General features: G+C 49.6%; 1 protein-coding gene across 4 annotated transcripts; it reads right to left on the reverse strand.

The window, feature by feature from the left end:
• Positions 1 to 28637: 28637 nt before the first annotated feature.
• SYT6 (synaptotagmin 6) lies at positions 28638 to 87921 on the reverse strand. Of its 4 annotated transcripts, none has more exons than XM_042953514.1 (7): positions 87759 to 87921; positions 76158 to 76506; positions 74067 to 74625; positions 41562 to 41682; positions 36765 to 36936; positions 35395 to 35545; positions 28638 to 29387 (listed from the first exon to the last, which is right to left on the reverse strand). In XM_042953514.1, exons 1-7 carry the CDS (start codon positions 87919 to 87921, stop codon positions 29316 to 29318), a joined length of 1587 nt encoding a protein of 528 aa, XP_042809448.1. In that variant the 3' UTR covers positions 28638 to 29315. The 4 variants fall into 4 exon arrangements, with proteins under 4 accessions (XP_042809448.1, XP_042809451.1, XP_042809450.1 ...); XM_042953516.1 differs by lacking the exon at positions 28638 to 29387 and adding an exon at positions 31038 to 31055 and having other exon boundaries at positions 35416 to 35545; XM_042953515.1 differs by lacking the exon at positions 28638 to 29387 and adding an exon at positions 31038 to 31055.
• Between the last annotated feature and the right edge of the window lie 55114 nt (positions 87922 to 143035).

Here is a 143035-nt window from a genome sequence, read left to right on the forward strand (position 1 = left end):
GTAATGGGGAAATATGGACGGTACCCGTCTAAGCACTGGTTTGGGAAATGAGCTCTTGACCAAGCAGGCATACTGCTAAGATCTTCTTGACAAGAGCTACTTCTGGAGCCTTGAGAGGTCCTCCAGCTACCTGGATGACAGATCTGTCCCAAGATGATGAGATCCTGTAGAACTGTTAGGGGATTCACCGCTCACCGAGGACTTTCTGACCACGTGGCCTCTCAAGGCGAGAGGATGCACTCAAGTCTCTGGCCTGACTGACAGTTACATTTTGCATGGTGAATAAATAAATGGGTTTCCTGCCCTGATGAGCCTGGGTAACACAAACTGCCCCTGGGAGATAGCCCCTATTTTGTTCTAAAAAAAAAAAAAATCAAATCACTGAACTAACAAGGTCGAGGACCAGACATGGAGAGTGGTGAACTGACCGAGACCAATGTCCTGCACGGGACCCGTCTGGGCAGTCAGGAATTCCTAGGGCTCACCCTCTCTGTCTCTGCCAGAATCTGACACCCCCTAAAAGACAAGGCAGAGACAAAGGCTTAACTGGGAGATTTTACCGGACAGACAGCCTCAGTGAGAGTCAGAGGGAGTGGAGCAGGGATGGAGAGAGCGAATTCAGAGCCGATTCGCACTGCCAGGCAGGCGGCCTCCTGGTGGCCTCACTGTGTGGGGCTGTCGGTAAAGCCGCTGACAGAGGGGTCACAGCTGTCTATCAGGAGGAGAGAAAGAGAAAGCACTTACCCATCAGCTTCCATCCTCTCTGGTCCGTCCCTCCACCAGCTGGCCAAGGTTAACCCCCCAGCACATACAGGTTCCCCGTCATGTGGGTAGGGAAGTGCCAGCTGGGAAGCCAGCAGTGCTGCGGTGACAGCTATCAGGTTGAGCCTGAAGACGGTCTTAGGCCACAGAGGACTGATGACCGCACGAGTGAGGGTAAGGCCAAGAGTTCCAGAGAGGTGTGCCTGCGGTACCCGCCTTCCTTGAGCTGCCACCACCAGTGGTGTGAGCTCAGGAGGGTCACTGGAGGCCTCAGGGCTTAGAGTCCTCATCCATGAAGGCAGGGGAGCAGGGGTGGGGTGGGGAGACGAGGCAGTAGACTCCATCATTAAAGCCCCTTGGACCCACGCTCCACAGAGAACAGAACTTCCAAACGAGACCTGAGGGAAAGGATGGGCCAGATAGCAGACTGGCAGGGAGGAGCAGGCCTCCTGGGGAAGGTGCATCCGGGGAGGGAAGGGCGGGGGCAGTTGAGACAGAAGAGGTGCAAAGGCTCCCAGGATGTGGGGACAAGGAAAATTCAGTTTGTGCACAACAGCAGGTGACTTGGGGACTGAGTGGGGATGGCGGCCTTTAAAGGTAGAGGGTTTGAAGACATGTGGTGTGATAGAGCGGGCGGGTGTCCGTGCCTTGATGCCAGCTCTGCTGTTGATGAGCTATGTGACCTTGGGCAAGTCAAATGCCAGGTCCCAGGTCTTTATCTCTAAAGTGAAGGAGGTATCTTAGGGCTCTCAGGATCCTTTGCTCACAGCAGGATGTGTCAGAGCTGAGGGGCCTCACTAGCTTTGCAGCTGACCCAGTTCTGGGGGGTGGGGCGGTCCTTTAAAAAAATTTTGTTTTAATTTATTTTAGAGGGAGAGAGTGTGCAAGTGGGGGAGAGGAGCAGAGGGAGAGAGGTAGAGAGAGAGAGAGAGAGATGTAGAGAGAGAATCCCAGGCAGGCTCCACGCTCAGTACGGAGCCTGACGTGGGGCTCGATCCCACTACCCTGGGATCATGACCTGAGCTGAAATCAAGAGCCAGACAGTCAACCGACTGAGCCACCCAGACACCACTGGGGGTGGCCTTTTTACCCCACAAGGACAAGGAGTGGTCATCTTACTGATGTGGCAGGCAGATATTCAGGTGTGGGGCCCCTGATGAAACAGCAGGGTTTCTACAAAGAGCAGGGACCCCTGAGGGGAAGCTGGACTAAGTAACAGCTGGTACTGGGGACGTGAGGCTGGGGCTATTTGGGCCCAGAGAGCTGGCTGGGCTCATCCTCTGGAGGAAGACTTACTTTTGCAAGCAAGACAGGAGGTAGCCAGTCCTTCCAGTGGCTGCTGTAACTGACCACCCAAGGTTCAAGCTCTCCTTCCATGATGTAGAGGCACTTCTGGCATGCAGCTATCTAGCCAAACACCATAGTTCTAACCCACTTGTCTCTGGCTGGGCCCAGAGGACTAGCTGTGGCCAAAAGAACCTAAGGAGAAATGATGTGTCTCATTTCCCAGCTGAGGGGACTGATGATCACTGTGTCTCCTCCAATTTCCTTCCCTTCCGCAGCCTCTGAAGGTTGCGTGTTAAAAATGGCACCATTACAGTAGGGCCGGGGCCTGGATCCCTGAGGAACATTGTTTCCCCAGGAACATTGTCATTGGACTTGTCAGGAGCAAGAAATAAACTTGCATTGCGTTAGCGCAATCATATTTTGGGGTCATTGTCATGGCACTTAGTCTATCTGCTATAGCTATACTAGAAACTTCCAATAAGCCCCAAGGCAAAGCTCAGCTATTTGGTGACCCACCACTTGGGGAACCTAAGATTGAGCCTGCTCATCAGTCCTGGGTGATATTTATTTTATTTATTTATGGAGAGCGTACCACAGGGCAAACCCTTTGTCCCTTCTGGGGATGCAGTGTTAGGATGACAAAATCCACAGTCCTGTGAGGCTTACGTGCCGGTGGAGGGAGACAGATAACAGGCTGGGGTGGGAGGAGTCCATCCTCTTGGAATGACTTAGAGGATCAAAACATAACTGCCTTTGCCTTCCCCTGCCCATAAAGTAAACTCAGCGGTGGTGATTTTCCTACAATAGAAACGTGTGCAGATCTCACGATTATTCTGCCCACGCCTGGGTTATAGACAATTCTCCTGCCTCTTTAAGTTGTAAAACAGCCTCAGTTTAAGAACTGGAATTTCAGGTGCAAGATAAAAATGGAACGTTTCAATTTCACCCAACGGTTGAACTAAAACCTCTGAGTTTTTACCTGTTGATGGCTTCCTGACTGCAAGGAAAGGGGTGTGGCCAATTCCTGCTTTCTCCTCCTTCATCTTCTACACAGTCTCAACTTCTCATCCCTTCCTAGCTAGTGTTCTGCTCCTTTCAGGGCAGGGGTTGTGTGTGTGAGGGGCAGGGGTGTGTGTGGTAAGGGAATGGGGCAGTTCTTTCTAGACTGGGAGGTTTGTGTTCTTTGAGTCTGGCAGATGTTTAAAGCTTACTCTTTCTTTGGAGAGTCCAATCAATGCCATTCTTTTGGCCCAGGAAGATGCATCTTAACTGTGAGGGGTTATTTTCTACTCTTTCATAGCCTCTAGGAACCTGGTCTTCTTCCTCAGCTTCTTGTTGCTGGAATGGATCACTGAACCTTCTAGAAACCCCCACTGGGCAGAACCCAAGACAACCCTTCTCTGATTTTTCTCTTGTGGTTTACATGGGTCCCCAGGAAACACTAGAGCATCTCTCATGTGTTTCCAAAACCAGCAGGTTTTGGAAGTGCAGACTGAACCGAGAAGAACACCCTCTATCCTGTTTTCCCAGACTAAGCACTTTAGTTTTCTCAGGTGAGAGTCAGGCACGAGTCCAATATCTGACACCTCTCCTCCCCTCTTGCCAACCTGAGAGGGTGCATAGGAAGCTCTCTGAGTGGTCCTCTAAAACCTCTCTCTGGGCTTGGGGGTGGGGGGTGGCTCTCCCCATCTTCCCCCTTCCCAAGGGTGGGAGGAGTCCACTCTCTTAGTGACTCCTCAAAACTCCTCCAACAACTCCTTCCAAAGAAATCCTCTACAAATCCTTCCTTTTTCATTACCTTACCTCTTTTTTCATATACTTCATGTGGCCGAGGGAACCTACAATCATGGAAATGTTCTTGACCATTTCCTTTGTAGATTTTGTAGACGATTATCGAGCTTTGAAATTTCACATCTATCGTCTCTTGGTATTTCAGTAGAAACTTCTACTTTAAAGTTGTGTTAACAGGTAAACAAACAAATGAAAGAGAAGGAAATTGCAGATAGTAATCAGCTGCATGAAGAAATGAGGTCGGGTTGATGGGACAGAGAGGCCCAGGGAAAGAAGAGCTAATTTAGAATGTGTGATCTGAGAAGGCATCTAGCTCTGAGAAGGTGGCAGTTTGAGCTTCGGCCTGAAGGACACCAGTTTCGCCAAGATCTGGGTATGTGTGTGGTGGTGGTGGTGGTGGTGGGGGGGAAACAGCATGTCAGGTGGTGGGTACAGCAAGTGCAGAATCCCAGGTGGGAATGAGTTTGGTGTGTTCAAGGAAGGATCTGGGGCTGGACTGAATCAGCAAGTGACACAGAACATTGGAGAGGTGGGCAAGACCCAGATCCCACAGGGCCTTGGATGTGGTAAGGGTTTTGGGTTTTAGTCTAACTCTAGGGGAAGCTATTGGAGGTTTTTGAGCAGGGAATGACCCCCAGGGAATGACCTAATCTGATTTATATTTAAAGAGAGCAATCAAAGGCATTGGAAGAAAGGAGGAGAAACTATTATAGAATAAAAGAGCCTTAAAGGACATAATGAGGGGCGCCTGGATGGCTCAGTTGGTTAAGTGTCTGACTTCGGGCTCAGGTCACTATCTTATGGTTTATGGGTTCAAGCCCCATGTCAGCACCAAGCCCGCTTTGAATGCTCTGTCCTCCTCTGCCCCTCCCCCACTTGCTATCTCCCTCAAAAATAAACATCAAAAAAAAAAAAAAAAGGACCAAATGAAACACAATGTATAGACCTGAAACCCTGCCCCATAGGGTTAATGAGGTAAAACTCACCAGCAAGACCCCCCACCTGACGCCTCCTCCTTCTTCATAGAAATGTTAACCTTATCTGTTGGAGAAAAACAATAGAAAGAGCCTAGATTAGTTTGAGCTCAACCACATAAACCTGCACGATGGACCATGACTCTCGGAACAGTTACCTGTACCTCATTATAATGTCAAAATCTCTGCCCAAGGAGGAGCACAATTTCATTAACATAACATAGGTTGCATGCATAGGCGTGTTTTCTGTCTGCCTTGACTTGCGGTGAGAAAACTCCCCTTTCTGTTGGAATATCCATCCTAACCCTAAATAAAAGGAACCGGTTCACCTTTTCTCCCGAGAGTCACGCTTTGCATCTTTTTATTTGCTGCAAACAAAGTTTCCTTTGTGGGGATAAGCCCACCTGGTGTAGTCTCTGTCTGTAAGTCACAAAAGAGCAAACTCACATTAGTTGGGTTACAGACTGGGGCGCCTGGGTGGCTCAGTAGGTTAAAGCAACTGACTTCAGCTCAGGTCATGATCTCATGGTTCTTGAGTCTGAGCCCTACTTAGGGCTCTGAGCTGACAGTTCGGAGTCTGGAGCCTGCTTCGGATTCTGTGTCTCCCTCTGTCTCTGCCTGCTCTTGCTCTGTCTCTTTGTCTAAAAAACAAACATTAAAAAAAAAAAAAGTTGGGTTACAGACCTAGTTTGGATCCTTATCCAAACAAACTACTTGTGAAAAGAGATCTTTGAGACAACCTAGCAAATTTGAATACGTACAAATTGATATTATCAATTGATATTAGATAATTATTAGATAATTATTAGATAATTATTGTTAATTTTGTTAAGTGTGATAGTTGCATGACTCTTAGGTTAAAAGAAAGTCTGTATTAGTTGGAGATGTATAATGCACAGGGGTTTAAGGGTGAGATGCCATGATATCTAAGATTTGATTTGACGAATCCTACACGCACAGAAGTCACGGAGGCTTTATTATACGTTGCTCTCTACTTAGGTATGTTTTCAAAAGTGTATATTAAAAGTTGCAAAGAAAATAATTTGGCTGTGGTGTGGAGAATGGGTTGCAGAGGCAAGAGGGGAAGCAAAGAGACCAGTTAGGAAGCAGTAAATCCAAAGAGGGGAGAGTGGGGGTGGTGGATTAGAGCAGGGTGGGAGGGTGCGGGTGCAGGTGGAAATAAAGACCCAGAGATTTTAGAGACAGAGCCAACAGAACTTGCAGAGCAGGTGTGAGGAAAATGGGAATAGCGTGGGTAAGAATAATGAGAAAGTGACTTTGGGGACAATGAGGGTGCCCGTCTTTCCACACCACTGCTTGCATTCTCAAATTCATCCTCACGAGACTGGGAGTGGCGAAATGGGGAACTAAGTCTCTTCGGATTATTCCTGTCTCATGTCAAATTTATGTTCTTGGGTTTGGGGCTGGGCTGAGCCCAAGTTAGCAACGCAAGTGTGGGGAGCTAGCAAAGAGGCAGGCAGAACAGGAGGACTGGCTAATGCGTCTGGAATAGTTGGGAATTCTGTAATTCTATACGGTGGGCAACGGGAAGAAATCACTTCCCACTAGGAGTTGTAGTCCTAAACCGTCAGGTAAATCCCTTGGTTTACCCACCCCTGGAATGAATGTTTTTTTCCACACTAGGGCCATACTGCATTTCAGCAGTAGAGCCCAGAAACACAGATCTCAAATTGACTCTTGGTTGGATCAATTATGCAAACACCCGTTTAGCTCCTAGAACACTAGGGAGCTTTGACTCAGCCACAAGGGCTGGTCCCAGCAAATGAACTCCTGACTGCCTGCGATCTGCCTCAAGGCAAAGCTGTTTGTGGGTAGGCATTTGTTTCTGGTGTCCCTCTTTCCTTTTCCTTTCTCTACAACCAGTAAGACAAATGGAGATGTGCACCTGTCCCTATGGATCTATCAACGGCTTGGGTTTTCTGGATATGATCTTGTCTAATGGGGCCAGCCCTTTTTCACCTGTGTGTTTCCGCCTATGCATGAAGCAGTTTTTGTTGTTGTTGCTAAAGCAGTCTGATGTCCTGGCACTGAAATACACACGCACACACAAAGTGCAAGGTGCTCTCATTGATCGTTAAGAGCAGAGGCTCTGAATGGTGCTTGGAATAGAGTTGGGACAGTGTTGGGTGGGAAGGCCAGACCCCAAGGGCAGCAGCTGCTTGGCCTATTCTATCATCCTACTCGATCCTTGATGGCCTCCCTCCACTTGGCCGTCCTTGTCATGTTGATCTCTAGAAAATCAAGTCACCCTGTACCTAACTTGCCCTTGGCCAATAATTTTTAGCTGCTTATTGAGCTGCTGGTGGTGTGTCTAATCCTTGCTCAGCTTATCCATGTGTGCTACCATTAGAGGATGCCATAAATCATCACTTAAGGACCATAATATCCACTCTAATGGTTAGAACACAGAGTGGCCCTCTCCCTTGTGACCCAGTGGCAGCGGCAAGCTCCTAGAATAGATCCCCTATTGTTTTCTTAACAACGTCAGTCTTCAGAGTTAGAGTCTCACATCTCACTACTCATAGCGCATTTTTCTTTAGAACCTGCTCACTCCTGTGCTTTCTCTGCCACCAGAGACTAGCACCTGCTTTTCAGCTGTCACTTAAGGATACCCCATTAAGAAGCAGCCCTAGCAACCTGCCCTCAGACGAATCATTTAATGCGTCTGAATCATATTTCCTTCTCAGGTAACTAAGAGGAACATTCTTCCCTTCCTCCTTTCTCGGCATTGTGCTAGGGCCGGAGGAGGCGGGGATGGGCGGAGGTTGCTGGAATGACCCAATGAGACGTGACTTGCGAATATCCTTTACAAGATACAAGACCCTGCACCAAGCTAGCAATCGTAATAATGAAGAATTGTCGGCAGGAGTTGGGACGTATACATACAGCAACAGATAAGCGTGTCTTTTTTACTCAACAAACCTGTATCGAGAATGTGCCAAGCACTGTGCTGCATACACCTAAGAAAATAGGTGCTTACAATCCATAGTGATAAGATCTATGGTAATGCCGAGTCCCTGATGAGAGTGCACAGAAAATACATCTAACCTGGACTAAGAGAGTTCAGAGGAGACCCCCCCCCCCCCCCCCCCCGGAAAAGGTGTTGCACGTGTGCAAACCTGAGCCAAAAGAGAGACTGGAAAATCGTCTGGAAAATAGGTAGAATCTCAGTTATGGAGGGTTTGGGACATCGGGGCATAATTGAAAGGTCTTGCTAGAGGCATGATCAGCGTTGTCAGCAAACCATATGGGGAACATTTCAGAAGGAGGAAAGACTGCCTGAGGGAGATCAGTGAGAAGGCTACTGGGATAAGCTGGTTAAAAGATTTTAATAGCATGATCTAAGATAATGCCGGAGGGTTGAAGAGAAGTGGATGGGTTTCAGGGATATTCGGGAGGTAAAATCAATGGCGTTTGTTGTTGAATTTGATATGGGGATGGGAGTAGAAGGGATGGTGAAGGGTGACACCCCGATTTCTAGCTTGGATGGTGGTGCCATTCATTCAGATCAGGATTAAGGAAGAAGGATTGCCATATACAGTGATCATTTTGATGTGGGCAATGATCCGTTTTCAGGGCCTATGGATTCCATGTAGAGATATACACAGTATTTGGATATTCTGCCATTTGTTCCGTGATGCTCGCCTGCCCGTAACTCCAGGAAGGGACAGAATTACAGACCACATGGGTCTCACATGACTGCCAATGCTGACTAGACATGTAATACAGGTCAGACACAAAGGCAGTGAATACAAGGGCTGACCGGTAAGTTTTTGTGTGTGGTCTGACTCAAATGAGTGAGTTATGCCAATCAGATTTTGTCTCTGTTTGCCAATCAGATTTTGCCAATCAGCTTCAACCAAGCCACCGAGTCTTGCCAGTCATTAATGGACATTGGCGTTGGAAAGTTTTAGAGTCAGGGGTCGTGGTAGCAGCCACTGGGGCCACATGTCAGTTGTTGAGAGGGTAGTAAATATTTAAATGTTAAATAAGCTTGCATTTAACCTTTTTACTTTAGTTCTTTTAAGTGTGTAACCAGAGAAGTCACAATTAGAATAGAAATTGGTACCAGGAGTGGGGTTCAAACCGATAGAGCCTCAACACAGGAGACTAGCTATGGTATTATTGGGATGATATACGATAAAAAATTGTTTTCATTGTAGGATAGGAAATTTGCAGTCTGTGATTTTTGGTGGAAAAACAACTAATTAGGTCGGCATCTGCTATCCCTTGAGACTCAGGCCGTATGCATACCAAAGGTGAAGCTTTGGGAGGCTTGATGCCTGAATGTAAGGATAATGAAGCAGATTATTTATTGCTTACAACCTTAGATAATGGCCAGCAGCAAAGAGGCAGTTTCTGTCAAGAATGCCTGTCTGTGAGCAACTAAGAAAAACAGGGGGATTATGTAACTCTGGTGCAGAAAGCCCATTTTGCCTGTAGCTGGAGCTCTCTGATTGCTTACAGCCAAGTCCAGAAACCAAACCGTGGTCTTGCCAAACTGTGGTCTGGTCCTAATTTTCCGTCTCATTGAATTTCTAGTGCCAAAGTTAAAGCTCTGATTGACAAAGATGGATGTCCAGGCCATTGGAAAAGAATTCTTTGGGAGGAGGAGTTGCTGGGGAACATGACGCCCCTCAATGTCCCTCCCAGGCATTTCTCACTCCATCTTCCCCACAAAACAAGGAGAATCTTCCCACTGAGAGGCAAGTCTCACAGTGAGGGTGGGAGTACGGATAAGGAAGACAGAGGAGGAAAGACATTCCACTTGCAGTTACAGCCTTTCTGTGCCATGAGGCATCAGCTATTAAGAAAAGGACAGTCAGATGGAAGAAGCTAATCCTGGGCTCTAAACAGCAAGAGATTTGGGAGCCTGGTCCTCAGGATTCATTTGGGCTGTTTAGAATAGGCGGTCTTCTAAGGACATTGGCTTTACCGTGTCAGCCAGGGGTCCTCTGTTTCTACAGGATTTGACATACGCTTGGACCAGGAGCCACCGTGTGGTACTTGCCCCGGAGATCTCTTCTTGCCTCTATTTTTTTTCTTTCCTCTACTTTTCTGAGTGATTCTCCCCCACCTCCCCCCCCCCCCTGCAACACCCTGCGCTGTCATTCTGTTTTTGTCCGTTGCAGGATATTGGGGGAATGGCAGAGGTTAAATTTACCATTTCATTCATAGATTATAAGAAAGTGAGGGGTCGTGTTTGGACAGGACCCCTCAGAACTGGAAGAGGAATGGACAGAACCTGAATATTGTGGATTCTGAGGCCAGCAAGCAACCTCTACAGCAGCCTCGGGACACTCACTGACTCTGAATGAGGAGCAGAATGTGACTTTCCATTCTGTCAGGGAGACGCATGATTTATAGTTGTAAATGACTGTAAAGTTGACTTATAGTTGTAGATGTGATCAAGTTAGATAAGAACATCCTTGAAAATATCTGAATAGGGGCACCTGGGTGGCTCAGTCGGTTAAGCGTCCGACTTCAGCTCAGGTCAAGATCTCGCGGTTTGTGAGTTCGAGCCCCGCGTCGGGCTCTGTGCTGACAGCTCGAGCCTGGAGCCTGTTTCAGATTCTGTGTCTCCCTCTCTCTCTGCCCCTCCTCACTCACGCTCTGTCTCTCTCTGTCTCTGAAAAATGAATAAACCTTAAAAAAAAAAAAAAAAGAAAATATCTGAATAGGGAGAAAGTTATGTGTGCCAGGCAGGGCAAGCAGAAGAATACAATTGACAGGCTTTTATTATTTGTCCTGTCCAGTGAGGCCACAAGGGACAGCTCTATATGCAACACGAGCCCCTCCCTCTCATAGAGCCAATAGTTGGCTCTCTATTGGATCTGCAATGGACACCTAACCCTGGGCAGCCATCCTCTGACTCGTTGTCTGGATCAAATGGACAGACTCATCCAAGAAGACTTTTTCTCCCAACACTTGAACCAGGAGACATGGCATCTATTGCCACTTGCAGTGGGCTCTGGGCTTGGGCCTTAAACCCTTGGAGGCTGATAAGTAGGCAGAGGTAGGTGGTGGGGGGCAAGAGAACAGAGCAGACCCTAAAGCCAGGGAGACAGAGTTGCTGCTTCCATTCTTAATGGGTTGGCCCAGATCTCAAGTGTAGATCCTCTCAGATCTGACAAGGTTTTACTTTCTGTCCTTGAAGTTCATTGGATTTCTGTCTTCTTACAACGAGTCTCAAACTGTAGTGGAAAGCTAGAGTTCAGGAGAGAGATCTGGATAGGAATATGGTTTCCAGACCCATCTACATTTCCATGGAATGAAGACTTTGGGAGTGGATGAAGTCGCCCCAGGGAATGTATAGAGGGAAGCAGAAAATGTTGCCATTCTGTTCGTTGTAAATACATTTCATGCTTGAAAAGACACTAAATGCGTGTATGTATTATTTTACTTACCCTTCTAAACAACTCTGTGAGGTAGCTGGTATTACTATCCTAATTTTACAAATAAGGGCAGGTGATAAAAAGGATGAAGTCCTGTTGCTCAGGTCACACAGCCTTAGCAACAGCAGCGATGGGTCCTGTCTTCTGGCTGGTCCATTCTCTCCTTGGGTGGGCAACACATGGTAACTCGAGGAACCGGCATTGCCAGATATTTGCAGAGAAGTTGGTGAGAGAATAAATGAAATGAGGGACATTTATGCCCAGAGCCCCCTTGTTTCCCTTTGTGGGGTTCTTCCTCCCTGGCCCCAGTGACCAGCCTACTGCTCTATAGCACCTCTTCGGGAGACCACTGATGCCCCCTCATCGGAGCAGGGAGGGGTCTGTGCTCCAGTTATCCCTCCCAAGGTCAATTCCCAGTCCCCCAGGGCCATATTTAATGCTCCCAAATTCTACTGGTTGGGGGTGGGTAGTGGGGGAGAGATTTGGTAAGTAGTATTTTGTGGAAAAAGGGTTACATGGTCAGATCGTTTGGGAAATCCCAAGTTAAATAAACACAAAAATTCCTTTATTCTTCTCAGAGCATTAAATGTATTAATGTGCATCTCCCCAAGGGGCATATCATTGGAAGAATTTCCCAAACTTACTTGACCACAGAATGACTTCCGAAAGTGGTGGTGTTCAAAGCCATCATGGGGAAGGGGAGAAGGACAATACGGAGGTAGGAGCCTGGAGGCCTACAAGAACATCTCATGCCTACCTTCAGGGTTAGCAATTACCTACTCCCTACATGCTGGGGCTGGCCTTGACTGGAAATCTCCACTGATGTGTGTGTGTGTGTGTGTGTGTGTGTGTGTGTGCATGTGCGTGTGTGTGCGTGTGTGTATGTGTGTGTTGAGCAAGTGTGTGTGTGTATCCATGCATCCATGCACATAGGCATAATTCCTGTCTCTCAGCTCAGAGGCAGGAACCAGACTGATTTTTAACACTTAGTTCTTAAGGTCTCTTATCCCCTAATATTTGTTCAGGTCTCTTTGAGGCCTCTTTGTTCAACAAGGCATACATAAGGCCTCTCTTGGGCTCTGTTTTGTTGGAATGTGGCGGGGCCAGGTGGGGGGCTTATTCTTCCAAGGCCAGAAAGGAGAACGGGCCAAGTGAGGAGGGCACTTGCCCTACTGCCAGCCCTGACCCCTTGGGGCCTCTCTCTTGGGACCGCCCTGCCTACTGAGGATGGGTTGGGAGAAGCCTTTGCAGAGGATTTCTCTCAAATTGACACTCTCTGTTTATTTTTGCACCCCTAATTACCCTTTCAACTTGCCATGGCTTATTTTTAGAGGTTTCCCATCCACCTCATTAACAGCTCGTAAGAGTTCCTGTCTCATATTTCTACCGTTTATACCCTTAATTAAACACAGCGGCCTTTGTTATCTCTGAGTAGTGGCCTTGTTAGAATTTAAATAGGATGCCTTGCATATCGGTTAACTGCTTTTTAAGCATTCCGGCCCTTTCCTCCAACCCTTTTGTGTGCCACTGGGATATCTAGAGCCCTGTCTCCCGGGGGCTCTCTCTGTTCCCTTTGGTTATTCTTTTCCTAATCAAGGGCTGGTGTACAAGAAGCTTTGGGTTCTGGCTGCTCTGTTTTGTGGTTTGGCTTTGTTTTCTTTATTTTTTTTTGGTGGGGGCACCTTTGGCCTCCTTCCTCTCCCCCTCCTGGAGTTACAAGGGAAGAGGTTGGTTGGGACTTTTTCAAGCTTTGCCATCCCATGTGTGAACAGAACAGCGATAGTTAATTAAATGCACACCAGGACTCAGATCCCTGACCTTAACACCTGCTGATCCTCCCACCTCATCAGGAAAGCGCTGCCTAATTACCTTTTCCTGCTGGCCCAGTTTATTTTCAAACCTTCTTAGTGGGACTGGCCAAAATATTGAAGGCATCCATCATCAGAGGCACCCGATCCCAGGTACCGCCTCGCAGAGAGAGGGAGGCCGGCACGGCACAGCGACAGCTCTCTGGGGACACAGTGGCATGGGCCCAGGTTGTTGGGATAGGAAGGAAGATGTTTCCCCAGCAGTGTCTGGGGGACCTTGGAGGAACCTACGCTTTAGGTAAGGAAGTGCAGTGGTCTGGCCCTCATGGCCGGCCCTCATGGCCTGGGCTCAGTCTGCCTGTGGAGCTCACGGCCTCTCTGGCAAGAGATAAAAATGTTGTTGCACTGATGGCTCAGGGACAACCCGTGGGAAGCAGGTGGAGGGGGTGCCTGAGCCCTGCGGAGTTAGGACAGAGCAGTTAGGGTCGGAGTCACCTAGGCTGGAATCTCAGCTCTCCTCCTTGGCTTTGGGCGATCGACTTGACTTCTCTTGCTTGTTTCCTTATGTGTATTATGAAACAGTACTCATGCTACCTACCTCATAGGACTGATGTCAGAACCAGTCCGGTCGTGCATGAAAAGAACCTAGCATGGAGACTGACACATCACAGTCACTTAACGGATGACAGCTGCTATGATGAATGTTGGTGTTATTGGAAAATAATGGTCACTGCAGTCCTAAGTGGCCACTCTAGACCATAGGTGCAGTGTAAGGACTTCAAGAACCTTCCAAATATGCATTCTCTTTAGCCCATTTCTCCCGGAAACAACCCTGGGTTCTGTGGATGGTGTAGGATGATTCTGGGACATTGTGATGATGTTGATTTTAGCCTGTAGGAGAGAGAGTTCATCTACTCATTCATTCATATTCCCAATGTATCCAAAAATCATTTATCAAGCACCTACTAAGTGCCCGACACTGTGCAAAGTACAGTAGGGGCATCAGCTCTCAAGTGGCCTCTGCCCTTTTGGGGAAGACCCTCCTTATAATGGACATCAGAGTGAAATGTCTTCTAAAAGAAGAAATGAACACTGTACTTACAGGACAGAGAAGAAGGAGCTGACCTGGGACAGGCCGAACTCAGGGAAGATGGGGGAAGGACATTTGAGCAGGAACGTGAAAGACAAGAAAGTTTTCCAGGGGCAAAGGAGGGGTAGAAGAATACTCCAGAGCAAGGGAACAGCGTGAGCACAGGTGTCTGGAAATGCTGCCTGTGTGAAGAGAGAAGGTGAATGGGTAGGGTCAGGTGGCACTGAACCAGAATGCCATAGAAAGGAATCTGAAGGAATGGGGCCAAAGAGAAGGGACAGTGGACAAAGGCTCCAGAGAGCTGGCTAACTAGGACTGTGTGAACATAGACTGGGTCCCCACCTTTCATGACCAGGGGACCCCTCCTGTTAATTTACCCCCATAGATCTCGTTGGATTTCAGCCGTGTGACAAATCATATTTATTAATATCCGTGAGGCTGTATTGAGGTAAATGTACAGTTTCTAGTAGTTCTTTTAAATTTTTAAAAATATTTATTTGAGGGGCGCCTGGGTACCTCAGTCGGTTAAGCGGCCGACTTCAGCTCAGGTCATGATCTCACAATCTGTGAGTTCGAGCCCCGCGTTGGGCTCTGTGCTGACAGCTCAGAGCGTGGAGGCTGTTTCAGATTCTGTGTCTCCCTCTCTCTGACCCTCCCCCGTTCATGCTCTGTCTTTCTCTGTCTCAAAAATAAATAAACGTTAAAAAAATTTTTTTAAAATATTTATTTGAGAGAGAAAAGGAGTATGTGAGTAGTGAGGGAGTAGAGAGGGAGAGAGAGAATCCCAAGCAGTCTCTGTGCTGTCAGTGCAGAGCTGGATGCAGGGCTCGATCTCACAAACAAGGAGATCATGACCGGAGCCGACATCATGAGTCGGACGCTTAACCAACTGAGCCATCCAGGCGCCCTAGTAGTTCTTTTAAGTTCTTTTATCCAGGATCCCTGGATAATCTGTAAATGTCACTTTGGGAACCCAGGTGGGTAGAGAAGTCAAGGAGCAGAGCTATACAGCCTCCTTAGTAAATGCCTGCAGTCATCCGGGGCCAGAGGTGAAGGGGCAGAGGTGTGGTTGCTGAAAGTCAGGACGGGTATGAGACCGACTGGGCGGGATGGACAGGAATTAGTGAGTGACTGGGGCTGAGGAGAGGGAGGAATAGAAAACGATTCGGAGGCCCTGGGCCTGGTGGTAAGAATATGAGCGGTGCCATCACCAAGAGAGGGGGCCCAGGAGGGCTGGCAGCCAGAGGGAGGACAGTTGAGAGTAGGCCGTGCTGAGTTTGAGGTCCCCAAAGTCACCCACCTGGAGTTCTCCCACAGGAACTTGGGAGCTTGCGAGGCATCTCAAGACATTTTCTCATGGCAGGAAAACAGACTCAGCTGACCTCCCGTCCTCAGACCCAATGCATAGGTGGAATCCCATGCATAGGTGGGACTAGCACCCCTCTCACCCTCTGCTCCAGTCAGTCCCTGATTGCAGAGACTTCCCTAAAATTCTCTAGGATCTGTCCATTGGAAAAGACTGGGTTAGGGAGAGGGGTGGGGGTGGGGGCTCTGGAAGAGGTGCCAGGCCGGGGCAGCACTCCCACTCCGCCACTGCCTCCTGTCCCTGCCTGTGCCCAGTCTGCAGTCAGCTAGTTTAGAACAGATGCTCACAGTCATGATCAACCTGTTTGCCTCGGCTTTTCCTCCGTGGTGACGCAGAACAAGGGTGCAGGGAGGGAAGCAGATGGCTTGCCCTGCTGCAGTAGGGACTGAATTGCAGTGTCATGGGTGGGGGGGGGGGTGACTGTTAGGGCACCGGGCAGAGCTCCCACCTTGGGTGCCTTTGCCGCTAACACCCCCTCCTGTTCAGACTGACGGCGTGTGGTCCATAGGGCTGCCGGACAGATATCCAGGGTGGGAATACACCCACGCCGAGACTGCCCAGGAACACAGCCCTCGGTGACTACCCACCGTGTGGAATTCAGAATATGGTCACCCTGTGAGCCGGGTCTGGATCAAGGTCTTCATGATTAGGAACGACTGTCCCACTCCAGGTAGGGCCAAATCTCAAATCCTGGGACCAACTGTTCCTCAGAGCCTGGGTCTGGAATTTACTGGCATCGGAATCATCCGCCAGCTTGTTGATGCACCCATGCCTAGGCTCTACCCTTGGTGCAGTACACCAGGATCTCTGTGGTCTGCAATTGACATTTGGAGCAATGGCTCCAGGCGGTTCAAGTACGCAGTAAGGTTTGAGAGCCGCTGCTGGAAACCATTGCCATTAGCGTTATGCTTGGGCTTCTAGAGATTATTTTCTCAACCACACACTTGCCGTTCTGAATCTGGATACCTGACTGTGGTCTTGGCTCACGTGTCCCCTCCCTGGTGGCAGGTGCTTCCTCTCTGACAGGCCCACTGCAATGGGGCATCTGAATGTGTAGGGTGGTGGGAGGGAGCCAAACAAGGAAAGCCCTTCGATCCTCGCTACGGGTGGAGGACAAGAGCACGTGTGGGGACAAGGCAGGGCATACTGGGGTACATAGTATGGGCCAGCAGCTGCTTCAGGACTGTGGTGGGGGTCTCCCCTGCCCCAGGCTGGGGAGGCTTTTCCAGGAGGTGGCCTCAAAGAGTGAATGTTTATGTTTATATTTCCCAGGGGAGAGGAGGGCATCCTGATGAAAGAATCTACATAAGTAAAGCCTGAGGAGAGGCGGGGTTGCCTTTGGAAATGGCAGTGGGGACCCATGAGGCATCCTGAACGCCAGATTAATCCATTACCAGTTTCATGTAAAGCAAAGTCCTTGATAATATTTAACATTTTATGCAAGCAGTAATCATTCCTTCCCCCCCCAATGGGCAAAAGGGGAGTCAGTAACAGTTTCTGAGTAATGGTGGAATGTATTCTAAAGGTGTGACGATAATGAAATTACCAGGGAGGTGAAGACTGGCGTTTTAGGGGCTGAGAAGTAGTTGTCTAGGGGCCAAACCTGATCAGTATGCCTGGTGGGTTTTGTTGTTTTTTTTTTAATTTCAATTTGAATGTCTTTAGATACAGCTTGCCCCCTCTGGTGCCCACAACCTGCCACTCTACCTTTGATTTACAGCCTTACACATTTCTGCCACCTGCTTAGCCCCTGACGTCTTCGTGTTTCCAATCGCAAGATGGGCACAGAGGCGGGAGAGAAGTGGGAATCCCAAGCAGTGGAGACTATGGCAGTAATCTACGAGGGAAGCGATGGTCTAGAGTGGGGTCAGTGAGACAACACAGAGAAAGAAAGAAATGTGGCATTGCGGCGCACGCAGGGAGAGAAGGGAGTCCGGGATTAAACACGTGGGGGAAGGCTACTGAAGTCCAAAGACAGAAAGAGAGCCAGCTGGGCTGCAGCAGGACGTCCAAGAGCCTTGTGTATGGCAGGTGGCAGTTTGGTGCTCTGGAAAGTAATGGCAGCTGGGGACGGATAGGCAGCAGCTGGAAGTCGTATGGGGCTGGGGGTGGATGAAATTGTGTAGACAGCTGGGGGGAGGCCAAGGACTGGGCCTGGGGGCCTTTCCTCTCTATGGGTATATGCCTAAGAGTTGGGGTGGTTGCAAAACTGGCTCCGTGACAGATGCCGGAGTCAGGAGAGAACCTCCAGGAGGGAGGGCGAGCACACAGGAGACGCTCTGCGAGATGGACTGTGAACACCTGCTTGCTGTACTGAGCTGTGGCTTTGTGTACTGGTGGGAGGGCCAGGGGGGACGGTGTCCCTGTGGTTTGGCTCTGCTCTAAGCGAGAGCACCCTCAGGTGGTGGGGCTCCCGTGTTTGACTTCGCCCCGGGGGCTGCACCGACCTCCTGCGCAACCTGGCTTTGAACCGGACCGTGGAAGGGTGGCTCTCCTCTGACACGTCCCTGTGCGTTCTCCGTGCAACTGGGGTTGGCCAAAGCTGAGCTGTCGCCGTTCTGGGCTGGCTCACCCTGTCCTGCTCCCAGGCAGCTTAGAACGCCGTGGCCCTCCTCTGCTCCTCAAGCTCTGCGAGGTAAGCGGGGCTTGCAGGAACTTTCAAGTCTGCCTCGGTCACTCAGACTTCCACCGGCTGGTTTTCCATGCGGGTTTTAACCACTCCGTCTCCTTGCACCTCGGTGCCCATAAGGTTGTGGACACCGGCTGCTGAGCTGTGGATGATGGTGGGAAAACTCACTTTGGGGGTTAGAGATGGAGTCTGGGATGAAAACTACTCCGTGCTGCTTGGCTTTACATTCTTCCCCAAAGCACAAATCCAGCTGGTTTGTTCCCCGGGTTTGTCTCTGAGCAGTAGATCTGGTATTTATAGAGGACCGAACCGAGGGCCAATCAGCTCAGAATGGAAATTCCTGAGCCTGGAGTTCTCTGGAGGAACTGGCTCTTGGCTTTCCCTCTCCCTGGAGTTCAGCTAAGGTTTTCTCTTGCAAACTTGTAAGCTCTGAGGAGTTTGAAGACACCTAAATGGAGGATCTCCATGAAAACACGGATTGTCCTTCTCTTGGCATGGACACCTGGTGTGCTTTTCATAGTCAGTGGCAAGAACGTGGGCAAAAGGCAAGGAGAAAGGAACCCGGGGCTGGGGGCCAAGGGGCAGCTGCAGCGGCCGGCTCTCTGAGGGTGACGGGCATTGTCTCCCGTTCCTTCAGCCTCTGGGACCTCCCGCTTCTGAAATTATGTGCCTGTGCTAACCCACCGGGCAGCAACCAGAATTGGTTGTTTGCACAGACCTTCCAGCTGCAAGGAAAAGGGATCGTGAGTTCTCTGACATTTCAAAAGAGAGCTGGAATGAGTGAGATATCAACGGACACATTCGTTAAATGTCACCACTTTTGTTTCTCCTCAACGCTCAGTGCTTACGTTGTTCTAAATTAATTACCCAGCCACTTGATTTATTCTGTACATCCCCCTCCCCGCTCCCTCCCACCCTCTCCAGGCTTGGGAGCGGCAGGCAATGCAGTGTCACTCCCTTTGTTCTCAAGTTACTCAGCTGTGAAAGGTGAGCAGGCCTTCAAGGAGGGGGGACGGGGTCCGGGCGACACTGGCGGCTGCGGTTTGCTCCCGGGCTGCAGACCGGAAGCTGAGCCTGACCACCGCAATCGATGCAACTCCACCTCTGGCTTATGGATGGGGGAAAGAGGCTCAGAGAGGTTGAAAGACCTGCCCGGGTTAGACCGGGCTGAACCCAGATCTTCTGGCCCTGGAGTTTACCAAATGTGATGGTGGTGAAGAGATGACTCCGTCCTCACGTGGCGCATCTGGTAGGAGGCAGCACAGCATGTCGGGTAGCCACTGGGATGGAAGAGAACGGAGAAGACAGTTCTACCCTTAGTTTCCTGGCCAGGGAGAGAGCAAGCCGGAAGCATCAGGGAAGCCACGGGTTCAAGACCAGGAGGCACAGGAATAGCCTCTCTGCGTAAGAGGTCAGGCATGTTTGGACCATCTGGAAGAGAGAGTTGGCAGTCATTTAAGGAAGACAGTTGGGAAGCTCTCTGGTTCTTTGATTTCACAATCCATTTTAACTGTGCAGTGTCATTGTCAGTAATGTCTCCAGGGAGATGAAGGACTGTGGTCCCAAGGGGCAGGAGGCCTTCCCACCGTGATTAGCAAATCCTCTGTCATCTCAGAGACTCGCGTTTCCAAACACACTGAGAATTTCTAGCCATGGGTTTCCATTCCTCATTGTCACAGCCCGAAGGGTCCCCACACACCTGGCTCAGACACAGACCGCAAGGTAAAGCGACAGAGGAAAGAAGAAATGCTACATGTCTCAGGATGCCTGAGGCACCTGCCCACATCGGTGCTCTGCGTCTCTCGGGATAGTCCTTGATGTGTCACCAAACTCCCCCAGTCTGTGCAGGAAAGAGAGTCCCCTCGGGTAAAGGAGTCACACATCTCCCCAGTCTGCCCCCCCCCCCCCCCCCCCCGGTGCTAATTTACTGCCAGTGAGCTGTCCTCAGCTGGGGCCTCTGCAGGAGGCTCACCCCTCTGGTACTGAACGGGAAAAGACGTAAGAAGGGAAGAGAGCTGAGCTAGCCCGGATGCGTTCCTGTTTGTAGAGTTCCTCTGAACCCTCTGAGTTCTTCTATCTGTTCTCTCCCGTGGCAGCTCACCGTCGATTTCCCTTTTCATCAAGTCTGATGGCACAGGCTTTGTTTGGAGCTGCGTATCATTGAGCGATGAGCCCTTTTGCCGTTTCTGAGCTTCCCAGTGGAGCTGCTAAGTTACAGCAAGCTTTCACTCTTCCTGGCATTGTCCGACACAGGACACGTTTATGAGGTGACTGACTGGGGTTGGGTGTGATGAGCGGACTCCACAATTCTTTAGCTATTCCCGGAGGAGGAACTAATGTGAGGGATCAATGCATGTGCACGAGTGCTGGTTCACAAAGAGGCCACTGAAGGGCTCTCTCCAGGAAGGAATGAAGTTGAGGTCTCAGAGGTTACACTGAGGATTGCATCATGAAGGGCATATGAATAGACAGATGGGTTAGGCAAATCTTCTCCAGGCTTACCACATTTAAGAGTAATTTTCTATTTATGTGTGTGTCTCCCCTGAATTGTGAGCCCCTTGAAGAGCTGTGTTTTATTAGAGGGCAGTTCAGCATCATGCTTAAGCATGTGAACCATGGGGTTTAGTTATCTGGGTTCGGTTGTATGACCTTGGCCAAGTTTCTTGACCTCATAGGGTTAAAGAGAAAATTAAATGAGACAATGGATGGAAGGTGCTTAGGACAGTGCCCGGCATATGAGAAGTGCTTAGTGTTTGTTAGTTGTTATTACTAATGTGTGTGCCCTCAGCCCTAGCATGTTATCTGATGTATACTAGGTGCTCAACATGTTAATTGAGTGAATACCTACGTGCATGCAGGAAAAGAGATTAACCTGCATTCATATGAGTGAGTGCAGCTGAATTTCTTGAGCGTTCTGGGGCTGAGTAGGGCAAGAGAGAGAAGTCGGGCTGTGGGGTTGAGTTTGGTTAGCAGGTTGGGAGTTGGTCCAAGACATCTGCAGTTGTGGGAGATGAATTCCACAGGAAATTGGCAAGAATTGGGTAAAAGGTCTGGTTAGCCAGTTAAGCCTCCATCACCATGCTTGGTCCTGCACCAAGTAACAAAACATTTGTTTATCAGCAAAACCCCGGAGGTAAGAATAGGTTTGTGGACAGAATGTCAGCAAATGGCACCTTACAGGTGATTCCTATAGGACACTTTACAGTGCCCTCAAAAGTTGGATCCCTGTGAATACTACCTAAAGGTATGTATTGAGTCAGTGAGAGCCCTATCAAAATTCCATTTTGGGGGGCATCTGGGTGGCTCAGTCAGTTAAGTGTCTGACTTTTGACTTGGACTCAGGTCATGATCTCTCGGCTCGTGGGTTCGAGCTCTGCACTGTCAGCATGGAGCCTGCTTGGGAGTCTCTTTCTCCCTCTCTCTCTATCCCTCCCCTGCTCATGCACTCTCTCTCTCACACACACACAAAACAAGCTTTTTTTTTAAATCCCATTTTTTTGTAGAAATAGATTCATGCTAAAATTCATATGGAATCTCAAGGGACCTTGAGTAGCCAAAACAATTTTGGAAAAGAACAAAGTTGGAAGATTCACACTTCCTACTTTAAGACTTCCCACAAAGCTCTAAGTAATCAAATTAATGTGGTATTAGCATAAAGGCACATATATAGACCAATGAAACAGAATAGAGAGTCCAGAAATAAACCCTCACATATATGGTCAAATGATTTTCAACAAGGGTGCCAAGGTCATTCAATGTCGAAAAGACAGTCTTTGCAACAAATGATGTGAAAAAACTGGATATCCATGTGCAAAAGAATGAAGTTGGACTCTAATCTTACAACCTCTACAAAAATTAACTCAAAATGGATTGAAGACCCAAGTATAAGAGCTAAACCCTACAAAACTCTTAGAAGAAAATATAGGGGGAAAGCATCATGGGATTGGATCTGGCAATGATTTCTTGGATATGACACCAAAAGTACAGGCAACAAAAGAAAAAAATAGACAAATTGGACAACTTCAAATTTTAAAACTTTTGTGCATCATAGGACATCATCAACAGCAACCCACAGAATGGGAGACAATACTGTATTGGTAAATCATAGATCTGACAAGAGATCAATACCTTGAATATAGAAGAATCCAAAGAACAACAACAAAACAAATTCAGAAATGCGCATTGAATCACTATATTGTGCGCCTGGAATGAATATAGCACTGTATGTTAATTATACTGGAATTAAAATTTAAAGCTTAATAAAATAAAATAAAAAAACAAGCAAAGGACTTGAATAGACATTGTGCAAAGAATATATACAAATGGCAAAAAAACACATGAAAAGATACTTAACATCGCTAATCATTATGAAAATACAAATCGGAATCACAATTAGATACAACTTCACACCCATTAGGATGCCTACCATCAAAAATACATAAAAAAAATATAACAAGTGTTGGTGAGAATGGAGAGAAATTGGAACGTTTGTGCACTGCCTATGGGAATGTAACATGGTGCAGCCACTATGAAAAAGGGTAAGGCAGTTCCCCAACATATTAAAAACAGAATTACTACATGGTCCAACAATTCCACTCCAGATATATACCCCAGAGAATTGGAAGCAGAGACAGGAAGAGATGTTTGTACACCCATGTTCACGGCAGCATTATTCACAAAAGCCAAAAGGTGGAAGCAACCCGAATGTTCACTGACAGATCAATGGAAAAACCAAATGGGGTATATCCATACAATAGAATATTATTCAGCTTTAAAAAGGAAGGAAACTCTTGACACATATTACAACATGGATGAACCTTGAGGATACTCTGCTAAGTGAAATAAGCCAGGCACCAAAGGACAAATATGACACGATTCCACTTATATGAGCTACCTAGAGTGGTGAAGTTCATGGAGACACGAAGTAGAATGGGCATGGCCAGGGGCTGGGGGAGGTTGGGATGGGGAGCTCTGTTTAATGGGCACAGAGCTTCAGCTTTGCAGGATGGACAAAGTTCTGTGGATGGCTGGTGGTGATGCTTGCACAACAGCATGAACATAATTAAAGCCGCTGAATCGTACGCTTAAAAAGGGCTAAAAAGGTAAACTGAAGGTAGATGTATTTTACCATGCACGCACACACACAAAAGGCAAGCACAGGCAAGGGGGAAAAAAGAGGCGGGTCCCTGCGAATGTGGGTGAAAATAGACTTGCGAATCAAGTTAGGTTCAAACGCTTTGGATTAACTTGTGAAGAATCGTTTTATGAGGCCTTGATTGATCTGTTTTTGTTCACCCGCAGCCTCATCGATCAGCTTTGCTTGGGCACACCTCCATTATTATTCACATCGCTTTCTTTTTCCTTGACCTCTAAATCTTGATGGTTCCCGAAGAAGCCCTCTCTGAGACTCTCCTTGTCTGCTTGTACCCACGTGGCCGTGTCAGCCTCCTGTCCACATCTCATTTGGGTGTGTAAGCTTTCTATAAATTAACATCTCACGCCCGACCTCTCTGCCAAGCCGCATCTCCAACTACTGCTGTCGGCTGCACATCCCTCCTGCATCTCAAATTCAGGTGGCCAAACCAGACTTATCGTTTTCCCTTGTTCTGCAGAGTTTCCGGTTTCTATGGAAGCCTCCATCATTTTTCTGGTGCCTCAAGTGTGAAAGCCTTCAACACTCTTGAATGCCCTTTTCGTCTCCCTGCCTTCCAGATCTGCTCAGCTGTCCGCCCTGCCATGCTGTCCATCCTGTTCCCCATGTCCCATACAGGTGCCCCCGTCTCCCTGTGTGTGGCCTTGGCTTAGCTTGGCCCTTCGCTCCCTCTTGGATGGATGGCTGCGACTGCCTGGAAGCCCCTTTGCCTCCAGGCTCTGCTTGTGGGCTTGCCACAGCCTTGCCGGTGGCGCTGCTGTGAACCAGCCAGAGGAAAGTTGGGGGAGGCCAGTCCCGTGCCCTGCACCAGGGCATCAGACATCTGGATGGGGCTCACTGCAAAGAGGGGTGGGACACGGGACAAATCCTGAAGTCCGGAGTGGCCTGTAGCTGCAAAACAGCCTGAGGTGATGAGGCTGGGTGAGGGGATGAGGTGTGGCAGCTAGACAGATTCTTGAAATCAGGCAAATCTTGCAGTTCTGGGTGATCAGCCTGTCTGAGAGCGGAGGCCAAGCCGGCAGTGGAGGAAGGAGGGCAGCGAGCCCACTTTGTGGAGGCAGCTGGCAGGAAGGAACGAGGCAGGGGCCAGGTCTAGAGCCTGGTGGTGCAGGGCTCAGAGTAGGGGAAGGGAAGGCTCCCTGGGCAGGCATCCAGCGTCTGGCTGGGGCTGACCAGCACCAGCAAGGTGGTGGCTGTGCTCAGGGGTTCCTTGTCTCCCCCAGATTCAGGGTGCTTGGTGGCCCTGGGGATTCCTCAGCTCCGGGCCTTCACCAGTATGGACCCCTCCACCTGGAATGTGCTCCCCCCTCACAACCTCCACATCCCCAAATCCTACCCATCCTTTAAAGCTCTAGATCAGATGCGCCTTCCTTCTCGAAGCCGTCATTCTGCCGAGCTATGATATTCTTCTGTGGCCACAGAAATCCACGCCTCTCGGGGCGCCTGGGTGGCTCAGTCAGTTAAGCGTCTGACTTCGGCTCGGGGCATGATCTCACAGTCCGTGGGTTCAAGCCCCGCATCGGGCTCTGTGCTGACAGCTCAGAGCCTGGAGCTGCCTCGGAGTCTGTGTCTCCCTCTCTCTCTGCCCCTCCCCTGCTGTCTCTCTCTGTCTCTCTCTCTGACTCAAAAGTGAATGGACATAAAAAACAAAAACAAAAACAAAACAGAGTCCACACCTCCTGTTCTGCACACACCTTGGACTATAGTTACTTACATTGCCAGTTTACTAGACTGGAGCTGTTTGTGGGCAAGATTCAAGTCTGAGGCTAGCACAGTTATGTGGCTCAATATAGTCCTTGATGTCATTTGACAACGAATAGACTATATCTTCTCTTTATGAGTTTCTCTGAATCAGATATTCAGTAGCGGTCACCCCCCACGGGTCTGCTAACCTCACTGTGGTCATCCTGAGTGCAAACCGATTATTTCCAGTTCTTCATCCCCTCGGCACTTGAACACCTACAATTTGGGTGGCCACATGAATAGTTCTGGGCAATGAACCGTGAAGGAAAGGGACATGTGTCACCTCTGGGCCAGAGTGTTGAGGCCAATAGGAGAGCCTTCAGAGAGCTCTTTTCCCTCAGGCAATGTTTGAGATGTTGGCTGCTCTGGTGTCCCAAGTTCCCCTGAATACCTCTGATGGGCAGAACATGCCCCCCAAACCCTTGCTGACCTGTGACGGGCATGGAACACGAATGAGAAGTAAGCCTTTGTTGTTTCCAGCCACTGAGGTCTGAAGGATGCTATGGCTGCATAACCCAGCCCAGCCAGCCAGACACATTCACCCCATCGCTTGATCTGCTCTAGATACGAGCCAAGCTACACATCACCGAACCCCGCGGCTGACAGGTGACCTGACGGGAGGCAGAAGCCAGGGGAGGCTGTGCGTTTAGGAAGCAGAGTGCTTCTCTCAGCAGTTCGGCTCCCTTGGTGGCATCTCACTGCGGAGCGCCAGTAATTCAGATGCGGGTGCGCAGGAAAGGGCAGTACCTTCCACTCTCCTCTCTGTGGGCTGCTTCCTAAATTAATTAAAAGCTGGGGGTGAGTGGAGAGGATATTCTATTAATTCAGAATGTTCTTTTTAAAATTTCCAGCCTGCAGTAGGATTTTTCTCCTCATTCAGCCAAGTGGTGTTTTGTGAGAGTTAGCAGGATTCCTCTCTGGGTGGGCAAAAGCATGGCACTTTCCAGGTTCGAGCGTGCAACCCGCTTCCCTGGGCATCTGGAGGGACCGTTCGCTTGTGGAGTTGAACAGCTCAGGAGACAGCACAGCCCCGTGCAGCAAATGCTCTGGGAGCCATCAGCCTGACAAAACGCAGGTGTATTCCAGGCTCTTGGGGTATGCAGGGATTCCTTGGGCGGAACAAAAACCAAACAAGCCCTACCGCTGTACCTCGGATGGAAGGGAAGTGGTTATCTCTGTGAAACAAAGCTTAAAGGTAAAAAAGCTCTGCAGTGTCCTGTGTGCATGCAGACGGCTAAACCTCAGGAACATACAATGACAAGAGAAATGGGGGAGAGACGGATATTTAATTGAATAAAAACTCCAGGCTGTGACAGGGGTGGGGAGACACGAAGCAGTAATGAACAACATAATTTTTTAAATGACGATGCAATTAGTTAACATCCTGAATATGTGAAGGAAGGGGGAGAGGCATCTTTTAGCCCAGGAACACTGCTAAACAAAGAAGGGAACTTTGCTTTAAAACAAAAACAAGGGGCGCCTGGGTGGCTCAGTCGGTTAAGCGTCCGACTTCGGCTCAGGTCACGATCTCGCGGTCCGTGAGTTCGAGCCCCGCGTCAGGCTCTGGGCTGACGGCTCAGAGCCTGGAGCCTGTTTCCGATTCTGTGTCTCCCTCTCTCACTGCCCCTCCCCCGTTCATGCTCTGTCTCTCTCTCTGTCTCAAAAATAAATAAACGTTAAAAAAAAAAAAATTTTTTTAAAAAAACAAAAACAAAAACAAAAACAAAACACTTCTATATGCAAAAGGCCCTGATTATCATGACTTGAGCAAAGCTCAAAATGCCAAGACAGGAAAGAGGTTTCTCCTGGCAGAGAAGCTAACAAATGAATCAACTTTGTATTTCATTTTGTTCTGAAACTTGTAATTCATTTTATTCTCATCCGCGAGGAAGAGGTATTGGGCTAGATAATGACATTGGCAGACATTCAGGTTCATTCATGCTGTGGGTTGAGGACTAATCTCCCCAGAAGACGCTTGGGGGGTGAGGCTCCTGCTGCTGAGAGCCTCCCTAGCCTGGGCTTCCCAGGCTGTAGAAACTTACCAAGGCTGCGATAGTGGAAGTGGCAACTGGGTCGGTGGTGGGGGGCAGACCACAATCTGCTCAGGAAACCATCTCCCAAAACCACGGGGAGGTTCACTTGTGTGGGTCAGCTGCTTGGACATAAAAGGAATGTCTGAGAGCAGTCAATATCCCACCCTTCACTCCGATCACACTTCCTCCTCTGAAAGGGTCCAGTGGTCATTCTCATGTGTCTAAGGGTTATGAAGGCAGCTGGACATGTGTTTTGAGCTCACTTCTGGAAGGATCCTCTCACACTAATTTCTGGGCTGTGACCCAGGAAACTCAGCTGTCTCCTTCCTAGTTGCAGGACCCACAGCATCTGCCCAGTGATTGAGATGGCCCTCTTGATGGAATCAGTCTAGAGTCAAGAGGCAGAAGAAAGTTCATGGCCTGTTGGAAGTCTTGTCATGACAAGAGGTTTTTTGTCCTTTTTTGTCATGACATGAGGTTTTTTCTCCCTCTGGAAAGAACATCCAGCCACAGTACTGCCCGACCAGGACGGCCTATCAATCACAAGACATTTGGGGAGAAATCTTATCTTTATACAATGACTCACATTAGCTCCTAGCCTAAGGCTCAGTACAGAGTAGAGTTTGGGTTTATCTGCCTTTACTTTTATGAGCTGAAAACTTCTCTGGCCACAATATCCTGGTCATCCTCATGTCTAGTCTGAACTCTGGGTAGAAGACACTGCCCAAAGTCATATCAGCAGAGAAACCTGAAAACTTGGCTTAAAGTGAGGGTTACTTTATTGAGTTTCTGCTCCTAAAGCACGTGACATATACAAAGAATAAGACACAAGGTGTGTGAGTAGCTTTTCCATTCTTGACCTTCCCATGGCAGAAGAAGGGGCTCTTCAGCAGACTTGCCTCTTGAAAGTCACACACACACGACTCTGGAAGTTGGCGTTGTGTATTCACAAGATACAGTGGCAACTCACCTCCAGGAATTTACCAGGGCTATACAGACTGAGATTAAGCAAACCAACTTGAGTTATAGGGGGTTGGTGGGAAGGCCACTAGTAACTCAACAAAAACGTACTATGACAATGCAGAACACTTGAAACATTTTTTTTTTCCTAAACTGAACTTGGCCTAAGGTAGAGGTCTAAAGGAGAAAAAAACCGAAACCTTCACTACCACTGAAACAAACACTGAAGTACTTAGTAATTTATAGAACTAAAGTTGAAGATGAACATTGTCCCAGAGTCAAGAGGGGGTGGAGGGCGCTGATATACTCTTAAGTTGACTTTGTTTCAATCAAGAAGATTCTCTTCAGAGAAAAATGGATTCCAGCTCTGACTTGGATTAAAACTCCCCATTTTCCAGAGAACATTTTATCCAGGTTCTTCTCTGCTCTACTGAGGCATTTGAAACAGTTGCTTGATACTTCATGGCATTTTAAAGCTATGCATAACACAGAAGTCATTCTGGAACCTGGGTGCCTTCTTTTCTTTACCATGAAGGTTATTTCTGAGAACAAAGATCTGTTTTCAAACAACTGTGGTCATTAACTGTGGTGTGCCAGAAAACATAGGGCATGTTTAGTGTCGGCAGAATCCTTCCTAAAGAAAGTGGCTAAGTTCCCATGAGGAATCAAGACATTCATTCAATGCATGAGGAAAGTCAACAAGGAAGTGGGGGAAGGAGCCCTCACAACCAGCGGAAGGTGCACAGACACCTCGGAGCCCCAGTGATTTCAGCGCAGGACCAGGAGTCTTCATCTCGGTCTGTGCCACATCAGCGAAGAGCTTCCAAGGGTCACAGCTCGCCGCGTAAAGGCTCGTGGCCCGATCTGCACCCTTCGGCGGGCCGCTGCAGAAGCAGCCATTCTTCCAGTCCGCTTCCTTCGTCTCCAGGGTTGTGGAGCTTGGTGGAGACACAAAACTTCAGGAACTCAAACCACCTCCCCCGAAAAGGCGACTATTTTACATTGTATTTTATATGAACCAACCTCTGGGCTCTCCACTCTTCTTTCTTTCCTACTATTTCCCCCTTCTTTTCTTGGCAGCAGATCCATAAAAAGTGAAAACCACAGAAAACATCACCTTGGGAGACAAAAACGACCAAGACAGGTCCGGCCGCTCGACAAATGTCTTGGCCTTGACCTACACAGGAGCGGTTAAGACTCGTGCTACCGCTGCCGCTGCTCCTGCATAACACTGTGTTTGGACAGTTGAACAAGTGCAAAAAAGAACGTCGCGGAGTCCCCTCGGTGTCGCCCGGCCGCGCAGCTCATGGTGTGGGAGGTGGTTTCGGGGACGGGCACGAGCTCTCACTGTCAAAGCTGGCAGCCCGGCCCTGCCACTGCGGAGAGGGGAGAAGGCTGGTTATTGATCGCCAGGGGGGTTTGCATTTCAACTTTCAAAACTTCTCTGGCCCATGCACTGAATTCACCTTTCCCGGCTTTTCATAAGCTTTCTGGAATTTTGCTGTCAGCCATGCAAAAACAGAAGGAAAAGAGCTGTAGGGCTTCTAGTTTGGAATACCTGATTTTTAGAAAAGACCTACTGCAGAGATAATTAAAGCTTTCTCCACTGTGCAGTGTGTGCGTGTGTGTGTGTGCGTGTGTGTTAATGAGGTGCTATGACTGGGCCATTTCTGAGTGCTTCAGCCATTTCTCACACTGAAAATCAGATTATGTTAGCAGCAAAAGAGGCAGTCTACAGAGTATGCCCTTATTGCCAAGAACCCACAATCATGAATTATTAGCAATTTGTCTGGGGGCTGTTAGCACAGCTACAAACCTGATATTGCTTTAGCTCTGTGCTCTCTTTCTTAGGCTTAATGCTTCCTATGGGCATTCGCACCCACCTTGTGAGGAGGTGGCAGTGTGAGGGGGGCAGCCAGTTCCCCTTTCCGGGGCATCCCCTTCCTTCTCCCATCTCACAGGTTGCCCCCTCTCAGCCCCACCCTGCCCCTGCTGTCAAAGTCGGTGATGTAATGAGGCGTAATGGAGTGAAGGAGAGGGCTGAGGATGAATGGACCCGTGCCTGAGCCATTCGACCCTTCCTTCAATTGAAAAGCCAGTCATGCTGGAGCAGTGCATTCTGGGCAAAGATCTGACCCCGGGCATATTGTTGACCTGTCTTGCGGCTGTGTAACTTCAAAGTGAGGCAGTGTCCACTGCTCATTCCATCTTTCTTGTGAGCTGGGAAGACCCAGCCCTCTCCCAGGTGCCCTTGGGACAGTGCTCCAGAGAGTCAGGGAGGGAGGGGGTCGAGATGGCCCTTCGGCACTGAAGTACAGCCCTTCCACTTGCCCCGAACTTTGGGGGTCTCCACCGTGGAATGATGGGCTGAGTAGAAGCTATGCTGTGCATTTATGCATGAAGCGGGGGCGGGCTGGGGAAGGATGCAGTTCTCCCCACAGCGCAGCCATTTCTAGATAGAGCTGAGCCGCCTGAGGAGCAGACCATTTGCCAGCCAGCATTTCCTACTGGAAACCCACCGTGCTGAGGAGAGACCCAGACCAGTGGAGAACCTCCATGCTCCCAATTCTACAGAAAGCCCCTGCCACCTTCCCTGGACTTGGTCACTTAGTGCTCCCTGTGCTGGCTAACCAGCAGATCTTCACGACTAGCCAAACACCGGACAATCCGGTACTGATGACCACTGCCACGTGTCCTAGATCTGAGTGAGCTTAGCATGCCGGACCTGGAGGCGGGCCCAGGGGGTCATCCAGCCCGGAATCTCGTCCTTGCGGATAACAGAATCAAGACACAGAGAAGTCAAGACACAGCTAGTCAAGGGCAGAGCCAGGATGTGAAACCAGGTCTCCTCATTCCCAGCTCGGCGTTCTTTCTGCTCCGTTCCGCCACCGCCTCAGCATCTGGCCACGCCAGGGGAAGGAGATGCGACTTGTGAGAAGAAACCTAACCTCTTTGGGTCCACACCGGGTACTTACTCCTAACTCCAGGTGGTAGTCTCTCTGCTTGCAGCATCCACGTGAATGAAATCACAACCGAGGGTTTCCCTGGTGAAATATTTTAAATACATGAATGCCTGGTTGTTGAGCCCGCTGTGACCTCTGACTCAAGTGTTTCCTAACCAGAAGGTGACACGAGATGATTACTAATGCTTGCATTCGACACACCTTTACTTTAGGAATTGTACTCTTTTCTGCCAGGACCTTTGATGTCGGTGCAAGGTACATTGTAATTGCCGGCTTCTCCCCTGGGGAAGCACGCCACCTAAACAATCTGATTGGTAGGCCAGTTCAGAGGAGAAAAACGAAATGGCTACAAGGAGTACCTTTTTTTCTCTATGTAATACCCCAAAGAGAAGTCACACGGAGCGTAACTGTTAATCCGGGACAAATGAAGAAGGCACGCTCACTCCCCTGCCAGCCCCTGATTTTTTCTATGAAGATAAACAGAGGAGGGAGATGGGGTCCGTGGACAATGGGAAAGTGAATGGTTCTAGCAGGCTTATCATGGCGGCTCTGAAATAGCAAAGAACTGACCCTGGCACACAGGGCGGCTGTGTTCCAGTAAGCCCTCTTATTGTTCTGAAATGGGTCACGTTCCAGCAGATCTAAAAATCTCCGGAAGCTGATCTAAACTTGGTGCTCCATGATAAAAACACCTTGGAGAAGGCTGCTGGTCAACCCGGGCTCTGTGTGTGGTGAAATCAATGATACGCAGCACCGGGCAGGAGTGCTCAGAGAGAAGAGGGCCACAGCCCCCGCCAGAGAAGGATGCTCGCTGTGGCTTAATCAATTTCTACTCAGGAAAACATCCCAGCAGGGAAAAATACCTTTTCAGTTAGTTTGTTCCCCTCAACCTTATTTTAAAACCCCAAACAAGCGAGCAAGTATGGTGCCCTCTTATTCTCATTAATAAATAAGGAACGATCACAGCGCTTGAAACTCTTCTAAGAAAGGTACAATATAAATAGCGCTTTACAGAGACGATGCCATTTATCTGCCCTGGAGCTGGAGAATAAGATTTCTTTATGTACTATACAAATGGGAGAAACAGGTTCCAGGGGCAAGGTTCTTGCTCAGTGTCTAGCACAGAACCGAGGAGGCGAGCTGGGAGCTCTAAGGATGACTGAGGGGGATAAACGTTCAAGTACGATGCATCACGTGAGCCCAAAGAGGGTTTACTTCATATCTACCCGGTAGGCTTTTAGATGCATTTTTGTTAAAGATTCTCAAACTGTGGGTGCTAAAAGTGTAGGTGAAATCCTAAGTTGCCAAGATCAATGTCATTTTCAGCTTCTTCATACAGAGAACTGATCAGCTGAGCGGAAAATGGTAGGATAATGAGTGGGGGAGGGGCAGTCTCGGGAGCTTGGTGTGTGAGGTCAAGAAAAAAGTAAGCCCAAAGGATAGGAATCAATGTATTCTCTTTTCGTTTCCCATATACTGTTACTTTCCTTCCCTTCACTGTCTCATCAAATATTCATTTTCAAGGTCTTGATTCCACTTTATCTTTCTTTCTTTTGTAGTCTGGACTAGTGAGTCAGGGTTTTCAAAGAAACGGGACTTGGAATCAATTATTTGGCTTAATTAGGTTGTATTCATCATGGAGTGATTCTGGAACCGAGTCCCGGCACCCCCATGCCACTCTGCACCCACCCCCAACTCCAGCCGCCTCTGGCCGGTTGCTTCCGGTTTGCGTGGACAGACCAGCCCAGTTATAATGCCGGTTATCTTTCTGAGGTGGTGCGACGTGAGGGCTCACTGGCTCCACTAGTCATCATTTAAGGGTCCGAGTTTCCAGAAGAGCAGAGATGACAGGAGCCTACCGCCTCATTTACCAACCAGGAAACGGGAAACCAGAAGAGGCAGTGAGTTGCCTGAAGCCCTGCAGCCTATCAGGGACCTCTCAGCTTACGTGTCCCTCCCCCTAATCCATCCTGAACACTTCAGTGTATTTATTCTACTCTTAACGTATCTCCAATGGATTTAAAAATGGGGGAGGGGGCAAGGCACCCTCCCTTGGTTGATTCAACCCTGCATTCAAGTGAGGTACCAGGTGTGGTCTCTGGGCACCTACTGTTCTGTCTAGGAGCTGCCTCCTGAGTAGGCAGAGGCTGGTCGTGGGTACCGCACCCACACCCTGCAGACAGAGCCTTCTGGATAAGAGGAGGCAGAAGATCTCCTGGGGGAAGGGAGCCGGGGAGGTGAGGGATGGGACTGGCCTCAGTCATTTAAGCTTCACAGAAGCTGTGGTAGAATCAAGGAAACCACAAGACAGAAACATGAGGCCTCAGATGACCAAGAACTTTGTGTCTATGACTTACTTCTCCACACTGGCCTTGAAGACATGCCTACCTGAGTAGGTAAATCAATTAGCTTGGCTCCTAGAACCTTCTATCCCCCACATGATTCCACATGTCCAAATACCCTCAGCTCCCAGTCTCTCTTAAGACACCTCACACTGCAGGGGCGCCTGGGTGGCTCAGTCGGTTAAGCATCCACTTTGGCTTAGGTCACGATCGCACGGTTTGTGAGTTCGAGCCCTGAGTCAGGCTCTGTGCTGTCAGCTTGGAGCCTGGAGCCTGCTTCGGATTCTGTGTCTCCCTCTCTCTCTGCCCTTCCCCCACTGCACTGTCTCTCTCTCTGTCTCTCAAAATAAATAAAACATTTAAAAAAATTAAAAAAAAAAAAAAGACACTTCACACTGCTCTGGGGTGGAAATAGGTGGAAACAGACCTGTCCACCCCAAAAAGAAAAGGGAGTTGGGAGGTCCTCTGGGTTTGGCTCCCACACCTTTCCTGTGTCACAGAGCCTAAAGAAAGGATTACAGCTGACCCTTGAACAACATCAGGATTAGGGGCACTGACCCTCCACACAGTCAAGAATCTGAGTATCGCTTTTTCCTCCCCCAAATCTTAACTACTCACGTTCTGTTGACTGGAAGCCTTACCGATAACATAAACAGTCAATTAACACATATTTTGTATGTTATAGGAATTCTATACTGTATTCTTACAATAAAGTAAGCTAGAGAGAAAAATGTTATTAGGAAAGTCATCTGGGTGGAGCTCCGGGGTGGCTCAGTCGGTTGAGCATCCGACTTCGGCTCAGGTCATGATCCCGAAGTTCATGAGTTCGAGCCCCACGTCGGGCTCTGTGCTGACAGCTCAGAGCCTGGAGCCTGCTTCCGATTCTGTGTCTCCCTCTCTCTCGGCCCCTCCCCTGCTTGCTGTCTCTCCATCTCTCTTGAAGATAAATAAATGTTAAAAAAAATTTTTTTTTTAAATAAAGTCATCAGGGAGAGAAAATGCATTTACAGTACTGTACTGTATTTGTATATATAAAAAAAAGTCCACACCTAAGTGGACCCACACAGTTCAAACCGTGTTGTTCAAAGGTCAACTGTACTGTTTTTAAGGTGACTGCTTTTCAGCTGAGGGGCCACATGGTGTAAGGGTTAAAGCTTTATTTTTTTCATTAGATTTTCCAACTTTATGCTCTAGACTTTCTAGGCTTGAAGGCTAGGATGAACAAGCGATCACCTGCTGTTTAGGATACAGAATGGGTATGAGATACTCAAAATAAGGTTTAAAGCTCACCTGGTGACCCCCACATCTCAACCCATTTGAGAAAAAGCAGGCCTGGGAGCCACCAGGGTGATACATAGCAGGATCTTACATTGGCAGAGTTTGGCGGAGGGGAAGCCAACTGTCAATGTCACTGGAAGGGACATTTTCTTTGCAGTTGAGAGAAATGATTGGCTCCAGATTATTATATAGCAAGGCCAAAGGGGCCAAGATTGGAGCCCAGGGCTCAGGACTCCTGGGCTGTGCTCCATCCATCATATCTCTGTTAGCATGCGGTCACACAGTGTGCCGCCTTGAAGCCACACTCCATCCAACAGCGGGAGAACCAGCATTCGTGGTGGCAGGATCTGATCTCTGGCCATCTGCATCCAGGCAATGAAGACTGCCTTGGGACCACCTGGCTAGAGCCTCAGGGAACCTAGTGCTTCCATGGCCACGTTCTGATCTCAGCCTCTTGGGGCTTTCTCCCAAAGGACTGACTCGGCCCCGGGGGCTTCGTGAAAGCATTCTGGGCCTGGCACAGTGGAGCTGCTGGGAAGGCTTCCTCCAAGTTCTAATTTTCCGTTTAGAACTCAGTGTCGCTTTCAATATGCTCGACATCAGAGGCTTTTTGTCAGGCTGCTTCCCACTGTCCTCCTCCATTTCCTTCCTGCCTGTTCCACACTGGGTGAGAAGCACGTAGCCCCCGCACACCCCGGGAAGGACCCACGAAGGCGAGGTCGTACAGCCGCCGACTGCCATTCTCCAGCCCACGCTGCCATGCGGCAAACTTGCCAAGGGCCAAGCGCGACCTCACCCACCTCTTTGAAGGATTTCTTTACCTCCACCAAGGAGTGCCAGTGTGCAATGGGCTTCCGTGGGTACGCCAGCATCTCGTTCCAGTGGTCCCTGCCCAGGCCTTCGGCATTGATCCCCACACGACACACTCCTATGATCTCATTGTGGCCCACTCTGAGGGAGAAAGAAAGGGCCTGGCGCTGGTGACCAGACACGCTGTCAGAAAGGGGGGTCCTGGGGGCTGGGATTCTGCCCAGAGATCTAACTCAGAATGCTGAGCTCTGAAAACAGATGCTTGGCAGGGCCTCGGGGTGCCGGCGGCAGTGAAACTTTGCCCACCCTCCTTGGGTGGACACTGACACAGAGAGATGAGAAAAAGGTGACAAACTGCTTTGGAATCACAGGAAATGGTGGGCAGATGGCCGGACTTTAGGGAATGGGAGAGTTTAAGTCTTGTCCCTTATTGGACTCTGCTAGGACATCACAGCCTTGCTTGAGATCTCAGCATTTGGAAATAAATCACCCCGCTCTGAGTACTCTTTCTCCATACCCCCAAAGGCTAGAATGTGATTGATTCACTCAGCAAGAACATTAATCACCACTCAACTATGTTCAGCGAGCACCTACTATGCCTGAGAACTTGTGCTAAAAATCCTGGATGAAGGGTTTACTGCATGTTTTTTTTTTTTTCTTCCTTCAGCTGGAGTGACACCTGGAGAGAAGGTGTCACGGTGGCTGGGGTGGTTGGAAAATATTTTTGAGCCGGCCCTGATGGAAGAGAGGATTTGGATAAGTGGAAGAGAAGAAATATATCCAAGAAAGGGGAAATTAAGTTGGATAAATATGTTGGGTCCAGATTCTGGAAGGCCTTGAGAAGCTAGGGGAAGAGCCTATATAACAGGAGCCATTGGTGGTTCTTGAGAAGGGTAGGTGCCAAAGAAAGTAGTCTTTTAGGAAGGCGTGCTTCCAGTGTGTTGGCAGGATTGAGCCAGGGCGTGATGGAGGCAGGGGGCAGCTGGGACGCTGCACAGCCATCCCTGAGTGGGAGTGGTAGCAGCACCAGAAATGGAGAGGAGGGAGGCATTTTAGAGGACAGATGACAGGACTTGGTGGCAGGGGGAGCAACAGGAGTAGTCAGGGGCAAATTCAGGGAAACTAACGGGTAGATTGGCCCTTGATGGAAATGGGCCCTGCTGGGAAGCAAAACTTGAGCTTCTGCTCAGGGGAATCCACACTCTTCCTCAAACTTCTGCACCCTTCTTGGGTGGAGCCATATTTGAGGCCAATGGGATCCCGAGCCCTGAACCACAGGGTCCAAGGTCAGGACACCCTGTGCTGCATTGGTGTGGGCGTGAGGGGCAGGGAATCGTGGCCCTCTGGGACCAGCACCTACCGATCGTAATCCATAACCGAGATGAGCAGGTTGACTTGATCCATGTTCTCTGGGGGGATGTCAAAGATGATGGCTTCATTGTAGACAGGGTTGAGAGTGTTCTTCTTTATGGTCGTTTTCTTCTTCTTCAGTCTCCTCCCATCACAAAGCAGGGACACTTTGACATATGGATCTGTGCCAGTGGAGGGGTGATGGGAAGGGAAAGGGGCATGTTAGGGAGCATGTTAACCAGATGTCCTCGAACATCATTTGCAGCAGAGAGACGGAAGCCACAGACCTACTGTTGCTCATCAGATGGTATCAGTGGGTTGTTAAGATAATTAAACCACCTTGTATTTATGTAGCACACCTGTCTCTGAGGACACTTCGTGCTTAATAAACACAGAGTCTTTAGCGACCTCAGGATTATTGGGAGAGTGCCTAATGGACTTTCACTAATGGTGAAGCTGGCCTCAAATCAGACAGGACACCTGCCCATGGGTATGCAGATCACGGCCCTAAATCTCAGCTCCGTGATGGCCGGCTTGCTCCAAAGGGTGGTGAAGCTGAACGAGGCACTCGGTTCCTTTCCCCGACTTGGAGTCCTTTTCTCTGGGGGTTTGTCAGCATTATTAGCCAAAGGATAAGGGAGTAAAAATAGATGTCGATGACACCCAAGGAGTAGCAGCGTGTCAGAGTAAATGAACAGCGACAATCACAACGCTGGTCCTGTCCTCCCCACCTGACAACAGGATTATGGGTCTCATTGTCCCAACAAGCTCATTTCCAGCTGGCATCAAGAAAGGCCCTGCTGTCTGCTTCCCCGGAAGCCCTTTCCTGCCCACTTTTGGGCAGAGGAGGAGGATGGGGCTGTGGCGGGGGCCGTGAGTAAGGCGGCTTCCTGAGATTCAGGGCAACCAGTTGACATTTCATTTCTCAGGGGGATCTTGGATTCTCTCCATCCCCAGAGGAGATGTCTTTTTACTGAACCTCCATGTGTCTCCCATCCCTGTCTCTTCTTTTGTTTTCTGAATAGGTATTTTGTGGTCATCCTTCTACCCTGAAATTTTCAACTCATCCAAGTGAAGCGACACCTATTGTATCTCATAGCACAGGTGTCTTAGACACCATCATAATTGTTATTTATGCCGCACAGCTCAAGAAATGGGAGGGCAACTCACAGGTAATAACAGCTTTTGAGACGCTGATGTGCCGAGACACCTTCTTGCCCAGAAGCCAGGGTTCATGTGAATCTGTCAGCAGCTGTGGGCCAACCAGCCACTGCCTGGCGCCTTGATGCACAGGCATGCAGTTCTATCTCATGGGCACCTGAGCACCCACCAGGCCCTCCCGCTCCCCGGGCATCGCTCAGGGGGCAGCTGGGGCACCTCACCATGCAGAAGCTTGAGAGAGCCGACTAACCAATGTGACAGCGGCAGCTATGCCTTAACCTTGGGGGCACTTAGGTTTATGGGGGCTCTGGGGGGACCATGATTAAACAGTAGGTGTTTAATCAACCCGCCGTCTCCAGTGACCCATTTGGAAGGGCCCTCTCTTGGGGATGTTTTCAGTAAAAAGGAAGGCAGAGTTCCTAGAACCTCTGTGAGACAGCTTTCTGGTTTCTATAGGCTCTGTTGTCTAGGGATGTGCCCAGGACAGTGTTCAGGTCCAGGCAGTCAGGTAGGAAAGCTTGCCCCAAGACCTGTTGTTAACGTGGCAACTTCTAGACTCCATAAGGTATATGCTGCCCTGGAAAGTGTCTTCAGGCTTGAGGCTGTTCAAGTGCTGGCTTGTTGCCCGCCACGCCCATTTCCATGTACCTCCTAGACAACAGATTCCCATGTCACCAGGCTTGGAAAAATATGGCAGAGCCACCTGTCCCAATGGCCACTAGGCAAATGCTTATTACCGACTGGGAGATTCTCAGCTTCTTTCCCCAACTCTGTTTACCCCTCTGAGGTATGTCCATTTACAAATTTCAGTGGGTGTATTTCCCTTGAAGAAATCATCAATCTTATGACCGTCCAAGAGGCTAAGCAGAGAGATGACTGTTCCTTTGGATTCTCTGGGGCAAAAATTTGTGGCTTCTAGTGGAGTGCTGGCTGCACAAGACCTTGGAAGTTGTTTCCTCTCTAGCAGCCTCTGATGTTCTGTGCAGCTGAGGGAGAGAGCACGAAGGCTGGCAGTGTATTTCAGCCTCATTGTCGTGAGGGCCATCATAGTCCAGCATTTACCAGACACTGTGCTGAGATTTATGTACATCATGTGTTTTAAACTTCTCCCCACCCCCATAAAATATTTATCATCTTCACCCCCTTTTATAGGTAGGGGAATTAAGGCGAGAGAGATTAAGGAACTTGCCTCAGGTTTGAACCTAGGTCTGTCTGTCTGCAAAGTTTACATTTTAAACCACTAGACTCCAATCAGTACAGACCGGATGTGGTGGAGATGGGTGGGTTTTGTGGCATCCGGACCCTTATTATTATTGTGTTATTTTCATTGTCATCATTGCAGTGTATGGGCTTAGAGAATTGGTTCATGACTGGTTAAATCAAGGAGAATAGGAAGACCCATGGGTTCAGGGGTCGATGGCATAGAAATCAAGAACAGGCAATAAGCTCTATTCGCCCCCTGGTTTAGTCCAGTATCAAAGCAGTCTGAGCTGACGGCAACCTCAAACTCATCCTCAAAAACAGGAGATCTAGTCTGAGAGGCCCCTGCCACGTATGCCCCCACGGTATCACCCGCTGACAAGGCTCCTCATGCTACATATTCATTCAGTCACTCATTCAAAACATATTTATGCAATGCCTATTGTGTTGCCATGCACCGTTCCAGACATTGGCTTACATCTGTGAACCAAATAGACAGAAATCTCTGACAAAAGGAGGACCCCTGAATGTTCCGCGTCAAGTTGAGATTTAATGCCAGATTCTGAACCCAGGTGGAAAAGAGGGTCAGTTGCGAGAGGGGGATTAGGATTTGGTGTGAGAAAAAAATCTCTCCCCCACAACCTTCTGATGTGGAACGGCCGTTATGATTACCTCAGTGGCTTCAGCATAAGCTCTCTCTCTAGCACATCAATTTAATTACACCAGAGAAGATAGTGTGGGGACTTAGGCAGCAAAATCCTATTTCCCTCAGCAGGCTGGAGAGTCCTCGGTGAATTCCTGTCCCTGGCACGCACTTATTTTGATATTAAAATGAAATCTACATCGGCTGTATTTTTGGAGGAAGCTGGCTTGCTGGGACCTAAGAGCTTTTCACATGTCGGGAGAGGCTCTTTAAGCTTCTCACCACAACTCCCCCCCACCGCCCCCCGCCCTGCAAAGTGCAGTGGTAGCTTCAGTGGAAGGAGAGGCATTAGGGTGGGTGCCATCTTGGGGAGCTTTTGGTCTGGAAGACATGAGTGCCGCCCAGAGACAGTGGAGGCTGGGAGCAGAGGCTCCGAAGGATTCAGAGCGGCAAGAAGTACACATTACTTCAGTGTTTTCCAACCGTCTTTCCTCAAAGCCTCATTTTTTGGGGTCTAATACCTCATCTTCTTCCACCTACACCAGGTTGCACCTGGGCACAGATGTTCGCAGCTGGACTGTCCCCTCTTTATGGCCCCTGTGACAATACTAAGTTTTTCCAGGAAACAAATAATTAATGGATAAAAGCAAAAATCTCCCGTATACTCCCAACCCAGGTTCAGAGGCACCTCTGGAGTGGTTTTCCACTGGAAACCAGATTCATCACAAGCGCCTCTTGGGTGATGGGTCTTGGAAAACAAGCCTTTTCCTCCATTTGTAACTCTGAGCGCAGCTCAGACTGTTCTGTAAGTCTGCTCTTTGGGACACTTCACCCCATTTCGCTTCTCGGGCTAATTTGAGCAGATGGGGGAAGGAGGCTCCTGGGACCCACGCTACTCCTCTGCTTTATCAAAACTCAAATACCTTCTCTGGCAACAACGTTGTCATGGGAAAGGACCTGTCTCTATAGCTGCCCCAAGCAAGCATTTCCTCGGTTTCTGGAAGAGGACTCATGCTTCCTGCGCTTCTTAGCAGCTCTCCTGGCACTGAGGCTGGGGCCAGGAGCCCTGCAGGAAAAACTCAAATACAAATGCACTTTGCTTTTCAGTGGCCTCGCTCCTTTGACTAGGTCTTCGGGGCCGCCACAGGGCTGTGCGGACCTCCAAACATTTACACACTCAAACTTGACATAACCCTTCAAAGTCCTGGGGCCTCCTATAACTAGAAAAATTTTCCTTATTTATTTTTTTTCTCCTACTGTGTTTATTCCTTATTCTCCGCCTCCTCTGAGGAAAAGAGCGATGGGAGTAGCTAATATCTACTGAGTGCTTATTGCGTGTCTGGCACAACTGTAAGGACTTAACATGAATCAACACGTTTATCCTGAAAGCAAACTGTGTAAGTTCTTTTTTCAGATTAGAAAATCAAAGCATTACACAGCAAAGGAGTGGCAGAACTGGAATTCAAGTCCAGAGTTGGGGCTTCTCTTCTAAGAACACTGACGGTTCTGGGCACCCGCATGGCTCAGTAGGTTGAGCGTCTGACTTTAGCTCAGGTCACGATCTCAGGGTTCATGTCGGGCTCTGTGCTGACAGCTCAGAGCCTGGAGCCTGCTTCGGATTCTGTGTCTCCCTCTCTGTCTGCCCCTTCCCACTCGTGCTCTCTGTCTCTGTCTCTCTCTCAAAAAGAAACATTTAAGAAAAAGAACACTGATAGTTCTCCCTTCTCTCTAAACACCTTTCCAAGTCCTAATGTCTGGGTGGCTGGAAGGCCACATGGCAGACGACTTGGGTAGGAGAGGTACCTGAATAGCCTGTAATGTCCATCGCCTTGAGGTTCCGACATTTGATCACCGTGAGGGTGAGCCTGCCTGCAGTGGGCAGGTAGCACAGCGAGAACATGATCTCTCCCAGGTCCACGCTTTCCTGCAAAGAAGCAGACGAGAGGGCAGATGAGGGGTGCACAGGCCCCTGGGGAAGTTGCTGCAGGCCACTCTGGGGCCCAGGAGAATGTTCTTCGAGGCAGACTGCCATGTCTGTCGGACCCAAGGGTCTGGCCTCCATGCTGGGAGTAGCTGGGACTAAACGATCACGATATCGCCTCTTCAGTAGAATTTGCCACCTTCATTGTCCCTTCTGAATTCTGCTCGGATTCTGGAAGGACCTCAGGGTCCTGCTTTGTCCTGACTGGCCCTGCATGTGCCCCTCAGCTGCAGCCTCGGGACTAGCAGCCCCTCTGTGGCCCGGCCCTGTTCCCTTCCAGCTCGCCCTTCTGAGTCACTGGTCCCCTTGACTCCACACCCCAGCCCCTTGCCTGGCTCGTGGTCGTGACCGTGTCCTGCACAAGACCCACCTCGGCCATCCGGTGCTCTCTCCCAGCATGTCTGCTTCCAGCCCTCAGCTGAGCTGTTCCTCACCAGTCCCTCCGCTTCCTCGCCTCTCTGGAGACCCACTCAGCTCTCTCGCCTCCAGGCCTCAGTGTGGAAACACAAGGGATCGCGACCTCACTCTGGCCATTCTGGCCTTCTGGGAATTCTGGAATTCGAGCCCAGAGCTGGCCATGCTGCAGACCGAGGGGTGTACACTCCCCGTCCCAGGTTTGTGCCAGGTCTTGGATCCACCTTGTCCTTTTTCCTTAAATGTGGTCATCCTTCAAAAACGACCCCAGCAGAGTACACGCTCTCCTGTCTCTCCTATGGGTCCTAATCCTAGGAAGTTTCTGAGCAACAGGGAAGAGGAAAACTTCAAACAGGGTAAAGACGTTTGCCTGTCAGTTACACAGTTCTTTTCTGGACTGCTTCCTCTTCTTGCCCCCCACTTGATGAAGGAGAATGCTGTTGCTCTGAAACCTGCCCTGAGGCCTGGGGGCTGGCCTGGTGCCCCCCCCCCCCCGCCCCAGGTGGAGGAGGAAGGCAGGGTTTGGGGGGTGGCTCTGATCTCAGATGGGGCCATCCACTCCTTCAGTCATTCGTTCAGTCAACAAATGTTCGCTGAGCACCTGCTGTGTGCGGGGTGTTGTTCTGGGAAAGAACAAAATGCACAAAAACCCCTGCCCTCACGGAGCTTACATTTTTACTTGGGTAAAGGACAAGAAACAAAGGTAAATAAGTCAGTAAAAAGTACCAAGGAGAAGGGCGCCCGGGTGGCTCAGGGGGTTGAGCATCCAACTCTTGATTTCGGCTCAGGTCATGATCTCACAGTTCGTGGGTGTGAGCCCTTTGTCCAGCTCTGCGCTGACAGCTTGGGATTCTCTGTCTCCCACTCTCTCCGCTCCCCCTGCCCTCCCCCCCGCCCCCCAGTCATGCATGTGTTCTCTCTCTTAAAATAAATAAATAAAAACTTAAAAAAAAAAGTATCAAGGAGGAAAAAGTAAGGCAGGTAAAGGAGATAGCTAATGTTCATGGGGGAAGCCATAGCTCTTGACGTTTTAGACAGGCTGGCCAGGGAGGGCCTCCTTGAGGAGGGCACTTGTGAGAAGGAGAGCAGTCAAGGATGACAGCAAGGCTTTTGTCCCTTCTGACAAAGAACTCCCCTTGACTGTGCACTCCTAGAGACACCTGATACCTGGGCCCAACTGGAGAATAATGTAAGACACTCCCAACCCCTTCCCGAGCTTGTGGGCCCCATGCCCTCCTCTAGATGGAACCTTGCCCTAGCCCAAGATTTGTCTTGGTAATTTTACTCGCCCCACAATTAAATCCCAGAGTAGCAGAAGGAGGGGGTCTGGCTGGGGCAGAGCTGGACACCCTGGAGAGGCGGGACCCCCTCCAGCACACAGAACCCTGTGGCACCAAGGACCCAGCAACCCCAGACTAACACCCACCAGCTCCTGTTTGCAGGAACTGTGCAAGGCAGGGAGTGCTGTCACCATCCCCTCCACTTCGCAGACAGAGAGCTCAGGGTTCAAACTCCCATCTCAGAGCTCTGCCCAGGCTTACACAGCTGGTGGGAGACACAGCGGGACTCCTGACTCTTAGGAGAGTGCTCCTTACACTCGCTCCATCCTGGAGCACCTTCCAGCTCACTGAGGAAGCACCTCAGGGTGACCCTGGCTCCTCTAGACCTTACACCACAGCTTCCTGCAGCTGTCCATTTGTTTGTCAGTTCACGTTGACCAAGAACCTGCCGGAGGCACTGTGCTTTGTGGAGAGTAGAAAGTCCCCCCCCTCAACATGCACACGGTCTAGTAGGGTGTCACCAGTTAAAATAAGGTGCCAGGATCCCCACCTCCCTCAGGGGCGTCTCTTGTCTCCCTAGCCCTCTAGTCCAGGGAGGGAGGGAGACACAGGAAACGGCCCTGCGACATGGTGTTGAGGGAGCGTGATGGTCCCCTCCTGCAGCAGGTCCCCAGTGCACCTGGCTGAAAATCCTATCTCTGACCAAGGCGCTGAGGTACGAGGGGGCCCCCAGTTCTCTTCATGTCCCATATAACCCTCCTCAGTTCATTCTTGCCCAAAGCTAGAGAAGCCTTTCCGACTCAGCAACAGCAATGAGAACTAACATTCCTGCGTGGCTACCATGCGCCAAGTCCTTCAAAGCCAAATGATCTCAGGAAGCCTTGCCACAGCCCTACGAGGTGCGTGCTCTTATTATCCCCACTGCAAACAGGAGAAAAGGACTGTTTGGTGAAGTTAAGTAGCTTGCCCGAGGTCACATGCCTAGTGAGTGCTCTGGTGCCAGATTTACACAGATGTGCTGCTGCTCAAACACCCCCAGTGGCTCCCCTTGTTCCATTTCTGGAATCAAAGCCCATCTTCTTAGCTTGCATTAAGGACCCTCAACAACGGGGTCTTGTCTTACTTCCTCACCTGATTATTTCTCCCTATTCTTCTAGGCCACTCCCCCTGCTCTACAAGACTGGTGGGCCTCTTCTTGTCTCTGTGTGGACAAACCTATGCATCTTGCAGGGGTCCTCGTCCAAGGTCCAGCCCACAGAGAGCATCTCTCCCCTCTGCCCCCCCAACACACCCCTGCAGCACCTTCTGCCCCTGAGCCCCTCAGACGCATTACCAAGTCCCCCTCTGCTGCCACCGTGCCCTCCCACTAGCATCTAGTGACTGGAGGCCCTTTGGGGCCAGGCTTTGCTTTACACCTACTCGAGCTTCAGAGGTGGCCAAGCATGAGAGGAGCTGCATGAATGCATGTAGAAACAGATGGTTGTATCTCAGCCAGGAGAGCCCCAGACGGAGTGGTCCTCAGTGCCAATGTTACAATAAAGACAGGGCCTGAGAAAGAATCCTGTGGCCCCTCTGAAGGGAGCGGCTCCCCTACGATGTAAAGTGGCACTTTCGAGGGCTGTGTTGTTTGGGAGAGTCCAAGTGGATTTGTTTATGGCCTGGGGTGTGGGGCATCTCTCATGGTAAATGGAATCACTTGGGGCTCTATGCACTGGTCCCAAGGATGGCTCCTTCCTGGGGATCACCAACCTAGCAGGGTGCCCCTCTTCGGCAGGGGTGCCCTTTCTTGACAGGACTGTGGCAGCTGGGGAGCATGCGGGGGGCTGAGTCTGCGGCATGCTGTGGGGGCCCCTAACCCCAACCCTGGTCCCTGCTCCCAACTGTGAACTTCCTTCTCCATCACTGGTAAAGGGAACGGGCTAAGATTCCCGCCCCCCCCCCCCCCCCCCCCCCCCCCCGCCCATGACTTGCAGGAAGAGAGAAAAGAGGAGCCAAGAAGCTAGTTCCAGGACCTTCTGCTGTGGGTGACTGAGCTTCATTGGGCCTGACCGCACATTGGCTGCTCTTGGCTCAACGGATCAAGGGAGATACTGTTCCCCTGCACACACACACACACACACACACACACACACACACACTGCAGAGGACTGGCTTATCTGAGATATGAAAATAAATAGGTTACTTTTGAGTAAATAGAGGGATGGGGGCCAAGCAAACAGAGTCAGCACTTCCTGGCAGCCACCTCCCTCTCTGGAAAGCTGGGGCCCCAGCTTGGACCCTCGGGCCACCTTGCCAGATCCTGGCTCTGCCCCACCCCCTTTCTCTGGAGGCTTCAGCCCCATATCCTATGCTCCCCGCCAGCCTTTTATCCTCATTAGTGATGCTTGAGACTTTGGCTTTAATAAAACCAGGGTGACCAGGGGCTGTGGAACAGCTCACACTTTATTGTTTTCATCTTCACTTGCTGTCAGGGGAGGCTGCCTTAGGGCCCCTGATTGGTAATGCGCTCCCCAGTGATGGAGAGGTCACTGCTGTCCAGAAATTGGCAGAGACCGACTTGGCTCTCTCGACTACTAACCTATGGGCCGATAGGGCAGATCCGGACCCAGTAGCAGCTGGCTTTAAGTCCTGGCTGGTGTTTGGAGGGAGCAGACCTGCTGTCAGCATAGGGAGAGCCAGGGTGTGGGCTCCTGGAGAAGTCTGTCCTTAGGTGCAAACTGTCTGGGCAGTAAGATTCTCAAAGTCCCGTCCACTGCACACCATTGCTCTTGTCTGCAACAGCTCACTGAAGATTCCCTTCCCTTTGATGCACTCACATAGCCCCAGGCATAGAAGAGAATTCCTATCTGTGGGCTGCCCTGGGGAAAAGCACAAGTCAGGAGACTCCGGCTTTAATTCTTCAGCCACTAACAAGCCACAAGAGCTTGGGCACGTCATTTCACATCTCTAGGCTTCAATCTGTAAGATGAGATGATTGTTCTAAATGTTCTAGCCTTCAGATCTGTCCCTGCCAGCCAGAAAAGACCAAGGATTCACACTGAAAGACCTAACATCAGTATCGCCAGTTGGGAGGGTCCAAAGGTGCCTGACTGTGTCCACTGCCAGCCTCAAGGAATCCAGCAACTTCGTTTTGAGATCCAAATGCTCTCATTCCTTCAGTCCCTGCTGCCCCCATGTGTTTTTGTTCTTCTCCAGGGCTACCCTCCTTCTCTTCCTCCCAAAGAGGCAATGAGTGGTGTCAATGCCTCCACGTCTGTCTTGGGAATCCAGGCTGGGCAGAGTAAGAACCATGCTCCCCCATCTCTTAGAGAACACTTCTAGTCTCTTAATCATTAAGTGCCTTGTCTGAATCTCTCATCATCAGCAGAGAAGCATCCGCTACCCTTTCAGGAAAGCCACAGGAGACCTAAAAGGATCTCTGAAGCATGGGGCAGGAAGTGCTGTTAAGCTACCCTTGGGCAGGGGGGCCTGGAAGAGAGACAGGGTGGAAGCCAATCTGGCTCTGATGGGTAGAGAATAACATCTAGTGAGCAATCCCTCCTCGAAGGTCTGAGGCTTGGAATTGGTGGGGGAATCAGGGACGGAGGAGGGGGAGAGCTGAGTCAGGTGTGGAGGCGGGCAGTTGGGGCTGGGCCATCTCCTCTGGGATCTGCCCCCAAAGTACCACAGACCTCCTCTTCCATAGCCCATGTCACCGCCATAACTTTCCTGTTGCTTGTGGGGATTATGTGACGAATCCTGTGTTCTCTTTAGATTGTGGGCTCTTTGGAGGCAGAAATGGTCTAGTCTTCCTCATCATCATACCTGCCATGTCTTACCCAGTGCCTGATACACAGTATGTGCTCAATAAATACTGGCTGATGAGCACAAGGTTGAGAATATGGATTTGGAGTCAGGCAGCTCTGGGTCCAAACTCTGGCTCTGATGTTTATGAGCAATGCAGTTTATTTAAGTCTTTCATTAAATTGAAAGTCTTTCAAAGTCTCAATTTCCTGATCTGTACAATGGGGCTAAATAACACTACCTTCCTCTTAGGGTTGTTGTTAAGATTAAATGAACTAATTTGTGTAAAGTGCTTAGCATCGTGCCTGGCACAGAGTAGGCTCTCAGAAAATATTAGCTGCTATTATAATTATTACTTCTATAATTACAAATATGATAAAGACCTCACAGTCTTGCGGTAGGGACAGGGGAGAGAAATGTTGCTTTGATCAGTGTTTTAAGAGAGGTGTGGGCAAGATGTGGGGGAGCGGAGGAAGGAATAATAAACTGCCCAGGGTTATAGGTAGGCTTCCCAGAGGGGGTGATATTCCACAGGGTCTGGCAAGTGAGCAAAAGGAGTTTGCTGCAGAGAAAAACAAGCGAGGACATTCCAGGCAGAGGGAGGCGGTGCGAGAGTGTCTGTGTGTTAGAGGGTGAGACGCAGGGTGGGGGTTGGAATAGCCCAGGGCAGGCTGGGAACAGGGCAGGGCCCTGCCCATCCGCCTCACGGCCCCCACTTAGGAGTCCGCCCTGGCTCCTGCCCCACTTAGTCTGCAGTGTCACCTTCCATCCAGACACCCACACCGGAGACCAATTTCATGGGTGTCATTCGTTGGTTACCCACCTACTAAACATTCACGGATACGCGATATGAACATACAGGGTCCCAGCCCTCCAGGAGTCTGTATTCTAGGAGAGGGAGACACAAAGAAACTAAGCAAGAGAGGCTCCGAGGGCGGTGAATGAAACTGTGACATGATGGGGGCTGGGGGGGCACTTTAGACAGAGTGGCTGGAAAGGCCATCAGACCTGAAAGAGGGAGGGGGTGGCCAGCCACGAGGAAGAAGAGGAGACAGCAAGGCATGCCGTGGGTCTGGACACACTGGTTCGGGGCAGCTGAGCTGGAGAGCAGGGGGACCAGGACAGGGCAGGGGAAGAGTTGGGGGGGAGCCAAGGGAGGCAGGGAGAGATCTCAGAGGCCTTGAAAGATGTTTGCATTTTATTCCCTGAGAAAAGCAGAGACCTCAGGAGGCTTTGGAGAAAGGAGCGCAGGGGAAGAGAGCAAGCCAGAGAGCAAGCTTCCACGCCCTCCTGCAGGATCCGTATCCAGTTGTACACGCTGTTCTGCCTTCCAAGTGTCCCCAGACTCTGGGGCCTCTCTGCACAACCTTCGCTCTGACCCACGCCACCTCTTGCCTGGACCTCCAAGCTTTCTGACCCCCACCTCTGCTTGCCTATCCTCTGATAGCCTCCTTGCTGTAAATGGGGGGCCATTCGCCTGCTCTGAATCCTCCAATGGCTCCCCATTTCAATCCATTCTGGAACTGGAAAACCTCTTCTTTATCCAGAAGCACAAATATATACAACAGATAAACAGTGGCTTGGAGCCTGGGCACACAGGGCTCCTACCTTCGACCCCTCAGCCTACCTCCTTGAGCTTCTGGGAATCAGCCTGAAAATCTCACAGAATCGAGTAGCATTCAAGTTTCTTCATGATTTGGCCCTTGCCTTTTTTTTTGTGCCAGCCATTCTGGTTCAGGTGCCGTAATATGGGCCATTCTGTCCCAAGCGCTTAAACATATTAAGCCATATAATCCTCATGTAAGCCTACAAGATAGGCACCATTATTGTCCCCATTATCTACACAGGGAGACTGAAGCACAGAAAGGCTATGCAACTGGCCCAAGGACACACAGCCAGTAAATGGCAGACTGAGGTCTGAACCCAGGCAGCCGGGCTCTAGAGTCTACAGTTTTAGCCACCCCACCATCCTGCCTCCCCATGACTCCCTACTGCCCCAAACCCTCCAGATGCTTTTGCACCTCCATGCTTTGGCCGGGTTCTTTCCACTGCCTGAAACAATCTGTCCCTACCTCTGATGGTCCTGGATGACACTTGTCTTTCCTGGCCAGCTGTTCTGTTCCCTCCTCTTGCATTGCTTCCCCCTCACTCCCCTGGTCTGGCTTGGGGGTCCCCATCGCCCCTGGGTCTAAAGGCCTGGGATCAAGTGTTACAAATGCCTTGAAGCAGAGGCAAGGCGTTTCTGAGACATAGTCAGCAGGTTCTAGTGACCGGCTGCAGGGGAGGAGAGCGGAGACTGACACCGTGCAGCCCAGCACCCCAGGGCTGACTCCACTCTCTGCTGGAAGCCAAGGGGGTGGGGCGCTTCTTTCTGGTGCTGCCAGGATTCCCGCTGTGAGCGCTGGGCCTGGCCCTCCTCAGGCCTGGGCTCCAGGGCTTTGGGGAGAATGCTGGGGGTGGCCAAGGTGGAAGGGCAGATGTGAGGGCTGGGATGCACCAGCTCCCTGTGGGGCAGGGTCCATTTGTTCTGGGTTCCATCCCTGCCTTCTTTTTCTCTCAAGTGCTTTCTGCTCCAAGGCCTTTGCAGCGATATGAATAAATGATCTGGCAGGATAGAGGTGCCTTAAATGAACTCCACAGACTCCAGCTACAGCCTGTGGCATAGACCCTGAGAGCCAGGGATGGCCCCCGGGAGGAGGGAGACTCTCCAGCTTGCGTGGGGCACGTGGGAGGAAGTAGGTGAGATCCGTGGGCTGGGCTGGGTCTTTGGGACCTTCGAGAGATTAAAGTACATCAGCAGGAGGCAAATGTTACTGTATCTGCGTATCTTCAGGGAAACAGATGGTTTTATTTAGCAAACTTTTTCTCAGCCTCTCCTTCGTGAACCTGCCCTTGAAAAGAGGTTTAGTGTTTCACATGCACCATTACTTTTGGGCAAATATCCGTGAGTCAGAATCACACTGGGAGGTACAGATCTCTTCCTAATGACTTTTTAAAAGGTGGGCGGAGAGGGAGAGGGGCTGCGAGGGGGCGGAAGGAGCTTGAGGAGAGCAGAATTTGGGGAAGTTCTAGAAGAGAGGGAGGCAATGCCTGGTCAAGCTGTAAAGTCTGCTCCATGGGTGCTTGTCTATGGGAGGCCAGGGCCCCCGCTCTGGTCCTTCCACTGGCACTTCATTAATGAGACGAGGAATAAATGGCACATTAATGAAGTTAACGATGAGAATCTGTCTTCATTTCTTGCCTCCAGTTGTCCTGCTGTGTGGCTGTCAAACAGCTGTCAGTTTCCCCCGGGAAGGGTGGGCATCTCAGCAGTGAGTGATCTGATCTCTGCCCCGGGCAGGGCAGTGGCAACAGGGGCTCTCAGCAGGAAGGGAGATGCCCTGGTCCCAGGGGGTTAGTCTCCTGGAGCAGCTGAGGGGCATGTCTGTAAATAGGTCCTCCGGGGGATGCCAAACCGGCAGGGCTTTGGTCGCAGCCAAGGTCACATACTTGAAGAGCCAGTGACAGGGGCTTTATCTTCATTGACCGGAGGGTTGAGGGCTTCACCCACCTCCTGCTCCAACACGCAGGAATCTGTTGGTCTTACCAGGGTGTGGCTGTTCTGTTTGCAGCCTTCCCTGCGGTTGGCCATCCCGCTCTGGACCACCCACTTCCTTCCATTCTCCCACTCCTCTGGCTTCTCCCTCCCAATAGCAGCAGGATCCTCCCATCCCTGCCTCTAAACAGTGCACTTCTAAACACACACACTCTCTCTCTCTGATCAACCATAATGTTAATGCCCATTTCTATTCTCAGGACTCCCAAATGTATGGCCCCTCATGGACCTCTCTTCTAGACTCCAGACTCATACATCCCACCTGACATCTCCATGTGGATGTCTCACAGAAATCTAAAATCTCTCAGATGCTCAAAGGTGGACTTTGATCTGCCATTTACATCCTCTTCTGTTTCTGCCTAACTTGGCAAATGGCGCCTCCATCCACCCAGCTGCTCAAACCAGAAACGAGGCAATATTGTTGATGCTTGCCTTCCTCTCTCCTGTACAAGTAGCTCACCACCGAGCCCTGCCAATGCCACCTCCAAATTCAGTCTCAAGCCTGCCCCTTCTCTCCGTCTCCAAGGGCAAAACCAGCTCTCATCTGCCTAATCACAGTGACCTCCTAACAGACCTCTCTGCTTCCCTGTGTTCACCTGCCCCACTTTCCACATGGCGGCGAGTGCTCTTTCAAAATTATAAGGTGAAGCACGTCACTCCTTTGTTTAAAACCCTTCAATGGCTCCCCCTTGCACTAGGAAAAAAAATCCAGAACACTTGCCAAGACCCATAGGGCCCTACCTGATTAGAGTTCAAGCCTTCCTCCTCACCCTCCCAGAAGAGCTGAAATATTCCAGGGTCTCCCTGCTCCCAGGACTGTGTATTCTGCTCTCTCCATTTGACCATTCTTTCCCTCAATTCTTCACATGGCATCCCTCAGGCCTCTTCCTCCAAAGCCACACCGGCTCTGGACTGTGTGTTCCCGAAGGACAGGGAGGGGATCTGTTTTACCAAGAGTGGGACCGGAGTGAGGCAAACCAGGTGCCCAGGGTAGAAAAGTGAAGAAGGTTCATGCATGCCTCCAAGAATGCGGGCCTCCTTAAATTTTGCCCTCTAGGTACCTCATTTCCCATACCCTAGTCTTGGCTCTATATTTTACTCACTGCTATATTCCCAGGACTGAGCACAGCGCCTGGTATGTAACACACACTCACCAAATATTTGTTGAATGAATGAACAACCTAGCTGTGTGGGATGCACCTGGTTAGGAAGGTGGTGAAAAGGGCTGGTGTGAGGAGTGGACCCTTTGTTAACTTCAGCCTCTGGTCTGTCCAGGAGTATCCCTGTAGGTGACGAGATGGCTCCAGGGTTGAGCCTCAGCGTGTGGTCTGAGGAACCACGGGAATTTCCTGTATTGGACCTCCCTTGGGGGAAGTGGAGGCTTGATTCTTGAGCTGTGCCCAAGACCTACTGAGAGAACCTCCGAAGTTGGGGCATGGATGTGTGAGTGGCCGAGAAGCTTCCCAGGTGATTATTACGTATCCTCAGTTTGCAACATAAGGCAATTGAGGGGATTCTGAAGCTGCCCTGGATCAAATCCTAGTAGAATCACGGTGGCGTGGAATATAGCCAGCGTCATTCAATATCAATGCCGCCAAACTAAAGTTAGGATGACGAAAGGGCTCTCTTTTGTTGGGTGCAAACAAGGGTTCTGATGGAGCAAAGCCATGCCAGATCCTCCTGGGGTGGCGTGCTCGCTCTCCCTCTTTACCTTTTCTTGACGCACCATAGGTACACTGGATAGCTAAATTTTAACAAGAAGATGCTTCCCCCCAAACTTAGAGAGTTTAGGAAACCTGGGTAGGGTTTTAAAAATGTCTGACACTATTCTGTAAATACTCCAATTGTAGTAGTTTTCCAAGTGTGTTTTCCTGGCCAACAGCATCAACACCATTAGGAACTTGCCAGAGATGGAAAATTATCGGGCCCCACCCTCACCAGGGTGAGAACCATTGCCTTTTCCATTTACAAGAACCAGTTGAGAATGCACACTCTGGCCAGGATTTTGAAGTTGCTTCGACTTCCTTTAACCTACTTATTTTGGTGATCAAAACCAAAGTCAAGAGAGAAGGAGACTAACAGATATGGAGCCCCTGGATACTTAACATACATCTACTTCATCTCATTCATACCACATTCCTCGGAGAAGCCCATAATCATTGCCATCTTGAGGTTCAGAGAGGTTAAGTAACTTGCCTAAGCTCTCGGAGTGATTGACCAAGTCTGGATTTTAGACTTCTGTCTGTCGACTCTAACGACCTTGCTCTTCTCCACCATGTCACTGAGCCTCCTCTGGAACTGTGCGTGCACCACTAACTCCCTTCCACCCTACCTTCTGCCCCGGGCTGTTAAGGACCAGGTGGGCTAAGGACCTATCTGGGCCTTGAACGTGAAATTTCCAGTTGTTCTGGTACCTCCCTCTGCTGCTTCCTCTAGAAAGGAGACAAGTGGGTGGTGTCAGCCAACATTACAGATTGTGAGGGGCTCCATCTCATGAGCACTTAAACCAGCCAGTGCTGCCCCCCTGCCCTCAGCCTGCCATTCCTCACAAAATGTACCTGTACGTCAACGTCTCATGAGGTACTCAGTTGCCCCTGCGGACACTGTCTCGTGTCCGGGAGAAGGTTAGGAGAGGAGGGAGCTGGGCCAGTGTAGGCAGAACCCCTGGGCCGGAAGTTCTGGTCTCCATGCAAGGACCCTACACTCTCTCTGCACAGATTTTCCCACCTGAGCTTCTCCAGGGTGCAGACACCAAGACTGGTGGAAGGGGTGGGGGTGGGGGGAAACCTTTATATGAAGAAGTTTGTCTCCTGCAGAATGGGAGGTATTTTCTTCACTTTCATTTTCTTGCTTCCTTAGGTTTTGGGGCAGGGGTTGGGGGTGGTTTGCAGTCCCTGTGGGCTTCTTGGGAGAGTTGCAGGTGTCCTATGTGGGGATTCATCCCCTTGATGAGGAATCTTTGCAGATGTAAGGAAGACAACCCCAATCACATGTCTCTAGGCAGCAAGAGAAACCACAAGTGATTGGTCAACTCATCCAGTCCTAGCTTCTAAACAGGACTACACTAAACTGAACAATGGAGCCCTCTTTTGAAAATATCACTCATACTTTTCCCAGTGGTCCACCATCCTGGAACTCAGGAAATTCTCCTGATGTCCAATCCATGTATGCCCTTCCTTCCCAGTTCCCACCTACTATTTCACCATGATGCAGCCATTACACCTTCAAAGTCTGGAAGATTATCTCAATTTTCACTGAATTCTCTTCTCCAAAGCCAAGAAATTCAGTTTCCTCGGTCTTCTAAAGCTTCCAGGCATTTTAATGCTCCTCATGGAGACCCACAATAATCAACAAAGAACTCTCAACTGGGGGTCTGGTGGGAAGCTGGGGTCTTGGCTCTTCATCCAACGAGAGGGGAGGGAATCACTAGTCTGTTTCAAGAGAATTCGTATAAACAGCCCTGGTGGGGGTGGGGGAGTGGGGGAATACATGGGGTTTGGGGCAGAACCTTGGGTTCAAGTCCCGCTCTTCTGTTTTCCAGCTGCATGACTGTGAAAGTCATTGAACTTCTCTGACCTTGTCTGACCGTGAGCATCAGCCATCCTCAGGGTGAGTTCCTACAGGGCAGCTGCTCTGAGTCCCTGAGTTGGAGGCGTATGAGGAGACCACACAGTAGAGTAGAAACACCACGACGCACATGAGGTAAGCATGCAGTCTGTAAACCTCACTTCCCAGCCCTGCAGCCTCTGGGCAGGCTGACCAAAACCCACCTGGTGGCCGGAAGGGCCAGGTGTGCCCCCTGAATGTCTGGGTCAGCAAGAGGAGAAAGAGGGCCGCCACGTCCCAGGGTGGAGGGCGACAACGAGGGCTTCTTTTAGCCTGGCTTTTAGAGACCAGCTCCTGGCTCCAGGGCCCACAGAAAGCTGTGCTGGTTTGTAGGTGGCCTTTATCCTGTATCCCAGCCTGGGCTTCCCCACCCATAAGCACCTTCAACAAGCAGGGTTGGGGAAGACATCTCGTAGGTCTTCTCAGGCTGCAGGTTCCAGCTTGGGTATCCCCAGCACTAGGATGAACTTAGAGCCAGGAAGCTTGGGTTCAAATCCCAACCCTGATGCTAACCAGCAGAATGATCGAGGGTGAGTCACTGTGGCTCCCTGAGCTTCGGTTTCCTCAGCTGTAAAATGAAAGCATTGTACCGGGTGACTTTGCCTTCTCATCATAAAACAGGATTAACTGTGCGGCTGAATGCCTGTGTGCACTTTACCCGCTGCAGGCCGACTCTTCAAGCATTTCCGCACACTTTCAAACCCCTTTCTGCTTTGTCCTGCCGTGGAGCTGTCTCTGGCAGCTGACTGGGGTTGGCTTCTGACATCTTCAAGCTGCATTCTGACAATGCATCACTGGAAGGAGAATCAGTTAGCAGGGAGGAGGCCGAGGGACCAGGGAGCACGTCTCTGAGGCCCCTAAAGATGCCCATGGAGCTCTGCGCCGGTGGTTGTTCTGAACCAGGCCCCAGGCCTCTCTTCCCCTTCTGCTCACCCAGGAGTACAATGATGAAACACCAAATTAGCTCCATTATTGTAACTCCACAAATTATAGGCCGCTTGTTCCACCAGAGCCAGCTAATGTCTCCCACCCATGAGCAGGTGACACTAATGGGTGTTTCCTCCCTTTTAGGCACCAAGTGCGGAGTGGGAAAAAACAGGATGAGGCTTGGGCTGGGAGGCAACTTGGAGAGTGGGGATCCGGGGAGCCCAGGCTCCCACCTGCTCGTGTAACAGAGCCACGGCTAGTGGGGGCCTCGGCTCCACTGCAGAAGGAATCCAGGAGCCAATGCTTCCTTCTTACCCTTCCTCCCTACCCGACTCCCATCTGCCTTTCCTCTTACACCACACAGAGCATCTCCTGTCCTGTCGGCGGAAGCCACTCTTCCTCAAGGGGAGAGGCCCCAAACGAGAGTGGAAACAGTATGTTCCCAGGCAGATCCAGGCCCCTGACCTCCAGGCCAGGCAACGGGAACTGACAGAACCCATGTTCACTGACGTCCACATGGCCCCTGGCTCTGCAGAGCGCCCAGCCACTCCCCTAGCCCCGTGCCTTCTTCAAGACTAGGGTGGGAGCTGGGTCTCTTTAAAGGATTCCTGACCAAGCACCTTCTGCAGTGAGTAGTTTCAGAGTAAAGCCCTCTCTGTGGTAATCAGTGTAAGAGTTCGGGAGGCCTTAGATATTACAAAGATCTCTTCTCATTTTACAGATCAGGGAAACAAGGCTTTGAAAGGCTGTGTGGCCCAGGTGACACTAGAGGGAGTTCCCCAATTCCTAGACCGCTTTGGAACCCCTTTCTCTCACTTTCCAATTTCACCCCACGTGTATAAATTGAGTACCTACTAGATGCCGATTAAGGGCTAAGGATTACGAGCTACAAGGGACATACAAACAAACGAGACGAATGGGTGGCAGGAAGAAAGTCAAAATCCCCAGATGCCAGGGACTGCCTACCTCTACCGCAGTTAAGGATGATTACAAGGAAAAACAGTCAACCCACTACCCATAGCCAGCATTCACTGAGAGCTTGCCATGCGCTGGGCACTGGCTAAGCCCTCTGTGTGTTTATGGAATAGGAATTATTCTTACCCACATTTTACAGGTGAGGAAGCAAGCACAGAGAGAGTCACAGAGATATAAACCAGAGATATCAACTAAAGAGCAGGGGCATGTGGCTTGAACCCACACACCCTCTTAATCACCAAGTCAAACCAGCTTGATTTTCCGAAAGGTCGCCATAGGGATCAAATTCGTCACACTCATTACCCAATGTTTGGGATTCCCCCAAATGCTTCTGGATTCCTGATTAAGTAGTGAGTGACAGAGCTTTATATATATTATCTCAGTTACTCTTTTCTTTTTTTTCTTAATGTGTATTTATTTTTGAGAGAGAGAGAGAGAGAGAGCGCAAGTAGGGGACAGGCAGAGAGAGAGGGAGACAGAGAATCCCAAGCAGACTCTGAGCTGTCAGTGCAGAGCCCTATGCAGGGCTCAAACCCATGAACCAAACCATGAGATCATGACCTGAACCAAAATCAAGAGTCGGATGCTCGACTGAGCCACCCAGGCGCCCCCAGTTAATCATTTTCATCAATCTTTTAAAGAGCATCTCATTTGTCAAAACAAATTTAGTCAAAACTAGGTCTTATGATTACCCCCACTTTGCAGATGAAGAAACTGAGGCCTACAGGGCTACAGTTTTGGAATTCGAAGGCCATGCTTTGAACAGCCCCCATGATGTTCATTATTCTTTCCTGTGCTAGGGCCAGGAATAGCTTTGCTTTCCCCCAAGCACCTGGTCTGTTTTCATGGACACAGAATTCTGGGACTATGTTTCCCTCTTTGCATTAGCTGCTAGAACACTCCAGGTCAAATGTGTGCCTACTCTGGACAGTGGACAGCAGGACCTGCTGTGCTGTGTAGCGGCTTCTCTGAACTTCATTTGACTGTCTTTCATGGATCCTTTTGCTATATTTTTTGATGTTTTAAACTTAGTTTTAATCACGGTACAGGTCTTACGAGCTAGCTAAATCCGTTTGGGAGCAACACAAAGTAACAGACAAAAATAAATGAAAGTTTCTGCTACTCGGGGTGCAAACTTCAGACAGTTCACTTTGTCTCTCTTAGCTTAATTTGCTTTATCTGCAGACTTAGGATAATGCCCCTACCAAGACTTGCTGAGGATTAAATGAGACAATGTGTGCAAAAAGCTCTTTAAATCCAGTAGTGCCATATAAAGGCAAACAAGACCTGTCAGTAACATTATTATTAATGACAAGACAGGCCCGTGCCCCGGGGCACCTGCACCATGTATGGTCTGGACCCAGGGACTGGTGAAGAGGGTCTAGCTGGATGACACCCAGTCCAACATGGTGGAAGACTCCCACAGCCATCCTGTGTTCTCAGAGCGGCCTGATGCTTCCTGGGTAGGGGAATGGACCTATACCAGACCTCACACCTGTCACATCTGGAGGCAGGCCTCAGTAGAAGCTGTCCCTGCTGCACTGCCCATGGAGGAGCTGCCTGGGGTCCCCCATGGGAAGGTCAGCAGTTCACTGTGAGGTTCTAAGTCTCCCCAGAACCCTCTAGGGATGTGTCAGCCTCGTGACCAGCAGCCCCTCCTCCTGCTCACACCTCAGGGTGCTCAGGGGTTTGCTAATAATAGATAAGGAGTGGCTGTGGTCTGTGGTGAGAAGGCAGCCCTGGGGCCCACCAGACCAGTGAGTCTGGCTTGACTACTCCACCTCTGAGCCTCGGACCTACACGTCTAACCATCCCCTTCCTCTTCTTCTCCACACACATCCTTCCCTTCCTTCCAGCATTGTTCCAGAATCACTTAACCCCAGAACTTGCAGGCCTCGTCTAGTCAATGCATCAGCACTGTCTGAGTCTCTGCCGCATCCATGTGATTTTTTCTCAGCAACAGGAGGACTTTGGAGATCATCAAAATAGTAACGGCGGTTATCTCAGGACAATGGGCTTATGGTGAATAGTATTTGTTTTGCGCGGCTTTCTGTATTTTCCAAAATATCTAAAACACAACTGTAATAATTTGCCTTGAGGCAAGGAAGGATGAAATATATTACAGCCATACGCCTTTTAAAGAAAAGGATCTGTTTTGGTTTTCTGTTCTAAAACCATGTGTGGGTGGCTCAGTCGGTTGAGCATCCGACTCTGGATTTTGGCTCAGGTCATGATCTCACAGCTCATGGGATCGAGCCCCATGTTGGGCTCTGCGCTGACAGCTCAGATCCTGCTTGGGATGCTCTGTCTTCCTGTCTCTCTGCCCCTCCCCTGCTCATGTTCTATCTCTCTCTCAAAATAAATAAACGTTGTTCTAGAAATTATAAAAAAAAAAGAGTTTAAAAATGTGATTCCAGAAATTTCCTCAGTTTGCCTCATCTAGAAAATAGAAATACTGATTTCTTACTGGGTCATGAACTTGGAATGCGGTCATAAACTTGGAAAGTACTTTATAATCATGTTAGGTATCATTGCTGTTGGCATCAGGAGCAATCACCTATGGCAAGAAGCTGTGAAGGTCCTTTCTCACTGATACTTAATACAGCCTCACCGCAACCTTGTGAAATACAGGTTGTTTTGCAATTTTACTAATGAGGAAACAGAGAGGGGACATGATCCATCTGAGGCCACACAGCAGAGGCAGGAGGATTCGAGCCTTGATCTCCCGACTCCAAGTCCTGCTTACCTGCAAGTCTTCGAGGGCTGACACCATATCTGCTAAATGCCTCGTGGGGCCTGCCCGACAGCCCCGAGCTGACTGTGTGGCCTTAAAAAACAGCTGTACCCCTTATCCTCAGCTTCCCCACGAGTGAAACCAAGAAATAATCTTTACCCTCCTTTCTCGACGTGTGTGAGACACAACCTGGAGCAGTTGTGGGCTTATTATAAGCACTCGTATGGGCATTGATTAGTAAGCTGCATAATCTTTAGGACCCAAGGTCTTCCCCAGAATATTCTTTTCCAAATGGAGTTTCTTAGGGCAACAGGAAGTGTCCTGTTCTGGGCAGCTGGAGCCCTCTGAGGAGGGGAAATGACAAAAAGCTAATCAAACAAGCTCGTGTCGGGGACCCACTGTGTGTGTGTGTGTGTGTGTGTGTGTGTGTGCAGGGCTGCCTGCTGTGGTGGGGCCCAGGGAGGCCCTTGCTGATACCAGCTGGCCACAATGGAGGCGGCAGGACACTGCTGAGAATCTCTTTCCCATCTCACGCAAGAAGAAACAACTGTTCTGCCAGAGTTTCTCTGGTAAACAGCGCCCAAATAGTGTTGGGTGATTACTTTTCCTTAGGGAACACTCACTCCCTAAAGAGAGCTGTGTGTCTGCCCAGACTTGGATAGGATTTACTAATATATATTTAAAAAAAAAAAAAGGTCCTGTCAGCAGGAATTGGAAATACAAAGGCACTCGCTGCCTGCCTTTTCCCCTGGCCTCTTTTTCTCCTCAGACCTACCAAAAAGGCCCAGAAGCAAGACGGAAGTTTAGTGCCTCTGTTTCTCCCCCTTAAGAGCCACCCTGGAGCCCTAACCCCTACCTTCAAACTGTTGGTCCAGGGTCTGCCCTCCCAGGACAACGTACCGAATCACACCCCCTTTCCCTGCTGCCCTCGAGGCTCTCAAAACTCAGCTGTTCTACGGCCTTCCTTCCTGCTCTTCCACTTTCTGCTAACTTGCAGCTAATCTGACGCATGATTAATCTGATGCATCTGATGATACATTTGAGGACGTGGTGGGGGGGCTCCTCTGAGTGTCACTTCAGCGGGGACCTTGGGGCAGGTGGTGACTCAGCCAGAGATGGTTTCTGCGATGCGGGGGGGAAGCGTTTTCCAGCAGGTGCCTCAAATCACAAAGCCAGCCTGTCCCCAGCTTCTCAAGAAGGGCAATGCTCATCATGTTTGCAAGATACACTACCAGAGCTGTTTTCTCTCTCTGGATGTTGGACTGTTCCTAGCACACGGTCCAATGTGTCACTACCAAGACGTGAGTCAGCCAAAGGCTCTTGGGAGGAATGGACTCACTCAGCCCCCTAGGGAAGGAGCCCCACGCAGTGCTCTTCTAGGGGGTGGGAGGAACAATCTCTCCCCATCCTGCCCCACAAAGACAGGACTCCCTTATTCAAAGAAAGGGGCTCTGGAGAGGACTTGCCAAGCGAGGAGGGAATGAAGCTCCCTTCGTTCCCTCTGAGTTCCCCCTTCTTCCGGGTTTTTTCTCTGGGTCTAGCTGCCCCCTCGAGTTCTGCCTGTGCACTCTCATTAAAGCTCAGTTGGTTGGGCGTCCGACTCTTGATTTTGGCTAAGGTCATGATCTCACAGTTCGTGAGTTCGAGCCCCACATTGGGCTCTGTGCTGATGATGCGGACCCTGCTTAGGATTCTCTCTCTCCTTTCTCTTGCTCTGCCCCTACCTTGCTTGCTCTCTCTCTCAAATAAATAAATAAACTTAATTAAAAATTTTAAAAATAAAGCTCTAATTCAAGTGCAGACCCAAATCTTGTCTACTCCTGGTTCCCACAGCATCCCTGAAATGGCCTATAGGAACTTCTCTAAATACTAAGAGTTAAATGGAAATAACCACAGACAATGCAAAAGGCTTGCAGGTAGAATGCTTTTGGAGTCTTTAATCGTTGGGCTCTAGCCCTGAAGGGCTGGGACAGCTTCGCAGGCCCATCCCTGGGGTTTCCCCTGGCAACTCTCTGCCCATTTCTGGGGAGTGGCATCCTTTCTTTTCTCCACACTCATCTATGGTCTCCTAACAGCCCGTATCCTTCCTGGCTGAGACCCCGTCCAAGCCATCTGCCAGTCTGGGGCCTCCCTTGGTGGGAAGAGCTCAACCCACTGGCAGAACTGGGAGGGCTGAGATGGAGCGTGTCTTCCCCTTTCCTATCTTGGTGGTCCCTCTGCCTAGCCCACTAAGGAGGGAATTCTTTCCGCATACACAGGGAGGGCCCCACATGCCATTTTATGGGCTCACAGAATGCCAGTGGCCACAGCAGTTGTTAGGTAACAAGAGAAAGCAAACGTTACTGAAAACCACAATTGCCTTCTCTGGAAGGTGGAGCCTGGGAAAGGCAATAAACCAGTCTCAGGCTTCCACTGCTCTTGGAGAAGATGGTCCATCATTACTCAACTGAATACTCTGACGGTTTTGAATGTTCGAAGATGGAGCTGGAATCCGGCCCAGGCATAGGAGCTGGAGAGAACTAATTGCCCAGGGCAATTTAAAGAGGGCCTTTGTTTATTTGTTTGTGCTTTGAGTCTTGGAAGCTGAGGAAGATGGAGGGGAGCCCAGAGAAGGACGGGAGCCGGCAGTCTATGGAGGCTTGGTGGGAGAGGCCCTCGGAGCGGGTGCTCACCAGCAGTCCACAGGGTTTTGCCGGGTTCTCCACTGGGTGGTGGGGGGAGAGATACAGTTCCCATGACAGCAAACCTCCAACCAAAGTGTGGCTACTCACTTTGTTTCGCCTGGGGTTGGGTGGACCGGGCTTATGTCCCATGACTGGGTCAGTGAAGGAAGAGCTACCAGAGGCAGAGAGGAGGACATTTCAGAAGAGGCAGGAAATTAGAGTGAAAGGGAGGACATCTGCTTCCCCATCCCCGAAGAGGCAGGACCTTGGGGACAGCCCTCCCTAGCCAGCTCCTGAGAGGCAGCAGAGGGGAGGACTGGGGCACATACAGTATGGCCAAGTCACCTGGGTTTGGCTCCTGGCTCTGTGTCTCCCTGGCTTTTTGCTCTTGAGCAGGTTGCCTGAGTTTCCCCTCCTGAAAACTGGGGACAACAGCAGTATCCACCCTGCAGGGGCGTGGTGAGGATGAAAGGTAAGCTTTGTCACCCGGAGCCTGGCACATAGGAGCCAGAGAAGCCCTAGCTGATGCCCGCTTACACCTGTAATCGGACTCCCCACAGACAGTAATCTGAGCCCTGTTCTTCTGTCCCTTCTCCTGGCGCCTCGACCCCACTGCACAGACTCAAACACATGTTTTCTGATCATAATATAAATTACCTCCCAGAGAAACCAGTGTCATAGTCAGGGATGCTGGTGCACTCCCTGAACGCCAGGCTGTGCCCGGGGTGCTCTCCCTGCTTTGAGTCCTTGTCTCTAGGCCAAGTGGACTGTGCCGGAAACTCTCAATCCCAAGTTTTGCTACAGCCCTAGAGAGACCCTCAAGGTCTCAGAGACTTTGTCCAGAGAGGAAGGCATTGAATATTCATGGAGAATGAGTAGGTGTCAACTCAGACATAAGAGGAAAATGTGCCTACAGGGAAAACCGATGAGGATGAATGGGGGCCAGATGGGCACGGGCTTTGCGGGGGAGGGAGGGTGAGGAATGCTGTCTGCTGGGAGGCCACATATTTCTACATAGTTGCTGATGCTAAAATACCCTAGAAACACGCTAGCAACTGGACAAGGTTGACCTAGACCCCCTACGGCTAGCCCTGCCTCCTTCCTCCTCCAAAGGATAAATATTTATGTGCAATGGGGAGGCTTTGAAGTCAGGCTTAGTTGACTCTGGGTCTCAGGCACTGTGATAAATGGCCTCTCTTTCCTCCTTGGTTTTTGTACTGACATTGCTTGTTGGTTTGCCCTATTTCTAGTCTCAGTGGAGACTAGAAGTCTCTTCCAAGCAAGAGGCTAACTGTGGGCAGTGAGAATGTGGTCTTTGCCATGTGCCCTTTGACACTTCGTGCCTTGGACTCCTGGTCATCTCTTGACCCTCTTCCTTGCAGGATTCAGAGACTCACAGGCATAGAATGAAGACAGCCAGTAGGCAATGACTTTGGAAGGGAAGGGGAGAGATGACGAGTGAGTAACAGAAACCAGGGCAAGAGAATTCCCCATAAAGGGCAGTAGCCAGAGCACAGGATGAGATCTTGGGTTTGGGGTCCAGATTTGCATGGACTCACCAAGCCACCCCAGACAAGCATGACCTCTCTGGTCATGACTTGATCATCTGGAGGAAGAGGACATGAGGCCAGATAGGTCATCTCTGAGGGCCTTTCCAACTCTGACCTTCCCCAAGTCCATGAGAACATGAAGTGCTAGCACTGTGGTCCACAGAAACCCCTCAGAGACTGCCCCAGTTCTCCCAAGGTGGTTGCTATTCTGCTCATGGTTACATCCAGTGACCCCAGTCTCTGCATTTATGCCGATCTAGAGGACCCAGTACAGTCCCTTCCTCCTGAACGAATTCTGGAGTCTGAATGTCCTTGACAGTGTCCAGAGGGAAGGTTTGGCTGTTGCTTCCCTTGTGACCAAATAATCTCTCTCCAGGAGAAAATGTCACTGTGGGTTATCAGGTGATAGGAGCGACAAGACCAGTGCATATGCTCTGTGCGGCAAGATGGGGGAAGCGCAGAAAGTGCTCCAGTGTTAGCGGAATAGATTTTGGTTGATGCATGAGCTCGCTGCCTAATGATTTCCCATTCATTCTCGTGTAAGGCAAAGATTAGATATTTATACTATTGAGATGCGCAGCATACTAATGAAGTGCACAAGGGGCTGTGGCAGGGCAGGGGTGAAGCCGCGAGCAGAGGAGGGAGGCAGAGCAAGGCTCCAGTCCAGTTGCCAGTGGGAGCTGGGCTCTGCAGGAAGTGGAGTGGGCAGTGGGGCTGTCTGGATGCTAGGAATTTATCAAGGGTGAGCTCCACCGTTCTGAGCCTCTGGCAGCCTCTTAAGGCCGTATCCTCTGAAGCCTCGGGGAAGGCTCTCTTACCAAGAGAGAACACCCAAGGCCAGTGAAGCGGTTATTGAGCAACTCTGCTTACAGCCAGGTCAGGGCCCTGTCTGGACCAATTAGCTTTGTTTCGCAGCACCACAGGGGAAACCTTCAACCCCATGTACCCGAGAACGTCTCCTGGTCCCAGCTGGCTCAAGTGAGGGGGTGTGGAAGGGGCAGTGCGCGCCCAGCACCTCTGCTGGAAGAACTCACAGACCTGGAGCACTGACGGGCATGCAGGGGCCCTGCTGCTGCTCTGGGAGTGTGTGCCGTCTCCCCAGCATGCTGCCTGTGCAATGGAGCTCGGACCCCACGCCCCACCTCTTCTCCTGGCTGGGCTCCTGATGGATTTTCAGCAGTCCTTGTCTAGGAAAGCCTCGGCCCTATTGGCCTCAGAAGTGTGGGGGTAAATGAACATTAGCAGTCCCAGGGAGCAGCATTCAAACAAGGGAGCCTTGCAGCCCCTCTCGACCTGGGTGACCTCTGACCCAGGCACAGGTCAGGCAGCCTGGAGGGCTCACTTGGGGCCCTGGCCGCTGAAAACAGCGAGCAGGGATGACGGGCTTCATACATTATTCAGAGCATCTCCGGCAGAACGGCTTGGGGAGCAGTCTTCGCGGTTTGGGCAGGCAGCCCAGGCCGAGGCTTGCTCCCTCATACTTCCCGTGCCTTCTCTGTGACCCCAAATTGCCCCATGGGCCTCTTTTCGGAAACTCTCCCTCTCTGCTTCTAGCCTGGCTTCGTCCTGCCTGCAAGAGTCCAGACACCTGGGAATTTAAGGCAGAATTCTAGGGATACTGAGCCTTTGTCGCAAACTCCTGATGGAGTGTTTTATTTTGGCCCGAGTTGCCCTGAATGGGCTGACGCCTCTCACCCCGCCCACCATCCCAGCCTGGCCTTCCCCAAGGCATGACCCATGCCTGGAGCCAGCCTGACGACACACTGCCAAACCTTCTTAGTCCTTTAAATCACATTGGGAGGGCCAGTCGCTCTGGAAAATTCCCCTAAAATGGTACATCCCATGTCCCAATCTTCCACACGTGACCTCTTCCCCAGGTGGGCCCTTGTCACGTGATGTTGGGAAAAACGGGCAGGCCTCAGCGTGTCTCTTACTGGGCCCACCTGATACCGTTGGTCTTTCCCTCTCATCCTGAAAACACTTTCTCTGTTTCCCAGGGTACCACTCTTCCCCGCTTTTCCTCCTACCTCACTGGCCCTTAGGGGTCCGTCATCTTTGCTGATTTTTCCTCCCAGTCCCCACAACGAGAGAGGACAGTCCCAAGGCTCAGTCTAAATGTGGGTCTCTAAACGTGGGATCGCAACTAGTCTCATGGCTTTTAATGCCATTTATATGCATTACATTTATTTTTTTTAATTAATTAATTAATTTTGAGAGAGAGAGACAGCAGGAGAGGGGTAGAGAGAGAGGGAGGGAAAGAATCTCAAGCAGGCTCTGTGCTGTCAGTGCAGAGCCTGACATGGGGCTTGATCCATGAACTGTGGGATCATGACCTGAGCCCGAAATTAAGAGTCCGAAACTCAACCGACTGAGCCACTCAGGTGCCCCTACATTTATTTCTTTAGCCAAGACCTCTCTCTGGACCCTAGGCTCTATACCCAAGTTCCTATCCAACAACTCCATTTGGATGTCCCAGAAGTATCTGGGACATATATCTGGGAATATAATGTGTGCAAATCTGAGCCTCTGATCTTCTCTCCAAATGGATCCTTCCTCCAGGATTCCCCAACTCTGTGAATGGTGAGTCCCTCCCGAGCTGCTCAAGCTGAAAACCTTGATTCTTCTCTTTCCCCATACCCCAAACCCTATGCCCAATCTGCCAGCAAATACTGCCTGCCAGTTCCGCTTTTACAATATATGCAGAGTCAAGCCAGGTCTTAGGTCTCCACCATTCTTGCGCAAGCCACCGCTGTCTCTTTTTTACGGCAATGGCCTCCCCACTGATTTCTCTGTCTTTGCCCTGGTTGTATAGTCTGAGCCTGACCTGCCAGCCACAGGGATAGTTAAAAATGTGTGACTGTGGAGCCCCATTAAGCTTTCCCACCCCTTTACTCCTCTCCTTTCATCTTTTGCTCCACGCCCTCCCCGCCCACTTCTGCTTCAGCCACACTGGCCCCCTGACTGCTCTATGACCAAGCCAGGCGCCCTCCCATCTCAGGTTCCTTGCATTTGCTTTGCTCTCTGCCTGGACCTCTCTTCTTCCAGATATCTGCATGGCTCTCTCCTGGTCATCGTTCGGATCTACTCAGAGGGCACCTCTCGGGGAGGTCTCTCCTGACCAGCCTGTCCCCCCCACTTCCCCCACCCACAATCCTTTCTTCAGACCACCCTCCCCACCATACTTCCCTGCTTTGCTTTCTCCACACTATCCTTCTGACGTACTGTTTGCCTCACCAACCCATTTGTGTCCCCCAACCCGAGTGTAATCACCTTGAGAGCAAGGACTTTGTTTAGCAGTGCAGCCCCAGGGCCCTGGACCACGCTCGGTGCCTCATGCACAGTGGGGACAGATCCCTGCCCGACTGTCCTTCCCCTTGCTTCCTCAGTCCTCTTCTCTCTTGGGTCTCCTCCTGATTCCTGCCCTTTGCTGGCCTCCTCCTCTGTGACTGTGGGTGTCCCCAAAGCTCAGCTTTTGCTCCCAACTTCTGCCGACTGTACCCTCATCCCAATCACCCGCCCTCCATAATCACTTCAAACTATTGTGTTCTTTTGATTACATCGACTTGCTCTGACACCTTCCATCACTCAGCAAGTGATAAGTTCCTTGAAAGCAAGGCCTCTATTTGCCCTTTCAGTTGTTCTTGGACCCACATAAGTTCTGTGAGGGATCCCTGAAGGTACCTAGAGCAGATGAAGATTCATCATGCTTCCCTCTTGTCCCGCCCACCTTCCAGCCGGGATGGCCCCGTGGGCCTGAGATCCAAGGTGCGAGCTGCATCGAACGGCTGGTCAATGAGCCTTGGGGAGGCTTCATCCCACAGTGATTTAATGAGTCACTGTGGATCAATTTCGCTGATTCTTTAGCTCTACTTGAAAAGGCCTTTTGTGGCTACCCTTGGATCTCATTTGACTTGAGTACTTGGGCGTGAGAAGGGGATACAACTGAACTCTTTTCTGGCGAGAGGCAACTGCATTCCAGGAGGCGAGCCTTCCTCAACATGCTGGGTTAGTGAGGACCTGCACGTCCCTTGGGATGGCAGAGCTGCCTCCCCCGTCAGACTATGAGGCTTTGAGGACAGGACTGGAGTTTAAGTCATCGAATTCCCAATGCTAAGCTGGTGCCTGGTACATAGTTAATTACACAAGTAGTCTGGCACGAAGGGAAAAAAAAAAAAAAAAACAAACAGCAATCTGATGTGAGAGAAGTTCTTTCTGGATCCTTCCCCCAATCTGGAGAAAATAAAGAAACACACTCCCCTACCTCTGTTACCCCCACTTTTTAGCACGCCCTACCCTCACTGCCATCAAGGCCTAGCCTAAAACTCTCCTTTTCTGACTCTGATTTCTCTTCTCCACTTCTCCGCAACATTTTTGCACAGGGCTTGTAGTAGAGCATAGTTTTATTGCAAGTGTCCTGAACTTGTCTGTCCCCAAGCATGTGCCGTGTGTGCAAGGGGGCTGAAGGGCCACTGGGTTTGCTCTAAGGTGCCCATTAGCCTGGGCACTCCGAGGCGAAGGGCTCTTTCTCTGCCACCCTTTCCACAGCCAGGTCAAGCTTCTACACCCAACAACTGCTCGGTGATGTAACTGACCACACACATTTGAAGCTCCATAAATGTTGGTTGAACAAAAGAGCCGTGAATGTCAGGCCACTTCCCACAGGAAGAATCCTGGGGAGATGGTAAAGGAGTCCCAGTGTCAGCACAAAAGCCGCCCCCTGGAATGAGAGGAAGGAGAGAACTTAACCAGGGCAAGGAGAAAACAAAGCTCTCTTCCAGATCCCTTGATGAGCTACACAATCTCAAGATCTGTCTTCTGCCCCAGGGAGCAATGTAATCCTGCTCCGCTCCAGCTGTGCAAGGAACACAGGCTTGGTTGAAGATCCCGATCTGAATCTTGGCTGGTTACCACCTTCTCTCCGGGTGATGCTGGTAAGTCACTTAACCTGATCCTTCATTTCTTTGTTTACAAAAAGGGGATAATAAGTCTTGTGGTGAGGATAAAATGTGATAAAGTTGTTTGTGCTCTAGGCCCCTGGTAGGAGCTCAAGTCAAGGGCCACCCCCCACCCCCCACCCCGGTAAACCGGGACGTGAAAGGAGGTGGATGAGGAGGGAGCTAAGTCCCCTCCACGGACTGTGCCTCGTGGGAAAAGGAGGAAGACAGCTTGTTGGTGGGGAGTGGGGCTTCCTTGTGGCAGGAGCCCCCTGGAGGAAAGACGTCTCCCAGGGGCTTGAAGAGAGGACTGACTCTTACTGACACTTCAGGGAGGAGAATTTGTCTGGAAATTCTGCCCAGTGGCCTGTTAACCTGAGCTTGAGGCCTCTCCTACGGGCACACTCCCAGGGACTGGGTAACTCTGCTCTGAAAGCAAGAGAGCCCCACACTTCTCAGTAAGACCAGCCAAGAATCTCAGAATCTCAGAAATTTGAAGCTGGTTTAACACTGAGTTAACTGCAGCTCAGAGGGGACAAGTCACTTTTCCAAGATCACACAGAACACATATGGCACGGCTAAGACAAGAAATAAGAATGAGAATAACCAACAATCTGTCAGAATAGGCGGTCTGGACCCAAGTAGGGGGTCAGGTTTGAGAGTGGTACAGTGACCCACAGGCTGAGCTAGAAGGGAAGTCACTGTGACAATGGGGCTTAGGGGCTCTGTGACAGTGTTGACCTAGGCATCTCAGGTATGTTTACTTTTTTTGAAATGTTAATTTATTTATTTTGAGAGAGAGAGAGAGAGCATGTACATGCACGCTCAAGTGGGGGAGGGGCAGAGAGAGAAGGGGAGAGAGAATCCCAAGCAGGCTCTGCGCTGTCAGCACAGAGCCCAACGCAGGGCTCAAACTCACCAAACGGTGAGATGGTGACCTGAGCTTAAATCAAGAAACTGACTGAGCCACCCAGGCGCCCCGACTTTTCTACATAAATATCGCTACAGGCGATCTACCTACCAGTATTATCCCGGTGTTGCTGATGTGGAAACCAAGGCACAATTTAGGTAAAGTCCCTGAGGTCTCAAAGCCAGAAAGAGCAGAAGCAAGAATACAACCCAGGTCTGTTTGGCACCAAAGCCCGAGCTCACTCTGTACAGCCCTGCTCATTCCCAGGCTGGAGACTGTTCTGCCACATATGGCCTCTCTTCCTCCCCGCAGACTCTGAGCCCAGGGTCCCTGAGAGCACACCATCACCCCAAACAACCGTCACCCATGCGCACACACACCCAGACCTGCTCTCTCCGGCCTGTCAGGGACCTGGTAAGGCAGGAAGATGGCTGAGTCCGTTAATGCCACCAAGCACAACACATATTTATGGCCCCAATTACAGGCTTCACCTTCCCCCGCCACCAAGGAGCAGAAATAGCGACAGAACAGTTGTGTGCAGTGGGGTCTGAGGCCTCTGTAGCAATAACTACAAGATTACAGGGATGTTAGCAAACCCGGGTGACGGCGGCTCTATTATAATGATAAATCTACAGCTTTATATAGAAATAATGAGACTGGGGTAGAAGGTGGGGGAGGGAAGGGCAGAGGGATTTCAGCCAATCAAAGTTCTAGGTGGAGGGAAACCGGCAAGCCGCTGGGAACGCCCAGGAGACCACCAGGGGCGCTTAGTCAAGCCAGGCAGGAGTGGGGGGCAGCAAGAGCGTGGGGGGGGGGGGGGGGGGGGAGAGACCCCTGCCTGGGGCTGGAGTGGATTTAATGAACTTCCACGATTTCCTTCCCCCTCTGAGCTCCTCGATTCAGTGGAACAGAAGAGGCCTCCAATGACTCTGGCACGTCCGGGTTGCTGGCTTCTCACTCTCCAGCCTGGCGAGGTGTGTGCAACCTCCATTGCTCCCAAGCTTCCCTCCAGAACAACGTGGGGGCGGTGAGGCAAATGTCCCTTGTGGCTTAAGATGTGCAATGAACATCTAGATTCCCCAGAAGTACACCTCCCTTTCACTAGCCTGGAAACTTCTTATTTCAGCGGTTGTGAGAAAACAGTAGGAATGTTCCAGGCTTTGCTACTTCACACCAACTTGGGCTGGAGCCAAAACGAGGGACACACCTGCCAGGGCTGAATGTGATACCCCAATGCAAGTGTTCTACCTGCCAGGGCTGAATGTGATACCCCAATGCAAGTGTAAGGACCAGCAAGGAGACAGCATTCACAGACTCACGCAACCTCAGAACAGTCTCCTAAACCCCGATTCTCACAGTGCCTGTCCTCCCTAACCCGCGGGTCACTGACCCCCCACTTCAGTCCAGACCCTCTGATCCAACAGGTTAATCAACTTGCCGCTCCAGACACAAACCGTCTCCCTGAACCATACCTCTGAAGGGCTGGACAGGCTGCCTCTGTCCCCACCAAGCCCGGCTCTAACCCAGTTTTCAAAATACTATTTGCCCTTCTCCAGGAAGCCTTCCCAGATTAACCATACCCGATTCCCATTGCTTCTTCAAGAATCCTTTCTTGGTGGGTGTACCAGTATATAGTTTTGATGGAATTAACTAAACCACTGGTCATTCAACAAGAAAGTGCTGATTCTCACGTTTGCAGAAAATGACACACTCAGCCCTGAGGAAAAATACAAGAGAAAGTCAAATGTGGGACAAAAGGTATTCCTGAGCCATGCGGAGGACTTTGCAAGACTGAATATGATTCGGGACATATCTAGAGGAGCAATTTTGGTAGGAGCGGAAGGACTCAGAGAACTTTGGAAGGGGGATTGGTCTGGGCCAGGCAGAGCAGTGGGGAAAGGCCTGCCTGACAGTGGGAACCTTGTGAGCAAATGCAGGACGCAGGAATGTTAGCACGCGCAGGGGAGCAGCCTGCAGGGCAGAGGTGCTGCCAGAGTTCTGAGCAGAGCAGGGCCTGAACGCCGCTCTAGGAATGGAATCCAGCACGCAGGGGACATGGGAGTCCCTGTGCTCATCTGTACCGCCCCCACCACGCTGGCTGCAGGATTTCACATGCACTCAGCACTCATTCACAGTGACTATGACTTGTGCCTCTCTGGCCCCCAAATAATTACAATTTCAGAGTCAGCTCCAAAAAACAGGTAAAAGCACCAACCTTCTTACTTCTTACTTCCCTTTCCTCACCCTCCAGGAGGATGAGCCTACTCTCGAACGCCGGCCCACGGGAGGGGCTGTGGATTGGAGGGCCCCAAGGGCCTCCTGTTGGCAGAACATCAGCTCAGACCGCAAGCAGGACAGGGTGTGTGAGTCCAGGCACCTTCAGAAACTCCCGCGCCCGGCCTCCCTGTGCTCCTGGTGATGATGCAAGCCCTTCTTCAATCAAACTAGACATACTTCCCCTCCCCATCTATCTTCATTCCTCCTTATCCGGGAAATATTCCTGGGCTGTCCCAACCCGCAGTTCCAACTTCACACAGAATACACTCTTCGTTACTTAGCGTTACTAACTGCTGCAGGGACGTCTCTTGTCTCCCTAATTCGATTGTACATTTCCGTGTGGGTCGAAGGGGCTGCCTTCGATCCCAGCCCCACTCACTCCCCAGTGCCTGGCACAGTGTTCTGCTTAGGAAGAGGACTGGACCAGTACTAACTGAGGATGATGACGATGGTGACTATCTACCCAACACCTTTTGGAGGATCTGCCATTTTCTTTCTTTCTTACTTTTTTAAAAAAATTTTTTCAACGTTTATTTATTTTTGAGAGACAGAGATAGAGCACGAGCAGGGGAGGGGCAGAGAGAGAGAAGGAGACACAGAATCTGAAGCAGGCTCCAGGCTCCGAGCTGTCAGCACACAGCCCAATGTGGGGCTCGAACTCACAAATGGTGAGATCATGACCTGAGCTGAAGTCGGATGCTTAACCGACTGAGCCACCCAGGCACCCAATGATCTGCCATTTTCTAAAGCTGGGCCGGGAGAGGAGGGGAGGGGATGAGGGCAAGGATAGCCAGAGAGTTCTAGTGTCTAGGAAGTTAGCTTCCCTATGAGGAGTGGGCTTAAGGCAACAACTGTCTATTCCAGGCCCAGGTCTTGCATCATACCTGGAGCTAAAGCCCAGGAGAGGGAGGGGAGGACCCTGGTAAGAGGCTGAGTCAGGCTCTTGCTTCCCCAGCCACTGGCCCTCACTCCTCCCTCTCTCGGAACCTCTGGGCCTCCACCTCAGCGTGGGAAGGACCACGCTGCTTTTCTCTACCTGTGCAGTCACCATAATGAAGCTGCTGCCTGATGAGACCACAAGGGAAGAGCTGCACCAGATGTAAACTTCATAGTGATTTATAGAGCAGAGCTCTTGGGCTCACCGGCGTGCAGCTGCTGTTCCAGCCCGCCCCGTCTGCCCGGCCCCGCTGCTGGTGCTGCTCTTGGGGATTTCATGAAAGCAAAGGTGGGGGATGCACTGGGGGGTCGGACTGATCTGGTCAGAGTCAGCACCAGCTGGGAGAACAGGGTGTCTCAGAGTCCTTCCCTAGGGCAGAAACGGAGCCCACCAAGCTTCGAACAAATCAACTTTCTTATACTTTTCCCATCAGAGCAGGGCAGATTTTCCTGGCCTCTCTCCTCATAAATTCAACACATAGAGATACTGAGAACTGGCTGTTCAAAGGGAGAGTCTGCAGACCGAGTAGGGTCATCCCTGCCCCAGAGAAACAGTGCAAGAAGTATCCTGGGAGACACTCAACCAGCTAGCACTCAAGACCCAGACGTAAGGCCATTGGTATCTGATGGGTACACTCAACCTGGCTCTTAGCTGCCTGGATGGGCTTAGAGAGAGGCACATCACCCACACTTGTGGGATCTACACTGGGTGGACCAAAGGGCTCTGGATATGCCCTCCTCATTCTCTGTGCCAAACTTGTCCTCCCTCTGAAAAGCCAGCTTGAGCCTCAGCTCCTTGGTTAACTGCAGTTGATTGTGAATAGCTCGGCACACCCGTCCTACGTGTGGACTTGGGTTCCCTTCCAGGCTGGCCTCCGCCATCGCTCACACTGGGCTGGGCAGGCAATGCCTGAGAACAGGGGCTGTGTGGCAGTCACTAGTGTTGGTCACTAAGTTCTCCTCCTGGGCACACAGTAGGACTTCTTTGCCCTGCCCTCCTGAGTTGCCGTGTGTCTTGCTTTGGCTAATGAAATGTGAGTAGAAGTCACATGGATCGCTTCGCCACGGAAGCTTTAAGAAATAGTGCGTGGTTCGCCACCTCCTTTGCTCTGATATGGTTCCTACGGGAGCACACCTCCAAACAGAGCCTCTGTCAGCCTGGACCCCTCAGTCACAAGGTAAAGCAGAAGCCCAGCCGAGCCGCAGAGCGTGTGTAACCTGACCCAGAGCTAAATCTCAGTTGCTTTAAGCTACCAAATCCTAGGATTATTTGTTGCTGCAACATAACGTCGTGCACCCTGATTAATATGCCCTGTTCCTGATTGCCTGTTCCAGGCTTCTCGTACACATGGATGCCCTTGGCAGATGCCGCTGTCTGATTCAGTCTAGAGACATGGCCCAGTCCTTACCCATGATCAGAGAGGTAGATAACCCTACGGGTGGTAGACCTAAGGCCTAGCAGGTAGAGGGAACCGCCCCAGAACGTGTAATCAGAAGCAATGGACAAAAATTGTCTTCCTTGCCAACCCACGTGGGAGCTCAGCTGCCCCCACCCCACCCTGGGACGGAGTGCAAGGACTTCCCCAGGGTGGGCTGAGCCACTGCTCAGTTTCCAGAGTCCCCGCTTCACATCCCGAAGGGCAAAGGCCCGCCTACCTCCAGGGGTGAGGGGGACGGGCACACACCCCACTCAACCCAGCACTAGGAATCCTCCAGAAGCCCAGGAGGCAAGGCTGTACTCACACTGGTGGCATACTGGATGTCCTTCCAGATGGAGGTTTCCCGGGACAGGTCGGAGGCCTCAAAGAGGTTGTCCAGGATGACCTCTCCGATCATATCATGGCGGGAGAAACGGTCGAAGTCGAAGACGCTGAGATGCAGCTTGCGGTCTGCCAGCTCCTCGTAGGGCACGGGGAAGTGGAAGTTCTCGTCGAAGGTGGGGTTCAGGGTCTTGCGGTGCACCCGCGTCTGCAGCTTGCGTTTGCGATCAGGCAGGAGGTAGATCTTGACGTAGGGGTCAGAGCTGCCGCAAAAGTCCTTGGCGGGGAGGTCGAAGGCCCTGAGGATGCGCACGATCAGGGTCTCGCTCTCGTAGTCATAGCGCAGGCTGAAGTTGAGTTTCCCGCAGCTCTTGGCAGCCTCGGACTTGGCATCGTCCCCGTCCACCGATTTCTGCTTGTAGAGTTCGGGCTTGATGCGGCCAATGCTGGTGGGCTGCTCCGCCGCGGGGGGCAGCTCGTTGCCGTAGTCCACGCTGGACACGTGCATCTGCCGTGGCAGGTGGCGCTTGAAGGACGTGTGCCTGGCGGAGGGGGCAGAGATGGCGTGGTCAGGGATCGGGGGCAGGGGGAAGGGCATGCAAGCCGACACCTCCCGCGGCCCTGGCTCATCCTACCCTTTGCAGGGGGCGGGGAGGGGCGGGCCTTTTCCTCCTGCTCGTGGACCCTTTCTCTCTCTGCACACACTTTGTGCCGGTGGCAGTGAGCGTCCCAAGTCTTAGCATGTGTGAGGTACTTGGAATGGGGCCTCCTCGTATATCGTAAGCTCGATACACGCTGCCTTTTGCTGTTATTTTCTTTTCTCTTTTTCCTGCTTGCTGTTTTCTACGTTTCTTTCCTAGCAGATGTGACCCTGGTTCCCCCCTGACACCACGAGATCCCTTAGGAGAAGGACCATCCTTGCTTGCCCTGGTCCTTCGTCATCATCGCCACCACTACCACTGCCACTGTAGTTAACATTTATTGGGCTTTGGAGCCGGACTGCACAGATTGGCTCTGTGAGTGTCTAGCCATGTGACCTTGGTCAGGTCGTTTAACTTCTCTTTGCCACAAAATGAGGATAATAAAAGTAGCAATTGCATAAGATTGCTGTGAGCACGAACTGGATTGATACATACAACAAGTACTTAGAACACAGCCAGGTGTAGAATAAGCCGTCTATCGTCAGCTCTCATGATCACACGGATTCTTTCATCGGCCCCGCACTGCAACCTTATGCGTCCTTAGCCCTACCGTATAGTCGGGAAAAGTGAGGCTTAAGAAAGGTGGGCAACCTGCCCAAGGTCAGATGATAAACTCTGAAAATGTGACCCCCAGCACTTTCATTCCTGGACTCCCATCTGAAGACCAGGTCTCCTTCCCTTCGGCTGGTCGCCTGGGAGCCTGGGGAGACACTGCAGGGACCCGGGAGCCCACCAGAGCCCTAGATAAGTACAATGCCTCATACTACATGCACCACTTCTTTTAAAACTGTTTCTGAATGTTGAAGAGGTGTTTGTCATTATGTGGTGGTGGTGGCTTTTTTTTTTTTTGTTATTGTTCCGTTTTATTCTGTTTTCAGTTAAAGAATGCCGCGTATACAGCTGCTGTCTTGCAGGGGAATCTGTCGAAGGTCACAGAGGAATCCTCATTCTCAAAGTGTTAGGAACCTCTTGTCTCCTCTCCCATGCGCCGCAGACTCTGTGAGGCTTTGCTGGCATATCCCTAGACACACCACGAACTTTTATGCCTCTGGGCCTTTGCATTTTCTCTTCCCTCTGCCCGGCAATCTCGCCTTCGCTCCCAACACCCAGCACCCCCCCACCCACTCACGTCCCAGTGCACACTGCAGAGCACAGCTCCCTGCTTCAAATGTTCCCATTGCCTGCAGCCTTTCCCAGTGCCCACCCCCTAGTCGGTTACCCATCACAGAGCACATCCTCTGCTATAGTGTCCAGTCCAACCATAGGTGTTCTCATTTCCGGTCTCTGCACCCCACAGGCTGGAATCACATCAATGTATTGGATAAGGGAATGTGGAGGCGTGGAGGTTAGGGAAGGGAGACGTCCGCCCTCACCTGGTAGACGATGCTGGCTCTGTGGTCTGTCGCTGCAGCCGCGTGTGACGCATGATGTGCTCCTTGACCGACATCTGCACCTCGGCCGGGATATCTGGGGACGTGTGGCTGATCTTCACGGCCGCCTCTAGGAAGCCCAGGCTGTTGGTGTCCTTCAGCTTGTCCGCCATGTTGCCTCCGGAGCTGGGGCTCTGGGGGGCCTCCGGGGGAGGGCTAGCAGAAGCGGGACTGGAGGCCTCCTTGTTCCTCCAGGGCATCCAGCACAGCTTCCAAAAGAGAAAGAGAAAAACTGCCACCAGGGCCACGCCACACACAATAACTACCACTGCGAGGAGGCTGACAGAGGTGCCTGGGCGCGGCATGAGCCAGGGCAGGGAGGGACAGAGACAGACAGAGGCGGCGGAGAAGCAGGAAGGGGCGGTTGGAGAAGGGGGCACACAGAAGGGACAAAGACGGAAGAAGAGAAAAGAATGGTCATGAGAAAGCTGCCAGCCGGGAGAGGCGGTTTTAGGGCTGACGCTCCACAGTCCACTTTGTGTAGTATCTGCAGCCTGGCGCCCACCTCGGTCTGACGCCCCCCAGCATTGCCCCCTCCCCCACCGCCAGCTTGGGGAGCACCTGCGCTGCCTCCCCTACTGCCTATTGGCATGTGCACGGGGAAGGGAAAGTAATTTAAATAGCAGCCTAAGCAAATGTGCAAATTCGTGAAGCGTTCACATTTGGATGCTGTTTGAATTTCTATTAGAGCTGTTACTATGGCCAGACTTATAGCGGAGTCGTTTTTGGTATACAGCTCTCTCCCTCAACAGGCTGTGCGGCCTTGGGGACCAGAGGCTCGGCCAACTCAATCTCTTCCCTTCCCCCACCCCCATCGAGCCCAGAGCAGGAGCTCAACAGTCGGGAGCTTGAAGCGAATCAGACGGAGCATAACCTCCTTGAGGCCGGGAGTGGGTCTCCTGTTCCTTCTGTACGCTCAACTGTGCACACAGTAGGCTCAATAAATACTTGGGTTAAGTTGGAATTTGACCCACACGGTGTATTTCAAAGCTACATACAAGTGATTCCTGTAACTGTCTTTTCCCATCCCGTAGCTATTTGAGAGCTCTGCTGTAAAACTGGTAATTTGTTTAAGGTGATTTATTTATTTTGAGAGAGAGAGAGAGAGAGCACGGCAAGCAAGAGAAGGGCAGAGAGAGAGAGAGAGAAGAAGAGAGAGAATCCCAAGCAGGGATTCAGCCTGATGCAGGGCTCGAACTCACGAACTGTGAGATCATGACCTGAGCCGAAATCAAGAGTCCGACACTCAACCGACGGAGCCACCCAGGAGCCCCTGTACAACTGGTAATTTTCAATGTCGTGGTTGGTTCTGAGGCAAGCGCTCACTGCGTCGGCCCCAGCCAACCCTGCCTCCAGAAGGATGCCCATCATCCCAGGAGAGCTGTGGGCCATGCCTCCCTCTGGAAGAAATGAAGAAGCAGATCTCTTACTCCTCCTTAAGGAATGACCCTTAGAGCCCAAGGTCTCTTCTCACTCTGACTAGAGAGCTCAGAAGGCTCTGAACCAGTGGCACACTTGGCAGGGTGTGCACAAAGGTCATTTGCGAACTTGTGAACAAGCCAGCCGAGGAGTCTTGCATGGCTTGCGTGGCAACTGAATAGTTGAGCAATTCCACCGCCATCATCATCACATCAAATTTCTGGAAACTCTGGGGGAGGCCAGCTGGCTTGGTCACTAGACCCGTGCTCCTGGCTGGTGGCAACAGGCATTGCCTTTGGAGGGGCATGGCCTTACCTGCACGGCCCCTGCAGGCTTGTGGGTTTGCAGGCTCTGGATTATCCTGGCCCAGTGGCCGAGCAATCTTAGAATCAAAGGTGAGAAATGACCCTAGAAATACTGGGGCCAGGCTGGGCTCTTGCAGACAAGAGCAGTGGTCCAGAGAAGGGACTTGCCTGGGTTCACAGTTCAGACACACAGCCTGGACCAGGGTGCAGATGCCCACCGCCCAGCCTGGGGCTCTTCACACTGTCCCAGGCTGTCTGTCCCTGATTAAACTGTAGGCCATTGTAACTCTGCGTTCTTATATTTGTCTGACTCGTGGCCTAGCACAGAAACGCACGCGAGAATGAATGAGTGAGTGCAAGAATGAATGCTGCATAAAAGGGCTATAATGATCTCTCAACCAGCATTTACTGAGCAACCTGCATGTGTCAGGTGCTAAGCTAAGCTTAGAGTACCGAGATGCCGAGTCCCTCCTGGGGTGGGGGTGGGGGGGGCATCCAGAGTACTCTCATGCACACAGGTACCAGGAAAAGCTGTTGCCCATCCAGAGGGACCTGGGAAGGAAGTGAGAACATCAGCTACCCTCTCTGGGGAGCCGGCACTGCCTCCTGACTCCCCAGATGCAGGGTACTGGCCTGAACCAACTACTACAGCCACCTACCCCAGGCCCCTGCACAGAGACATCGGGGCCTCTCCCTGGCCAAAGGAGCCGGGGTTAGTCCTCCACAGAGAGACTGCCAGGGATCCAGAAAGCTGATTCTAAGTTAGCTTCTAAAGTAAAGGTTTCTAGTGCGCGTGTGTGCGTGCGTCATGAGGGCACAAGAGAAAAAATACCAGATTGTTCTAATATTTATTTATTTATTATCTTAAAAACAATAAATCACAACTGTAATATACAGGTTGATAGTAATAGAAATGATAGCATTTTATTATTGGATTTAGTTTTGAACATTACTATGTCCAAGGTACAAAGTGCTTTTTTATGCATTTGCTCATTGAACAGTCTCCAGTGAAACAGATGTGATTATTACTTTCATTTTGCAGATGAAGAAAGTGAGGCACAGAGGATTAGACTGCCCAGGGTCACACAGCTAGGAAGCCGTAGAATGGAGCTACAGCCCAGATGTGTAGGCAACATGGGAACAAATATACATTGGAGGCATTAAATGAAATAATTTGTGCTGTTATGAGTTCATTACCTAAATGGTTTGGAGACTGTTTCTTTAGGCCTTTATGGCCCTGGGGTTCACCAGGAAAGCTACGGCAGATCCTACGGGTCCTTATTCTGAGTATCCAGCCATCTCTAGACCCCTTCACACCTGTTCTCGGTTACAGCTGTTCTGGAGGCATTCTCTACACTATGAGTCACCTTAAAACAAAAAAAGGTATTTCTAGGGCTTTGCTTCCCTTTGATCATACATCTTACTTGCTCTGGTAATAATTAGAATTTTAATGAGAAAGGGGGAGAAATGGGGGAATCCAGAGAGCATAGAGTGCATTTAAATGTTCAGCCTGACAAAAAACTGAATTCATAAATGAGAAGAGAGGTGGGGGAAGGGGGTGGGCCGAGGGAATCAGTTTTTCCTCCGTGTGGTTGCTATTTTGAATACTTGTGCACGTGACCCCCACTGTAGTTCCCTCGGAGCTGTGATTAAGGCAGGCAGAGGTATGGATTATTGGGAATCAGCACCCAGCACTCAATACAGGTTATGTAAGACCAAGAAGCCCTCCCTCTTCGTGGAGAAGCTCCTTCCAGGATGCCTCGCTGGCAGGACTGACTGCAGGAGAACCGGGTCCTGTTGCTGAGTGGATTCACCCTCACTGGCGATACGAGGTGGTTAGCAAGGCTGGTAAGAGCAGAATTATGCCAGGGCAGGGAGTGACTGAACAGGATTTAGCCCCTGTAAAATCACTATACGTGGCCTTGAGCTCAGCCAGCCGACATATCCTGGTTGAAGGTCCACTGGGGCTGGGAGGCATAGTCTCCTGTATGGTCTAAGGACTGTGCCAAGGCCCAGATCAGCTATGATGTGTGCCTTCCTACCCCAGGCCTGCTGGGGTCAGGCCACCAGGACCTGTTGCTCTGTAGCAAATCGCAGGTGCACAAGCAGCCTTCAAAGCCTTTTTCCTACTCATCTTGTTTGAACCTTGACACTGTGAGGCAGATAGAGTTTTGATGGCAACACAGCCGTCTTTTGAGTCCCGATCCGGTATTCTTCATATTTCATAGCACTATCAGGCACTAGCTTCACGACCAGAGAGAGGCAACCCTCCAGTAAGGGAGGAAGCCCTTACTATAGCACTGAAAATTAGAAAGTACTTCCTAAATCTTTGTATTCTTCCTCTCTCCCTCCTTCCTTCTTTATTTCGTCTTTAGCCTGGAGGGAAAGAATCACGGTCCTGGGGTCAGACTGGGCTCATTCAAAGTCCATCTCCACTGGCTTTAAACCAAGCCACTTAATCTCTCAATGAAGCCTCAATTTCCTCTTCTGTCATATGGGTATAATAATAGCATCTACCTCATAGGGTCATTGTGAAGTTTAAAAGAGATCAGGGGTGGGGCACCTGGGTGGCTTGGTCGGTTAAGCATCCGACTTGGCTCAGGTCATGATCTCACGGTCCGTGGGTTCGAGCCCCGAGTCTCAGGCTCTGTGCTGACAGCTCAGAGCCTGGAGCCTATTTCGGATTCTGTGTCTCCCTCTCTCTCTGCCCCTCCCCTGTTCATGCTCTGTCTCTCTGTCTCAAAAATAAATAAACGTTAAAAAAAATTAAAAAAAAAAAAAAAAGAGAGAGATCAGGGGTGCCTGGGTGGCTCAGTCAGTTAAGCATCCTAACTTCGGCTCAGGTCATGATCTCACGGTAAGTGGGTTCCAGCCCCTCGTCGGGCTCTGTACTGATAGCTCAGAGCCTGGAGCCTGGAGCCTGCTTCAGACTCTGTGTCTCCTGCTCTCTCTGCCCCTCCCCCACTCACACTCTGTCTCTCTCTCTAAAAATAAACATTAAAAAAAAAGAGAGAGAGATCAAAAGTGCCGAGGACAGTGCCTGGAAAGTAGTAAAAAATATAATAAATATTAGCTGTTCTATTAGAATCACCTAATTCTGCCAAGTCTAGCTTTGAATATACCCTAGTTTGGAAAAGTTTCGTTGGCAGAACTGCATGAGGCGTATTCTGCAAGAGATAGCTTTAACTTTATCCTTACAAACTAGGGACGATCTTACTAGCAGAAAGAATATACATATTTCATATATAACTAGATCTCAAGACATAACATGTACTATATTAAAGATCTCACATCTCCAAGTTTTTCTGTCAATACCCATTTGCTTGCTATGTGTCCAGTTTCGTTGTTACTGTCCACTGGTGGGAGATCCAAAGGAGTAAAAAGAAAATCATGGAAGAAAAATCAGCAATTGCAAGAACATGCCATGCTTCTGCAAAGTTTTCTTGGAAATTTGGAAAAGGAAGTCTGGTCCATTACTCAACATTAGGTGTGAAACATCTTTATTCAGGTGTCAGAAGAATCCAGTATTCCATGGGCACCTGGTTTGGGAAATCTGACTGGCCAATTACCCAGCAGCCTCTGGGAGAGCAAGGAGCCGTGGAACTAGGCTTTGGAAACACACCTGGACCTGGCGTGGCACAGGTGCGTGTGGCTTCTAACCGTGGCAGGGAAGCTGACTTCACTGAGGGCTCAGACACTGGGCAGATAGCTTAGGTGAGTGCCAGCACCAGAATATCCACAGAGAGCATTCATCCACATTTCTAACTGTGTGACCCTGAGCAAGTTACTTCACTTTCTCCAAACTTTGGTTTCCTCTTTTATTTGATGGGGATTCTAATTATTCCTACTTTATAGAGTCATTAGGAAGATGAAATAAACTAAGACTTTGAGCATAGTTCCTGGTATATGGTAAATGCTCCCCAAATGTCAAGTATTTTATTTCATGTTTTGCTTTTTGTTTTTCCATGCAGAATGAACCCAAAGCTGGGCCTGCGGAGACAGGGAAGGGGGACACCAGACCACAGGGCAAAGCATCTAAGACACCTCAGGCCCCTCTTCTCTCCAGAGAAGTTAAGATCTCCCTGAAGCCTATGAGGGCAGGAACTGCTTGTCACCTTAAGTGAGACTGTCCAGCAGGGGTAATGGCTCATGGCCTCCCTCTCTCCCTGGAAAATGCTGGGTTATTAATTAGCAACCCAGGGCTTGCTTATCTCTCCTCACTGACACTTCTTTCTCCAAAGACAGAGCCCTGGCGCCCCCTCCCCCTCTCTCCACCCATAGTGTTAAGATTCATCAGCAGTTCTTATAACTTGCTATTGTTCCCATTTTTCTAATGTGTTTCCATGTCAGGAAAACCCATTTTGTAACAGTAACAGGCAGTTTTGCTAACAGACTGTAATTGAAAAGATAAACTGGGGAGAGGAAGCGAAAAGAAAGGACACTTTTCTCTGCTTCCTCCAGAGCTGGAGAAAGCTGGCTTCCGAGCTTGGGGTTGCTGAAATCGTTTGGTGTAAGGGCTGGCCTGTGCAGAGCAGAGGCTGCCTGGGCTGAGGGGGTCTCATTTAGACACAGAAAGAGACATAGACAAATACAACCCAGAGATCAAACAGCAAGAAATGCAGAGACCCAAGAGACTGGAAAGAATAGTGTCACGTCTGGGAATGGAAAAGACTCTCGGCAGAACCATTAATATTAATTAATATTAGTAACCATTAATATTATTAATACATTAATATTAATAATTATTTGTTATTTATTTCTACATGGTTAGCACTGTGCCCCTTACATTCTCTCATTTAATCTTTACAGCCTCCCTAAGATATGAGCATGCACCTCACAAAGATAAAGTAACTCAGTTTAGAGGTATTAACTAAGTAACTTATTCAAGGATACATCACATTAAGCAGAAGAACTGGGATTTAAACCTGGGATTTTCTGATGCCAAAGTCCAAGCTTCTGAGCCAGGCCCCTGAAGGGATTGGGGGCTGAGTGGAAAGCTGGGCAGGGAAGCTGTGGGGGAGAGGGGACAGGCACTTCTTTGTTATAACCAGGAGAGTGTGGGAGGCATTCTCAACTATTTGGCCTGATCCTCTGTACCTGGGTAAAAACCCGGAGACGAGGATTATGAACAACCTCCTCACCCCCCATCTCTTCCTTCTTCCCTGGAAAGTATAGACACTACAGGTTACCCACCAGGCACCAGGCAAATAACCAGTGGCGCCTGGAAACACCTCATCCAGAGATGTAGCAAAGAAATACCTGACAGTGTGTGTGTGTGTGTGTGTGTGTGTGTGTGTTGCAGGAACAGGAGCTATTCTGTTCTAAGGCTTACAGACGTGGTCCATTAATAATAAACTCTTCCGTGGCTTGTAAATTTATTAGGAGAACCTGCTGTAATTAAAATTCAGGGTTAGGGGAGGGGGGGAGCAGAGAACCTGTGCTTCCATTCCTTCTTTCAGAGATCCAGGCTGAACTACCGATGGGGATAATTAGCAGAGTCCAAACAGAGAAGGAATTAACGCTCCTGAAAAAGCTGTGATGAGGAGAGACAATGCCGGGCTAATTATGGCCGCACAAGCTTTATGACTGGGCACCGGCTTCCACCATCATTAGGGGATTCAGAGATAAATCGGAGGCTAATGCGGAGTGCTATAGCTAACAGAGCGTTGGCATTAATTTAGCAATTATTAGTATTATTATTTTGGCAGATGGTAACTGTACCTTTTTGCTTGATTGGTCAGGGCTTGTGGCCCCTCTGAGATGTGTGGAGATCAAGGCTGGGGTGATTGGGGTGGGGACAGACAGAAAGCCAGAAAGAGTCTTTCCCTCTACCCACCCCCCCTCCTGTTTATACCTGCAAGTACTGAGAGGCGAGGTCTGCCTGGGTCCACATGGAGCAAGAAAAACAGATCAACAAAGAGAGAAGGGAAGGATGACACTGTCATATACCTAGAGCGTCCACAGCTGGAAGTCCTGTTCACCTCTGCTTTCAAAGCCCTCTCAGATTAAAGTTCCTAAGTGTGACTCAGTCCTTCAGGGCTCAGAGACCTCTTTTCCTAAGCAGGACCAGCAGGGGTGCTGGCTAGCTCGGGCAGAACTTTCTCGTACCCTGCTTTTTGCACACTCCAGACAGCCTTCCACAGACCCTAAAGAAACCTGGCTAGATACAGATGGCTCAGTCTTAGCCTTAATTTTTTGCAGCCACATTATACCCCCAACTCTGTGGACATGGAGGACAGAGAACATAGTCAGAGGTAGAAGAAAACTTCTAGAACTGTAAATCCAAGCACTCTGCAACTCCTAGATACTTTCCCCTGGTTCTAGAATCTTAAAGCTCAAGACACTCCATAAAATCAGAACATTATCTCAAGGATGTACATTCTAAAGGATTGTACATTGCACCTTTCCTCAAAAAAGGCGAAATCCTCAGAATTTCTTCCTTCCAGCAAGGAGTGAGGGAGTAACTGATTATTTAGTTATAGAAACAGGACTTTCCTGTTTTGATTAAGTGCTATGCATTTAACCTCCCATCACAAGCAGGAGAAATAATAGTATCTGTGCTGCAAAAGACCAACTTAAAATCCAGGTAGCTGAGTCACATAACATCTCCAGTCATTAGAGAAATGAACAAACATTACATACATCTCATGGCCACACATAACCTAGAGAATAACCATTCCTGGCTGCCAGCCTGGAAGGGGCAGGGCAGCTCAGGATCTCCCATCAGGCCCCTGAATTTTTTGGAATACCTCTGAACCTCTGCTTATTACCTCAAATCCAGAACTCTCCCTACCCACACCCAACACTCTGCAATTTGGCCTGTGGAGCAAACTCATTCATCTCCACAAGGCAAATGGCATGAAGAAGGTAGGGAACTGCCTGTCAGTGTCCACCTGAGGCAGGGGTGGGGGTGTGTATTAAGGAAGAAAGTAGACACTTTTCCTTTAGAATTTTTAAAGAAAAATGGAACTTGCTTTTATCTGGGACAGTTTGTGTAGAGGTATTTCCAAGTCATGAAAGCTAAGGAGATCTGATTGAGATTTCCTGTGCAACTCCTAGCACGGACCATATACAGAGAGGGTCCCAGGAAATGACAGCAGAGCCTGAATCTCAATTCTTGAATCTCGGGGTGTTACTAGAGATCCCGTGAGCTAGAGACTTTGAGTGGGAGGATGGCAGGGGAAAACGTACAGAGGTAAAGAGAACTAGGCGTGCTCTAGTCACTTGCATTTTTCACGAAAATACAAATGAAAAGATCCAGCATTTCTCTGACTGTAGAATCTGGACCCAGGCAGTGGCTTTGGGATGCAGGGACTAAGCTAGGAAGTAGGATACCTGGGGGCCTGGTCCTGAGCTGAACAGCATCTCCCCAGACCTTGTGCTCACTTAAACCCCAAGAACTCAAAGCCACTCTCAACCATTTTCTTTTGCTATGACCAAGGGTCTCCTTCTGCCTCATCCTTTCAGCCCCCTAACTTGGCCCCCCAGGGGCTTCCTGAGGCTTGTGACTCAGCAGCCAAAGTTAAAGTACCCCAGGGCTGACAAGTCAAGCTCGCTTTCTCAAGCAGCCTGCAGGGAAGGCACACTGATTCATCTGGGCCTGCTTGCTCACCTTCCTCAACCTTCTCTCACCCTCAGCCTGGCCACAGGTACCTGTCATTCCAGACTGTGGTGTTTCCCTCTGGAGTCAGAACACCAGAACACCTGCATCAGAATGTTTCACACACATACACCCTCCCCACAATGCACACTGCCCCCTGCCCTCTGTGGCATTTCTGCTCTGGACCGACAGGAGAGGGGGGCAGCCTCCACCCCAGGTGGAACTCCACAGGTGTGTTCTCACCTTGAATGATCCCCTTTAGAGTTTGAGGGGTCAGAACCAACATAGAGGGCCCCACTGGAAATGAATTATTGCAGGAAAGGAGGAAGGGACCTGGATAGGCAAGCAGGAAGAGACTCCTTAACTTGGGGAAAATTGTGTATCTGGGGGGTATGGGGAGTTGGGTGGTGTAGATGATGGCACCAGAGAACCAAAATCTAATACTTGCTGGGCCTAATCTATTCGGAGATTCTTAAAGAGGGAGAGTTACCTCTCCAACATCCATCCCTGTACCACCCTCTGAAAGTTCTTCTTTATGTCTAACCTCAGTCCCTTCTGCTGCAGTAATCAACCCATTGATCAAACACTGCCAAGGCCAGAGAGAGCGCTTGCGCGAGAGCAGCGCCCCCTACAACCCCCACAGGGCTGAGATGCGCCCAAGGCTGGGCACAACCCCCTCACACACACAATCCTCCCCTGGGCCACTACCCTCCATCTACTCCTTCTCTCCCTCAGCGGCCCTGTTGCTAACCTAGGACCTACCAAGAGCTCTGACCTTTAACCTCAACTGAAAACAGGGCCCTGAAAGCTGTAGCCTCGGGGAGCTTACCCCACCTGTACCTGCTCCAGGAACCGCCGTTCCAGTCCCCGGCTTCTGGTCCCTTGAGACGCGCCTGGAGACGAAATTCCCGCCTCCCGCGGCCCCTTCCTCCCTTTCCCGCGCTGTTGGTGCGGAACCGCAGGGGCGACCCTCGCTTACCCCTAGGCCCAGCGCCACCGGGGTCAGAGTCCGGGGGACAAGGAGGGGTGGTGTCTGCGGAGCCAAAGGAATCCCGGCGCCACGGTCCCTGCAGGATCTCCCCACCCCCACTCTGCATCCTCTCGAGGCTTCGCACTGCCCCACAGCCCCTCCCCTCCGGAGGGAGGACGACCGGGTGCTCCCTGCCGCCCAGGACCCTCCAGGCGTCGGCATCGGGACAAAGAAGCCCGGCTGCGGCGGGCGAGCGCGGCCGCACGGCGCTGGTGCGGCAAGTAAATACCCGGGCTGGCCGGCCGCCTATCCTCCCGCGGCTCCCGCCGCCAGGGCGCGACACGCCATTCCCGCTGTCGCGACTCCCGAGAGACCCCCGCAGCCGCGCGCGCCGGGCCCGGGCCCCGCGGGGCTCGAGCTCCCGACTCACCGGCTCCGGCGAGCTCGCCTCGGCTCGGGCTCCCGCCTGGGCTCGGCGGCCGCCGGGGGCTGCGTCCAGCGCAGGGTCCGCGCCGTTCGGGCAGGAGGCGCCCGTTTGGCAAAGTCGGCGGGAGGCACCGGCTCGGTCGCGCACCGGCCCCGAGTCCGAGTGAGTCAGAGAGAGACCGAGGGAGCGAGTTATAGGGGCGAGGGTGGGGGAGGATGCCGAGACACCCTCCCCCACCCCGCCCCCCGTCCCCCCCCCCCCCCCCCAGCGGAGACGCAGAAAGCCACTCGCAGCCGGAGAGACGTCCGGACACAAAGACCTCGTGCGGCTCGCAGACCTAAGTTTCTCCCTGAGACCAGGGGGCTCGGACGGGTTCCCCGAGAGAACAGACAAACGGACGCGCAGACCGGCAGACGGACCTTGGGACCCTGACAACCCAAGAGACGAGTTGCTACTTCCTGGTCTCCTACTCGCTCCACAGACCCCTTCCCTGGCAGATAGCCCGCAGGGTGAGCGGAGAGACACCAGGGAAACTGAGGCCCCCGAGGGGCACGGCACCCGAGGAGCGCGGCTTTGCGCTGGAGTCCTGTAGAGTCACACGGGAGGGAGCTCAGGGATCCTCTGCCTCCCGGGTCCCCTTCACGTCTCTCCGCTTGCCCTGTGGGCGGTGGAACGGGGCACAGGCTGAGGCTCATTCCGAATCCAGGATCCTGAGCTGGAGTTCTCTGTCTAGATTAAGGGGCTCCCAGTGCCGGGGCTCTGGGGACAGAGGATGGTCGGGGCGAGAACCCAGGAAGAGAGGGGGGCTCGGGGTTCCCGTTACCTGTGTCGGCCGCGCTCGGACTCCTCTCTGGGGGCTGTAGCTCGAAGCTCCGACAAGTCTCCACGTCCAGCCCGAGAGGGGGCGGCCGGGCCCGGCACAGAGAGGCCAGGACCGCGAGCGCCGCCTGGCACCGAGGCCCCCCGGTCCCCCACACCCCGCTCATGCCCGGGATACCCCGGCTCTCCAAGCAGCCGCCTGAACCCTTGCTGCTGCTGGACTGGGGCGGGGCAAGGCGGCCCCAAGAAGACCCTCCCCGCAGCGGCCCCCTGCGGCTCCGTTCAGCTTTTAATCATTTCCCCGCAGGGTCTCCGCCCCTCACGTGGTATCCCGCGGCAGCTGGCAAGTCTGGCGCCTCGCGGCCGCCCCCTCCACACCCGGGGACAGGTCTGAGTCCCCGCGGGTTCGAGGCAGGGGAGCCCGGTTGTCCAGCACGCTGGAGAGTGGAGCCTGGGATCTGACCCCACACTCACTGCCTGGTGTGACCTTGGGCCTCTCTGAGTCTCAATTTCCCACTCTGTAAAAGGGGTATAACGATAACGAGTGCAGCACAGGCTGCCTGGGAATATAAAGATAGGGTTTGCGAAAGATAGGGTTTGCCTGGGTAAATCGCCACATGCCACACAAGTGGCAACGAAATAGATAAACCCATTAACAGAAAGATGGGTGACCTGGCTGGGGGTGGGAGAACCTCGGTCAAGGTTCCTAACGGGAGAAGTTAGATTGGTCCCAGGTCCTCAGCTTTGGAGGCAGAAGACCCCAAGACTGCGGGGCTATTCGAACTGCAGAAAGACTTTCTGAGCCCCGCAATCCTGCGGTCCACGATACCCGCACGTTGCTATGGCAACGGGAGGCAGCGGCCGTCTCTCTCCATGGCAACGGGAGGGGAAAGTTTCTGGCAAATAGGAATGGGGGGCATTTCAAGAGAGCGCTCTGTTCCCGCCAGACCCACCTCCCCGCAGCTGTGGAACACCACCGGAGATAATGTATCTTACTATGAAGCATAACAAGGGCCAGAAAGACGGAAAACAAAACGGGAGGGTTGAGGCTAGACTTAAGGCAGACTTCCCTTCCAGGAACTATGGCGTGAGGTCCAGGAGCAGGTTGGCTGAGGGGTTCCGAGGCACCGCACTCAGCCGTGGAGATCTATGGGCCGCCACCGGGTGCGGCCCTGCGGGGGCCCTGTCACGCAAATCTTGCGTCCTTGGCGTGTCGGCGGATGGGCCCCTTCCTGTGTGCGGCTCACCCGAAGCTCCAGCTTCCCCGGAGCTGGGAAGGAAACTTTAGCTGGAACCTCCGGAAGCCGCGGGCCTGGTGTGTACCGGGTGGCGGACGGGGGAGGAGGGTCTTTCCTCCTAATTAGCACGCTAATTGGAAGTGGCTAGGGCGGTGACTCACGTTCCAGAGGGAGGAGATTCGGAGCCCCAGCTCCTGGCGGTCTCCACATGCGCCATCTGCGCCAGCCGTGCTAGCGGGCCCGTGGACTTGAGAGTCCCCGGCAGCTACAGAGCGCCAAGCAGAGGCCTGCGAGGACGTAGGCTGGACCAGGCGGTTTTTGCTTTGGAAAAGCGCTCCTTGGCTCTGTCCACGGTGCTGAAGACCCAGTTGCTGCAATCGTAGCGTGGGCACAGCGTTAAGGAGGTGGGGAGGGATGGACAATTGTGGCGGGTTCAGACCTTTCACCCTGATCTCAGGAGCCTACGATAGGAGAGGGCTAGAAACTCAGGCCAGGGGGACTGAGCAGGCTTGATCCCGGAGACACTATGCAATCCAGGCCGCCTTCCTGAAGGAGGTACTCGGTTGCTGTTCCAAGAACAGGTGAGGCTGTGGAGTCCCCATTTGCTTCCCAGTGGTTCTGGAACCCACCTGAGGAGCCCAGAAGCCCTGTCATCTTCCTCTCCACCTCCCAATGCAGAGCTTAGTTCCTGGGAGGCCCCTTGTTACATGATCACTAGCAGTTTCCGAGGCAGCAGTTTTGTGTTTGTGTAAAATACAAATGGAGAAGAACTGCTCTCTACCCATGTTTATGGCAACTCTGCCACTCCGCGGGCGATTTCTCCCTCCCCCTCCTGAGTTCTTGGGGAAATTCACAGAACAAAGCGCCTTGTTTTGCCTTTGCAGAGAATGAAAAAGCACAGGACCTTCCAAGGGCCCAGGCCTGTGATGCAGGGAAATCAATATTTTGCTTTACAACGAGTGGGGGAATTTACATCTAAACTGAAGGCAAAGGAGCCTGTTTGGAGCAGAGCAGGTGGCAGGAGCCGAGAATTAGCAGATAATTTCTCATTGTTCCCGGATTCAGCCTCCACACTAGGCAAATGGTTCTGTATCCTCTCTGGCACCCCAGCAGCAGCTCTGGACCTGGCATTTCTCAACAGAACAGGGAGGAGTTTCTGCTCTGACAGGGCTGGGGGAAGGGGCTGGGGCTCCCAGGTCAGTCAATAACTATTGAATTTGCGGTGCGTGAATCTGTGTGTACAAAAGAGACAGAAATGAGACAGACAGAGAGAAACAGAGACACAGAGAAAAGAGAAAGAGAGGCAGAGGTTGAGACATATAGAAACAAATATAGGAGATACAGGGAGAGATACAGAGAACAGAGAAAGAGGGATGGAGGGACAGATATGCTTATGAGGGCATACTCATTCAGAAAGAGAGATAAAAAAGAAACATAATTTTTTCTTATATTAAGAAAAACCCCTGCCTTAGTTGTCTTCTTCATGCTCTCTCTCTTTGCCCCTAACAAGTTAATGCTGATACCTGTGGTCACATAACCAGCCACAAACCAACCAACCAACCAAACAAACAAAAAACATGTAAAGATGGGAACTTTTCCTCTCTAAAACCTCTTTCCCTGACAAGCCCACTCCCACAGGCAAAGACCAAATTCAGACTCCCAGGGTGCCACTCAGACATAAAGAGAGAAGGAGGTAGAAAGAAGTAGAATTGTTGCCCCTCAATTCTGTCTTTCAGAGAAAGACCATCTGAGTTTCGATTTAGGGGTGGGTGGAGAGAAGGAGGGGCAGAGACGGCACGGCATAGTGGCAAACAAGGGCACTGGGTTGGGCACTGGGAGGCCGGTTCCAGAACTGGTGCACTAAACCAGCCACAGGGCAGTCACGTCCCTTCTCAGGGTGTCAGTTTCATTATTTGTCAGATGATGAAGCTAGATGAGGAGCTCTCAGAGGCTCCTTCCAGCAACAACATTCTAGGATTTCACATGAAGGGAAAGGAGGAGGCTGAATGGGGAAAGGAAAGAGGGGCAGAAGAGCAGTTTTTCTGGCTCTAAAGAAGACGGTGTCCAGACTCACTTTGGGCTTCCCCTCCCCCAGTGCTCTCATCTCATCTGCAACTGTGGCCGGAGCATTCTGAGTCTGCCGCACACACCTCCCCGACTGCTCAGAAGCAGGAAGGGGGACTGGAGAGGGATGGAAAGTGGAATGGGAGGAGGTTTGAGGCAGAAACTAGCAGCCTTCCACTCCTATGCCCTCCTCTCCTCAGAAATAGCCAAAGTGCACATGCCCTGCCCTCACCCCAAGTCTCTCAGGCAGTGGTGTGACTGCCTTTGGACAGGTCCCCACGCTGCTCTGAGCAGTAAAAGCCTGCTGAGTTGTGCTACAAATAAAATATATTAAAACAAAATAACAATTTCTAAAAAAAAAAGAAAAATTAAACCTCGGTAGGAAATTGCTAATGCCGTAGGCGAGAAGAATGGGCTCCTTTGACATGAGCCGATGTGTCACATTGTCTTTCCATCTCAATGCAATTTCTAAATAGGGAGCCCTTTCCCCATCCCCTCCTCCTCTCCAAGCCCCCAGCAGAGATGTGAAGGGAGCAGCCTGACGTTCATAGCCCATTGTCTGACGTCCAGGGAGAGACTGAGAGAGATAGATACAAATGTACTCACTGCTTTGTCAAGTGGATTGGAGCCAAGAGGGCTCTGACCCAGCCATGAGGGGCCCGTCTCCTCTCCCCACCTCCCCCATCTCCTGCCTAGCCAGGCATGTGGACACTCTGAGCAAGGGTTCTAAATTTACTCTAAGAAAACAGATTATCACTTGAACCTGTTCTACTGCTGGTGGAGAATTAAGTTGATGCCCTATATTGGGGACTGGGAACACTTTACACTACAATTTAAAACAAACAGTGCTATGGAATCCCTATGGGGTTTCTGTCAGGACAGCTTTATCAGTATTTCCAGCAGATGTCACCCCCTGCCCTCATCCTTCACACCAACATAGCCAATTCTAGCCGAAGCGGGGTGCCTTCTGCAAACCATGCCATTCCAAGCCATCAGAAGAATTTTCAGGAATTTCTGAAAAAGACGCAGAAGACATTGCAAAGCCCTGCACATGTGCCCAGGTATTTTTGAGAGTCCAGTCTTGCTTTTCTAAGAAAGGTCTGTGACAATTCAAACCTCCTGAGCCAAGCAGGGGTACATTTGCCTCTTTCTTATTCCTTCCCCATCTCAGAGGTCTCATCTCTGTTCCATGCTCTCTGTTCAAGCATAGTGTTCCTGATCAGACTTGGGAAGACTGGACAGGACTAGTTGCATCCAGCAGGCTGGGCCTGGGGGAAGCAGAGATAAGTTCAAGGTCAGAAGGCAACATTATCCCTTAAAGTTTTAGAGCTGTACCTAAGTAACCATGGTGTGCCTAAGGCTTTCCCTGTACTACTTGAGACATGAGAACAACTGGAAGAGAAGAGCCAGAAGGGAATCCAGGTGTGCTCCTCTTCAGACTGACCTTGTGTAGAAGAAAGAGCACAGGTTTTGGAGTCAGAGACCTGTGTTCAAATCCTGGCTCTATCACTGACCAAGTGTCACACCTTAGGTGCTGTACTGTAGCAATCCAAACCTCAACTTCCTCATCTGTAAAATGGGACATATAAGGCCTGCTTTATACTGCACAAGAGTTATATGAGTTAAGTTAAACACCTAATATACTGCAACTGATTCATGGCAGGTGTCAAAACAAATGACAGTTCTTGTCCTCTCTCTCTCTGTCTCTCAGGTCACAGAAGGACATCCATGAGGCACACTGTCCAGAGGTTAACCCATATTCTTCCCTTGAACAAGTCCCTGAACACTGCCAAAAAGGAATTGATTCATTTAGTCTTATAACAATCCCGAGAGGCAGAATGGGTGGATGCTCAAAGTCCATTTGGCATGTGGGGAAATTAAGTGACTGGTCCCTGGTCACACACGCAAGGAGGCAGCAGAGAGATAGAATCCAGGCCTCCTGATTCCTGGTTAGTACCACTGCTTTGTACTGAGGAGGGTGGGCATAATTTTTTCTTCTTCTACAAAAAAAAAAAAAAAAAAAAAAAAAAAAAAAAGGTTATAATACTTTTAAATTGACTTCATAATAAATAAAAAGTATTTGGAAATAAATTACAAAGCAGTGGAAAATTTACTCTTGTGTCTCTCGGCAAAGCTCTTGGCCCTCTGACCTGAGCCACCCCAGCTGCACGTGGGGCCCCATGGCTGCTCTGGAGGGCAGATCACATCACTGATAAAACACAGGGCTGGGGCCAGGCAGCTTCATGGCTTGGGACATGTTTGGCTGCTTCCCTCTTGACAGAGAGCTGCTCAGAAGGCAGCTCAGGGAGCCTCTGCTGTGTCTGGATTGTGTTCCATGGTCAGAGTCCAGCTTCCAGGAAACAGCCAAGCCAAGATTCTTGTAAGACCAGGACCCCAAAGACTAGAATTCTCCTCAAGGAGCCTGGAGAGGGTTTGCTGTCTCAGGGCTCTGGCTGCTGCACTAATGAAAAGAAACCAGATAAAATGCCCAAACGAATTAAAACAACAATTCCAATAGGGCACTGTCAGGACTAGGAAATCTTAATCCTTGATTTCGGTAGTAGGCAAGCAGGAAGAATCAACAGAACATATATTCGGGTCAGTGGCCTGCAGCCCTCAGTGGAATTGAGGGGCTGAAGCCTCTAGAGAGAATAAATTTGTTCCCCCAATTTTAGCCTCTGTCTGTCCTATACAACAAAAATCCTTTTCCATCCTGGCCACCAAGACATAATTATCTCCATCTCTGCTGTTTATGAGAGGTACAGTAAGTGGTTTGAATGAGTCAGCCTCCCAACCTTTATTAATACTCCCATACGTTTGTAAGACGTGTTATGCTTTACACAGCACTCTCATATTTGCTACCTCACTTCATACAATAACCCTGAGAACTGGATATTCTTCTTCTAACTTGGGTGGTGAGGCCTCAGAGAGGCTACAAATAACTCTTTTGGGGTTATAGCTAGCAAGCGGCAGAGCCAGAATTTGAGCCTGTCATTTTCACATCATTCATTCATGGAGCATTTACTGGTCCTGTGCAGACCCGGGTCCACACCAGGCACCTGAGACACAGCCCTGTGTGATTTCCCTCCCGCACTGGCCTTCAAGTCATGCACTGTGCAGAGCCCTCAATACGCAGGCCTGTCCTGGGGGAGTGCACATAATCGGCCGTGGAGAGAGGCCACGCGTGGAATTGGTCTCAAATGAGTTCTTTGACCTCTTTGCTGCAGTTGCCCACACCTCCATCGACTATGAAATTCTCTTCTGTGACATGAGTCTCCATGGATTTCCCTCCCTTCCTGATTCTTTCACTCTCTCCCCTGCCCCCTCCCCACCTTTCCATTTTCTCTCAAGTTCAGCTCTCGTCCCTTCTTTCTTCTGTCTCTTCATATACTCCCTGAGTGATCTTAGCCACTCCGAGGGCTTCAAACACTAAATAATGCCAATACTAAGAGTAGCACCGCTAAACATTTACTGAGCACACACTCTGTTCCAGGACCTCCCTGCTTGCTTCATAGGGACTATATCATTTACTTCTCGCAACGACTCTGATTACTATCTGCAGTCTACAGGTACCAAGTGACAGAGCTGAATGTGAACCCAGGCGGTCCAGAGCCCAGACCATCAGCACTCCAGATTCTGTCTCTCTGTGGTTCTACACATGCATTTCTAAATTCTCATTCAATCACCTTTACCCCAGACCTCCTAAATCCCCTGTGTCCAAGACAGAATTCATATTTTCCCTCACGAACCTGCTCTACCTCCTTAAAGGAAGACAAAACTAAACCAAACTAAACTAAAAAAATCTCAGATCCCTCCTTGACTCTTCCCTCTCCCTTATCCCCCTTATCAGTGTGGCACTGAATCCTCCTGTTTTTATCTCTAAAATGTTTGAACCCCTGACCTCCCCACCCCTGTCACTGCCCTAGTCAACCACTTGACATTCTTCTTCTGGATCATGATGGTTGCCTTACACGATAATATGATTATGTCATCCTCTCATTTAAAATCCTTCGTAGACTTCTGGGGCCTTCAGGGTGAGGTTGACTTTCTCGAGCATGGCATTCAAGGCCCTTCCAGACCTGGCCTCTGTCCACCTATCTGGCCTCCTCTTCCACACACTCCTGGTGTCCTCAGGCTGCCTGTGCTGTGCTCACAGAGTGATAACTCTCATCTCTTACCCTCACATCCCACCCAAACTTTCATGTTCCTGCAATTCCTCTTGTCCTCCACCCGTGCTCTCTCTAGATTCTGGAACTTTGTAATTGCTGTGCCCTGAACACCTTTCCTCTTTTCCTCACTCCACTGGTTCTTATAGGACACTATAAAGCCTAGAGGTTAAGAGTGTGGGCTTTGGAGTCAGGTTGTCTGGGTTCAAATCTGAGATCTGCCATGTAGTAGCTGAGTGATAGTGGACAAGTTACTAAACCTCTCTGTGCCTTAGTTTTCTTGTCCATAAATGAGATGATAATAGAAATACCACTCTCATCAGCTTCCTGAGAGGTTTAAATGAGTTGATTACACAAAGTACTCAGAAAACTCCTGCCCTAACCTTCAAGGCGGTCTTAGATGTCCCTCTTCTTATTAGCTCATTGCATGCAATGCTTACCTTTGTCATAGAGTTTTGCAACAGCACATTGTTGACTGTTACTAGACTGGGCTCTGTATTTAATTCATCTTTATGTCCTCAGTGCTTCATATCTAATGCACCTTCAGTGAGTGTCCACCGCTTTGAAGAGAGGTGAATGTGTGAACATAACATAGTACAAAGTATCGGAATCCGAACACTAGAGGAATCGGAGTTGAGTTAAATGGGTCAAGTCAGAGAAGGCTTCCTGGGGGAGTAGAGTTTTGAGATTTTAGGCAGGTGAGACTGGAAGGAATTGAAGAACACAGGAACAGCCCGTGATAAGACTTGGGGACAAAAAAAAATCTGCAGTTTTCAAAAAGGGGAGTGAGCAGATTTTCTTGGAGCACAGACGAGGGCCAGGGTGAGAGAGAGGAGCCTTGCCCTCAGGCATCCCCACATTCACCGCTTCAGTCTCAGCGGATTTCTATGGTGAGCTCAGTTGTTCAAGGCAGTTGGAAGGCAGGCAGAGGAAGATGCCGCCCCTGCCCTCCAAGAGATTCTGATGACACCAGCAGCAGCTGCGAGGGAACAGCTCCAGTGCCCCTGTGAACACACCAGAGTTTGGGCCATGAAAAGTTTCTTTATGAGAAGAAACTGCTCGTTTTTCTCAAGTGTTAAGTCATTGCTGTGGAGGAAGTGTGTGTGTCTGCTGGGGCAGCTGACTGTTTTCCAGGATAAATTTCTGATAATAACACGAAGTCATTACTGTGCAATTAGCACTGCTAATGGGGAATGCGGAGTTCCCTTCCCACTCTCTCCCTCCCTTCTTGCCTCTCTCTGCTCAGCCTCACCCTTGCACGCACATTCTTCTCTGACCTCTCCCTCCCAGCATCCCACTGGCTGTGGGAGAAGAGGGCCCAGGGTGGCTCTGTCAGAGACTGGGTTTTGACTCCCAGGCCTCCCAAACTATCAGGGTGCCTAGGGAGCTGGGGGAGGGGAAGAGAACAAAGGCACAAGGATGAAGGGGAGGGAGAGCTTGGCCTGGGAGAACATCAATAAGGGTAAAGAGGGAAGCACCCAGTAGCCCTTGGGGCAACTGGCCCTTTGGGATGTGCACACAGTGTGCACATGCACAAATTCAGGCAGTTAGAGATACATGCATAGACCACATCCAGACTCACACCCCCAGGGGGATTTTTTAGGCATACTCCTGGAAGCACTTGACAGATTCTCTGACACCCTCTCCCTCTGGGAGGCCACTGAGATTTTAGAAACTCACAGCAATCTCTGTCGGGTGGAGAGTGCAAGTCTTGAAACTACTGAAAAAATCATAGAGGGAACACCCAGAGTCCATTGAGGGGAGGCCAACCGCACCACCCAGGGAAAGAAGGTGGGCAGAACAGGGAAGAAGGAGGAAAACAGTGAAGCCTATGGCTTAAGGAAGAGGAGGGACAGGAGGTTGCTGGAGTGAAGGGGCCTGGATGCAGAGGAGACTTCCAGATAGAATGGACACGGGAGTGACAGCCAGGCCACAGCTCCACAGCTCTGGGGAAGCCCCAGAGAGAGCAAAGAGTTCCTCCAGCCCTAGCAGGAGGTGGATTGGATGGCCTGGTTCATCTCATAGCCAATTCTTTATGATTCTTGTGCATACAAATTGGGGGGGGGGAGCAGTTGTTTTTAACTTGACCAATTCCCCCTTGCCAGGGAGGGAAGGAATAACTATGAAATGTCTAAAGGCAAACGGAAGCGGACCACAGAGAGGGAGAGGGGCCTGTCCGCAAACTGGAATACCTAAAAACGGCCACGTGGTCAGAACATCTGTTTTTAAGGTCTCCCAGCACTGACATCTTCCCAGAGGGCTCGGTCACCTGGACCAGGGCCACAGGGCGACCCTCCAGGGAAAGCTCAGTGTCCCTTCTCTGATCATCCTGGCACTGACGCTGAGTGCCTCTAGAGGAGAAGTTCGGGACAGGTGGGGCCTGATTGGCCCCATGCCCCTGGGAATCCTCTCTCTTGAACCAAGGGCCTCATTTCTTGGTCTCAGTTTCACCCAAGAGCGGCTGCTGCCATCTCCATGGTCTACTTCCAGGGGAGTCGGCACACCCCTTAATGCTCCCACCCAAGCGAAGACAAAACCCCCTCTTCTTTGGTTCTCCTCAGTGTGCAATGGCAGACCAGCAGTTTTACAAAGAACCTCAGGCACTACCCAGGAAGAAATTACAGATCATATGAATAAGTTGGGGATAGTCGGATTCCCAAAGCACAGCCTCTGGTTGGAGAGTCACCAGGTGCCCAGGAAGGCTGAGCCAGAAGGGCAGGGCCGTCGCTGGGTTGCCAGAGGTCACCAGCTAAATAGCGGGGATGAGGAAGTCCGGGCATTCACCATAAGCTCTGCGGAGGCAGCCAAGTGGCCACCTGTGCAAAACCAGAGAGACCAAAGCCAGAGGCCATCGGGCCCAGAGGCCAGCGCTGAGGTCCCAGCTGCAGACCCAGAATTTCCGAGGCCAGCAGGGATGGCGTCAACACAAGGCAGGCCAGGCCCCAGGCAACCAAAATTTATACACGTCTCAAACTGGCCCTCAGGGTTGTTGGCTTGCTGTGCGGTTGAGTGGCTTGAGCGAGAGTAAAGAATTTAGGGTAGAGAGGAAAGCTTCCTTTCTTTTCTAGTTCTGCCAGTCTTCAGATGAGTAGTCGAGCCACACCAACCTCTGTGATAAAAGTGTGAAATAAGACCATAGTGAACTGTCGCCCAGGGAGTTGGATGACCCGCCGTTTCAGCCCAAGACAACGGACGGTGGGTGAGGCCCAGCAGAAGTGAAGGGTATGGGCCTTAGAGTTCTGTCAGAGATAGATATTCATCCTGGGAGGCTGATTAATTCAATATATATAACACCACCATCCCCTAGCTTCCTTTTTTTTCTTTTTTTTTAAATCTGTAAAAGGGGATAATTTGACCCACTGTTAGAGGTGTCAGGAGGTTTCAAAGTGGTAATACCTGAAAAAGACGTAGCACACAGTGACAAATAAATGGTGGCTGTATGATCATTATTTAGACATGGTAAGTGATTACTGAGTGGCCTCGAATACAAGGGGATGGCCTTGATAAAGACCCCTATTACAGGCCTCCAAGTGAACACCTTAACTACATAGGAGCACTCATGTCCCCACATCCAAAATTGTCCTCAGCTCCAGCAGGAGGGATCTGCCCCAGGTAAGATAGGCAGATGTCTTTGCTGGCCTGGAAAACTTCAGATGGCCCCTTTTCTGTCTGCGCCAAGGTGGGCACCTAGTGGAGGAGGGGGCCGCTGGTTAAATAGAGCCATTTACACATAAATTATGCATCAGTGACCTTTCCTAGCTTAATTAGTCCTACTGCTGGGTGGTCTGGCTCTGGCACTAGGCCCTGGGGGGCAAATTCTGCTCACAGTCAGCAAAGCCCAGGGCCTGGAGCTTCTGCTTTTATCCACCCGGGTTTGTGTGGCCATTTCCACAGCAGGAAAATTCTCTCAGTGTGATGAAGGTCATGCCCTAGACCAGGGGCTGGACCCCTTTGGGCTCTCTTAATCCCTTTGACCTTTGCAGAATCACCTTATCCTTCTTCTAAGCTTGATATCCTTGCCGTTTCATTTGAGGAGTTTCAAACCCAAGGATTATTAATAAAGCTGTCATACTAACAGATCTGTGGGGTCTTAAACGGGTAGCTAGAAAGAAATACATTCAGACAAAAAGTGCGCAGGACGTTCTATGAAGGGGTGACCCTCTGGAGCCTCCAAGGGATTCTGTTAGTTTGCAGCCTTGAGAGAGGAGAAGCAAGAGGTTGGCCCTTTTTTTTTAATAGAAAATTTCAAGCATGTACGAGAGTAGGGACAGTAAAATGAAATGCCACGTATCCATCACCTAGCTTCAAATATTATTAACATTCTCCCAACCTTGTTTCGTCTCTTCCTCTTCCTTTTACTTTCCTAAAGTGTTTTGAGGCAAATTCCATTTTACTTGTCAATTCTGCTGCATGCACCTCTGATAAAAACTTTAAATATGTTTATAAAGATTTATCACCCCAAGAAAACTCACAAAACAATAATCCCCTAGTCTTACCCAGTCTGTATTCAAATTACTCAGTTGTCTGAAAGGCATCTCTTTACATTTGGCTTGTCTTGGTTAGGATCCAGAGTGGTTTTGGTTTTTAATAGTAGCTTCTGGCTTTCTCCATTCAAAGTTGGTGACCCAATGGAACGACCTAGCAAGCAGCCAAACACGGGCAGTACTAGTGTAAGGTGGGGATGGGGACATGGAGAAAAACCTACTTTCCAAAGACAAAGCCTGAACCCCAGAAAATCGTTTTAAGCTTGGGCTTTTGGGGGAACGTGCCGTGGAGCCTTGAGAATAGAGGGAAGGCTTTGGCACAGTATTATATCGATCCCCCGGGATAGGCCTCCTGTAACCACTCCAAAACTGGGTTTGGGTCTTGGCCAGAGCCTTTGTGCTGCCCCCATCTCAGGAGTTAGGGCTGTCTCTTCCATTCATGGATTTAAGGAGACGTTATTGGGCATCTGCTCTGAGCTGATTGCTGACAGAACACGCAAGGAGCAGACACGGGCTGGATGCCACAAGACAACGTCCTAAGCCCCTTGTCAAGTGTGTGCAAATTGTTACAGAAGCCAGAGGAGCCACTGAGTTTTCTGGGAAGCAGGCAAGGCTTCCAGAAGAGGCCATATTTTCAACTGATTCTGGAGGTGTTGGGGCTTCTGAGGAGGCCAGTGCATCAAATCTCCAGATTTTAAGCCAGAAACAGACACAGAAATCAGAACCTGCTTTATTACAAGTAAAGCCAAATTGGGGTAAACAGCTTAGATCCAAGGCCCAAAGGGGCTTCCTGCTCCTCATTCTGAGTGATTTCAAATTGAATACAACAGGCGCGCCTGGGTGGCTCAGTCAGTTAAGTGTCTGACTTTGGCTCAGGTCATGATCTCTTGGGTTTGTGAGCTTGAGCCCCATGTCGGGCTCTGTGCCGGCAGCTCGGAGCCTGCTTCAGATTCTGTGTCTTGCTCTCTCTCTGCCCGTCCCCTGCTCATACTCTCTGTCTCTCTCTCTCTCTCTCAAAAATGAATAAACATCAAAAGAAATTTTTTTAAAATATACCAAATGCAATGAAGAAGCACAGAGGATGCAGACCACTGAATGCAACACTGAAAAAATAGACACCTTGTACAATGTTATCGTGAACAGGTCAGAGCTCCATTAGAGGGGACCCTGGACAGTGAGGTTGAGAAGGTTGCTTTAGACAGTGTGGGCCAGCAGAAGCTGTGGACAGGCTCAGGGTGCCTCACACAAGAGAAAGGAAGGCTTCCTGTTGGTCTGTGGCCTTCATGTCCTTGCTCAAGGTGTTACCCTGGCCTGGGAGCCCTGCCCAGATCCTTTCAACCCTACTGTATACCACACACACTCTTCTTCAACAATCTCTTCATTTGCTTCTGTTCTCCATGTCAATCTCTGCAGACGCGCCCACCCACACCACACGCAAAGAGCCCCCAGGATTCCACATAGGCCCTTTCACCTTACCCAAAGCCTGTTGCCAATGCTCATGTGGACTTCTGGATGGGGTCCCTGCCTAGGGTTTCCTTTGTATCCTTACTATGCTTAGCACAGATGCCTACTCTTGGTTTGGAAGGAGGCTGTTTCATTCATTCATTCATTCAACTAATGATCAAACCACCAACTAAGCCCAGGAGACACAATAGGGAGCAAAACCAACTCTCCACCTTATGAAGCTTATAACCCACAGGAGGAGATGGATTATGAGCAAATAAACAAGGCTATAATATCATGTCAGGTGGTAAGAAGTGCCAAGAAGGAAAATTAAGGGAGGGAGAGAAGACGGAGAATAATAGGTGATGCTTTTATTGGTGTAGGGCATTCGGAAAAACTTTCCTGAGGAGATGATATTTGACCAGAGTAAAGTGAGGCCGTAAGACATTTGAACACTCAGGGGAAGTAAACTCCAGACAGAGAGAAGAGCAAGTGCAAAGTCCATGAGGCGAGGATGTGCTTAAAATGCTCAAGGGAGCCTCAGGAAGGTCAATGTGGCTGGAAACAAGTGAAAGAAGGGAGGGGGATGGCAGGCAAAACCGGGGATGCTGTAGGCTGTACAATATGCAATATGGTAGGCACTAACCACATGTGGCAACTTGGATTCAAATGGAATAAAATTTAAAATTCAATCCCTCAGTTGCATTGGCTGCATGTCAAGGGCTCAATAGCCATGTGTGGCTTGTGGCTACCATATTGAATAATACACATGCAGGATATCTCCACTGTGGCAGAAAGCACTGTTGGGCAGAGGGGACGTGAAGCCTCTCATAGACACCCTTAAGGGCTTGGGATTTTACTCTAAGAGTGTTGAGAAGCCTTGGAATTTGGGGTCAAGTGTTCATGATTTGATTTATATTTTAATGGCTCATCCTGGCTATGTGGAGAATGCATTGGAAGGGCCAATGGTGGAAGTAGAGAGACCTGTTAGAAAAGTGCCATAATAATCCAATGGACCAGGATGGTATTGGTGGATGTGGTGACATTTAGTTGGATTTTGGACCTATTTTAAAGATAGAATCAAAAGAATTTGCTGATCAATTAGATGTAGGGTGTGTGAGAGAGAGGAGTCAAAGATGACTCTTAGGTGGTTGATCTGAGGAACTGGATAAATTGTGGTATCATTTATGGAGCTGGAGATTCCTGGGAAAGAGAGATTTAGGTGGGGGGGAGGGTGGTACAGAAATCGTGTAATCAGTTTGCACGTGCCCAGTGTGAGATGCCCACTAGACAGTCATGTGGAGATAAAAGGAAGCCGTTGAATATTCAAGTTTGGAGTACAGCAGAGATCTTAGGGCTGGAGATAAACATCTGAGAGATCAGCTCTAAAGCTGTGAGGCTGGATGAGGTCATCCAAGGAGAGAGTGCAGTAGAGAGAAGAGGTCCAAACACCGAGTGTGGTGACCTGCACCATTAAGATGCTGGGCAGGGGATCCCCACAAAGATAACTGGGAAGGAGGATCCAGTGAAGTGGGAGAACAAGAGAGGGTGGTACTCTGGAAGCCAAGTGGAAAAATTGTTTTAAGAAGGATCAGCTGTGCCAAATGCAGCTAAGAGATCTAATAAATGAGAACTGAGCCTGGGTCACTGGATTTGGCAACATGGAGGTCACTGGTGTTAGGGATGGAATGTTTGTGTCCCCCCCCAAAATTCATAGGTTGATATGCTAACCCCCATTTTGATGGTTGGGATTTTGAGAAGTGATTAGGTTAAGATGAGGTCATGGCAGTAAGGCCTCTATGATAAGATTAGTGCCCGTGTAAGAACAGCCAATGAGAGTACTCTGCCTGCCATGCGAGGACGCAGAGAGTGTCTGTCTACAAGCCAGGGCAATTGGCCAGCACCTTTGGACTTTGCAGTCTCTAGAACTATGAGAAATTAATGTCTGTAGTGTAAGCCACCCAGTGCATGACATTTTGTTATAGCAGCCTGAGCTAAGACATCTGGGAACCTTGACCATGGCTCTGTGGGAAGGCTGGGAGAAAAACATGATTGGAGAGCTTGCAAGAGAGAGCAGTAGGTGAGCATGTGGAGCTAACAAGTGTGGTGAAGTTTTCAAGGAGTTTTGCTAGAAAGGGGCACAGAGAAGTGAGGCAGTTGCTGGAGGAAGTTGTGGTCTCAAGGGATCCCTTTATTTTTAAGATGACAGATTTTACGGCAGTCTGTGCTGATGAGGGTGATCCAGGAGGGGAAAGTGAGGATGCAGGAGAAAAAGGTACAGTGTCCTTGAGGACGGAATGGGGAGGAGATCCAGTGCTAAGGTGGAAGGTTTGGCCTTCAACGGAGGCATGGACACATCCTTGTGTGGGTTTCATGTGCAGGCAGGCAGGCGGACATGCCAGTGGGAGTTTCTATTTTCTCAGTGAAAGGCACGTGAGGTTAGCAGCCAAGAGTGAGGGGGTCATGGGTATGGAGGGGTTTGAGGAGAGAGGAGAATGTACGAAATAATCCTCTTGGAGAGTAAGAGTGAATTAACTAGGGGAATGTGGAGCACTCGCTGCCCGCCAGCACCGAGGGCTCACTGGAGGTTTGTGGTCATGAATTTAAAATGAGACAAATCAATCTGGGTATGTATTTTTTCCAGCCATGATTGCAGGTGAGGAGCCGGCAAAGAGTTGGATCTAATCAGGATTGGAATTTTGCCAGGCAACTACCAAGAGTGAGACAGGGGCGAGATAGCTTATTATAATGAGGCAAAGCAGCAAGTCTGCAGGTGGATGTGGGAGTCTGAACTGGGTAAGGAGGGAGGCAGGCACAAGCCGGGGAAAGAGGGTGAGGGGTGAGTGGGTCAGTGGTTTAGAGGTCCTGATTCTGTACACAATGACATAGGTAAAGATGAACAGATGGGCATGGATGGCTAAGGAGGAGGCGGGTAAGCTTAGGGGCAATGAGCAAGTCAAGGAACTGAAACATCAGAGATGTTTTCTATGGCTGTGGAAGTCACCAAGAATTCTGACAGGTAGAAAGAGGAACAGTAAATCAGGTGACGAAGTAGCCTGTGAATGGAGAAGTCTTTAGGAGAACATCAGATAATTGCAAAAAAAGGGAGGAGGCTGGGTAGGTACAGTTTGACAGCCTATGCTTCAAAGCAGCCGAGAAACTCTATACGGAGGAAGGCGATTATGTCTCAGTTGAGGAAGACAGATAATATGCAAGCAAATAAGTAAGCATACGAGATCACGAGATGTGTCATGACAACAATGGAAAGGGTGACAGCATGGATAGTATCTGGCTGTGGGAGTGGGGGTGGGGCTGTTTTAGTTCCAGCGGTCCAAGCGAGCTGGCCACAGGATTGGACATCCCAGGCAGAGGGAGAGGAAGGCCAAAGACAAGTTCAAAAGCATGGTATGCTTAAAGCAAGATCAGTAAAGATCAGATTCCTCCAGACAGGGGATTGCGCGCTGAGTCTGAAAGAGGAACTTAGCTGAGCAAAGCCCTGAAGAAACAAGGATCTAAACAGGAATCGTTTGTCCACAATGCCCAAGGATGTATTAGAACGGAAAATAACATTCTAGATGAAACTCTGTGTGGCTCAGAAAAGTTACGGTATTCCCAATGCTGCTTTTTGTAAAGTTGCACGATTTTTTTTTTTTTTTTTTTTTGGCCCTTAACGAAATTCTTCTCCTTTTGTCTAAAATCGAAGAACATTTTTATTCTGTTTGCATTGTTGGCTGAACATTGCGTCGTTGGTTTTCTCTCTCACTTGTTCTCATTTTTTATTTTATTGTTATTCAGTGCAAAACAAAAAGCTGTGATCAGGAAAAGACAATAGAGGGATGGCTGGAAGAAGCTTGTCGAAATAACCTCTTGGTTAGTAGCTTCGCTTCTGCTCATCCCTAAGACTTTCATGTGCATAAAAAGGCCAGAAATTCATCACAAATGGCAGAAAATTGCATTCCATTAATTTCAGAGACTTTGGCTCCGACAGTTCAATCTTCAAGAGCGGTTGCTTCTAGGATGTTCAAGAAAACAGAGTACATCAGAAAAAAAGCGATTTTGCTTATCTGTTTCACATTTTAGAAGCATATATTTCAGTATATTATTCAGAGAGATTTTGCTCAGAATCTCACCCATTTATTTAGAATCAGCTTGCCTGCACACCCCTCTGACTTCAGCTTGAAGACGAAAAGCTTACACACCGTGGGTGAAGCTGGTGAAAGAGAGTCTCTTACAGGAACCAAATGAAGAAAAGTGAAATTTTGCCTTTCAAGATGAATGGACTTACTGGGAAGGAGACACTGAAAAGAGAAAAGTCAGAGCCTTAGGATATTGCTCCACTGTAGCCCCACTATTTTTTCATTCAGCCTTTGCTTGAATTTCTCTGGTGACGAGGAACTCCCTACCTTAGGAGAAAAGACCATTCCATTTCCAAGCAGTTTTAACTGGGAGAAAGATCTTCCTCCGTAAGAGCAGGAATGGCCTCCCGGTCACATTCACCTTGTTATCCCAGTTCTGGTCTCCAGAGTCTCTTGCACACCCCAATTCTCGTATCACGAGGCAACTTCCCTATCTCCTTGATTTCAACATCTCTGAGTGCTTCTCTTTGGGATTGCTGCTGTCCAAGGTCTCTTCCACTGCTCATTGCCTTCTAAAATCCAAAATGGCAAAACTCCAAGACTCAAATTCAGGCATGGATTTGCATGCACTAGGCAGGGCCTAGCAATGACTGTCTGCCTCTCCGTATCTCCAGCAGACGGCAGGGGCTATCCTGCAAAACCAGAACTCACTCCCATCCCTCCTCCTCCGCTAGGGCCAAGGCCAAACATTACACAAGCCTATGAATTTCTTCTGCTTTTTTGAGGCCATGAGTCATTTTGAAAAGCTGATAAAAAGCTGTGGTGGGCACTCTCTCCAGAAAAATGAACATGCACATAAAATATTGCCTTCAGTTTCATCAAACATACCCAACCCACACTGAATCCCGTGCTTGAACTGAACCCCCTACCACGGGGTGCATGGAGTAGACTCCAGGCTAAGAAGCCCTGCTGTAAACAAAACCTACATGGCGATAGGCCCTCCAAGGGATTTCAATAGCGTTTTCAGTTGAGGGCTTGAAATGAGTCATCCCATCTACACATTCTTTCAATCAAATATGCCAAGCACATGTTATGTGTCACACATCAGGGGGATGATACAGTCTCCATTCTCTCGGATCTCACAGTCCAGTGGGCAGAGAGCAACAATTACATGTACACAATTATTCTAGCGTGGTGATAGCATGCTAGACCATGGCATGCACAGAGGTGAGGCACCTAACCTGGCCTTCGAGTTTCTGGTAAGACTTCTCTGAAGAAACTGCAAAGCCCTTTGAAACTTTCATATTTAGAGGGGCGCCTGGGTGGCTCAGTCGGTTAATCGTCTGACTTCAGCTCAAGTCATGATCTCATGATTTGTGGGTTCGAGCCCTGCATGGGGCTCTGTGCTGACAGCCAGAGCCTGGAGCCTGCATCGGATTCCGTGTCTCGCTCTCTCTCTGCCCCTCCCCTGCTCACGCTCGGTCTCTCTCTCTCTCAAAAATAAATAAACATTTAAAAAAAACTTTCATGTTCAGCTAATTTATTAAAATCCCAGCTTTGATATGAATTCAATAGGCCAAACTAGCCACAGCTTCAGGACAGCACAACTTTCCAGAGCAGACTCCCTTGTTTATCTGCTCCCGGGGCTGCAGCCCCCCACCCCCAGCCTCACAGCAAATACTCCAAGAACGACTTCTTGCCTAGCATGCTGTCTCCTCCCTGGGGCACACGGTGGTGACTTCCCCCAGCTACTGCTCCTTCCAAACATCACCTGCTCCCAGGAAGGGAAACTTGGGACAGGACTCCAGTTGCTGATGAAGACAGGATGCAGGCTGGGAGCCCACTACAGATGAGTAATTACATCCTAGTTCAACATCATCTTTTGTTTCCCACTCATTTGCTCAGTATTGCATGTGAATGAAGTTTGCCTCATGCAAGACTCAGCTCTGACATATTCCTCCAGAGTTGCCCCAAAGTGTCTCTCCTCGGGGGCTTATTATACCACTGGGAGCTCTTTTTAAAAATCAGGACGTATATATAACCTTTGTAGGTGGAAAACATTCCTTATAACTCTGGATTCTCTTCAGGGCAGATGATCTGCCCTGGGTGTTGTTTGTTTGTTTGGTTTTTGGTTTTTGGTTTTTCTGAATGACCCTTGCTTCCAGATCTTCCTGGGCATGATCCTCCCCACTGACTAAATCCATTCTTCAAGGTGATAAAGTCCAAATTTGTTTTGTCTTCGCGCCCACTGCAGCCAGGAGGAGAGATCTCCTTAACTCTGTTCTTGGCACAAGGCTGAGAGGGAATCTTGTCACTTTCCAGAACAGAAGAGGGTTAGACAAGTTTTCAAGGTGATTTCTTCATGATTTGGCTTTATCATCTGTTCATAAACTGGACAACTCCTCCAAATATTAGACATCTTCATAGTCAAATGCCATGCAAAGCCCAGACAGGATTTTTCTGGGCTAAACAGGCTTATGTGGGCAGCTTCTTCTAACACAGGGCATCACGCGCTGTCTGTATTTGGCAATGATCATGACCCCAGATGAGCAGGAGACACACAACTTGTGAAGAAAAAATACTCAGGGCTGTCATTGGTCCTGTTTGCCAGGTGGCACTTCTGGGTCTCCTTGTATTTGGGCCCATATGGTTGGCTTAGGCCAATGAATTGTAAACAAACAGAAAAAACCCCATGTGCCACTTTCAGAGCAGAGCATTTAATTGCTGGTGTGAGCACCCCCAGGGCATTCAAGCTGGTGGAACCTCCATCAGCAAGGGTCCCTGGGTACCTGCAGTAAGCAGACCGCTCTCCCTAAGTGTGTGTGTGAATTATATACAAGTCCCACCATAATAACTAATACTCATGGTCCCAAGGGGGACATGTATCCATAATAAAAATGGAGGTAAAGCCACATTTCAAAAAGTGTTTCTGATCATTTCTCTTTTATTCCCCCCAGTGTCTTGTCAGGTCTGATTAGACCATCATTGTTTTTATTGCATAATCTGGCAGATGCAGAACTCGCATGAAGAGGAGAAATGTCAGTTCTGCCTTTTTTATTGCTTACTGAGGCTTATATTATTGGTGTTAACTTCAAACCACGGGAATCCTTTTAAACCACTCATCTATTTTATGAAGGCTATTTTAGTTAAAACGAGGTAACATAATCTCTGACTCAATAAAAACTAAAAATAATGGGTAAACAACAAAAGTGCATTGACAAGCGAGGGTACCACTCCCTTTGGGTGTGGGACCCCTACTTTTGCTTCTGGGTCTCTCTGGACTATACACGTTCAGAACCGTACATGTGGGCCAGGAGGAGTTCTGACATCAGTCCATGTAGTGAATATTGCTAAGTGTAATTTCTTATTTAAAAAAATTTTAAGTACAGATACTGCATTTTATCGATTTAAACACATGCATTTTGTCACATTGTAATATCTCTGGAGTTAGGATGCATCTTACAATTAATAGCATGTCATAGTTTAATTGGTAGCGTTTACAAGTTTTCCCTAACGCACATAAAATAACGATCAGTGGCATCATCAGTAGGTAAGGTGTGTGAATAGAAATTCTAGAATCATCTTCTCTCTACCAGTGGATTGCTTTGTGATCACTTTCAGACACCACTGCTCTAGAATCCGGCTACGCATATGCTTTTTGGACGAGCATTCCAGCCATCACCCAGGAATTTGTTAGAAAAGCAGACTTTTCTTTTCTGGCCTCACCTAGAACTCCTAAATCAGATCTGCATTTTAACAGGATCCTCAGGTGATCTGTGTGCATTTCAAGGTCTAAGAAGCCTTGCTCTAGAGGCACTGAAATTTGGGTCTTGTCCAGTGGGAATTTATATTGTGTTTGAAAGCAGCAGACATACTTCAAAGGTTAAGTGTCTTACCTATCTGTTCATGTCTACTCTTTTAGAGTCAACTCTGGGGCACCTCGTCAGTGGTATGCTGGTAAATGTTTAACAACAGATTCTCTGGGGAAGGGAAAAACATGGCTAATTGGTAGCATTCGTTGTTTTCCGTGATGTAAATATTCCTCCCATGGCTAATTTCAAGCCACTGATAGTTGTTTTGGGTGGTATTCCTGGCCATTTGACAATCAGCTCTCTAGAGCCAGTACAGATCTTTGCAGTGCTTTCCCCCAGAAAATCCTTCCAGACCATGTCTCCTCTCCCTTTTCCAAGCCTGGGTAAGAACCGCCCCACCTGTTCATTATCCCCTTCAAGGCAGAACGACATTGTACGACTTAATCTTATTCCGTGTCTGTTTGGTGGGCAGAATAATGGTCCCCTCAAAGATGTCCATGTTCTAATCCCAAGGATTCATAAATATGTTATGCTACTTTACTAATCAGCTGACCTTGAGCTGGGAAGATTATCCTGGATTATCTGGGTGAGCTGAATATAATCACAAGGGTCCTTACAAATCAAAGAGAGGGGCAGCAAGCCAGAGTGATGCAATGTGAGAAAGATCAGAGTCATGGAAGGGGCCACAAGCCATGAAATGTGGCAGCTTCTAGAAACTGGAAAAGGCAAGAAAAAAGGTTTTTACTTGAAGTCTCCAGAAAGGAACGCAGCCCCACCTATATCCTGATTTTCGTGAGACTGATATAGTGAGACTTATTTTGAATTTCTGACCTCCAGAACTGTGAGATACTCAATTTGGGTTGTTTTAGATACTTAAATTTATGTCAATTTGTTATGGCAGCCATAAAAAATTAATACAGTCTGCCTCTCTCTATAGATCAATTGTTCTCAACCTTGGCTATACACTGGATTCACTGAGACTATTTAAAAATTATAGATACTAGGGGCACCTGGGTGGCTCAGTCGGTTAAGCGTCTGACTTCGGCTCAGGTCATGATCTCACTGTTTGTGAGTTCGAGCTTCACGTCGGGCTCTGTGCTGACAGCTCAAAGCCTGGAACCTGCTTCAGATTCTGTGTCTCCCTCTCTCTCTCTCTCTCTGCCCCTCCCCTACTCATGCTCTGTCTCTATCTTTCTCTCTCAAAAATAAATACACATCAAAAATTTAAAAAACTATAGATGCTTGATCTCATCATGGCTCATGCATTAAGATTTTTAGAAGCGTCCAGAAGGCATGAAGGAGCACTGTGTTCCTGATTCCATCATCTGAGAACTTGTTAGAAATGCAAACCTTCAGGCCTTAGCTCAGATTTACCGAATCAGATCTATTTTAATAAGCTCCCTGAGTGCCCTGTGAGAATACTGCATTTGAGGGACACTACTCTAGCTCATGAACCCTTGGAGGACGGAAGCCGAGTCTCCTCGCCTGGCATCCCAACCATCCAGCACAGTGCCTCGCACAGAGCAGGGCTACCTAAATAGTAAGTGAATGAATAACTGAGTTCTGAACAAACAGAAAGCTTCAACGTTAGAGCAATAGAAAGATCTAAGATGATGACTTTTTTTTTTTTTTTTTCAGGAGATGACCTTTTTTTCTCTTAACTGAAGTCTCATGTGGAACTTGAGTATATAAAACAGACAAAGTGGCACCAATAGCTTTCCCTGGCTCAGCCTCTCCCCTGGCCTCTGGGGTCTCTCTCTCCAAGGGTAGCACCCTGGAGCTCAGAGAACACAGGAAACTTGCTAGAAGAGAGGATGGGGAGGGTGTAGGTAGGTGCTGGGTATGGAAGGCCCAGGGCAAGAGCAGGCAAGGAGGTGGTGTCACCCACAACAAGTGTCACTTCTCAGGGGCAGTTGTACATATAAAAGGCAGTGCAAGTTCATTGGAGTCTAAAGTGTTAAGCTTAATGGACAGACATGGAGTCCAAACATCCAGACAGGACACAGACCAGGCAAGAGGGAACAGGCAGGCATGTTTCCATTCATGCGCCAGACTATTCCAGATTCAAAGCCCAGGAAAAGAGTTTGATTGGCCTAACTTGGGGTCCATACCCTCCCTGGCTGGGGGAAGACAGATCACCTCCATTCACAATCCTGTCAAAATTTTACCCAGCAAGAAATAAAGAATTTCGCAAAGGAAATCCAAATGCTGATAGAAATGAGCGGTCAAAACCAGCATATGTCAATTATGGGCAGGTAGCACTATCTCCGTTTTCGGATAAGAAAGATTCAGGTTGGTTAGAAAACTTGCCCCTTGACTGCAGAGATAATAAGCGCCGGCCGTGGGGTTTGAACCCAGGGTGGTACCAGGCAGAAGCTGGTACTGTCTCTGTGGGACAGCATGTGGTCCAGTAAGAGTCTAGTGCCTGGGACTGAGGTGCGTGGGAAGGGTAAGACCAGCATCGGGGCCAAGGATGGGGGTGACTAAGGGGTCGCTTGGTCCTGTGCCAGGACATGGTCCTGGCTAAGCCTACATACATCAGGTGCCCGAGTGAGGGCAGCAGAGAGGAGCCAGACAAGGCAGCATAAGGTGGGCGGACAATCCTTAGCACCAGGTAACGCTGCTGATCCTAGGGGCTGCTGTCTTTGACCCTCATTTAAGTGCCTGTATTAGATTCCCAGGGCTCCCATAACAAAGTATCACAGACTGGGCCACTTGAAACCCAGAAATTTATTGTCTTACAGTTCTGGAGGCTGAAGTCCAAAATTAAGGTGTCTGTACAGTTGGTTCCTTCTATGGGCTGTGAGGAAAGGACCTGTCCCAGGGCTATCCTCTTGGCTTCCACACGGCCATCTTCTCCCTGAATCTCCACATTGTCTCCCCCTATCAGTGTTTCCATGTCCAAACTTCCCCTCTTTATAAGGACATTTTGGATTAGGGCTTACCTTAATCACTTCATTTTAACTTGGTTACCTCTACAAAGACCTTATTTTCAAATGAAGTCACATTCCAAGGTACTGGGAGGTAGGATCTCAACATAAGAATTGGTGGAAGGACGGGGGGACACAATTCAACTTATAACAGCTCCTTTCTTGGATCCAGGAGACAATTCCTGGTTGTTGGGTGCTCCACCTCGATTTGAGGTGGGACTCTACACAGGGCATGGTATCCTAGAAGGGTCTAGAACATCAACTATGCCCAGCAGTGAATTCTAGCCCCTCAGAACTCACAGGCTGGTGAGGGGCAAAGATCTATAAATGGACCATTCAACAAGGCATTTGCAGATGTGTAAATGCAGTTTAGCAAAGTGCTTAGTGATGTGGAGAACAAAGGCAAAAGAAATATAGAAAAAATTAAATTCCCTTTGCAGCCCATTGACAAGTACTTAAGACAGGCAGGGTGACCTTCCTCCAGGAACTCAACTGCCTTGATGTTAACACTTTGTTAGAGACAAAAGGCAACTTTAGCTTGACATTAGCCTGACCTCCAGGATCCCATAAGTCTTCTTTAATATATAAAAATCCCTTTGGAAACTTCCTTTATCACCCCCACCCCCCACCCCCACCCCCCAGGATATATGTTAGCAATCATCCTCCAAGCATATTATCCCCTGATATACATCTGAAGGGTCTCATGACTAAGGGTTTACTAGGCAGTAATAAATGACCTTATCCTAACAACAGCTAGCCCTTAAGGTCCTGGAAATCTTGCCCCCAAATTCCTTAGAGACTTTCACTATCCCTGACCCCCTCCCTACTTGAAAGTATATGTAATCAGTCACTCCTCACAATGCCAGGTCCTGTCCCCGTGTTTTAATAAAACCACCTTTTTTGCACTGAAGATGGCTCAAGAATTCTTTCTTGACCATTCACTCCTGGACCCCAACACCTTATATCAGTTAGGAGCCCAGAATCTGCAACCACACTGCATCTGAGTTCTGGCCTTGCCACTTACATGCTGTGTGACCTTGAGCAAGTTGCCCAGTCTCTCGATGCCTTTGTTTTCTCATCTATAATATAGGCACAATAACAGTAACTACCTTATTGGTTATTATGAGGATTCAATGAGTAGGTATTCCTAAAGTGCTAGCGAGCACTGCATAAGTGTTTGTTAAATAAAATTATCAAAAGTGATCCCAGAGTGCCAAGGACACACAGAGAGACACCCGCTCAGAAGCTGAAGGGACAGTCAGGAAGGTTTCCTAGAGTCTTGTGGTTGTAATTGAATGGAAGCTGCTGAGGAGGACAAAACGCCAGGGTTCTCCAGGGGCATACGTGGTATGTTGTTAGAGGGGGTGTGGGGATGATGGGGCAGGGGCTTTGATTCCTCTGGATCATGTCTTCTACTCTTCCTTCGGCCACGGAGAGAGGGCTAGCCTGGCTGAGCCACAGTCATCCCTGCAAGGGAAAATGTCACCAGAAAAGGGGAAGCCCAATCCGAGCCAGGTGTAAAGCCTTCTAAATGCCCCCAAGTAGGATGGACCTCTCTCCTGTGCACGCACAGGTCGGTTGCAAGGTTTTACTGTTTACCTATGGATAGCAAGGGCCTATCTGAGTTGCCTCTGCCTCTGAGCTTGTCTGCATCCAAGGGATTTTTAAGAACAAACAAGCTAAAACAGATTAGAAATCCACCCCTTCTTTAACCCTATCCCAACCTCACCTCCCACCACCAATCTTATCTTTAATCATCTCAGACTGTCTTCAGTCACGTGGTCCTTTCTGGGTAAAGTGCAGTTAAAAAAAATGATCCTGTCCCCAAGGCCCCCACCCCGAGGGTATGGATAATTAAAGGTAACCAGATTCCTACAAATTGTATCTTCAGCCACCTTTGATGTGAGCCTGGCCAGCACTAATGAGCGCCTTTGCCTTTGCCGGACTAGTGGGGAGAAGGTCTCCAGCAGGGGAGTCAGTCACCATCTGCAAAATAGGGGGAGAAGGGGCAAAGTCTCTTTCAAAGCCTTTCTCTGGGGTCTGCAACCAGAAACCGAAGCTGGCGCTCACCCAGGACCCGGTCACACCTGAATCCTGGGCACCTCAGTGGCTGTCATAGCCTCTGTTCACAAGCGTGCTCTGAGGGGTATCGATCTGGCATCGACATCTCTCATTATTTCCATTTTGAAGCTTGTTTAGAATTTGTTTGTGGTGCAGGAAGTGGGCCGACCAGACTCCTGGCCCCTACTGGGGCGACACCCTGAGGAGATGACACTCTGAGAAAGCTCTCCCGCCCTGGAGCTTGTCCTCCTGAGATGTTTCATGTACTCCAGGCCTTAATGAGGCTGGTGTGCAGTGAATAAGAAAATTAGTTCCTTGCCTGGTGTCATTATCGGTGAAAGGTTGCCTATTGATACATTGAAACTGCACCCAAGCAGCCCACTGAGTGCTCAGATCTGGAGGTAACCACAGTCTAGAGTAAGATCAAGGGGGTTGTGTGGGAATAAGACAGCCCGCTGGGATCCCCAACATGCTGCTTCTGTGTTCTGTCCTTCCCGTCCATCCTAGAAGGGGGCAGGCAGTGTATAAGAGCAGGGTGGAATTGGGTACAAAGAATCAAAAAAAAAAAAAAAAAAAATCCCCTGGGCTTAGCATTCCATCTCTCCTTTGCTGGAAGCTTCTCAAGAGCCAGGGGCGTGACTTTTATTTATTACAAAGCTAGCCCCCTGCTGGACGCCCAGCCCTGCGTCTGTCTGTTCTCTCTCAAGTGGATTCAGTGCTGGGGCAGAAGCTTCTGCAATGGAGGAGCGGGGAGAGAGGAAGGGGATCCCAGCTCTGGCCACAGTCCCCAAAGGCCAAAGAGGCAAGGGGAAGCAGTAAAGATAACAGTGACAGGGACTAACGCTGTCACTTCCATTTAGTGAGCCCTTTCTCAGGGGTAGGCACTGTGTTAAGCATCGCCCCCTCGGGAATGCAGTTCTCTTTCTTCTTCTTTTTTAATTTTTTTAATGTTTATTTTTGAGAGAGAGAGAAAGAGAGACAGAGCGTAAGTGGGAGAGGGGCAGAGAGAGGAGACACAGACTCCAAATCATGCTCCAGGCTCTGAGCTGTCAGCACAGAGCCCGGTGTGGGGCTCAAACCCATAGACCTGAGCCTGATCATGACCTGATCAGAAGTCGGACACTTAACTGACTGAGCCACTCAGGTGCCTCCGGGAATGCAGTTCTTTTGGAATCCCAACCCTGAGGGTCCTTTGTCCTGAGAGTGGGGAAGAGGAACAAGCCAGGGGCCACACCCAGGTGCCTGGCTGCAGGCTGGGGGGAGCTGTGGACCCCTGCACATTCATTTTGCTCCAACTCACAGACATTGGGATGTTTTCATTTAATCTTCACAACACCCCTCAGGGGTAAGAACTATTCCCAATTTACACATGAAGAAACTGAAACCCAGTGAAGTCAAGGGGGTTGATGAACAGCTAGTGAGCCGTGCAGCTTGGAATCAAACCTCATTCTGCCTGTCTTGTCTCCAAAGCTGTGTGCTCATCTCTCCCTCAGATATCCATTTAGGGGAGGCCAGAACACAGAGGTCTGGTTCCTGGGGTGCAGAAAAATGCAGACTCCAGGGCCTGCCTCTTCCCTGAGGGTTGGCTGCAGCTCAGTAACTTTCTCTGCTGGTCAAGGAAGCTAATCATTATGCAAGTACGTGAGAGCACTGCTATTGTATCCGTTCTATTCAAAGCTTCAAGTATTATTAGTAGCAAATTACTTGCAACACCCTTCACAACCGATTGTAACATATGCCTCAGTGGCTCTCAAAGGATGTGGCGTTTCAGAAGCAGATTCCTGGCCCCCTGCCCAAGGGTTCTGATCTCCTCATCTTCCCCGTCTGGGTGGCTCTCAGAAACCTGCCTTGTAGGCAGATTTCCCGGGTGAGTCTGAGGCCATTTTGTCCACAGGCCCCACTCTGAGGAACCCCGCCTAGGCTATGCGGGTCTTCTCTCTCAAGTGGTGGGCTCAGGAGGGAAGGGTACTAAGACCGGGTCCAGAGTCCTGGGTTCTAACCTCAGCCAGCTGCTCCCTAGCTGTGTGGCCTTAGGCTGGTGTTTCTAGCCTCAGTTTCCTCCCAGGGCACTGGACAAGATGATCACTGGGGCTCTCTCCAGCTTCAAGAGTGGGGGCTTCTGAGGTAGGCCCCGGCCCAGCCCCCCAAGAGTGGAGCTATGGCTTTCTTAAAGGAAGAGAAGGAAGAAGAGGCTGGAGAAGCAGATGAAGGGGAGGAGGGTCAGAGGGCAGATGTGGGCCTGCCATCCAGTGAGCAAGGCCCCGTGTATGAACAGGGCTGCACCAAACGTGTCAGAGCAGTGATTCACCAGAACTGGATTCCTGGAGGCTCAGTGCAGCCCAGCCCAAGGGAGATCTGACTCACGGGGGACAGCCCTTCTGCAGAGTTCAGGTAAGAGGATTCCAGACCACACAGGCCCTGGGAAGAGATTCTATGCAGGGGAAGCACTTAGGTGGGAGTCAGAAGCCCTGGGTTTTGCTTGTCCTTACTCTGGCATGAACTCCGTCCTTTCCTGAGTTCCTTTACATCTTTGGGTTTCGGGTGCAGTGACATCATAAAATAAGGCTCTGGTATTAGACGGATACTCAAAGCCCGTCTACGATTTGATGATTGTGAGGCCACGATTCCCACCCTGCAGAACCCTGTGTCTTGTAGATCCTGTCAAGGGGAACCAAGCTGTTGAAGACAGCCCGGCGCTGCTCCACAAACCAAAGGTGAGTGAAGACTGACGGAGGGAGGAAGCTGTCATAGCCTCCATTCTACACAAACAAAATGTCTAAGCCCAGAACTGCCACTTGTACCTCTGCACAGGCTCAAAATTAATGTGCCATTACTATTCGACAGCCTGTTCCTAATACTGCCGCCGAAATCACTTCGTTCCCGAAGCGATGTTAGGAGGGGCCAAACACAACACCAGCTGTGCCTGCGGAAATGGCTTCATGTTGGAAGCAAGCTTCCTTTTGTATGCTGTTAATCTGGGCTGCAAAGAAGCTAAGGGGTCAGAGGCAGCGCAGGGAGAGGGGGAGGGGGGAAGGGGGCGGGGACAGCCTTGTCGCCTTGCTTCAGGGTCTCCACCCCCCTTCTCAGGCTCCTTAGCCAGCGGTGGACGGGGTGGAGGGGACAGTGGGAGCTGTGTTGTGTCAGGCGCCCACATCCCTGCCTGTCAGCCCTGCAGCCCTGGGGACAGAGGCCATGAGGAAGCAGGGGATGCTTCTGTTCATTTAGCACCCCTTCCTGAGGGGCCGTGGAAGACTGACTCAAGCCCTCTGCTGAGCGTAAGGGATGCAGAAATGAATGAGGTTCCCCATCCCTCTGAACACCAGCTTTGAACCACTTCTCGGCCCAATCCCTGCCTCCAGGAACTACCTGTCAGGCGCAGCTGGAGGATGGGAGACTGATGGACACCCCCGCGCCCCATGAAGAAAAGCAGCGCAGGCAGCAGGCAGGGCAAGCTGGTGGAGAGGCTCTCGTTCCACATTACCGGGGATAGCTCTCCTCGCTCTCCCGTCTCTCCTGACACTGCCCTAATTCAGGTCATGACGAGTCCTCTGGTCACAAGGGCCCCCTCACAGCAGGGACACCATGTTCTAATGCAGGAGAAAAGATGGGGATTGGGGCCGGTGCTCTAAATTGACGGGTCAGCGTCTCTGATCTCTGTTTTTGCTTCTGTTAGTTTGTTTGTTATCACAGTCTTGGAAGCAGCCTTGTTAATACACTTCTTCGGGCTGAGGAAAAGGCGCCATGCTGACGAGCTAGGAAAAGGCACCATGCTAACAAACTATGCTGGGGAGGAATGACACTCCCCCGAGCCCTGTTCCTCCAGCTGGGGCCGGCAGGGTCTGGTTCCAGTGAACCTCTCCAAAGCCCACTTGGATGGTCACTTCGCTACCCACAGACGCTTCGGATTCAGGCTGACTTACAACAGTGCTTACAAGGACAATGTCCCACCCAATGTTGACTGTCTGCTGTATTCTAGGAGCTGCTCTAGACGCTTCTGGGCCTTACCTCGCGTAACCTTCACCCCATCCTAATAGGTAGGTATTATCACTGACCCTGCTTTACAGATGAGAAAACTGAGCCTCAGAGAAGCTAAGTTCCCCTAGGGGATGGTGTGAAAGTAGCAGAGCCAGGACTTGAACCCTCAGCCCACGCCTTGCCACCACACTTCAATGTCTCTCTCTTTCCACGTGTCCCCCAGGCGGTGTCACAAACTGGTCCATGCTGAGAGCAAGGCCAGAGTTAGGAAGCCTTAGCGAACTGCTAATGCAGAATTTCCCAAGGTGTGTTCTGGGGAGCGAGCCTTTGAGATGCTGACAGAGAAATTCCCAGGTCAAACACAATAGGAGAGGTCTTCTCTCGGCCTCCTGGAGGTTCACAATGTGCAGCAGCCTTGCAAAGTTCTCCGAGAAGGGACTCGTCTCTCTTCGAGGATAGAGCAAGTTCCCGAGATAACATTTTTGCATTTTGTTCTTACCCTAGTTTTCCTCCCCCAACCCCTTCTCCCTGAGAAAGTAACCAGCCTTCCATTCCCTCTTAACTGAGGGGAAAGTTATTTTGTGGAATGAATCTCAGGAGCTAGGTGTTGACACAGCCTTTCCTGACTTTGGGAGAAATTCTGCCTGATCCTCTCAGAAGCGGAGGGAAAAGGTAAGTGTTTTTGCCTGGTGGAAATGGAGGAGGCCAAAACAGGGAACAGCTTGAAATTCTCCCGAGTGAAAGGGGAGCAAGGGTAGAGACTTCTTGGAGAAGCTGACACCAGGGCCCAATAGAAACTGTCAGGACCTGAGGGGTGCTCTAGATACTGAGACTCTGGCCCCAGCTAAGCTTTCCATGCCCAAACCGGGCACAGGCACACAAAACTACTTTCCATCATGTGCCCATGGGTGCCTACACTAAGGGTCCTGCTCTAGGCCATACCTCAGGACATTGTCATAACCCTGGAGGGGGAGGGCAGGATCAGGAAGAACTCTCAGTGACAACAAGGAGAATTTCCCATTAGCCTGTCGGGTTGGAGGCTAAGGTTCAGAGTCAAACTGACTTTAAGTAAGGTAATATGACAGTTCTTACACACCCAAGTTTGAATTTAAGTTCTTACGCATGAAACTTGATAACAAATCTTTTTTAAACACATGATGTCTCTGTTAACAGCTGTTGGAATTGTTGGTCATTGGATCACATTTTGGGAAATTCTGGCTTCAGAACATGAGCCCCCACATCTAGAACTTAAGCTCCCAGGAGCAGTGGGCCAACCAGACCAGGTAAGGAGGAGAAGAGGGGCCGAGAGAAGGAGGTGGGAGTCCAAACGGAGAAAAAAAGAAGTGAGGGAGAAGGCAAGGAGATGAAGGGGGGTAGAGAGGGATGGAGTTACAGAACAATGGGGAGAAAGGGATAGGTAGAGAACAGAGAGCGAGGAGAGGAATGGGAGGGGGGAGTGCGGGGGGTCCACTGCTAGAGCAGGTAAGGGCTCGGCCATGCTACTCAGAACACCTGGCTGGGGTCAGCTCCCCACCTAATATGTGAGTAAGGCAGGCCCCTTGGGGGCTGCACCCCAGATGGGTGCTCGGCAAGAGGGAGAAGGGGCCTGGATATCCAGCTGAGAAGAGGCCCAGATCAATTTTGAGGGTGGAACCCCCAGAGAACTGGGAATCAGGACAGACCCCCTTCAGCCGGTTGGCCGTGGGGCCCGGGGCTGGTGGCCAAACCAGCCATGGGTGGTCGCCAGGGGGCAGTCCTGAGGGTCCATCCAGACACCTCCTCTTGTTGGGTGCCTCCCGGCTCTAATATTCTATGGTTCCATAAATGGAATTTAATGAAAAAAATCATGTAAAACCTACAACCTTACCAACCCTGTACAGACATGCGATGCTCATAGCAGTTCCTGAAAACTGTATGAACAGTCAGCAGTTCATTCAAAGAGCTGCACCTGGCGGTACTTTTCGCTCCAGAACAAGAGTCATGTTCACATTTTGTTTTATTTAAAGAAAATTTTTTTTAACGTTTATTTATTTATTTATTTAAAAAAATTTTTTTTAACGTTTATTTATTTTTGAGACAGAGAGAGACAGAGCATGAACGGGGGAGGGCCAGAGAGAGAGGGAGACACAGAATCGGAAGCAGGCTCCAGGCTCTGAGCCATCAACCCAGAGCCCGACGCGGGGCTCGAACTCACGGACCGCGAGATCATGACCTGAGCTGAAGTCGGACGTTTAACCGACTGAGCCACCCAGGCGCCCCTTAACGTTTATTTATTTTTGAGACAGAGAGAGACAAAGCATGAACAGGGGAGGGTCAGAGAGAGGGAGACACAGAATCTGAAACAGGCTCCAGGCTCTGAGCTGTCAGCACAGAGCCTGACGTGGGGCTCGAAATCACGGACCGCGAGATCATGACCTGAGCCGAAGTCGGCCGCCCAACCGACTGAGCCACCCAGGTGCCCCAGTCATGTTCACATTGATGGAGCAAGGAGAGAGGAGAAAGGAAAGTCGTAAAGGCTCTTATTTGCTGCCCTGCCCCCACACACACACACAAAAAGAGGGGCTCTCTGGCTTCTACGGGCCTTAAGACTCGTGATGACCGAGACCCAGATGAAGAGGTGACACCATGACCCAGCCTCAGGTCCCTTTGCAGGCACTAGTCCCACAACAGCCTGAGGTAGCCTACTAGTCAAGACTTCCGATTACGAATGTCAGAAAGCCAACTCAGACTAGTTTTAAACAAACAGGGGAGTTTATGGACTCAGGCAACTGAGGAACCAGACGTGGCTGGAACCAGGAATCAAACAATTTCATTGGGGCATTCTCCTTTTTAACCTTTGCTTATTTCTACTAGGCTCTATGCTTTGGACAGCTTATTCCCACATGGTAGGATAATGGCTGCCACCCCCCTCCCCCATACTCCTATCTACACAGTAGCTAAAGCAGACAAGAAAAATCTGTCTTCCTCAGTAGCCCCATCGGAAAGATCTGATTGGCCAGTTGGAGTCACTTGCTTCTCCCTGAATCAAACTCCGTCCTGCAGGGGATGAAATTCTTTGAGTGGATACACCCAGCTGGGAGGAGGTGAACCCCACTCAAACCCCATAGCATGGGTTGCCCCCAGGAAAGAAGGGACTAAAGAAGGAATTCTACACAGATGAGAACATCAGATTTCCTCAAGTCGATTGTTTTGAAGCCCATTTTACAGATGAGAAAATTGAAGAGCAGACCGGTTAACTAACTTACCTAAGTTCACAAACTTCAGAAGTAGCAGAGCTTGGACTTGAAGCCACATTTGTCTGCCTCCAAAGTGCATGTTTTAACCCCTAGACTCTTCTATCTAAACTGTTCCAGAATCTCCAGGAGTTCCATTATTCCTGCTCCAGATACTTGGGGCTTGTCATTCAGGGCTCCCCAAATAACTGAACTTGTAGGGAGCCTGACAGTAAATTCAAGACCCCTGATGTCTCAAGGAACTTGTTGCTCTTTCTCTGCCTTTCCCCAGTTGGAAAGTAGGAATTGGGGAACCACAAACTCACCTCTCATTACCCCTTCCAAGGCTGAACACGCAATACCCAGAACAGCAGTATCACCATTGAAGGCAAAAGTTCTCAACCACAGTGTGTTCATACTGGTGGAGTGAATCATTTGTAAGGTGGTTTGTGGGTGATTTGTTTTAGTAATAGTTAAAATACTGGAGTTTGCAAACGATTTACCTTTTCGAAAAAAATAGAGAGGAGAAAATTCAAGGTTATCCCTATAATAACGCCCATTGTATCCACTTGTATTGTATGCGTTCTTGAGTGGGAGAGAGAAGTGAAAGCAAGCAGACATTTGTCATTAACTGGGATTGGCATGGTGATTTTCTTACTTGTCTGCCCTACTGGAAAAGGGGCTGGGAATTACTGATTTAAGGAAGGACCTCTGCCCACAGATTTCCTTTTAATACCTACTTTCAATCCCACCAAGTAGAGATGTATTGGCTTTAAAAGCAAAGGCTGGGTAGGGACAGTGTTCAACAGTCGCTTGCACATTAGTGTGAATTATAGGATACCCTTGCTCAAGAATAAAGTATTCTAGAGATCCCAGATGAATGGAGACATTTCTGAGTACTTTGAGATAATAAAAACTTCTGAAGGACTAAAAAAAAAAAAAAAAATCAAACTTTAAAGTGGAGCTTTAAATAGAAGTTGAAAGCTTTGAGTTAATAGATAATTTTATGCAAAATAACTTTCACACTAGCAAGCAGCTTCCAGAGTGAGCGACAGAGTAGGCAGCAGATTTTTTGCCATTGTGGCAAGGTGGAGCTTTATGCTTTCGGCTCTTTTTGCTTTCTGGATAATGATTCTAATGTACTCCTGGGGCGCCTGGGTGGTTCAGTCGGCTGAGTGTCCGACTTCAGCTCAGGTCATGATCTCGTGGTTCGTGAGTTCGAGCCCCGCATTGGGTTCTGTGCTGACAGCTCAGAACCTGGAGCTGCTTCGGATTCTGTGTCTCACTCTCTCTGTGTCCCTCCCCTGCTCACGCTCTGTCTCTCTCTGTCTCAAAAATGAATAAAACATTAAAAAAAATTTTTTAAATAATTTTAATGTACTTGTAGTAGAAGAGACAGCCGGATGCCCATCCATGTTCATTGCGGCATTAGTCACAATAGCTAAGAGGGGAAGCAACCCCAATGTCCATCAATGGATAAAAAGGTGGTGTGTGTTTACAATGGAATATTATTCAGCCTTAAAAGGGAAGAAAATTCTGACACAGGCTACAACATGGATGAAACTTGCAGACATTGTACTAAGTGAAATAAGCCAGTCACTGAAAGACAGATACCATAGGATTTCACTTCTTTTTTTTTTTAATGTTTACTTATTTTTGAGACAGAGAGAGACAGAGCATGAGTGGGGGAGGGGCAGAGAGGCAGAGAGAGAGAGGGAGGGAGGGAGGGAGGGAGGGAGGGAGGGAGACACAGAATCCAAAGCAGGCTCCAGGTTCTAAGCTGTCAGCACAGAGCCCAACGTGGGGCTCAAACTCACAAACCATGAGATCATGACCTGAGCTGAAGTCAGATGCTTGACTGACCAAGCCACCCAGGTGTCCCTATAGGATTCCACTTCTATGAGGTATTTAAAGCAGTAGACTGTGGTCACCACAGGCTAGAGGGAAGGGGAGGATTGGGAGTTGCCATTTAACAGGTATGGATTTTCAAAGTTCTGGGGATCTGTTGCACAACTTTGTGAATGCAGTTGCTATGACTGAGCTGTACATTTAAAGATAATTACAATGATAAATTTTATGGTATGTGCTTTCTACACATTTTTTTAATATTAAAAGGAAAAAAAAAAAGGTACAACCAGAAAACTAGGGCCGAGCTATTCCATTCTTTGAAACAACACAAACAAAAAAGTAGGGGGAGGCAGGAATTCTAGGAACCTCTGGAAGTCAAAAGTGATAGTGACCCCCTCTCTGGCAGAATAAATGTCACAAGAAAAAAAACCATATGGAGTAATTTATTTCTAAAAAGAAACACTCAGAAGGGAGAAGAGAGGAGAGGAAGGGAGGAAGGGACAGTGAGAAGCACAACTCTGAGAAGCTATAGTCTAAAAAAGGAATTATTTGCAATAATATGTAAAATAACAAAAATAATTCAGCCATACCATACCCAGCATTGTACAAGGTATAAAAATGTTTCATGCTGCTGGCCACAAGAGTGCTTATGGCTAACTGAAATAAAATCTCACCCATCACCATGGTGAGAGTTTTGGAATTTAATCAGATTGCTTTCCCCACACTTAAGCATAAGAAAATGGAATGGAGATAAAGAACAATTTGAGGGGCACCTGGGTGGCTCAGTCAGTTAAGCGTCTGACTTCAGCTCAGGTCATGATCTCGTGGTTCATGAGTTCAAGCCCTGCATCGGGCTCTGTGCTAACAGCTCAGAGCCTGGAGCCTGCTTGGGATTCCGTGTCTCCCTCCCTTTCTGCTCCTCCCTGACTTGTGCTCTGTCTCTCCCTTTCCCTCTCTCAAAAATAAATAAACATTGAAAAAATTTTTAATTAAAAAAGAACAATTTGAAGGCATATAACCCTCTGAAGATAAACAGGCCAAAGCCAGGGGTTTGGGTGGTCAAGGATGGTTTGTAGGATAGGAGTGAAGGGGGCGTTATTGACAGACTCGGTGAGGTAGCAGCAAGGCACTGGAAGGAAGTTTTATCAGTAGGAAAAGAAGTTGCTGGAAGTTGGTTCTGCCTTCTCCTTTTTAGAAACACATGGTTTTTACTTAAATTTTCGTAGTCCCTGCCTTCTTCCCCGCCTAATCCCTACAGACACTAGAGGGTTGAGACAAGGCAAAGACAGACTTGCCACGGGAAGTTGGTTCCACACCCGAGGCTAGCCACAAGGCACACGCAGGAAGGTGCGGGGTTACTGATGCCATGACGTGGTATGCACCACGACAGCTTAGTGGAAGCCCCTTCACACACATGGCTGCATGAAAGGCAGCGTGGCCAGCAGCCACACGCCGTGTCATTTTGATGTGGAGCCCTTCCGGACTGGGAGAAGCCTAGTGAAGGCAGCCTTCCCCGAGCGAGGCTGTATCACTTGATCTGCCCACTCCGGACACCGGGATCCCGTCAGCAGTGGTTAGGTAAGGCTCTTCTCCCAGTCGGATTCCATTTGTGCAAGTCCTTGGAAGTGTTCTTTAATTTAGATTTCAATAAAGATAAGACCAAGGTTAATTGAGAATGGCTGAGTTTCACATTATGTAATGAGAGCCATCTACAATTCACTGTAGAGTTAGCAGGGGAAACTGTAGCCGGGCTCCGATGCTGACCTCCCCCTCGATCCGAAGTGAGGAACTGAGGAGTCCACGGATTTTATGTTCTCCAGGTCCGGGGAGCTGATTTGCTTCCTCGGTTCCACCGAATTCTTGGCTCCTATTGGATCAGGTTCAGGTGATCGTTTCTCCTATCAAGCCTCTTGTTACTAATTGCAGGGAATTCTCAATCTCTGTATCTGTCATCGCTCAAAGTTCAGATTTTTTTTTCCCTCATTTATAATTGTAATCGACGCCTTGCTAGTCGTGTTTCAAAGTTCCGCTTTTAAATAACAAAGGTTATATCAATCGATGTCTAGGGAGCCTGCCTTTTCCAATGTGTTCTGCAAAATGCCTACTGTTGGTTATTTATAACCCACAAATGGCTCCTTTCGCTACTTGCTACATGCTCTTCTCTTCCATCGTCAGCATCTGTCTGCCTCTGCTCGGCTGACTCTATGGCGGGCTGGGGTGGGAAGTGGAATTCTTGGTATCAAGAATTACTTCCAGACTGAATGTGCTCTCTCTCTTTGGAAAGACATGCAAATTCTAGGGCACGTCGTGAACAACCCCATTCAACATCCTCCTTTGCCTTCAGATGGTTTAGGGTTTTACCCTCTATACACTTCACCCGTGTAGATGAGGGCAAGGAAGGACTTGAAGACAGCCAGTGTGTATGGACACGAGTTTATACACTGTGTAAAGACGCCCAGCCAAGGAAGAAGGTAGGGCTGAATTCCAGTCCTGCAGGAAGGGATGCCTTTTCTTTGCACAAAAACAACAGCTTTCCACTAAGCCATCTGCTAGTGGAGTGTGTCCACACAGAAGGAGTATCCTTCTAGAATTTACACACTTTATAGGCTGGCAGCAGCCTTCCCTGAAACAGATGCTGTGGGATGGGGAAACTGGGTTTTTAAGGAGCGTACAGAGAAGTTTACCATGGTTGTGAATGGAAGAAAAGTCAGCACGCTCATTCCCTAACGGAAGCTAACAGCGTGCAGTCAAAAGGCCAAAGATTAAGAGTCTAAAGCTCTGGTCCCTGGTGGGCTCTCCATGGGGACATGCCCCACTTGCCCAACCTGACTTCTTTCTTTTCCTCTCCCCCTACATTGTTTCAAAAAAAAAAAAAAAAAAAAGGAAGAGCCAATTTTTCTTATGTGAAATTGGGAGAAAGAGGGCTTAGGTAAGGCAACAAATACCACAGAACACAGTAGCTCGTCCAAAGATGCTCTAGATACCACAGCCCCACGTAACACCTACTTAGCCAGTGGAGTGACTCTTAGGACTGACTACACTCAGCCGCAGGGAAGGCGGCCAGGGCCCCGATGTGCCAGGCCGGCGCACAGCAGAAGAGGGCTTTGTTCAGCGCAGCGATGTCTGCCCTCCGGTCCTGCTTTCCTTTCATCCCCTCGTCTTTTGCACATCCTCTCTTGCTGCTCATGTTCTGTGTTCTGGAATTCTCACTGCCTCCCAGACACTGTGGTTGGCTTTGATTGATGCTCTTTGTTCTGTGTGTCAGTGGAGTGCTGCTGACAGAATAATACAGTCTCTAGCCAACTTAGTCCTGGGTTCCTGCCTTCACTGCTCGAGCACAGCAGTACATGTGGGAGCAGGTCCTTCTGGGCACAAACTACATTCCCGGCGCGATACAGGATCCTAGGCACTGGGAATACAGTGGTCATCAAAACAGCCCAAACGCCCTGCTCTTGTGCCCCCTACATTCTAGAGGTCAGCGGGGAGGGGGGCGGTGGGGAGACAGGCATAAACAAAGTAACTGTACACAGCGTGTCCGATGGTGACAGGACAGTGTGGAGGGGGGCGGGGCTGCCATCTCCTACAGAGTGGCCAAGAAGGCCCTCAAGGAGACGATGACATTGATTAAAGATCGGAAGGGGGTCAGTGAGTCATGACAGATCCGAGGGAAGAACTCACAGGGATTCTTTGTCATTCTCACACTCCGGGTTGGCTACACGTATTAGTTATAGGTTGCTGTGTAACAACTCACCCCAAGACGCAGCGACTTGAAACAACATCTTTTTATTGCCTCATAGTTACTGTAGGGCGGGCACCCGCATATGGCTGGCTCGGGGTCCCCACAAGGTGGCACTGAAGATGCTGGGCAGGGCTGCAGTCACCCCCTGGCTCAGCTGGAAGAGGACCCACTTCTAAGATCACTCAGGTTGTGTTGGCAGCTCTCACATCCTCCCTGGCTGTCATCTGGGGATTTCAGCTCCCTGCCACTTGGAGCTCACTGCATACCAAGCCAACAAGAGCGTGAACAAGACAGAAGTCACAGTCTTCTTATACCCTAATCTTATAAGTAGTATGTTGTCATTTTTGCCATATTCTATTCGATGGAAGGGAATCATTAGGCCCAGCTACATTCAAGGGGAGGGGATGACACAAGGGTGTGAATACCAGGAGGCGGGGATCATTGGGGGCATCTCAGAGGTTGCCTGCCACCCCAAGAATAGAACAAAGCCACGCAAGAACACCCTTTGGTAGTCACCTGGACCACACCTCCCAGTCAATTTTCCCCATAGCCACCGGAATGATCCTTATAAAATGTAGGCGAGAGTATCTTACTAGCCTCTGCTAGGAAAACCCCCATCATGTCTTAGACTAACATCCGCATTTCAAGTCCTGGTCTCTGCCTGGTTCTCCCGCCCTTATTCCTCCACGCACCTGACCCATGCTGTGCTGGCCACAGGAGCCTTCTTGCTCTCTCTTGAACATACCGAACACATTCCTGCCCTTTGCATTGGTTGTTCCTCTTGCCTCGAGCGCTTCCCACAATGGTCCTCTTCTTTCTCGTCCCTCGGGTCTCTGCTCAGCTGTCACCTTCTCAGTGGGGCTTTTTCTGACCACCCCTGTCTAAAACATCCTCCTAGGGGCGCCTGGGTGGCTCAGTCAGTTAAGCATCCAACTCTTGGTTTCGGCTCATGTCATGATCTCACGGTTCATGAGTTCGAGCCCCGCGTCAGGCTCTGCACTGACAGCACAGAGCCTGCTTGGGATTCTCTCTCTCCCTCTCTCTCTGTCCCTCCCCCATTCGCTTGCATGAGCGTGTGCTCCTTCTCTCTCAAAGTAAACAAATAAACTTAAAAAATAGATAAATAAAATAAAACATTCTCCTATACCTCCTCCTCTCCCCTTTATTTTACTTTATTTTCCTGTCCATCTTCCTGACTAGAAAGTAAGATCCATGAGGGCAGGGATTTTTGTCTGTTTTGTCCACAGCGATATTCCCAGTGCCTGGGATTTAGGAGATTGTCAGTAAATATTGCCAGAATGAATGAATGAATGAATGGCATTTGAATGTATGTAAAGATGAAATCATCTCTAACACAGTGAGAATAATATTTTCCTTTTGGGGGTTTATGATATCCTAGGCAATTTAGAAACATAATTTCGTTTAATTCTTACGAATATCCCATGAGTAGGTACTATCATCCTCAATTTACAGAGGAGGGCTTGGCAAAGTCAGGAAACTTACTGGAGATCACACGGTAAAAGGAAGAGCTGAGATCTAAACCCAGGGCTGTCTGCCTCCACAGCCCACTCTGTCACCACCGAGGTATTTACCCACAGGGGTGGGGCCCTGCCACCACAGGCTGATACCATGGGACTGTTGCTAACACTGCTCCCTGGGTAATCCTGACATGCAGGCTGGGATCAAAGCCTTTTCTCCAAAGAATCCTCTTTCGCACCTCAAGATCCAATGAAAAATATTAGTGCAGCGCCTCCCTCAGTCTGTAATAGAACGTTTATTTCATCTCAAGGCAACTTTAAACAAAACTGTGACACTTAGCGTGGAGCCACCCAGAGACTGAGTTAAGGCTTGGACGGCCATGGGCCTCTGCCCTCCTCCCCCCACACTTACCCACGCTGTGGCCTCCTCCCTCGGGGTTCTGGGCTGTCCCTCAGGGACAGTGAGAGGACAAGCCAGGCCTGCCCCCCAGTGCAGAGAATGCCCAGCCTCCAGTGCCGCTGCTGGTTGCAGCCTTATGGAGCTCCCAGCCCTCAGTTTAGCCTTGCCTCCTTTCTGGGGTACATTGGACAGCAACAGCACCCGGCAAGCACCCTGCCTCCCGGTACCCCTCACTCCCTCCCCCACACTGAGCCCAGTCCCTGAACTTGCGGTGCTCTCTCACCCACTGGCTTAGGTCATGCTTGTGGCCTCTACCTACAGCAGTCTTTCCCTCTTACCACCTAGTTAAAGCCTATTTGCACTGGGGGGTCTTTGTAAATGCCGCTTCCTCCGGGAAGACTTCCCTAACCACCTCATTTCCTGTCCGGGGTAGGTGATTGCTCTCCTGGCGCCCAGGATCTCCTCTGTAATGGGAGAATACCACCTTGGATTCACATGTCACCTGAGATTAAGGACCATGGCTGCGGAGCATCTGTTGTTTGCAGCCCAGCATTTATAGCCCCTCCTCTGAGCAAGAGTTTATCAGATTTCCTGGGGGAAACCTCCCTCCCTGTTTCAGCCAGGTGATTTGTGTGGGACTGACCAGGGCCCAGCTTCAGCTGTGGAGCCTAAACTAACCGGCACCCCCTCCCTCCATTCTCCCAGTCACAGTGTTTGGCTCAGGGCTGACATGTGACTTAGGCCGACTCAACCAGACTGAACCTTAGGGCTCTGGCTGGAAATGATGCATCCTGGCCTTTCTCCCCTAGTGGACCTGTAGCCTCCTGGGATACTGGAAGCCACCCAGGACCGGTGGGGTGAGGTTTGTGGAGGGAGAGCCTGGCCAGCAATGGAGCCATTGAAGAAGAAATGGGGAGAAAGTAACAGTCTCCTGGTCCCAATTATTTGAGCCTCTAGATCAGCATTGCCTGAAACCAGAGCTACCTGGAGACCTGTCAGTTATGTGGACAATAAAAATCCACTTTATATTGAAGCCAGTTTGAAAGTTTGGTGTTGGTGGTGGTGTTATTACTTGCAACTAAGAAACACCCTAATTTCAAATTCGGCCTATCACCACTGTACCTTCAGCCCTCAGCACAGTGCCTTGAACTTAGTTGTGGTTGAATGAAGAAGTTTCTTTGCTCTGGGTAAGAAATCTAGGGACGGGGAGGTGGGGAGGAGGGGGGAAGCCTGGATGGCTCGGTTGGTTAAGCGTCCAACTTCGGCTCAGGTCATGATCTCGCAGATTGTGGGTTTGAGCCCCACATGAGGCTCTACGCTGCCTGCTTCAGATTCTGTGTCTCCCTCTCTCTCTGCCCCACTGCTGCTCACGCTCTGTCTCTCTCTGTCTCTCAGAAGTGAATAGACATTACAATAATTAAAAAGAAATCTAGGGACCAGTAAGTATGGAGGTGGGCATAGAGCAGGGACTAGAAAGCACTCAGCTCTCTCTAATCTAGTACATGAAGAGGCTGGGTCTACTTCTTTCTCCCCTATTCTACTCAAGGGCTGGTCAGACATCCTCCCTGCAACTCCTCTAAGCCCTACAGACATAGGAGCTCTTCTGTCTGGCTAAGGCACAATCCCCAACTCCTGGTCCTACTAAGAGTATCGTTCCTGACCAGCTTCATCCCAGCCCCTAGTCTGCCTTAGCAGGTCTATCAACTCAGAGCTGGTTAGGACCATGGGGCCACTCAAAACACAGATTGAGGCACTAATTGCCTTAAAAAAAAAAATCGTGCCATGATGGGTTCTTTACTCACACCCTGAATAAATCTTATGCCCTGTCTCTCTGTCCGCAATCTGTTTCTATTCCTGTTTTTGGGAGCACAGAATCTGAGAAGGAAGCGTAGAGGTCATCTAACTTGATCCCACTCCCAGGGCACGTGCTACCACTATGTCTCTGACTTGGCTTGAACGTGACCAGGGACCGGCTGCTCCATCCTCTGTGAAGCAGGCATATTGTCAGACAGCTCAGATTGTTAGAAAGTTCTTCCTGAAATTGAGCTGGAATCTGTTTCCTTGTCATTCCACCTAGTCCTGGATCTGCCATCTGGAGTCCCTGGCATCAGCCTGATCCCTCCCCCACATGGCAGCCACTGGGACATATGAGGACAGCATACATGTCCCTAAATTCTGCTTGACTCCAGGCAAAGCCTGCCTTGGGATGGTCCCCACCCAATCCTCATAATTTAGTCTTCCGATATTGTCCTAGCACATCATCTTCTGGATGTGCTCCAGTTTGTGGTGGTCCCTCTGCAAGCAGGGCTCCTCAGAGACATCTCAAACAGTCTAAATGCGGCCTGTCCAGCACCAAGTACCATAGAACCATCTGCACCTTGTTCCGGACTCAGCACCCCTACTAGTGAAGACCTCTAAGTCTCCAGCGCCATTGGTACAGCCCCGTCACACTCCTGGCTCAATGGAACATAATTTCAAAGACCCATTGCATTTTTGATATTTGAACGTTGGATGTGTGGAGCTCTACACTGATTTCTTTAAACCTTACCTTGTCAGTTTCAGACCGAGCAGAATCACTAAGGTGACCCTATAATTTACCATCCAAATCCGGGCACTTTTGGGAGTAAAAGTGAGCTGCCATTGTTATTAATAATCACACTGAGACAGCAGGCATACCCGGGGCTGTCCCCGACAAGCCTGGACACCAGGCTGCCTCAGCATAGTGGTCAGGGCTACAGAGTCCAGTTTCAAATCCCAGCGGTCCCATTTACCAGCTCTGTACTTAATCTCTCAAAGTTTGTTTTCCCATCTTGGAAAGGGAGATAATGTTCCTACATTGTAGGATTATCATAGGCATTAAATAAGATCATGTGTGGAGAGCATTAAACCCAGAGCTTGGCTTACATTAAGTGTTCAGAAAATATCACCTGTTATTTTTAGCTTTCTTGAGATCTTTTTTTAATTTGACCAGCTATCCCTCTTCGTATTGTGTCATCTTTAAATATGGTAAGTGTGGCTTCCACAGCTTTATCTGAATTGTTACCTAAAATAACCCGCGTCAGCATCCGGGACAGAGCCCTGTGGCACATCACCGGTGTTCTCCTTCCAAGCTGATGTTGATGCATTGGCTACTATTCTTTGGATATGGCTGTTCAACCAGCTATCCCGGGGCACTGGAAGAAAGTGCATTCAGTATTCAGAGACCACACAACAACTCAGCGGCTTCGCAGATACACAGTTTATTTCTCTCTCATGTAATGGTATGGAGAGGCTCCACTTTGGCAGGAGGCCATCCTCCTGCCATTAGTCAGGGACCTAGGCTGGGGGAAGCTCTCCTGTCTTCAGCATGTGACTCTGTTGTTGTGCTGGTCACCATTCCAGCCAGCGGGGAGGGGACGAGCTTGGATGAGCACGTGGGAGAGGTTTATGGGCCGGGCCTGGAAGGGGCAGGCGTCACGTCTGCTCACATGCCAGTGGAGAAAATGTAGATGCACGGTACACCATACGGTAAGGAAGGTGGGAAATGCAGGGCAGCTGGGCACCCATGACCCACTCTGCTCCTGTTCCCATGGCGAAGATGGGAATTTGGTGGACAGCTAGCAAGCTCCGCCTCCACCATGCACCAAATGCATTGTCATTCAGTCCACATTTTGTATCTTGTCCCCAAGGAAATAAAATGAGATGCTACCCAATGCCTTATGAAAGTGAAGGCCTCCAGCGTTCTGCTCTCCTGCTGGCCTAGGAACCCTATCACACACATAAACTTATTTCCAGGGCCTTGTAAGAAGATGACACACATTATCCCTGAAAAATGGTTCCACGTTTGGGGCAGGGAAATTCATTCCATTCTTCCTTTAATCTGTGTGGGGAAGAAATAAAGAGAATGCAAGAACACATTGGAGTTGAAAGAATGAAATCACATTAAATTCCAAGACAAGGAGCTTTGTGGGAGAGTCAAGAGAAAAGGAAATTCAACATGAAAATCAAAGTCATCTTGGGGAGCCTGGGTGGCTCAGTCGGTTAAGCGTCTGACTTCAGCTCAAGTCATGATCTCACGGTTCATGGGCTCGAGCCCCAGGTCGGGCTCTGTGCTGACAGCTCAGAGCCTGGAGCCTGCTTCAGATTCTGTGTCTCCCTCTCTCTCTGTCCCTCCCCTGCTCGCTCTCTGTCTCTCAAAAATAAATAAACATTTAAAAAAAGATAAAAGAAAAAGAAAGTCAATGTCATCTTAACATTCCACTTTGAGAAGTTCTGAGCTCCTTGAAAAAGGTTACAGAACCCAGGTATTTGAGGCCAGTAACATAAGCTCTCAGCTCTGAAACTCCAGCCTGTAGCTATTAAAGTCATGCACTGTGGAAAAGCAACCTCCTCCCAGGGAAAGCAAGTGTTTGTTCAAGAAACACGTACACGAAAGCTACTCGGTGCTGGGTGCTGTGGGGGAGGAATGAAGAAATAAACAAACAGTGGACCCTGCTCTTGAAGGTTTTTCAGACTAAAAGGTCAAATTTTCTAGTTGCGAAAATCAGAAGCCAAGTCTGGCTACTTTAAGCAGAAAATAGACTTATTAAAGAATATTCGTGAAATCACAAAATTTCTGGGAAGCTACACAGCTAGAAATCACACCCCAAAATGCTTTGCAGAACTGGTTCTCCTGTCGACACAGACATGCAGCTTTAACTGATGACCTCAGAGGCTCCCATCAGGATCTTTGGCTGCCACTCCCTCTGAGACTCCGGAAGATAAAAGCCACCTTTGCCAGAATGGATTCCCCCAGTGCTCACGGCTTTGCAGCACTAGCTTCTGAATGCTCATGTGTGGTTGGTGGTCCGGGTCATGTGCTGTGCCCTAGCTGCAAGGGAGCTGGGGACAGTGAGGCCATCCCTCCCGCGATAGGATGTGGAGGTTTGTAAAACAGAGAATTTTCCGGACACAGGAAGGATGTGAAAGGTCCTGGGTGGCCACAAAACTCATAAGTGTTCATGACGAGGTGAAAAACATGCATTTGAGTTCATACACTAAAGGAGTAAGTGCTTTATGAACTATATGAACAAAGAGTTGTGGAGATACAGCGGACAGAGAAGTAAAACTTAATGGGGCTGGTCAGCAAAGGCTGATCTTCACCAAGATTCACTGAGAATCACCAGGGAATCCCTGCCTCTCCCATCCATCTACCGCAATCATTCTGCCCACATTTTCCATCTTGTCCTCTGAGTCATAAAGGACGAGTAAGAACTTTCTGGGGAAAGATCCTGAGGAGGCGCACTGCACAGAGAAGCAGGCAGGTGCAAAGTCCCAGGAGTGGAAAGCCCTGGCATGTCTGCTGAGAGGGTCCACATGGTGAAGGTGAAGGCTGTGTGTCAGCAGCGAGCAGGAGAGGGGCTGAGAGGGACAAGTGAAGAGCAGGTCACAAAAGGCTTTGTATGCAAGGTAGGAAGTGGGGGCTTTGCATAAAAAACAGTCATTGCCTGTCACGTAAGGATGGGGGTGGTAAGATCCTCTTGCTTTTAAGAAGTAAACAGTACAACATGCAGCGTAGATTGGATAGGAAAGAACACGATAGAGAAAGAGATCAGAGGTGGTGCAAATGACACATGAGCACGATGCTAACCTGAATCCAGGCAGCAGCAGCAGGAATGAAGGGGAAGTTGGAGCTGGGAAATATGTCTACAGTGGATACGTCCAATGGAAACCCAAACTATGGGTCTAGAGACAGAGTCGAGAATCATTAGCATTTAGATGGTAGTCAGTACAATAAGAGAGAGCACAGGGGGTGAGCAGAGGATGACGGGAAACTCGCACATTTAAGCATTAGAATGCCCAAGTCTGGTTCCCAATCCTAGCACCAGGCCAAAGGCAGGATGTACCCAGGGCATAAGGCGCCGCACAGGGTATCAATGGAAAGAGGGAGATATAGATCCAAGCTTCCTAGTGCTGTTTGTCTGGTTGAAGTGCAGAGAAAGCATGTGGGTTTTTGGCTACTTGACATCAGTTTCCTCTTCTCACTGGAAAGGTGCCTGACTTCTTTTGGGGGAATTATCTCTCACCCATTGTATGCAGTCTTGGGAGTGAACAATCAAGGTGTCCCGTCCAGCCTGAGCTAAGGGTGGGGCATGGGGCCCCAGGGCAATATCGCTCTCTTTAAGGAGTTTGTATCTTGAACAAAGTAAAGCTAGGTTGGAAAGAAGAGTTTGGAGTTGATTCAATCCAGCAACATCTCCCTCAGGAGACGGTCCATCAGTCCCTGATGCGTGGAGTCCTCAGCTGCCCTTGCTGAGTCCTTCTGCAAGCCTGCTTTCCAGTTCTGTGAACTCAATGAGACTCTTCAATCGAATTTCTCTTCTGCTTAGGACAGCTAGAATCTGCGGCTTGTAATCGAAGAACCCCAACCAACTCACAGAGTGATAAACACTCATGGGAACTCTATGTAAGAATCCTTACAAACCACTCTCCCCACAGAGGCAAAGTCATTACGAAAAAGGAATAGGGGGGCACCTGGGTGGCTCAGTCGGTTAAGCGGCCGACTTCGGCTCAGGTCATGATCTCGCGGTCCGTGAGTTCGAGCCCTGCGTCGGGCTCTGTGCTGACAGCTCAGAGCCTGGAGCCTGTTTCAGATGCTGTGTCTCCCTCTCTCTGACCCTCCCCCGTTCATGCTCTGTCTCTCTCTGTCTCAAAAATGAATAAATGTTAAAAAATTAAAAAAAAAAAAGGAATAGGGCTCTCATGCAGACCAGAACAGGGGACAGGACACTCCGATTCTAGCTGTGATTCCACCTTATTTACTGCAAAGACCTTGGATGGGTCCCTTTCCTCTCTGCTCCTTAGTGCCCTTATGTGCAAATCACAGTGCTGGGTTGACACTTGGTGTCCAGGGGTGTGCTGGTGACCTGATTCTCCAAACACACAAACACACACACAAGTGCTTGGTGATTTCTGTGATGTAAATACTTGCCCCATGGTCAATTTCAACCTATGGTTTAACAATCAGCTTGCAAATTTCCTGAAAATGTTGTTTTTGACATCAGGTACAGGCTGGCTCTGGCATATGGCTGTTGGTGTCCCTTCCACAGCTGGCTTCTGGTATGTGCCCCTCTAAACTAGGAAGCTGATAGGCTAAGTATCTGGCTTTTGCTGAAAAGAGAAAGTGTAAGGCAGCATTCTCAAACTCAGAATCACCGAAGGAGCTTGTTACAATGCAAATGCCCATAGGCCACCATCAGACAGTCTGAATTAATTGGAAGGGGCAGAGGGGCTCCCAGAAACCTGCACTGTTAACACACTCCCCAGACGATTCTTATGCAGGAGGTCCATATTCTGACATCGGCTGGAAAAGTGGAAGGGAATATGAAGGAGGGATGCTAACTTGAATCCAGGCAGTGGCAGAGTGAGTGACGGGGAATGGGGAGGGAGGATTGTGGAGGAAATGATAACCCAGACCACAGACACACTGGGATGTGGAGGCAGAGGGAGGGGTTGGAGGGAGGGAAGGCAGGAAATATTCTCAACTAAACATCCAGACTCAGAGGGCTCTGTAGAGTGCCATGTACCACAGGGCTTTTAATCGGATTTGGTGAAGCCGGTGGTGATGATGATGATGATGGCGATAATGGAGGGCAGTAGGCTTTGTTAACCAGCCTTACAGGGCTGGTAGGAAGCAGAGCCATCTGGTGCATAGTCGGTACATTACAGAATCTATTTTGCTTTCACTAGTGGTACTCAGCCAAATTTATATCTGTTTCTGGCTGCAAAACTTGCCTGGTATTAGACTAAGCCCTGAGCTCTGAGCAGGAAGAATCCCATGCCAAGGACGTGATCGGTTTGTCCCGAGCCCAGAGCAAGTCTGTATTTCTGCACCTTCTTCGAATGTGAGCCCTTGCTTTAGAGGGTAGGAGCCCAGGAACATCTCCAGATGAGTGACTGTGTTCGTGTGGCCAAGCCTCTGTCTCCTCCCGAAGGAGAGGCAGCTTTGGTCCCAATCTCACTGCTTTTTCACATCTCGGTCCTGATAGTCCATGGTTTCTGGGGGGCAGGGACGAGGTCTTGTTCAGCTCTTCACCCCAGCATCCGTTCCTGGGAGCACTCAATGAGTATCTATCTGCTTAGTCAGACAGAAGGACGACACAGGCAGGTGATGGTAACCCACACAGACTGGGAGATGCCATTGGGGCTGTCCTGACAGACAGATGCAGACAGAAGAAAAGTAATGGACAGATGGCTGAAGATTAGGGGTCCAAATACCCAGAAATCTACCCTTCTTGAGGAGGAAATTGAATCTCCTTAAAGGCTACACAGTGAATTAAGAACAATACATTTTGTTAAAGGGTGACTAATCCTCCTGCCTGCAGTGATCACTCCCCAAAACAGAAGAAAACAAGACAACTTGCTGGAAAGTTGGGGTGGGGAGGTACAGGCTGGTATAAGACATTGTTGGGACCGACAAGGTCTTTGTCTCTTCTGAGTCTTTCAGTTATTCCCCCCACCCACAAACTGTTCCGAGGCACACGGACAGAATTTCTCTTCGTGGTGTTGCAACACAGGTCATGACAAAACCTCTCCTGGACCCCAGAGTGACGCTTCAAGTATCACACGCCTGATGTCCTGCATTTAAAATTCCTCATCAGAAGTCCTTCCCTCCACCCTGACATCCCAGACACAGCTCTCAGCCCTTCAGCCCTGCTTGCCTTGCGTCCCCACAGCTCAGCTCAGACAGATGAAGTGCTGGATAAAACCTCTCAGTGCACAGGGCAGGACCTTGTCTTTGTGTCTCATAAAATGCTGTGTACACCTGCAGTGCTTTGTAAATAATAAATGGCCATAATAAAGACGCTGCCTCTTCGAGGTCAGGAGCACATGTTTGCAGAAAAACAGCCACCCACCAGGTCCGGCCCTGCCTGATGCAGCTATCGCCACGGCCCGAAGATGCACTGCCTGGAGATTTCCAAAGGGACGTGTGGCCCTGAAACTTGGGGTTCTGAACAGTATAAAAGGCAAACGCCAGTATTCCTTGGCCAAGGGAGGTCAGGGAGCAGCCTGCTGACACACTATGTACTAGAAAAATAAACACACCATGGAAATAAATGCAAGATGTCATTATTCAAGTTTTATTGTCCTGCTTAGTCTGGGCTTTACAAATTACAATAGCACAGACCTTTTTGGCCAAGTACATAATAATAATTTAGTATCGAAAGAGAGATTGACTGGTAATAACAGGTATTATTACTATAATAATGACTTGCCAACTTAGTACAAAGGAGAAGGGAGACCTCTTTCCAAAGGGGTGAGCAAACTCAAGGAGGCTGTCATTAGGGGCTATGGCAAGGGCAGGGACACGGTTAACACCCGGCCACTCACTATGGTGACCCCACGCCACTGACACCGGGAACAGGTAGGATAAAACACCAGCTACACCCCCCTGGTCTCTCACTGCAGCTAAGACATGACAGTCCATCTTTTGGAAAATGTGCAGCTAAACTCTCCCTTCCTTATCTCCTATTGCAGGGCATTATGAGGGCAAGTAAAGCTCTGTTGTGATGTGCCCATCTATTAGATATTTTAGCTGCAGAAACTCAGAGCACGTTCATAATAATAGCGTGTACTTGGGAAAGAAAGACACCAGGATAAGTGTCAGGCACGGTGCAACCAACAGCTCATGCAATCCTCCCCACCCACCCCACGAAGTAAATCCTGCATTATCCTTGAGACTTGTGAACTGAGGCTCGGGGTCTAGGCCCAGTGTAGTTGGGATTCAAACAGTCTTGTACTTGAACCCGGAGCCCAAGGTCTCAACAACTATGATCTACTACTTCTACTGCAAGTTGGGAAATTTTCAGTGGAAATGTTCACCTCTAGTCAGAAGGGAATAACTTGCAATCATCCAAACTGATGGAAAGGACAGGGGTGGTAACCCTGACTATGCAGGAAGTCATTGAGATTTGGCTCCGGACCACCTAACTGGGATAGTTTATAGCAGATTTGCTTCTGAATGATGTTTTTCCATGGCAAGTATTAAAAATAGCCCCTGGTCTCTGAGAATACTCTGAGTGGAAGAGGCAATGACTCTGAAGGGGGTGGGGTGGGGGACAGAAATGAGGAACTGCTGTGGCATGAAAATTTTATCCCACATAATCCGCAAAGCTGATCATCAAAGTTGATTAGATTTGCTCTTTCTAATTAGCAGAGCTGTATGGTTGTAGCTCCTCCATACCACTGAGACTTTGTTTAAAAAAAAAATTCTTAATCTTTAAATGAGGAAAGTGGAGGGAAATTAGAAGGATAGATGCTTCAAGGTTCTTTTGTCTTGGCCTGACCATCTGCCTTAGACTCGATTTATTCCAGATTGCAAGTTCCATGAGCCATAGTAATGAGCAGGCAGGGAGAAGTTCTCAGTCCAAGGCTTGCTCTGGACTAAAGCTACTGCCTCACCAACAACTCACTCACTAATTTTTTTTTTTTTTTTTTTAAGAGACAGAGCACGAGTGGGGAAGAGGGGCAAAAGGAGAAAGAGAGAGAATCTTTTTTTCTTTTTTAATGTTTATTGATTTATTTTGAGAGAGGGACAGCACGAGCAGAGGTAGGGGCAGAGAGACGGGGGACAGAGAATCCCAAGCAGGCTTTGTATTCACAGCGAATAACCCCACGTGGGGCTTGAACCCACAAACCATGAGATCATGACCTGAGCCGAAATCAAGAGTCGGATGCTCAACTGACTGAGCCACCCAGGCGCCCTGGGAGAGAGACTTTTAAGCAGACTCCATGCTCAGCACAGAGTCTGATATGGGGCTCGATCCCACAGCTCTGGGATCATGACCTGAGCCAAAATTTAGAGTTGGACGCTCAACCAACTGAGCCACCTAGGCAGCCCGGGAGAACTTTTTAAAAACCAATGCTAACAATGCGGCGGTTTCAGTTTCCTTTGGTTTGTTTTAAAATTAAATATTTTACAGTCGGTTGAGCGTCCGGCTTCGGCTCAGGTCACGATCTCATGGTTCGTGGGTTCGAGCCCCGCGTCAGGCTCTGGGCTGATGGCTCGGAGCCTGGAGCCTGCTTCCGATTCTGTGTCTCCCTCTCTCTCTGCCCCTCCCCCGTTCATGCTCTGTCTCTCTCTGTTTCAAAAATAAATAAACATTAAAAAAAAATTTTTAAATTAAATATTTTAAAATTAAATGTTTTAAAATATTTAATTTTAAAACAAGTCAAGTCTCAGGCACTGCACCAACACGGAGATGAAACAAGTGCCTGCCGCCCTCCGTCGATGTGTCTTCACTCCTGTGATGGCTCCTGTTTGCCAGGTCACGGATGGGAGGAAATTCGCTCTTTGTGGAGGTGCCATCTCGGGGCAGGAAGGGGCTGGAGGGGCCTTCCCCGAGAACCGGGACAGAGCAATGATAGCTGGCTGGGTCACGGCTGCACACTAGCTTCCTGGAGCTGAGGGTCCCTGTCGTCCAGGGAAGCGTCATGGAAAGGGATCAGCCCAGATAACTCTCGGCAGCTTCAACAGTATTTCCACTGAGAAGCTTTTCCTCAAGCCAAACTACCCTGTACAGAGGCATTCCAAAGAAATGCAAATGAAGTAAATAAATGAAAAGAAGTTGGACTTCGCAAGTCATCAAGAAAGTACAAATTAAACCAATAAATCAATACTGACCTGCAAAGGTTTTTAAAGGGATCATGTCGGGGCATTCTCCTATGCTGCTGGAAGAAATGAAAATTAGTGTAACCTTTCTGGAAGGCTGCTTGGCAATATCTATCAAGAGTTTTTAAACTGTTCCTACCCTTTGACTTACTAATTCCATTTCTAAGAGGTTAGTGTAAAGAATTCACCAGAGCATAAAGATTTATCTGCGAGGATGTCCATTACAGCGTTAATTACACATGTGAAACACTGGTATTAACTTTAATGTCCAAAATAGGGAAATTTCAAGGTAAATGGTAGAACAGCCACCTGATGGAATGCTTACGGCCATTTATGGAATTCATAGCCATTAAAAATCATATTTGGGGGCACCTGGGTGGCTCAATCGGTTAAGCATCCGACTTCGGCTCAGGTCATGACCTCACGGTCCGTGAGTTCGAGCCCCGCGTCGGGCTCTGTGCTGACAGCTCAGAGCCTGGAGTCTGCTTCAGATTCTGTGTCTCCCTCTCTCCCTGCCCCTCCCCCACTCATGTCTGTCTCTATCAAAAAATGAATAAACATTAAAAAATTTAAAAAAAAATCATACTTGGGGGCATTACCAAAGGACATGAGAAAACAGTGAAATACAATGTGAAGCAAAGAAAGCAACATACAAAACAGGATATCCATAATGTATATTCATAGAAGAAGGGGCTGGAAGGATACACGTCCAACTGTTAATAGCTATTTTCTTTGGAGAATAATTATCATGACTTTTTTCTTTATACTTTTCTGCCTTTTCCATAATTTTCTATATTGAACATGAAATATTACTATAATAATAAAAACAATATATGTAATGTTCAAAAAAATTGCTCTGAACAACAATCACAAAGACACAGGAATTCCTTTCAGTTTATGAGCCTCTCCTATGGGCCAGGTAATCCCCACGACAGACTTGGGAGGAAGATCTCTTCAAATACCTCCAGCACCACTCCTCTCCCCTGCCCTTCAGCCCATGACCTGGCTTCCTGGTGGGGGGGGGGGGGGGCACCTGGGTGGCTCAGTAGGTTAAGCAAACAACTGTTGATTTCAGCTCAAGTCATGATCTTAGGGTTCATAAGTTGGAGTCCTACATTCGGCTCTGCACTGAATCTCTGCTTGGGATTGTCTCTCTCTCTCTCTTTTTTCTCTCTCTCTCTCTCACCCTCCCCCACCCCAATAAATACAACAAAACCAGAAAAATTAACAAAAAACAAAAAGAAACCTCTCTTGACTGACGGCCCCCTCAAGCCACACACTCTCCTTTCTCACCCTCTTTGGCATCCAGCTCCTAAAAAGAGTTGTCTATATTCACCGGTTACATTTCCTCCTGTTTTCTCTTAACCCTCAATAGTCAAGCTGTCATTTGCCTCACAGAAACTGTTCTTGTCCAGTTCAGTGTTGACTTCCATGTTACTAAGTTTAATGGGCAATTAATTCTCAATGCTCATCTTGCCTAATGTCTCCCAGCCTTTGCCCCAGGTGAGATAGCAACGCTTCTTGAAACAGTTTCTTCGCTTGATTCCTGGTGGTCTACACTTCCCTGGTTTCCTCCTACTTCACTGGCCACCCACTCCCAGGCTTTGGTTGATTACAACCTGCTCAAATCTCCAGGCTTCAGTTCTCTGACCCCTTTTCCTCTCCAATACTCTCTTGGTAAATGTTCTCAGTACTCTTTTCGTGATATGGCTTCCAAATTCATATTTCAAATATGAACCTCTCCTTTGAGACACACACACACACACACACACACACACACACACACACACACACACAAATATATCTCAAACTCAACAATCAAAACCAAACTTCTGATTTTCTCCTCCAAACCCATGTTCCCTCCACTGCTTTCCTCGCGTTAGTTAAATGGCAACTGTATTCTTGTCATTGTTCAGGTTCAAAACCCTGGCATCACCCTTGATAAATCTTTCCCTCCCACTTTGCATCTAATTTATTAGTAAACCTTGCCTTTCCCACCTTCATAAAACATCCAGAGTCCAGTCACTTGTCACCACCTCCACTGCTACCACCTTGGTCCAGACGACCATCATCTCTCTTCTTGACTTTTTCCAGAACCTTCTAACTGATGTCCTTAATCCCACCCTTGATTCCCTACTTTTATTCTCAGCACAGTAACCAGAGAAACCTGCTAAAATGCAGGTCAGATCACATCACCTCTTCCCATGTTACTCAGGGTAAGAGCTCCTAACCCTTCAATAGCCTGTACGGTCCTGTGTAACCCAGACTCCAGTCTCGTCCTGCTTCTCTATCTCACTCTGTTCCCCTGCAATGGCTTCCTTGTTGCTCCTGAACACCAGGCATGTTCCTCCCTCAGATATCTGCTTGATTTGCTCCCTCATATCCTCAGGCTTTGGTTCAAGCATCACTTTCTCAATGAGGCTGTCCCTGATCATCGTATTTAAAATTGCCAATTTCTAGGTCTCTCCCCTGCCATCATCTCTATAGCCCTTGTCACCACCTGATATACTATGGTAGTTTACGTTTTCATTTCTTCATTGTCTAGAATGTGAGCTCCATGAGGGTAATCTCTTGTCTGTTTTGTTTACTGTTATATCCCCAACACCAGATCAGTGCCTGGCATATTAATAGCCACGCAGTGAACATTTGTTGAATGAATGGATGAACTCATAGTGATTGAAAAGGACTTAACACCCTACTAGATACTTTAAAAATGTACTACTGAT

Source organism: Panthera leo, chromosome C1, assembly GCF_018350215.1.
Source record: "Panthera leo isolate Ple1 chromosome C1, P.leo_Ple1_pat1.1, whole genome shotgun sequence".
Taxonomy (NCBI): Eukaryota; Metazoa; Chordata; class Mammalia; order Carnivora; family Felidae; genus Panthera; species Panthera leo.

What these genes read in the sequence shown, in the direction of transcription:
- SYT6 (XM_042953514.1), bottom strand. Translation starts at nt 87,921, where the DNA reads ATGAGCGGGGTGTGGGGGACCGGGGGGCCTCGGTGCCAGGCGGCGCTC. An exon ending in TCCGAGCGCGGCCGACACAG is followed by an intron (nt 76,507 to 87,758) that starts GTAACGGGAACC and finishes TGCCGCGCCCAG; the next exon opens with GCACCTCTGTCAGCCTCCTC. An exon ending in TCGGTTATGGATTACGATCG is followed by an intron (nt 35,546 to 36,764) that starts GTAGGTGCTGGT and finishes TTTCTCCCTCAG; the next exon opens with AGTGGGCCACAATGAGATCA.